The 144,179-nt window shown below is 35.9% G+C and overlaps 6 protein-coding genes and 1 long non-coding RNA gene across 12 annotated transcripts; 4 read left to right on the forward strand and 3 right to left on the reverse strand.

Annotated features, from left to right (window-relative positions):
* Window positions 1–9,565: 9,565 nt before the first annotated feature.
* On the reverse strand, window positions 9,566–28,073 carry LOC137394705 (HMG domain-containing protein 4-like). 2 transcript variants are annotated; one of them, XM_068081474.1, is made up of 11 exons: window positions 27,987–28,073; window positions 22,985–23,126; window positions 18,219–18,405; window positions 17,904–17,999; window positions 17,057–17,124; window positions 14,396–14,527; window positions 14,197–14,281; window positions 13,110–13,174; window positions 11,343–11,543; window positions 10,370–10,459; window positions 9,566–9,893 (listed from the first exon to the last, which is right to left on the reverse strand). In XM_068081474.1, the coding sequence occupies exons 2-11, from the start codon at window positions 23,075–23,077 to the stop codon at window positions 9,720–9,722; spliced, it is 1,191 nt and encodes a 396-aa protein (XP_067937575.1). In that variant the 5' UTR covers window positions 23,078–23,126; window positions 27,987–28,073; the 3' UTR covers window positions 9,566–9,719. The 2 variants fall into 2 exon arrangements, with proteins under 2 accessions (XP_067937575.1, XP_067937574.1); XM_068081473.1 differs by having other exon boundaries at window positions 17,901–17,999.
* A 4,277-nt stretch (window positions 28,074–32,350) lies between these two features.
* LOC137394845 (uncharacterized) lies at window positions 32,351–36,333 on the forward strand. Its single transcript, XR_010978389.1, has 2 exons — window positions 32,351–32,437; window positions 35,837–36,333. It is a non-coding gene; the product is annotated as an uncharacterized lncRNA (long non-coding RNA).
* Window positions 36,334–37,810: 1,477 nt separating this feature from the next.
* On the forward strand, window positions 37,811–45,833 carry LOC137392931 (uncharacterized). Its single transcript, XM_068079295.1, has 4 exons — window positions 37,811–37,949; window positions 41,655–41,780; window positions 44,155–44,304; window positions 45,401–45,833. The coding sequence occupies exons 1-4, from the start codon at window positions 37,826–37,828 to the stop codon at window positions 45,604–45,606; spliced, it is 606 nt and encodes a 201-aa protein (XP_067935396.1). The 5' UTR covers window positions 37,811–37,825; the 3' UTR covers window positions 45,607–45,833.
* A 63-nt stretch (window positions 45,834–45,896) lies between these two features.
* LOC137392929 (fatty acid synthase-like) lies at window positions 45,897–62,081 on the reverse strand. The gene is made up of 34 exons (XM_068079293.1): window positions 61,950–62,081; window positions 61,395–61,528; window positions 61,127–61,279; window positions 60,827–61,000; window positions 60,417–60,617; window positions 59,953–60,081; window positions 59,206–59,436; window positions 58,174–58,400; window positions 57,700–57,915; window positions 57,207–57,437; window positions 56,881–57,070; window positions 56,483–56,712; window positions 56,179–56,313; window positions 55,433–55,599; window positions 54,322–54,596; window positions 53,717–53,833; window positions 53,361–53,618; window positions 53,087–53,263; window positions 52,256–52,986; window positions 51,962–52,145; window positions 51,673–51,853; window positions 51,112–51,254; window positions 50,573–50,773; window positions 50,028–50,344; window positions 49,642–49,900; window positions 49,295–49,518; window positions 49,024–49,207; window positions 48,356–48,507; window positions 48,002–48,248; window positions 47,473–47,715; window positions 47,074–47,313; window positions 46,755–46,963; window positions 46,397–46,657; window positions 45,897–46,264 (listed from the first exon to the last, which is right to left on the reverse strand). Exons 1-34 carry the CDS (start codon window positions 62,054–62,056, stop codon window positions 45,902–45,904), a joined length of 7,491 nt encoding a protein of 2,496 aa, XP_067935394.1. The 5' UTR covers window positions 62,057–62,081; the 3' UTR covers window positions 45,897–45,901.
* A 19,583-nt stretch (window positions 62,082–81,664) lies between these two features.
* On the forward strand, window positions 81,665–102,499 carry LOC137393664 (transducin beta-like protein 2). 2 transcript variants are annotated; one of them, XM_068080303.1, is made up of 11 exons: window positions 81,665–81,766; window positions 88,416–88,557; window positions 90,315–90,476; window positions 90,923–90,980; window positions 91,843–92,014; window positions 92,418–92,517; window positions 93,975–94,061; window positions 94,177–94,362; window positions 100,187–100,372; window positions 101,261–101,450; window positions 102,182–102,499. In XM_068080303.1, exons 2-11 carry the CDS (start codon window positions 88,428–88,430, stop codon window positions 102,219–102,221), a joined length of 1,311 nt encoding a protein of 436 aa, XP_067936404.1. In that variant the 5' UTR covers window positions 81,665–81,766; window positions 88,416–88,427; the 3' UTR covers window positions 102,222–102,499. The 2 variants fall into 2 exon arrangements, with proteins under 2 accessions (XP_067936404.1, XP_067936405.1); XM_068080304.1 differs by having other exon boundaries at window positions 90,318–90,476.
* Window positions 102,500–106,865: 4,366 nt separating this feature from the next.
* On the forward strand, window positions 106,866–126,101 carry LOC137393313 (Kv channel-interacting protein 4-like). Of its 4 annotated transcripts, none has more exons than XM_068079804.1 (9): window positions 106,866–106,920; window positions 115,209–115,313; window positions 118,783–118,913; window positions 119,353–119,422; window positions 121,941–122,011; window positions 123,039–123,254; window positions 124,199–124,216; window positions 125,146–125,208; window positions 125,766–126,101. In XM_068079804.1, exons 2-9 carry the CDS (start codon window positions 115,235–115,237, stop codon window positions 125,823–125,825), a joined length of 708 nt encoding a protein of 235 aa, XP_067935905.1. In that variant the 5' UTR covers window positions 106,866–106,920; window positions 115,209–115,234; the 3' UTR covers window positions 125,826–126,101. The 4 variants fall into 4 exon arrangements, with proteins under 4 accessions (XP_067935905.1, XP_067935908.1, XP_067935906.1 ...); XM_068079805.1 differs by lacking the exon at window positions 106,866–106,920 and adding an exon at window positions 111,353–111,455; XM_068079806.1 differs by lacking the exon at window positions 106,866–106,920 and adding an exon at window positions 114,439–114,475.
* Window positions 126,099–127,403, reverse strand: LOC137393311 (uncharacterized). The gene has a single exon (XM_068079803.1). It carries the CDS (start codon window positions 127,391–127,393, stop codon window positions 126,392–126,394), a length of 1,002 nt encoding a protein of 333 aa, XP_067935904.1. The 5' UTR covers window positions 127,394–127,403; the 3' UTR covers window positions 126,099–126,391.
* Between the last annotated feature and the right edge of the window lie 16,776 nt (window positions 127,404–144,179).

Consider the following 144,179-nt stretch of genomic DNA (forward strand, 5'->3'; position numbering starts at 1 on the left):
AGTTTGTGGCAGTGACTACAATGTAAAATAACTATTATCCCACGACCAAACGAGAGCGAAGCGATTGGTTGGGAGATTTATGATAAATGCACATGTGCACACAACTCCCGAAAATTATTCATCAACAATGAGACGAACCCTTATATTAAAATTTCATCAACAAATTTAACCATCGTTTTGTAGAGTTGTCAAAGTATAATAATGATACAAAACACATACAAACCTATTTAAATATGTTACCAAGTCTTTGTAAACCGTCGGCATTATCTTAAAACTTACCCATCTGATTGGATTATACACAAATAGACAGATTTATTTGGACGAAAATCACTATTAAAACTTGCTAAGCCTCATTTTTATGAAAGTTAAGATCCGAAATTCCAATTCACGAAAAAAAACGTGCACATTTCACCAGTCTATAGCATTGTTGAATTGCCGAAGGTTTTTGTAATTAACATAGGAGTACTGAAATCGTTTCATTTTTGCTGATTTCAAAGTATCTGACATTTTAGACGCATTTGAGTACTTTGGTATTCTAATTGATGTCCAACGCAATGGATGTAAAGGAAATGACGATGATATTTTTTTTGAACGATTCTTATGAGATTCGATATTTAATTATAAGTTTGGATATTCTTTTTGATACTTCTTGATATTGTTAGCTATGACGTTTTGAAATGTAAACAAAATAGTGCATCGGTTTTATATTATTACTATATTAATAATATTGGTTATTCTAATAATATCAGTGCATTTTACTTCTAATATTGGCCAATACTGCATTTCTCCTATTGCAGGGGGAGAGATATAAATATATAATTTTTTCCTTTCATTATTGATGTTTGTTGTATATAATAACACCCACACCCAGTACATTACAGCTACACTTGCAGTTATCCTATTGCACTGCAGTGCCATTTGACTGCTAATATTGCATTTCTCAACCATCAGTACCCTTTCTTTTTTCCAATATCACTTTGGTCGTGGGCTGTATGACAGCGGAATTTCTAGTCAATAGTTTGAATATTCAAACTCTAGCAAAAACTGATAAGAGATATTTGAAGTTATGTTAACAATAGTTATAGAAAGCTATTGATGAAAACTTAGCTAATAAGCAAATGTTAGACTGAGCACCATTTAATCAGCGCTAAACGGAAGTCTTAGGAAACAGCTAGTGGTACTTGAGCTTGTTAGTGAAGATTTTTATTTGGCCATATGACTTGCAGTTCTTAAAAGACAGCATATAAAAAAGTAATGAAATTGAACTGCTAGAACTGCTTTTTATCCCATATGCCTGGTTTACATGAGGGTGAATCTTTAACAATACCGAGGAGAAACACTAGTTTTGCTTGGGTAGTCACACCATATCAGAATTTGTCTGACTCGCTAACTCAGCCAATGATATATTCTGAGCTACATTGCAAGCTATATTCTGAGCGAGCTTGAACATTGTTACTTTTTTTGAACAATTGGCCAAAAGCATTGATCTAGCTTCATCCAATAGGGAGGCTACAAAAGCTGCAACTGGCCTATCAAATCAATTATCACACCTAACGATGTTCTTGAAACCTAAAGCCTGGTTCCCATATCGATTGCGAGACTCCGGCGGTAACTTGCGCAGCAAAACGCTTGCGACGCTAGGCTTGGCATTCCACTATCTGTTCACATATAAAGCTGCATCACTAAACTTAATCGCGTAATCAAATACAGGGTTCGCTCGCCATGCCGTTTCTATAACGGTGACCTTCACCTGTACAGTGCATTTCGGGAAGGTTTTGTCTGCGGCCTTTTGCGAAATCCGAACAGCGCTGAACTATTGCATTGCCGCCGGCAACTACTGGCGGTCCTCGGCGGTACCCAGCGCGTAGGTTTCCATTTCACCGCTAATAGCCTGCAGTGCTGTCGCTGGTGTTTTGTGATGTATATATGAAGAACAAGGCTTTACAAAAATAGATTACTACCTAAGCTTTAGAGTAGATTGCTCTCAACAAAGTATTCATTTTAGATATAGTTGAGTTAGCAACTCGAATTAACCTTGTATGATATTAGTATTTACATAGTGATAAAAGAGCGCTAGCGAAAGGAGAACAACTGATCATAGTGTAACAAGGAGATATAATAAACTATATTTTGGATTAGCTAGTTTGAAGATAGCTCCATTTTGTACTCATGTTTTTGTAAGAATAAGCAGATGCCAAAGCTATTTCTGGTCTCCACGTAAAGATCACGGTAACTATTATATTTTTACAACATTTACATATTTGTTTATTTTGTGATATAGTAGACGAGGTCAAAACACAAGACCATCATTTTTTATTCAAAATCTTTTTTTGATTTCTCTATCTTTTTCCAAATTCTAAAGATTTACACCTAATCGTTCAATAATCATTCAATAATCATTCAAGAGTTATGCTGAATGTACATTGACCAATAGTTGCACAGAGTTTGTCAAACTTTTTATATGGCGATAATTTTCAAAAATTTACTATTCTTGGTCGACTAAAATATATTTTAAAAAATTAAGCGAGTTGCAGGTTGAACTAGCTCAACTTGCAAAGCATCGCTTGGTTACGACAATCAATCAAAATAGATTGAGTGCAGTTTACCTTCTCATGCAGAACAAGTTGGCCTGCGGTAATAGACAATAAGAATAATATGCATATTTGCACATGTAATATAAATCAGCAGTGTATATCAGTCGATATACAAGTATATACAAACTTATATGTTGACTGATATACAAGTATACATATATATATATATATATACATATATATACATATATACATACATATATATACATATATATATATATATATATATACAGCTGGCGAGTGTATAAATTAAGCGAGGCATCTATCAAGGTGACTCTTTATCACCGCTGCTCTTCTGCATATGCAATTTATATATATATATATATAAATTGTTTCCTCACCCCGGTTAACACGTATCGGTGGTAATTTCTGCTCTAATTCAGGTCTCCTACCAGAGACCTGGGAGTTTGAGCACTCACCTCAAGATCTTAGCTGTTCCCAATAACGCACTTTTCTGCAACTCACCTGAGTTGATTGCTGTTGGTATTTGGGCAAGCCACATTTTATGCGCCGGTGTTATTGCACCCAGTGCCCCAATGACTACTGGGATTACAGTTTTTCTAACATCCCAGCATTTTTCAATCTCTTCTCCAAGAGGGAGATATTTCTCTACCTTTTCTTTTTCTTTACTGGCTATATTGTAGTCATTTGGTACTGCTATATCTATTATAGAAGCCCTCTTGTTCTCCTTGTCCACCACCACTATATCTGGTTGGTTTGCTAGGACATGCTTGTCAGTCCGGATGTAGAGGTTCCAGAGGATCTTAGCGCGGTCATTTTCGTTGACCTTACTAGGAGCTTCCCGCCAGTGTTGTGGTTTATTAAGGCAATACTCGTCACACAGACTTCTATACACAACACCTGCGACATGATTATGCCGCTCAGTGTATGCGTTTCCTGCTTTAGCATTAGCTGCTTGCATCCACTGATGATGTGTTAGATGGTCTCAGGTGCATCTTTGCACAGTCTGCATCTAGGATCGTCTCTAGTGTGATAGATTTTCGTTTGGAGTTGCCTTGTTGGGAGCACTTGCTCCTGGGCTGCCATGATTAGCGACTCTGTATTGGCCGTTAGGTTTCCTTTGTTCAGCCACATATATGTCTGGTGAAGATTGCCAACCGTAGATATTTGTCGGTGGTAAGCACCATGAAGAGGTTTTGTGTGCCAATCAATTTCCTCATCATCAGGGCGAAGCTCCATTGTAAGAGCAGCCGATAGAAATTCAGCTAGGAACTTATCTGAAGTGGCCATGGAGGCTGCATAGGCTTTGATGCTTTGCTCTTCTTCTTTCACTGTCTGCTGTACACTTTTAAGTCCCCTACCGCCATCTTTCCTATCAAGATACAATCTAGTAGTATCAGATTTTGGGTGGAGTGCTCTATGCATGGTCAGCAGTTTACGAGTTGCTATATCTGTTTCCTTGATGGCTTCCTCAGTCCACTTTATTATGCCTGCTGGATATTTTATTAATGGCAATGCATAGGTATTTATTGCCATGACTTGGTTCTTGGCATTGAGCTGACTCCGTAAGACCTGCCAAAGGCGTTTCTTGTATTCGGTAATGGCTTTGTGACGTACCTCGGCTTCGTGGTTGATGTTGCTTTGCATAATCCCTAAGTACTAGTACCCTTCTTCTATATCTTTGATGGTACCATTTGGAATTCTTAGGCCATCTGTGAGCATAGAATGGTCTTTCTTAAGAATTAGCCTTCCACATTTCTCAATACCGAAGGTCATTCCGATGTCCTTGCTGTATACCTGAGTGATGTGTATTAGCAAATCAATGTCCCTTTCTTTGTTAGCGTACAGCTTGATGTCATCCATGTAGAAGAGGTGGTTTACCTTGGTGCCACTCTTAAACTGGTACCCATATTGGATCTCCTCCAGCATATTGCTTAGATGGTTTAGGCATATGCAAAAGAGCAGCGGTGATAAGGAGTCACCTTGATAGATGCCACGCTTAATTTTTACGCTTGCCAGCTTTTTGCCATTAGCCTCCAGTTCCGTCTTCCATTTGGTCATTGACATCTTGATGAATGCTACAAGAGCAGGGTGAACATTGTACATACTGAAGCACTCAAGTATCCAACTATGGGGAATTGAGTCATAGGACTTTTTGTAGTCAATCCAAGCCATGGCAAGATTGGTTTGCCTTCTCCTGCTGTCTTGACAGACCGTCCGATCTACCAGTAACTGGTGTTTGGCTCCTCGGGTGTTGAGCCCAATTCCTTTTTGAGCACTGGTCATATAGTGATTCATGTGCTCTTCCAGTTTGTCTGCAACTATTCCTGAGAGCAGTTTACAGGTGGTGGGCAAGCAAGTTATTGGTCGATAGTTTTTTGGGAATCGGCCCCTGCTTTAGATCTTTTATCAGAAGTACAGTTCGTCCTTTGGTCAGCCATTCTGGATGGTCACCTTGTTCTATTAGGCATTCCATCTGCTTAGCCATTCTAGTGTGAAGTGATGTCAATTTTTTCAACCAGAAGGCTTGAATCATGTCATGGCCAGGTGCTGCCCAGTTCTTCATACGCTGCACTCTGCACTTGATGTCCACTTCGCTGATGGTGAGTCCTTGCTGAGCCACAGTGTGTTGATGGCTTTCTTTAAGCCTCTTCAGCCAATTTGCAGTAGGGTTATGAGTAGTCTCTTTCTCCCAGATGTCCTTCCAAAACTTTGAATTGCTGGATCAGGGAGGATCTGACATTGGCCTCTGCAGTTTACCTTTAAATTGGGAATACACTCTCAATGGATTATTGATGAACAGTTTGTTTATTCTCTTATTATCCCGCTCTTTAGTGTACCGCTTCAGTCGTGCCGAGAGTGCTACTAGCTGTTGTTTGGCAGATTCTAGAGCTTCTATTGTGGCTTCCCTTTTTGGACGCTCCAAACTGTGGTTAGATCTTTCACTGAGCCTACTAACTTTCTTGCGCAAGTCCTTGATCTTATTTTGTAGCCTCAGCTGCCAGGATGGAATGGCTTGAAGCCTTGTTGGCAGTGGCTTAATACTCATATCCTCCAAGATGACGGTTGCTGTACTGTAGATTAGGGCATTAGTCTCACTGATCGATCCAGTTGAGATCGGCTCCAGTGCCAAGTTAATGTCTTTTAACAGCTTCTTAGGTATGGCCTTGCTAACTCTTCGTAGTGGTACCCTGTTTCTATAAGCATTAGCAGTTGGCATCTTGTTGATGATATTTTCCGCAAGCTCTTTCACCCTTGGGTCAAGGTCAAAGTGCATGTCTTCTTCAACCCGTGAGTCAACACAAGATTGTGCATGTGTGAAAGTGTGTGTTGATATGCACTCCTCGTTGGTCGAGGTTACCTGGGTGAACTTCCCTAATTTCATCTACCTCAAGTTCCGATATGAGGTGCCGCTTGATTATGTTACTCCTCTGAGCTACAAGTTGCTTAGCGGTTAGTGGCAATTCAGGGCGCATGTTTATCTACAGTTGACGCATCCTTCCCATGTAGCCCCACTTTTGAGGTTCACTCATAAAGTAGCACTGCATGAGGTCCGTGTTATCAGTTCGAGTCCATTTCATCCATTTTGAACCAGTAAAGTGAAACTAAAATCAGTTTCATAAACAGTAAATGAAAGTAAATATCTGTTTTCTACACTATTTAGACCATGTTGACTCAGAAAGAAATAGTGATATAGAAGGAAACGAAGGCAGTGAAAATGAGGCAGCAGAAGAGGTTATGGAGACTACCTCCTTTGATATGCTTTTCATGTTTTAATAACAGATAATGACTAATAGTAAATACCAACTTTTTTATTGCAATAATAACACAGTAATGATAGTAATAATAATGATTGTAATAATGATAACAACATAATAATGATAATAATAACATAATAACAATAACATAATAATGATAATAAGCGCAAACTGCAGTTGTTTGTTTCTCAAGAATCGAAAGTGAGACTGCGTAGTCTTAGATTAGCCTAATAACCATAACCCAGTTTTGTCGATTTTAATCTTGAAACATCCTGGCAGTCAGATCACCTCAACCATCCAAAATAACTGCTAATCACAAAGACATACCAATACTTTCTGATAAAATCTACTAGAGTTCTGAGCAAGTTCCTCTTTAACCCAACTATGATTGTGTTAGTCAGCTGAGTATGATGGCAAAACAGTTTGTAGTACTACATGGAATCTTTCACAAGTCAGCGAGACTAATCAGGCATAAGCGTATTGTACTCATGAAACAAGCAGCCAACAAAATCAGGTGCCAAACAACTGACATCAAATGAGAGTCGGAAGTTGTGTTTGCTTAGCTTACTCACCACACAGTAGTGCTGGGCACGGGTACTAATACTCGTTGAACTCGTGGGTTTATCTTCTCTTGAGTCTAGGGTAATAGCATTGCTGAGTAATTCGATCTTGCGAGTTCGGGTGTTGGTACACGGATCTGTTGAGTAGAGTGAACAAAAACTCGCTCTATTGCGCCCTGCGCTCTTGACTGTTTAACAACCCGCCTGTTAACGCTGCGGGAACAAATGTCAGTTGATAAAAACAGTGAAAAATAATAAATAAATTGAATAGAAATATAATTGCTTTGTCAATTTTAAGATGTCTAATGTTTAGAAAATTTAAACATGAAAGCCGTATCAACAAACTCGGTACTCGAAAAACCCGTTGGCCAAGAAGTACTCGTGCCAAGCACTGCTAGTTACCCAACACTCCAAAAATTCAAACGGAAGGGGACGAGTCTAAACTCGTTGGCCAAGAAGTACTCGTGCCAAGTACTACCACACAGTATCATTATCTTGAGCTATTACGTCGCGTAGTTTTCAAAACATTCCCAACTCCATATTTGGAAAGTGGTATTCCCACTAGTCATAGAGCTGTGGCAGCCCCAATTGAGTAATGGTATTTCCATGAGAGTACCCACATTTCTAATTTTAACAAATTATTAACTAGCATTATTCTCGCATGTATTGGCTGTACTTTTCATCTTTGACAAGTATTATTCTAGTATCACACCATTTATTTACTACAACATACTACAAGAACTATTTGATAACCTGAATTGAGTGGCCATGCATTAGAAGCAGCTAGAAATAGGAAATTATATAAGTTTAAATTATATAAACTAAAAAAATATGACAGCTGCAATTAGAGCTTTGCGATTTCCAAAAATCACCAGACAATTTGAAATTACAAATAGACGCTACGTGATATTATTATTGGGTAAAAAACTTGTACTTTTTCGTTAATGTTTTTGTACATTTCAACTCGAAAAGAAAAAAGAAACAGTTTTGTGTTCGTGATAATTAGAAACATTTATTTCATAAATTCCTCTGTACGTGGTCATGAAATGTGGCAGGAAGATTTAGTTTCTGTATAGCTTGCCAAATCATCAGATGTGAGAGAGAAATTTCAGTTACACGTTTATATCATTTAAATGATTGGCGATCTTTTTAAATTTTTGTGACTTTCAAATCATCTGCCTCAAAAAATAACTACTAAACGATTAATCGCCACACCACGAAGTTCTAATTGTAAAGCAGCCTTATGAGCTCTTTGTCCTCTTTTGACTGAAAGATTGCTAGACAAAAGTCAAGCTAGAAGTCAAAAACATTATTATTATATAACATATGCTTGGCAGCGATGGCACAACTGTCAAACTCTGTCGGCAAACAAAATGATATAGCTAGGCTAATGGAAAATATCAGCCGAGACGGATCTCAAAGAGATTATCAACCAACCCTTGATGGTTTTAAGAAGTTCATGGATGGAAAACTGAAGGCTGAACCTGCACATTGGCATACTGTTCACAAGGTGATTATACACCTATAGTACACCTACGTCAGTAGTTAGTATTGTTATAAACTTACAGCAGCATGAGTGATTTACAGCAGCTTCTGGTCACACTCATGGAAAAGAGGAGATCGGGTAATAAGAAACGACTTTACAAAAAATGGCCTTTTAGAAAATGGCTTTACAGAAGCATGGCGGATAATAAATGACATTTGCATGTACCCTTCAAGTGTTCCTCTAAGATTCCAAACCATGGCGTTTTCGTGATGTCTGCAATTAACTGTTCGTTTTTTGAGCTTTTAAGAGCTTGTAATCACATTTCCACATATTTTGCACCTACAACACAGCAGAGTAAGGCATAGTGAATCTTTTGATACCAAATAACTGTAATGTGAATTTTGTTGCAAGTCAACTTTTAAGCTATTTACTGCTCATACGTAGAATACTCTTATTTTAGTATTACACTTTATTTTAAACCTTTTAGCCTATAGCAAATAATACATGCTTAAATGCTCCGAGTATTAACCTCAGTTCTTCAAACCCATTGTTTTGGCGGTGACAAAGATTAGACTGCAGGTTTTTTACAGATACTCCTCATCAAGTAAGAATTCTAAGCTTGTACTATAAGTGTTTTTGCAGGCAGGTACCCTCTTCCGATATTATTTGACATTAGCCTAACTTACTCTGAGCATCACTCTAGGTTCCTTCTTAATGGTCCTGAGGTTTTAATTCTCGCACCTGATGATCCTTGTTGTGACCTTGACCGAAGAAGGGACTCAGCAAGTATATAAAATGAGGCTGCAACAGTTAGAGAAATTTAAACAATGTTTAGCATGTGTCAAGCTGTATATTGCCTCTGTATGTACTCAGGAGGATAAAGAGCAAAATTGTAGCGGTAGAGTTCTAAGTAGCCCTTATTGTTCACACCTGTCCACACCTGCATTATAGTATCTCTGCTCCAGATGCTGAGAGTATTGGCACCTCAGATACCACTTCAGATGAAGCTAATTCTGACCTTGATGATGATGATGCCGATGTCGCAGAGTTCTTCATCAATGCTTCAGATTTATCAGACAGTGAGGGATGATGCCTTTTTTTCGCAGTTAATTTCTTTTTATGTCATGTAGCAAGAAAAGTATATTTCGTGTTATATTTTAATATATTATGTAATACTCAACTCATTACATTATTTATTGTCAAGGATATAGACTGGACTGTAGTATCAGAAGTTATGTTATGATTTGTCGCTGTCTCTTTTGCGAGAACTTGTACCAAACGATAAACAAGTGCCAAGTCTAATTTGTATTTCTCTATTGGTAAGTTTAACAACTATGATAAAAAATGATCTCACTAGGTGTCATAACAAATTAGGCATAAAATGGGCAACATCAGTCATTCGCTGTCGGTGAGTTTGAGGATGAATACCTTCATCTAATTCAGGTACTTGCTGTGTCAGACACATCAGGGCTGACATACCACTAAGTAGCGCATCCAGTAGAACTGTTAGTGTAGACTCGGCTGGTTTGCCATTCTATAACATGCATACACTTGATTATTACCTATGTAAGACGTGTACACGATTATCTATGATATAAAGAATGGTCTCGCAACAGTTCACCTCGGAAAGGGATGCACTAAATTTCAACAAGCCTCTAATTGTACATGCTGAGAGACTAACATTCAGCGCCTTACACACACACGCACGCACGCACGCACACACACGCACCATATAACTGCAACTCACATGCACACTCACACCCATTTCATAAGCATCACAGCTTATGAACCTGCGATAGAAGTGAATTTTCAATCTGTTCTCACTTTGCAAGCTAATAAAGGTACAAGTTTACGGAATCATTTTCAAGGTACTGGTGATTTTTAACTCTACCATTACAGTTTTTTATTATTTCAATCTACCATACTACATGTAGATGATTATTTTCAGTAAATTACCGTGATAGCCTATTTTAGGGTCATAGAATAACAGTAACAAAGTGCACAACTTACATAACTTGTTAAGTCATCACCCATGGCAACTAGAGCATCTCCCATGACACTTAGATAAGCTGCCACATCCATCGGCTCAGTCTGGGTGACCTGCAAACATCATCATACGAAACATCCATCCGTTAACAACACCCACAAACGAAGCAAATTTTATATGATGAATGAAATTTATAATTTCTACAAATGTATGCATCAAACTACAGGTAACAACGACTATACTTAGACGATGCATGGCATGAATCTCTTGCATCAATTTTCAATGCCAAAGGCTTGACTGCAGTGATGCTCCTGGCTAGAAAACATTGCGTTGTATGTGGTATTATTAATCAAAGGTTATTGTTGATTGGAACCACAGTAAGATGAATATGGTATAAATAAACTGCTTCGTTAAAGGTGCTGTTGGGCCATGTTCAGATAATACAATCCATTAACATCGCATTGTTAAGCAAGCTTTTATATAGATTCATCAAATTCCAGGTCGTTGAAACACCAGTTACAATTTGGCTAAAATGTACATGAATATTTGGTCACAGTCATTTGATTACGTATAAAAGGAATTACACATATTGTTTACTAAATGCCCGTTAGTAACAGTCATTTGATAACGTATAAAAGGAATTACACATATTGTTCACAGTCATTTGATAACGTATAAAAGGAATTACACATATTGTTCACAGTCATTTGATAACGTATAAAAGGCATTACACATATTGTTCACAGTCATTTGATTACGTATAAAAGGAATTACACATATTGTTTACTAAATGCCCGTCTGAATTTCTAAACGCTTAAACCAAGATTTCATGATCAATTTTTGGAGTAATTTTTTGATGGTGCCATCTGAAGGTTATAACAAACAATGATCGGCTCAAGCAATGAAATATATCGGACTATGCAAGCAAACATACAAATAAACGACCGAATTAACACCACTAACTCAGTTATGTGTAGTTTACAACAACTCTTGTACCTTATAGACTGGTGTCAGGTTTGTCTGGGCTGTGATATGCTTGGGAGCAGTTGCTGTGGGCTCTTTTACTGGAGTTGCCTGCTCGGACAAACAATTGTTTCGTTGCAGTGATGCGATAGCCTTTGATCCAAGATATTTGAGAGAGTCTTCTGTCTTTGGTGTACCATGCGTAGCCAGTCGTTTAGCTTTTCTGTTCCATTGCTAGAAAGTTCATATGAAAAAAAAGAAGTTTGTTACTTTCGTCTATTCAGTGTGTGACCATAACAGGCAGCGACTGGTGGCCAATGAAATATGAGCCAACTAGAGACTCGAATGGACTTCCATGCAGAGCGAGAAATCACCTTAACAAATGTTTTTTTTCTCACATTCACCTATACAACGATGAAATTGTGTCAGCAGTTTGAAATAATGTTCGAGGTGCTTCATAAAATAATTGTAATGGTGCTGGGAAACCACAACCTCTCTACCGATTGCTTTGATAAATAGTGGTTTTGTCACAGCAAGTTTTCAAAGCTATCTCATGATGGGCCAAAAGCTGTGACATAGCATTGATTATTCAGTTTGAAAATTACTTAAGCTTAGTTAATTATACACTTCACAGATACAGCGTAGAAGTGTATAGCAGTTCTGTGATATTACACTGACTAACCTATCGATTGTTAGCTACTATAGTAGTCTGGAAGTTTTTACAAAGAGAAAGCAAATAATCCAAAAACGTAATACCTATGCTTTGCCTGCGTCCTAGCAACTTCATGACAGTCGTAGTTGTAATGTTAACTCCTTAGTTTGGAGTTGTTTGTTCATGTAATAAGTAATTTATTTGGAGTTGTGCCCACATGATAAAATAACAAGTACAATGGACCCTTGCCATACGATTTTAATTCGTTCCAGTTTTGGCATTGTAAGGCAAAATGGCGTATAGAGGGGTATAGAAACTCATAACGATTATCTAATGCAAATACCCCCTGATAAAAACATCAAATTTTTATATTTGTACGCCCATATTAAAAATTAGTAACAAAATAGTATGTTAACCTGAATAACGATAGTTACCCACAGTAACTTTAGTGTATTTAGTGATTATGATCTGCAATAAAATGTAACATTGCAATGTACTATGAACAGTACATACTGTAGGGAGTTCTCACCTTCGAGACAGACATATAACATAAACGTTGAATTTAGCTTACTAAACACATAATTGAAGCCAAGTTTTAGTTTGCATTTTACTAAACTTCAACTTTGTCTCCATCCAAAGTTTCACTATAACAAATAACGCTGAGCTGAGAGAGAGAGAGAGAGAGCGTCATATCTCTTTCAGGCATTGTGGTAAGGATTTCGGCAAATAGCATGTCGGCATCTTCGTTATTCCGATGCATTCAGCACACCGACTGCAGAATTTGAATTTTGAGAGAAATTTTTGTTGATGTAATATGGCGAAAAAAATTTCGTATGGCGGAGGATGAAAAAACATCTTGTTCTACATAATAAGACAAAAGGACATAACAGGAACATCTTAACCTAGGGGTGCACTGTAGTAATTTTACGTTTGACTCGCTGTCAGATGTCAACAGCCTCACAATTAATGGGTAGTCTAAAAGGATTGTTTGAGCAATAAATAAGTAAAGAAACAATGTAATTAAATTTTAATGTACAAACTGGATCATAACTACTTTTACACACTACAATAATCAAGTTAAAGCTAAAAACACCTTTGGCTAAACTGAAGTTTTTTTTTACAGATTTCGCTTGTAGAAGACCACTTACATTTTTTTCCTTTAATGGTATAGACCACCAAACCTCACCCAGTTTTTTGTTCATAGCTGCAAAACCTGCAAAAGATATCACAGCATTCTCTGCAAATCCTTAACATGAATGTGAAAGCGCATAGTAACCATCATAGTGATGAGACAACTCCCCAATAATGAAATGATGTCACTCATCACAGATGGCATATTTCAAAATCTTCCACATTTTTTGAAGATTTATCTATACAATCCTCCAGCTGACAAATCACATTAAAATGTGAATTACTGTTATAAAGTTATAAAACTGTTTAAAATTCTCATATAACCTGTTGCTTATACGACTTTGAAAGAACATAAAGATTGTAGGTATCAAATAGCAGGTCTATTTTACACTATACATGGTAATGAAAAGTGGACAAAAAAGAAGCAAACTGACAAACAGCGACATGCCAATATATGTCACCATATCACCATAAATTTATGAGACATTCATAATCGCACTACAATTTAATATAATAAACACTTAGTGTTTCGAGGAATTCCACTTAGACATACTGTCATATCAGTAGTATGCTAATGTTTATCTTTCGTGATCCATCCATCGATAGCATCAAGATTAACAAAAGTCACTCCTGATGTTTAGAGCCAGAAAAAGAGGTATGCTGGATCTTATACAAACTACTGCATATAGTCACTGGTTCTCAACATTCCTGCAGTTCCACCAGTCTTGCTTTTTCTACAGTTCTTGTACGTGTATAGTATTGAAGAAAACTTATCTTACCATGAGCATCTTTCAAACAGCATCTATTTGATATGCAAAAATGCCTTTCAACCTGTTCTCAATTTTCAACATCTTAACTTCTAAATCTTTCTTTTAATTCTCGAGCTAGTGATGGCTTTTATAGCCATCACTAGCTCGAGTATAGCATAACTGGCTTTTATAGCCATCACTAGCTCGAGTATAGCATAACTGGCTTTTATAGCCATCACTAGCTCGAGTATAGCATAACTGGCTTTTATAGCCAGTGATGGCTATAAAAATGGCCATTATTGGCTATGAACCAGAGAGAGAATATATTAGATTGGAACAAATATTTGTAACTTACTCATGCCAGGAAACTGGGCCTGTAGTTTTGTTCTGTAACTGTTACACCACATGGTATATGCTGTCGGCATTCTATTTCGTTTTTTCTAAAAAAGACAAACAGACAGAAGTACCAAGAACTGCAATAAATATAAACGATGAAAATGCTGTTCTAAAATAAATAATACAAGTGTAATACTTCAAATATAACACAGCTTTACCTTTCCCGCTTTGGATGCTTCCTGCTTTGCACGTGCAGCTGCCGCTTTCTGTTCTGCCTTTTTGGTTTCAAAAAACTTTGCAGCTTTATTAGAGCTAAGATCAGCGTCTGTGTCAAAGTCACCATCAGCGAACTGTGTTAAAAAAGACCATGGGTACATAAACATCACCAAGTTAGCTCAGGTTTACGAGTTCTTGAGCAAATTGTGCGAAGAAATTGGCAGTTTACTGCAAGCTATTTTAGGCCCACCACTCAGGGGTCCATGATGGCGATCTACAGAACTTAATCCTCATGAAAATCATTATTGGTGCCCGAAAAAAACAGCGCTAGCAGTTTGCCATATAGGCCGGCACAGTGAGCACACATTACTCAACGTAACGGGATTAATAACAGGAAGTAAAACTGAGCAATGGAAATATTTGAGAGCAAGTAATCCAATGCAATGAACTTTTTCTGTTGATTGTGTTTTAGCTAATTGAATGTTCTAAAATTGATAGATAACACGCTTTCTACAAGCTAGTAACACTTTTTATATGAATGATTTGTACTATAACTAATGGACATGCTGCTAAACATTAAATAGACCATGACAGGGACCAAAGTTGAGGACCTGATATACAAATTATCTTTTTTAATACTTTGTCTACATAACGGGGTGATGAACGTTTAACTGCAGACTTAAAATATCGAAAAGGTCACAATACGTGTACACTAGTCAAAACTCTGGCAGATTTTACTAAAAATTGGATCAGCTCACTATTAAGTATACAGTAATTTTGCTCACCAGCCAATCGAAAGCTTAGTGAAAAACTGTTCGTATTTCACATCTGAGACAGCAAATCTGTTGCTAAGCAGCAAAGACTTCAATATCCGGTAAACGTGGTTTAGGTTCACAATGAACAATGGCCAGCTTCATTTTCAAACATGATCGGTAGTTCAACTTAGTATATTAACAAAAGATTAGAGTACGGTTTAAGAGATGATTGCTACACCAGGTAACACCAGAGAGCAAGATTAAAAAGGAAAAATACCAGACAATTATACTTCGAAGTGAACTTCACTTGAACAAAAATAAACTACGTATTGCAAGAGTTTTAAGAATTTGAAACATTACAACTATATTCACAAATCCCACTTTGTCATTGTCTGTCTGTTTGTCTGCATGAATGCTATTTGCTTCAACACTTTTTAGTCGATTTCATTCAAACATCACACACATATGCTCCATGCTCTATGAAAGGTCGCTAAAAATATTTGGTTTTGAAACTCTATTTGGTTCTTGAAAATCGGCCTCTTGAACACCCACCTGTGGGTGATCGAATATGAAAGAAATTCTGGGTTACTGCGAGTCAATATTATTTACAAAGTTAATGCTCAAACTACGAATATATTTGTAGTAAGTGGAGTCTTGTCCGTACGCAAGGTTTCAGGAAAACTCGCTATAAAAAACTACACATACATTTACTTTGAAATATAACCTAACAATATAATCAAATGTAACTACTCATGTATACTCATACTTTGCAATGCATTCACTCTGAAATCTACTTTGTATGTTAAAACAGTCAAAATATTAGCAACTACAACTATATAAGAATACGCTGTTATTCATGACTTAAAAACTCTACGCTGACACTTCAATAAGTACTGCAGTAATTGGACACGGCGGTAAATAAAATTATGAACAAAAACGAAAATATATGCGAGAACTAAATTCATAAAGAGGTTTTCGTTGTTGCTACGTTTTAGACACATGCAAATGGTGCTGATATGTGCTGCAACTTACTCTAAATTACTCTGACTTACAGTTTGAACTAATTCTGCTGATATAGTTTTTATTATTTTTATACATTTCACTTACAATTTTTTCCATTTTTGTCAGTCACCTACAAAATTGCGGATGCTTCGAACAATTTCAAATGTCGGATGTTGGAGAGCACAGAGTATGTTAATTGAAAGATTTATTGGAATTTGCCATCCTAATCTTGAAAAATTCATGAGCCTGATTGTGCAGTTATTTTATCTTGAAATATTGTTAGACGACTTTTGCAATCAACAAAATGCCCAGAAATTTAAAACACTTATTTAGCAAAATGGATGTGAATATTTAAAAGATTTTTCTAATAGAACCAATTGTCAATAGAACTGACGACCTTTACACGTCTACAATTTAGTTTAATTTAAAAATCTTTAAATTCGTTTAAATAGGCGCTATTTATAAAATATTTTCAAGAAAATTGAAATCTCACTATATTCCTAGCAATAATTATCAGTCTAAAACAAATTCATACTTATCACAAAAAGCATTATTGTTCCATTAAAATAAACAGTGTTGCCAAGCAACATCCAAATAAAATCATTCATCCTTGACCTTGTAGCTGAACTCAAATTATTGCTTCGAGCTGTATGTGCTCATAATCAATGAGAATACAAATAACAAATGAAAGAGAAGCAAATCACTCGTATCACCAATAGGTGTGATCACCTTGATTGCTATTTGGTTGAAATGATTATCGACTGAAATCTAATAACGGAATACCAGTTAGCGTGCACATAGCTGAACGTACATAGAAATTGGAGTCTAAAACTAAAGTTAGAGCATCCTGCCAATATGTCAACTTGCACTGAAATCAGAAACTTTCGCTATTGACAGTATTTTTACCTTAGCTGGTAACTTTCTTTGTCTCTTTATAGGCGATTGTGGCTGACTTCCATCAGCATCATCATCATCTGTAATCAGTTAAGTCAACTCATCTTGACATCAGCTCCATTATTAAAACTGTTGTAGGCTGGAGTGAGTCCCTTAGGAACACACTGTGATTCACACTGTACATTCAAAAACTAACATAACAAAGTAATAATCAACATCTAAAACAACTACTAAACAAATTAACTCAATTACATTTTTGCCAAAAAACCAAAGTTTAAAATTAATATGGGAGGCATCGAAGTCTAGATCAAATGCTTAAATCTAAATACCACATGTGAGACCAGCTTGACTATAGATGCATTCAGCGGAAATGATTCTTTTGTTATTTGTAATAAGAATATAATCAAAAGTGTACAGATGGATAGACAAAGGCTAATAATAATATAGAGGTCTTTACCATTGCTTCACCTTTGAGGCATGAAAACAAAGTGTAATCCCAGCAATATGTAGATTCGAAGAAGGTTGTGATAGAGATTCACAACATAACTTACTCTAACTTCAAATTGTTAAATTTTAAACTAACTTTGTTTATAAAAATTTTTTAAGTTTTCATATTTCTTACATTTTAATGTTGATATAACCATAATTATTATAGTTTAATTATCCTCACATTCGCTTCTGAAACTGCAGTGTTTTGAGAAGCATTAAACATTTTATTTCGAAGAGCTTTGAACGCAGAGACAAATATTGTCTCAAGTTTCACATCATATGTTGAGCAATCCGTGCGCTGAGTTGATCCTAGCTATAGGTTTGTCTGTATAGCCATGTATCATCCAGGAATATGTTTATTACATACCACTGCTCTCAGAGTCCTCATCAATATCAACTTCGACATCTGTTGGAAAATACGGTTCATCATCTGTATCTCTAGACTTTTTACTTGTAGGAGCTGGATCTGGAAAAACATACAATAAACCTGCTTGCTGTATTCGAGTAAGTTTTACAACTTGCTGGCAGCGAGAATGCAAAGGTAAAACATCACATATGGTATATAAAATTAAAGTCGCAAGCTGAAAAGAACTTATTTACTGCGCATAACTTGTGTGAAAACCAAACTCAATTTGGCCCTGTAATTCAAAACAATCATGATAAAATCGAGACAGGAATTGCCCACCCTCGTCTTCACTAGTGCTCGGAGCTTTCTTTCTTTTTCTTCCGGGTTTCCCAGGAGTCTTAGCCTCATGACTTGTGACGACTGTATTTGAACTCTCACCTTCTGGTCCCTTCCCGAACTTAATAGTCAGCTTGGGAACCAAAGGCTCAATAGTCTTGGCCGCGTGTTCAGATGTTTTAGGTTGTTTCTAAAATAAACTTAGCGCTTGATCCAGCTAGACCGAAAGTAAAACTGTAATTCGTGAAAGAATTAGCTTTGATAAGAAATCTAATTAAAAAAATTGTAAAAATAAATTATGTTTATGTTCGAGTGACAAACAAACAGTCGTTAGTTTTTATTAGCAAATCACTTACGGTAATAGAAACAAGTTATCTGTTCTACTGATATTACTAGCTAGTAGTGGGACAAGGTTATCTGTTCTACTGATATTACTAGCTAGTAGTGGGACAAGTTATCTGTTCTACTGATATTACTAGCTAGTAGTGGGACAAGGTTATCTGTTCTACTGATATTACTAGCTAGTAGTGGGACATGTTATCTGTTCTACTGATATTACTAGCTAGTAGTGGGACATGTTATCTGTTCTACTGATATTACTAGCTAGTAGTGGGACAAGTTAATCTGTTCTACCGATATTACTAGCTAGTAACAGGACAAATTACAAATGAGTTTCTTTTAACAATGTTATGCTTGGGGTAAACAACAACATAGAAAAGTGGATATTTCTATTACCAATTAGCTCTAAGTTTAAAGGTTGACTTGCAACAAAATTCACATTGCAGTTATTTGGTATCAAAAGGTTCACCATGTCTTAATCTGCTGTGTTGCAGGTGCAAAATATGTGGAAATGTGATTACAAGCTTTTAAAAGCTCAAAAACGAACAGTTAATCGCAGCCATCACGAAAACACTGTAATTTGGAATCCCTTTATTTCGATGACGCTCTTAAACATTGTAGTTATTGTTTTGATACACGATGTTATTACGTGAATTGAAAGGCCAATAAAAGGCTTGATATAAAACGTAACGTAGCACTAGTTTATGACAAACACTTCGGGTTTTACAGGAAAGCCCGTATCAAATATAGATGCTCGCTACTTTACAGTTTTGCTTCGGCTTGGTCTAATCATCTAGTCGCAATCTGATCATGTGACCCGTACATCTTGCTAAATAGCGCAAACAATTTCTGCAGCATTTTTCGACTACTACTGGTGATCAACAGGCTCGTCATGTTTATCAGAGGATGATATGCACTCCTTCGAGCTAAAGTTGAAAAATTAAACATTCTTATGGTGGTTTTAAGATATCAGTGCTCAAATTGACAACATTACAATGATGATGAAATAGACGTGTAATGGCAATAGACATGGTTTTATTGAATGCGTGAAGTATATTTGTGAAAATATTTCGACGAATGAGGTTGCATGAAAGTGCAAACAGAAGCCATCCTGTTCAACTATGTCCCTTTTGAGCCTTTTCATAAAAGGGTTTTGATACCAATGAAATGTAATGTGAATTTTGTTGCAAGCCAACCTTTAAAAGAGTTTTGCTGCGTGTAGCATGTATTCTAACAGATTTACTTTGTACCAGACTCAGTCCTATTTAACTGATTTGTTATTGAAGTGATGAACTCATTGGATCTTTTCTAAAATTATATGTTCACTACTCCATATGCGAAAGCCATAAGCGTAGTACCATTTCTATTTATGTTTATGGTGAATAGTCTTACACTTACCAGACAAAAAAGGTAAAAAATATACTTAGCGATTGTTCAACAGTCTAGTTTTCATAAAACAACTAAAAAAGCAGTGAATGCCTTCAAATCTATTTTCCCAGACTAATTTAAGAGATTTTGTATACCTATATATGCAGCATGTAGGTAACATGTTGATTAACACTAGAGATTAACACTAGAGATTAACATAAACCTTTACGCGGAATAACTATACAAAGTATTTGAATTTTCTGTCAGCGATATTTAATTCTCCCGCATGTATCACTCTCTTATCTGCTTACTATTGCATACTACCGCATACAGATACACTTGTATATGTTATAATATGTACATGTTAAAATGTACTAATAAAGTTTAACTGTTGATCATAGATTAGAAAACAGTAAAATCAGACTGGCTTTATGCTATAATGTAGTTGTGGTATAAATTGTGCATTGTCTGAGAATATCAAAATCTATGTATAAAATATAAAGATTTAATGCAGCAAGCGCGAAAACTAAATGGGCATATTTTGAAGAGATGGCGACAAAGCTTTGTTATTTTTGTGTTGTCAACATGCCATATTTTGATTTTATTATCAGTATAATATGGTGTATACCATCATAAACATTGTTAAATGAGCTAATATTAAAACAGTATTCAAAACCAAGTTAATATTTAAGCCAAATCTACTACATCAACTTGCTAGTCATATATAATTTAAACCTAACTGTTGTTTTTTAAAGACAATGCAAAAGTAAAAAACAAAGAGAAGAGGCAGAAAACCTCGCAATTGTTTCAAAATTATGTCTAATTGTTTCCTCATTCCTAACATATCTATATACAGTGAAACATGGATAACTCAAAACTTCACGGGACCGAGCGAAAGTGTTTGAGTTATCAGAGCGTTCAAGTTATCAGAGCACAGTCACAAGTGAATGTATTTATCAGTAGATACATATACAAACTACATGTATATATAAAACTAAAGTATAGGTTGTTTGTTGTAAGTTAAAAGGCATCTGATGTAGAGTTTTAAAGTATTGATCAGAAAGTATAGATATTTTTATACACTTGAGATTTGTGTGTTGTTTTAGGTGATGTGACTGCCAGAACTTTTTCAGATTAAAATTGGCAAAACCTAATCGCGGTTAAAATGCTCAGAAAACATTTTTTCTTCTGAGTGTTTTACTCGAGATCAATTTTGTCAATTTTAATCTTAAAACGTATTGTCAGTCACATCACCTAAAACTACAAACAAATCTTAGCCCAATAGAAAAATATCTATTCTTTCTGATAATTTTTAAAACTGGACATAAGTAAACATTTATGACCAATGCGAGAAAGCATGCTTTACATCTGATCAGTTGTTTCATTTAAAAAACTTATCGAGTGTAGTCTGTGACAAGGTAATTTTTTGACAAAGATCTACAGTGTGACTTATTGTAGAAATAGATTTTAAACAGTTATTATAGTCCTTAAAACCTTGTTAGTCTTTTCTAACAAAAATTGGCCCATCGATAGGTACGCCTTCACTACGCACTTGTCTAAACCAAGTCAATAATACACCATCCAAATCATCGTGCGACGTTGAACGATCTCTTAGCCTTAATGAATTTTGGTCACATAACGATCTTATTCTTTCTTTTTGTTTAATCCATGTTGACACTGTACTTTTTGGAAGATTTTCTCTTTTTGATAAGGCTGATAGCTTTTGTCCTGCTTCGATTTCCTCGAGTACTTTAAGTTTGTCAGAAGGTTTTCACGCTTTTCTCTGCTTGCATGATGCCATCGTAAAGTGGATGTCTGTTGTAGCGGACGCCAAACCACGAGCCTATTTGTGACATTTTATCTTTATGTATCCGCATAAAATCACTGTTACAATATGTATTTTGCATGCTGTGTCTATCTTTATTAAATTTTTATCGCTAATACCTTCTAACGTTTATAGCTTGGTCGTAACTAAGTGAACGTCTTAGCGACCCTATTAATCATTTTTATACGATTTCTTTTTCGGTTCCATTATACGGTACGGGGGAAATTATATGTACACTATACGCGTATAAAAAACGCTTTCGTTAAGAAAGCAGAGTGGTCTCAGCTCCGCGACTAGTGGAAACTCCTTCGAAACAAATTGAACGGAAAACACGTTTGTGAATTCGGCAAAAAACTGTTCGAGTTAATGGTGCCGAGGTCGAGTTATATAGAGCCATTTATCGTTGCATGAGAACGGACCAAGCAAATCCATTCGAGTTAACCATGTGTTCGATATATCCGAGGGCGAGTTATCCATGTTTCACTGTATATATAAATGCGAGTGTTTGTCTGTCGTTCGTATGTCCAGTTATAGCGATAAAGTCTTAGGAACAAAAAACTGCTTCATACTGGAGTTGACCCCGGCAACCACGGTTCTAGAGACAGGCATGTTATCCACTACCGAGGCAGCCCTACTAGCACTACTTGTCATCATATAAAATAATTGTGCACATACTTATTACAGCGGTTAAAATACTCACGCTTGAAGCATTTGTGAACATTCTATTGGTTACTACTAGTACGCTTGATGATCATGATTGCGTGAGAGATCAAGACACATAGCAATTATCAGCACGGCTCTTATTATAGTAAAGATTTAGACTAGCTCAAGTTACTCCAAATTACTGAGTAAAGAAACTTATCCAATGACAACTACATTACATGCCACTGTTTATCCCTGGTATAAGCTGTTTCTTAGTACCCGTGCAACGCAGACCATTCAGTAGTCTTTAATATGATAAGACCTAAAAAAATGACACCATAAACTATTAGATATAATCTATTGTCAACATAAAAAGTAGTCTAGAGCTGATCTGATCAATAAGTGATCGCTTGATCGTCGGATAGCTTTTGTGCTGCTTGAGTTGGGCAGATGACTGTGAATAACCTCAAAAACCTCTATAGACTCACTGGCACCCAACAATCAAATGAAATTTAAAAAAATCATTTAATTAAACCATAGAATATCTAGTAATTGCACCTTTTTACGCAGCTTTTACAGAAGAAAGTTTTCTTACCTTATATGGTTTTCTATTGGATGCAATTGTTTCCAGCTCATAGGTGAGAAGTTTCGACGATTTTTTACCTTTTCTTTTAGGCCGTGCCTCCATTCTTCTTTACAATCTTTGTTTAGCCTATTTAATAAACCGAGGGTTCACTCTACAAAATTTTAGCGGTTACAGTTAGTAACTAACTACTGCAATAAAATGAGATAATGCAAAAGAATTTATGCAAACAAAAAGATTTAATACACTAGAAATTCCACTGTCATACAGCCCACGACCAAAGTGATATTGGAAAAAAGAAAGGGTACTGATGGTTGAGAAATGCAATATTAGCAGTCAAATAGGATAACTGCAATGGTAGCTGTAATGTACTGAGTGTTATTATATACAACAAATAGCAATAATGAAAGGAAAAGATTATATGTTTATATCTCTTCTCCTGCAAAAAAAGAAATGCAACATTGGCCAATATTAGAAGTAAAATGCACTGATATTATTAGAATAACCAATATTATTTATATAGTAATAATAAAAAACCAATGCACAATTTTATTTACATTTCAAAACGGCATAGCTAACAATATCACGAAGTTGCGATATTTATATAGATTTTTAGAAAATCTGTACTACGTCGTCATTGTCCTGTAGTCATCCAAACTTATAATTAATTATTGCAATAATCTCATTAGAACCGTTAGAAAAAATATCATCGTCATGCCTTTACTTACACTGCGTTAGATTTTTAGAAAGTCTGTACTACGTAGTCATTGTTCTGTAGTCATCCAAACTTATAATTAATTATTGTAATAATCTAATGAGAAACGTTAAAAATATCATCGTCATTTGCTTTACTTACTGTATACTGCGTTGGACATCAGTTAGAATGGGAAAGTATTCAAATGTGTTGGCAAATGAAAATGAAAAAATTGAAATCGGCAAAAATGAAACGATTTCTGTACTCCTATGTTAATTGCCAAAACTTTCGGCAGTTCGACAATGCTATAGACTGGTGAAAAGTGCACGTTATTTTTTCGTGAACTGCGCAAGACTTCATCGTTCTATTATCTGTCCCTCGGCGTTTCAATTTTCGGTCTTAACTTTTATTAAACCAAGCTTTTCAAGTGTTTTGTGGCGATTTTTGTTGAAATTAATCTGTCTATTTGTGTATAATCCGATCAGATGGGTAAGTTTTAAGATATTATCGACGGTTTACAAAGACTTGGTAACATATTTAAATAGGTTTAAATGTGTTTTGTAACGTTATTATACTTTAACGACTTTACATAACGATGCTTAAATTTGTTGATGAAATTTCTTGACGAGGGTTCGTCTCATTGTTGATGAAGAATTTTCGTAAGTTGTGTGCACATGCATTTATCATAAAAACTCCCACACTTCACTCCGCTCGTTTGGTCGTGGGATTAATGACATTACAAAAGTTTAGCTGAAAAAATAATTTGAGGCTGAAAATTAGGTAAGAAGTTAACATATATTGAACCTGATGCTAAAGACTAGTTAACACTGAACACTAAAACACTGGTTCACTAGCCAACACTAGTGAACCAACACTAGTGAATATTAGTGAAAAATTATCTGAATACGATAGTGAGGCCAGTGAGAACAATACATAAATAGGAATAGCCTAGAAATATAACATTTGTTCAGTGATAGAACGAATAATTTACAACACCAAGTACAAAACAGCATCTGTGCATTCTGAAGATTAGCACAAAAGGATCAAAGCAAAACAATTAATTCATCCTTGCAATAACAGTAAAGGAATACGAGATGTCAGAGGTTATGAATCAAAGTCAAGAGCCTGACAAGAGCCCGTCAGAGTTGCTGATTAGCAAATATGTACAGTCAAACCGATAGACGATTCTGATGTTTGATTTGACATGTTCTATTCAGATACATGCTGGAGATCAGTGCTCATCTGACATCTATTTCACTAGATCGGTGAGCATGCAGAGGCTTTAGTAGTGGATTTTATATGCATTTGTAAATTATCCATAAGGTAATTGCTACTATAACACGCTTTTTCTTGTCCCATTTTTTTTAGCTCTTTAGTGACTCCAGCTGCTCAGCAAGGGTATTATGGTAAAACCTCTATTCCAATGCAAGCTTTATTTAAACACCACCTCTGTTAGACTGCCACTTTGACATTTTTTGATTTTTATGAACCCATAATAAGAGTGATCAATAGAAATGTTCAAAAAATAGTACTAGTAGTGATTCGGTTACATCAATAACAATTAATTCTTTTGTGATTGCTGTTCGTCTCGAAGTTCATTCTCCAACTTCAAAGCTTACGGTTATTCCTTTAAAACTTGGAAACCAATGCCATAGAAATGATTAATAACTGTATCAAGCTAATAGTAGCTCCTTGTTCAATGCGGTCTCGATACATCGGCCTATGTGAAAAACTGTTTACAATTACAATGGAATCAGTACTACTATTTTCAGACTATAACTTGTGTTGAGCGCGCATATGTCTAAAGGCTTTTCATTACTTTCGTGAACAGTTTTTCAAATAGCAACAGGCAAAGGTTTACTTGGCTACACAAATTTTTGGATGCTAATATCAACTAGCTCAGCAGTGCAAAAGAGTTGAAGTCAAAAGAGGCTGTAGCAGGTCCATATTCCCTGGGGCGACTGGGCTGCTAAGCTGCCCTAACTTTTTAGTAATTTTTGGTGGCTAAATACTAAGAATTGCAGTCTGAGGTCATTCACTTGGAATTTCCAACAACTACATGTAGTTTACTAGCAACTAGAACTCTATATTGTCTCGGTGAGATCTCGCCAAATGAGTGATCTTGTGAGACTTTCTTAAGACTTGGAAACTGAACGAAGACATCCAAACTTGCATTTTCCTTATCATATAAAACTTAACGTAGAATCAAAACATCGACGAAAATCACTATGGGGCAATAATCTTCTAATATTACACATATAAAAAGATATTGAAATAGATACAGAATCAGTTGTGAAATATTTCTGCCATGAACACATTGACAGAACAAGAGCTATTGCAATAAAGAAGTAATAGCACTTGTTCTGTCAATGTTCCTTATAGAAATCTGTAGAGCCATGAGCTTTGTATCGTTCGTTGAATAAAAACGTTTGCCTACCATGAACCATAAACATATTTATGTAGATTTTGATGCCTACAATTGATTGCATTTATGCATACTTTGAGTTTTGTTGATGCTTAAGAGTCCAGAGCTTCAGGGCGCTGCCTCGAACCCCATTGGGGGGCTTACACCGCCCCCACACTCCAGGTGCTCATAGCTAGTCACCTAACATTTGCCACTGCAACTAAGGAATACAGGCCTGCGCTGTAGAAGGTATTGAACAACAAGAAGATAAAATGATTCCAATTAAAAGCAACAATCAGAATGCAACCTGCCGAACAAACAATTCAAATATTTTTTTTCAAAAGTGCCAATTTTTGTTTTTGCATGTATTATAATTATGGTTTGTTTATGTCACTTGTTCTTGAATATATGTTTGTAGCATTTGATGGATCATTATTATATAATTTATAAATATGCAGCCTTATAGCAAAGTATTTGTTAGCATAATAGCGTTTATTTAAATTCAACTTACTATGGATCGATGTTCATAACTCCTCTTCTATTGCACATAAAAATTCAATTACTGAGCCAAACTGTAGCAAACATATCAATGAGTGCAATGAGCTCTAATGCAACATTGCTACATCTATATATATAAATCTCAGTGTCTATCCATCTGTTATTCAATCGGTGATTCAGTCTGTCCAGCTATAGCTGTTAAAATCATGGACTGAAGAATCCGTAACACAGAAGATTTGATCTCAGAACCTCCCTTTCACCAGGCAATAGGCTAATCAATTGAGCTATGCGAGATGCATTGGATTTAAGGGGCAATATGAATGGTTATCTAGGTCAAAATAGCATAGCAACTCTGCATTACGTTACGGTGCAACGTCACTAAAACTTGCTCTCATAGCTCTTATTAGTAAGTTTAGCAATACGGGTACTAGCTCGGCAAACAATGGCAATATGGCAAACAACTACATTACCTGCCACTGTTTATAAGCTGTTTTAATACCTTTACAACGCCTGGCATTCTGCTAGTATAGTGATAAAATAAAAAATACACCTTTAAAATTAGAATGAAATAAAAATTGAAAGCTCTAACAAATTGCAACACAGGTTATAAGATAATCATATGTTAATTGCAAGCAATAGATATCAACTGATAGAGACATTTCTCAGCTTCCTAATGCATTTTTATTTAGAGATATACAACTAGGAAGTAAGTTACAGCAGTTTTATCGCACCCAAAAGGGTTAATTTCGCTCCGTTTAAAAGATAATGCAAAAATATAGGCAGCATTCGCTTCGCTCGCAAAATGATTAAATATAGCTTTCCAAAATTCTGACAAGCTATATCAAAAATATAATGCCAGCCTCTATTTGGGTGCCACCTCTAATATAACGTCACTCAAAGGGAAGAGAAAAAAATAGACCGTCATGGAGTTTAAATAAAGGTTTCACGGTATCTTGGCAGAAAATATTTTCTCCTAGAGATATTTTTTAAAAAGTACCTGTAATGTTCTGTGTAAATCATGTTAGAATTATCACCTCATAGTTCTGTGCATTTTATTTTGTTAGAGTTGTGTGCCCAATGTGTTGTAGGTGACGCATTGTTTCAAGGGTAGCGCAGTTTCGTTGTGTGCTTCCTGTTTTGAAAATGACGAGTGAGTTGATTGGAATAAACACAAGTTTGAGAATTACAATAGAATACAGTGACTTGATATATGACACTAGACATTTAACTTGAAGCAGAATCCGGCATTTTCTGACGACAAGGATGTCTGATCCTAAGGATTCAGCTAAACATGGTAATTATAGTATGTCTGCTTTTGGAAATGGTGCAGGAAGACAGGTTGGTTCACAAGGATGCACTGACATGCAGGTTTTAGCAAGCCTTCCATGGACATTTTTTAACTCTCTCGGAGAATCTACCATTCGGTATCACACATGGATCAAGATGTATGAGAACTTTGAACTGATTGGTCGTATAGCCCAGACTTTATCTCAAGCTTGGGTCACAAGGGATCACGTGTGTTCTTCAACCCAAAGGTTGCTGATGGAACTCTGGAGGCTGCTAAGGCTGTGGTAAGGGCACGTTATATATCATCTACGTGTGAAGAGATTGAAAGATATGAATTCAAAGCCCGAGCACAGCTCAAAGACGAATCAACCAATAAATGACTTCGTCACCGAGCTACGGAAACTAGTAAATGGCTGTAATTATAGCCGTTATGGAGCTGATTGTGAGAAAGATATGTTGAAAGATCAAATCGGGGAGAAAGTTGAAAGCTCTAAATTATGTGAGAAGTTATTACTGCGTGTGAATGATTTGAACTGACAGTCCAATAGAATGACTTTACAACATACTATTGACATCAAATGACACCATATTGACACCATTGAGTCAAATATTTTTCAGGGTAATACAACTCTAGCACCAGGTAACATTACTGATCTCTCAGTAAAAAGGTTGAAGATGAAATCAAGTCTAAAAGACAGCTAAAATTAGATGTAACTCATCAATAGCGTGTTATGCATGTGATGTGTAGGTCACATGTCTAATGATAAACAGTGTAGAGCTAAGACTCGAAGATGTAATGTGTTCAAGATTGCAGGTCACTATGCTAAGAGTAAGATGTGTAAGGGTAAGGCACAGTGTAAATGTATCAATGATAGTAATAGCGGTTATGTGCAAGCATTTTTTATAAACAGCAAAAATTCTGGTAGACTATACTTTACTGCTAAAGTAGTCAGTATGAGAGACCCTACCTGTTTTTCAGAGTACAGGTTTCAGATTCACCCAGATGCTAATGTTTCATTACCGCCACACGATCTGTACAGTACTCACTTCCCTGATGAGCTGGTTTCCACCCCTCGAGCCTTGTTTGACTACTCTGACAAGGTGATTTCCATGACTGGTTGTTTTGAGGCTCAGGTCAAAGTTCAAGGAAAGGCATGTAAAGACCTTATTGTAAATAGTAGAAAAGGGTGCTGCATTGTCAGGTCTAGAAGTAATGAGACCAACCAGTTTTGATATCAGTTGTGTGAAGCAGATGAAAGATCGGCCAAAGTTCATCCCTAAGAGGGGCACTAAGTTTCGACATAAAATAAAGTTGAAGGGTAGTAACTGATCAGTAGTGTGATATGCATGTGGAGTTGCAGGTCACATGTCTGACGATGAACAGTGTAGAGCTGAACAATAAATGTAACGTTGAAAAGCTCGTAGAACAACTTACACCCGTTGTTTAGGAGTATTGTGCTCTACTGTATGCTGTAGACAAGGTCAAATCTGAGTTGAAGTGTCTGAGTCTGAAGGTATGATTGAGGCGATTGATTCTTCTGAGTTAGTCTCACCGCTAGTATTTGTTGGTATAGACTTCTCTGGTGATATAAAAATATGTAATGATTTATCCACACCAAATAAGAATGTTGTGGTGGATTGTCGTCTCTTACTACACAATGAGGAGCTGGTGCATTCTATGAATAATGCTAAGATGTTTTCTAAACTCAATTTTAAAGCAGTTTACAACCAGATTTCGCTGTCAGAAGATAGTAAAGATCTTACTGCCTTCATTAGTTCCGAAGGTTTGTTCAGGTGGACAAAGATTTTGTTTGGGTTAACTAGTGCTTCGTCGTTCTTTAGTAAGTTGATGAGCAAAGTGTTAGATGAGTGCCACGAGTATTGGGTGTGGGGTACTTGAATGATATATGTGTATTTGGATCTGATCAGATGTCTCATGATCAAAACCTCAAGTCAGTGATTAGAAAATCGATGATGTAGGTCTTCAGTTGAACTATTCAAAGTACAAATCGAGACAGTCGAATGTGCAGTTTTTGAGGTGCAGGGTTAGTTCGAAGGGTATTCCCTATTAGAAGACAAAGTTCCCAGTGTGATGTCAAAGGAAGTGAAGACAAAATCTGAGCTGCAGTTGTTCTTGAGGTTAAATCAGTACTATGCTCATTTCATTCCATCCTTATCTACATTGACAATGTTTCAGAGGTCAATGTTACAGCCTGAGTCAGAAGACATAACATGGACCGATAAAACTCTAACTGCTTTCAATGCAATCAAACAGGCTATGGTTTCCATAGCCTGTCTTGACAAACTGTTGTTTTTTGCGGAGTTGTCCCCCATTGAAGAGGGCAAGCAAAACAACAGCTTCTTTACAGCCAGTAAAGATTTTGTCTAAGGGGGTTGAGAAAGTTGGTATAGACGTAATCGGCCTATTTGTGATTACTTCATGCGATCAGAGATTAGCCATGACTCTAGTAGATTACAAGAATAAATGAACAGAAGCATCATTTATGTCCAGTGCCACATCTAAAAATATCATATGCTTCTTGGAGAGAGTATTAGGTCGTGAAAGTAATCCTTCAAAACTTTTCAGTGACAATGGCTCATGCTTTGTATCTTACGAGTTTGAGGAGTTTCTAAAGTCTCATGGGATAAAACACTATGGTAGTTCCACATACTATCCAAAAGCAAATGAGGTCAAAAGGTTTAACTGGACGCTTAAACAATCAGTTCAGGATGCTGTTAGTGAAGGTCAAAACTGGGATCCTGCTGTGAGTTCATTCCTGCGGATTTATTGAGCCTCTCTGAACTGTACTACAGGAGTTTCACCTAGTACACTTCTACATGGCTGAGTTACGCGTACCAAGGATATGGTTAACCAATTTTCTTGCCAGTTGAGAATACTGAGCAAGTTGATGAGTTCCAGCCTTGTTTAAAGGAGTTTGTTGATGATCGCTATGTAGCTGTTGATATGGGGTTTGAAGTGGGTGATCATGAACAACTCCGTCAGTTTCATGTTGTAAAAGGAAGGCCTAGGTTTTTGAGCACTTTGACAGTCCAGTTCCGTGTTGTTCCTATGTTCTCAGTGATGGTCAGTCAGTAAATCAGCCATGTATGGCCCGAGCTCTTGAGAATCCAGCACATCAAGTAGCCGCACTCGTAAGCGACCTGGTTATTTGAGGGTGATAAGAGCTAGAGAAGAGGGCAATGTAATAATTTTCTGTGTAAATTAAGTTATTACCCCCATTGTTCTGTACATTGTATTTTGTTAGAGTTGAGTGCCCCATGCATTGTAAGTGGGGCTTTGCTGTGTTTTCACGAGTGAGTTGCTTGAAATAAAAATGAGTCTGAGAATTACAATAGAATACGGTGGCTTGATATATGACACTAGACATTTAACATCAGATAGAATACATCAGTACCCTTAATAACTCCTCATCTTTTCTATTTATAGTGAATTTTTCTTGCACGTCTCAACTTGCTCATTCAACGATACATTTCCTTTGTTAATTAACACAAATGTTACCGTTTTCGCCAAGCTGTGTTAGCCCCGAAACACCTTGCAGTCTATGACTGTTATCAGTATGGTCAACATTGTAATGACCAATTTTGTGTAAATGTCTATTTGTTTATACACTTTTGGATATAATACAGCATTTAACAAATTTGAATGGGTGCTTCTTGATGGGCAATTAAAATAACAGGAATTGATGCTAAAAATGAATAAGAGCCCACTCATTACAGGTGAGATTGACATTAATTCATCAGAGCAGGTAAAAGATACTGTTTATTTTCTCCTTGCTGAAGTTTATTACAAACCATATATCCACAACAGAACGTTTTTTTCTTCTGCCCGCATTAAGAACCTAAACAACTATTTCTGTTATTTCCTTACCAACATGCATGTTTTATATTTTCGTTAATCTACTTCCTTGCATATTAGCGAAGCAAACTGCATGTAGCCGTACAAAAAATTGTTTGAAAATTTATTCCCTCTTGAGAATATTTTCCAACACCATATGGACAATAGATTTGCAGAAATAAAAAGACCCAAAATGTGCTAGAAGCTAATTAAAGCAATAATAAGTCACACAACCTGTAAAATATGGTTAAAAATTCGTGTAAATTGAATATGTAAAAATACATAAATGATACATGTCACATGTGGCTAAAACATTGAGGCAAGGTTGAAAAATAACGTTTTATTGACGCGGTATTGATGAACGCCTTAACTGCTAAACTTTTTTTGTGTTGTCAATGATATTTAAGAGAATTTTATTTATACTATACAAGTGTTTTAATTTTTTTAACGGAGTAGGTGAAAATGTTATGTTCATTACTTCTATCATAAGAACCTAGATTTCGTATTTGGAGCCATGGAATGTTTACGATATAAAAGGTTTATGGTGATTTCGCCGAAATTCTATTAGTCGAAATTCGCATTTGCCGATAGGCCATTTGTCGAAATTGAAGCCTTTCGTCGAAAAGTGTAGTTTTGGTCGAAAACTTAGGCTATTGGTCGAAAACTCAGGTGGTTTAGTCGAAAATAATACTATTGGACAAAACAACAATAATTCTAATACTATTAGTAAGTTTTCACCTGTTAGTTAAGTTTATCTTCAACTTAGTGTTAGTTTAGTTTTAAGATTTGTGTACTAGCTCCATCAGCTAAACATATGCTATGCTATAACTGCTGTATCAGAAAATACTTCGCATACACACTTGTGATATACATTCAACTGATTTTTTATGGAGTTCTGGACATTTGGGTGTAATAATTTATACATGTACAACGTATTGCATGCTTCTTTACTACATGATAAAATTTGTGAGAGCTTGTTAAAAGCTATCACTACTTTATCGACACGGAAGTTCATTTGTTTCACAGCCTACAGTGAAGTAGGCTGTGAAACAGCCTACTTCACTGTAGGCTGTTTCAACAGCCTAGTTCATTTGTTTCACAGTGAAGTATTTTGAAAGTGTATCCTAATTTTAGAGTAATGGCTATACATTTTTGTTCAGAATTATAGCACAATGGTAGTGGTATAATACAAGTTTTTTTATGTGCAACTGTGTTATAATCCTGTATACTTTCTAAGCTTGTGGATTTATTCATCAGTATAGCTGTGCAACCACCCTAATCAATTGCATACATACATGTGTATAAGATATGCCTAAATGCATATTGTACAAGTATGCTTGTAACTGCATAATTAATATTCATAGAAGCGCATTGATTCATTGTAACTATGATTACAAAAAGTTAATGTTGCAATTTTACAGAGTAGTGCTTTGGAATCTTTCGTGAGAGCTATTTGGAATATTTGTTTATATAATTATGAAGATTCAACTCTCAAAGTTTTAGATTAAAATTGTAGTAGCAGCATTCAAAAATAAATATAAATCAATAAAATTGATTTATTAAACAGTTTATTCAGCAGTGAATGACCTGTTAAAATTAATATATGGCATAATTCATAATATTATTAAGAACAGCAATGACAAATAGCTAAAAATAACAATTATTGATATAATGCCATAATACAGCATCAAATTCTATGTTGGAAAATAAAAGAAACTATAGGTAGTAAAAGTAGCGCAATCAAAATCCATCAAATGTTGGTGTGAGATTTTTGGCTGCTTTGATAAACTTTGAAAGTGAAATTGCTTTGTTTTTGAATCTGTTCCATAAATTTTCTAATTCTTTATTTCTATATTTTGTGCTGTGTGTCTGTTTTCTTAGTTGCTGCTCATTTTCTAACATTTGTATGACATAGTTTATATTTTCTGCCTCACTATATAGGATGGACAAAAGTAAATACATATTAGGGTGTGGATGCGGTAGCAGCCCATTTAGTTTTCTGTGCCATCCTTCTAAGTCGTTGTTGGTTCTAATTTTTAAACCAAAAACACACTAGTCTTTTGGGCTCCACCCTTGATTATTGGCACTTAACCAAAATCTTTCAAAGTAGTCCAGTAAGCTAAACATTCTATAGTCCTGTTCCTCTATGTCTCTTTCTGCTCTAATACATATATAATTAAACACCTCTTTTACAATGTTGGCTGGTACCAGCGCTAAGGCATACAACATAGTGACCAGTTCTCTCACTTTACCATTCTTATTGCGATAGCCCTTTGATAGTCCATAGTTTTTCATATTCCGGTAGATCGATTGGCAAAAGTGAAAATGACAACCTCTCATTTCTAGTTCTTTCCCAAACACTTCATGGACTGCTTTCCACAGTGCTAAAATGGAGAAAAATATTCTATTTATATTCATTGGCATTGTATTGAGAATCACCATTGTTATCATTGACTAAACCCAAATCGTTGTACTAATCACAGATGCGTCCTGTTACACAACATGGTGATACTGAGACAGCTTAATGTTTTACAAAATTAAAAATTTTCTTTAATGTTTGAAAATGTGTCCATAATATTTTGAAGTGGACATATAACCGCTTAATTTTTGTGACAAATTTAATTTGGAATGGACATAGCAAACCTATTTTACATCATGAAACATTTCAATGTGAACGCCCGTGTAATTAAATGTTCATTCCAGATATCAGTGTTAACAAATACTTACTTATCCAATTCATAGTCAGCCATTGCATATTTTGCATTCAAACCAGGTGCTAGCCGTTATTTAATGTCTTTATATACCTGAAAAGAAATGATGGCGCTGATAACACAATGAGATAGCATAGGATAGAGGAAGTGTTGGGTGAAAATCGACTCTTGTAATACAAATATTCTATAAAGATTTGCACCTGAACATAATCGAATTTTCTTCTTTTTGACATTAATACGTATAAAAGTGGCACTTGTTTGCTGAAGCATCCCTGTCTTATGAAGGCGTATATCATTAGCAACTGCTCAAAAGGCCTTTTCACGCACTTGAAGGTTCCATCCAAATACAGAGTTCTAGATTTCTTTAGTTGATCTAGCTGAGTGTCAGTGGAAAATATTAAGTGCCTTTCGCCATCAATTTAAATGTCCACCCGCAAGAAGTTTTTTAGTATGGTATCAAGTATAAGCTAAAAATATTTTAGATACTGTTTTGATATTTGTGTCACAGTTGGATTACCATATAAGATGTTTAGATTACCAACCTCTATTACAAAGTTAAAGCACAAGTGAAGTTAGGTTTTCCAAGCAGCAGTACACTCAATAAGATTATAATCAATTTTTTTTAATTAAGGCCGGTTATCTTAATTCAATATTTAAATTATGTATGATAAACTTCTAGGTTGACTCACCTCGAAATCTTTTGACTTCGGATGTTTTGGTCTGTTTTTCTCTCTTATTTTATTGGCCATCCTAATTAAATTTTGTCTTGAAAGACTGCTGCTGGTTGCACATTTTGTCATAAATTCTTTCAAGTTGTTGTCTACTATCGAGGTAGCACTTGAGAAAGGTTTCAGTTTTGTTTCATCTTTAATCTATAATATCAGTCAGAGTCATGTACAGCTTTTTTATAGGCTAATATTCAGTATGAAAAGGTTCAGCCAAACATTACATTAAATAAGTTTTCAGGATTATTAATGAGATTGAGTGCTTCTAACATTACTTCTCTTACCTGAGTTATTAAAGCAGTTTGCTCTTATAGGTATTCTTGCGATAAACACGTGTGTAAGCCAGATGCATTGTATGCAGATTCAAAACTGTCACTCTGGGTAACTTTGGCTCTGCATTCTTTTAGTTTGCTATAAATCCAATAGACTGTCTTTCTACCATCCATTTTTTGTAAATTTTATTGATGACGTAGCTGTACCCATTTAATGACACAATCTCCTTGCTGCTTTCTCCCAGCTGGATAAATCTCATAGTTCACCACACTAAAAAAGTAAATGTTAGTTATGGTTATCTTTCTATAAACCAACACCAGAATCGCAAACATGTGAGGCGAAATAACTGCATTGCATTACCGCCATGAACATAAAACACATGGGAATGGTACATGGTGTTTTTATTTCTGTTTCAGTTCTGCTCTTCGTTGATTTCTCGGATGTTTTTGGTACCACCTGATAGCATGACCCGTAGATGTTCATCTCAATCGATGCTGGACAATAATTCCATAGTTTGAATCGATATAGAAATTTTGTGCCTTAAGACACTTTTCTTTTATATATAATTGATAAGTGAATCCCACATATATTATTGTGTAGTTAGTATATGAGAACCACTCATTGTCGTATTGATGATTTATTAAAGAAGCGATCGATTTTTCTGTCATATTTATTGTATGGTTTGTGCTAATAATAATTATATTTATATTGACTTACGTATCATCAATGTCACTGTTGTTAAAGTCATTAGGTCCTGGATCAAGATGTATAATTGATGATGAGGAATTTGACCCGCTATAAACAAATAATATTATCATATTGTATGCTGCGCTATCAAAACATGTATTAATAATTATGAAAGAGGTACGCTTAATAATTTTATTAATAAACTTTATCTTTAACACAAAGAAAAGAGCCAGCCTATTAATAGATTTTGGCTCAAACCTCTGGAAAGTCATTCCAGGGTTTACACTTTTCCTTGTTTGAGTTTGTTGAGCATTTGAAACCAATGCTCAACAACTCTTAACACTTTCTCTATATTTACCTTTTTCACGAACTATAAACATGTGTCAGGTGTTTGTTAAATGAAAGCAATAGAGTTGAAATATACAAAGTTTTAATTGCATATTTAATCTGCTTGCAAATTCTGAATAAAAATGATACACACTATTGAGTTACTCAGTTTTAGTGATTTTCAGTACGGCAGTCTTAAATGAAACATAACATTCTATTGTTTGGCTGTAACTTTAACTGAATTTATCTCAAATTTTGTGAGCTACCATTGAAATACATTATTTTTACAGTGTTTATGTTCATGGTAAATCAGCATATTACGTCTCAAAGATTTTCTGCTCAAGGCTACAGTCATGGCTACCTTACAGCCTCGATGCCGCACCCACATGACATGTGGGTGCGGCACGACATAGCAGGCGACATGACATAACATCCCATACAATGTATAAGATGTTTTAATTTACAATGTATACATACTAAAATATATTTGTATATATATTTATGTTCTGGTAGTATAATCTTGTACTGTGAAGTCAAATCACACATATATAATAATTAAGGTTGTGACCATTACAAAAACTATTACAGTAGATTGATAAGTCCTTATAGATGACAAGATGTAAAATAAGTTGCAATAACATTGAAGCAATGCAGTAGTGAGCATTTCACAACCATGCAGTGTATATGCATTGAGTACTTTTACTATCACAGCATACATGGAGTACAGCTGCTGCTATTTCCTTATGTTCAGTAAGTATTATTGATGCAATGGAGAATCGCCTACTGCAAATTGTGCAGCTGTAGATGCAATAAGAATGTTGCTAGTACACATTGACTCAACATTATTTTAATGAGCCACAACCCTAATAATCGTATTAACTAGCAACTACCAAAATCAGAAGATATGGCAGTACTATAACTGCAATCGGTTTGTTTGTACTTAGAGTTGTGCTCTCTTAAAAAATAACATTTCCGCGAAAGTGTTTGATTGTTTCGACCGATAGTCTTAGATTTCGACAAATAGTCTATGAATTCGGCAAATAGTCTTAAATTTCGACTAAAAGTCTACGAATTCGACAAATAGCCTGTCGGCAACAACGGTTTCGACCAATAGATTTTCGACTAAATCTCTATTTCCCATATAAAATACTTTAATGGAGTCGAGTTATTTGAAAACTGGCTAGGTATGTTGTGACGAAGCAATGTAAGTAAATATACAGCAGTTGTGCTCTCTCGATAAATTGCTATTTCGTTAGCGGCTTATGCGAGATTCTGACCTACCTCGACACATAGTCCGAGAATTAATAACTTCATAATATTTTTTATGAATTAACGATGGTGATCTAGCCTGCTGTATAGACAACTGGTAATAAGCACCAAACTGCTAGTGTATGGTGGAAGAGAACATCATGTACTCACTCATTATTTTAGTAGTACTTTATTTTAGTACATGTTGCACTACTATCGTAGCTCAAACTGCTGAAGCTGACGTAAGAATAGCTGGCATAAAATATGGTAAGCATATGCTTTGTTAACTTAGCAGCCATGAAGATTATGGAACATGGAGAAAGTTTCCACTCACTCTTATTTGGGAATTGTTTTACTAGGGGATATGAAATGGGACTCTCCCATTGATGTTGTTTACTAAAGCTATCGAACAGTTAACTATACTTTGCATATTTTAAAAGATGCAGATACGTAAACAAGGAAAGTAGCATATTTATTTATTGTTACATCTTGTATTGAGTTTGCTCCTCAGTCATGCGTCCATATCTGAAAAAACATGTTAAAAAACTAGAAAAAGTTTAAAATCAGGATTTGCGTTTTAAATTCAGATTGGAAGGTCGTGTTCCAGACGAGTTGTGCTGAACAACTGGAACAATCTTTTGGTATAGATAGTAATAAAACTATCGATACAAGACAGAAAAAAGCACGTAGGCCTATACACCTTTTCCTTAATCATGTCAATTCTACTAATCCTTGTGGTCTAAAGCTATAAGAGAACTGAGATGTGAGGGATATCTTACTTTAAAAAAGTAGAAAAAGTAAAAATTACAAAATAAATCAAAAATATTTATTGAGTTTTAGTCATGTTTCCATGCTATTTTAATGTGCATTGTGTGGTCTTAGTGGAAAAATCTCATCTTATACAGTTGACAATCACCTGAATTAGATAATGCATCCAGGCCTAAAAACACACAGCGGGTTTCTTTCGTTCGGGTTTAGTTTTTAAATCCAGTTTTGTGCTACATATCATGGCTTAATCCAAACCGCAATAAAGAAATTTGCTACATGTTTACTGGATCTAAAATTTGAATGAATTTTAATAAAGTCCCACAATCTACTTCACTAAATAAGAACAATAAATGAAATAAAACCTTTCGTGGAAGCACAAACATTTCAATATTACTGGTTTACCAAACGGATACAGCTTTTGATACTGCTTGATTTGCATTGTCTTTGATAACAGTTACAAAGATCTGATGCATATCATAGGTCGCAGCGATTTCATACATGTGTAGAGAATAGCAAGCATACCGGCGTATTCACCTAACTTGTCGTCAAATTTTTTATATGTATTTACCTATAGGGCAACTCTAAAATTTAGCAAAATCTGCGGACCTTTGCTCAGCCTTTTGCTTTGGTCAGTTTATCTAGAGCTATATTAGAATATATATGCAAATTTAATTTGGAACTTAAAGGTTGACTTGCAACAAAATTCACATAACAGTTATTTGATATCAAAAGATTCACCATGTCTTACTCTGTTGTGTTGTAGGTGCAAAATATGTGGGAATGTGATTACAAGCTATTAAAAGCTAAAAAACCAACAGTTAATCGCAGCCACACGAGACCGCCGTAGTTTGGATTCTTTTTTCAAAACGGCTCAAATGTGACGTAATTGTGGGAGATGGTTTCTGTTTACACTTTCATACAATCTTATTCGTCGAAATATTTTCACAACTATACTTCACGCATTCGATAAAGCCTTGTCTATTGTTCTTACGCATCTATTTTATCGTCATTGTAATGCTGTCACTTTTAGCAGTGATATCTTATAACTTACCGTAAAAATTAATTTCTTTTTTAACCTTACCTCGAAGGAGTACATATCATTGTCTGATAATCAAGCCGAGCCTGTTGGTCACCTGTGATAATCGAAAAGTGCTGCAAAAATTATTTGCGAAGTAATGGGTCACATGATCAGATTACGACTTGACGATTAGTTCAATCCGAAACAAAACTGTAAAGTAGCGAGCATTTATATTTGATACGAGGTCTTCGGTAAAACCCGAAGTGTTTGTCATAAACTAGTGCTACAATAAGTTTTATATTGAGCTTTTTATTGGCCTTTCAATTCACGTGAGAACATCACGTGACAAGACAATAACCAAACTGTCATGACTATGCCAGAGAAATAAAGAGATTCCAATCTATGGTGGCTTTTCGTTTTTGAGCTTTTAAGAGCTTGTAATCACATTTCCACATATTTTGCACCTACAACACAGCAGACTAAGACATGGTGAATCTTTTAATACCAAATAACTGTAATGTAAATTTTGTTGCAAGTCAACCTTTAATAAGTAACTAAAACGGCGAAAAAACCTAGAAACATGCAATACTGCTTATTAACTATCTAAGAAGATGAAATTTCTATAATAACTACAAAAAAACAAGATGCATGGTATATTGGTGCTCATGCTCATGTTATCTATTCGAAACAGGTGTGTGGTCCCCATTTCCAGCCTGCGTGACCTTATAGATGAAACCAGTAATATGATAGTTTACTCTTAGCAGCCATAAATCAACTTCTATATATATATATATATTATTACTCATGAAATAGTTCAATAGTTTCCGTTCAAACACCTTGGGCCATACCAGGATCATAGACGGTCGAACATATGCCAATAACACATTGTCCGAAAAAGCATTACATATTTAAAATATAAATAAATCATACACAGGAGGCCCAACTGGAATTTAATGAGAGAAACTAGAATATAGCTCATTATCTTTTTGTACACTTGTTTTTATACACAAAGTCTGAAGAAATGAGTCTGCGATACAAGCTGCTTCAAATATGGTACATTCTCCAGTCCAACTATTTCTGTATTTATGGGAAGCTCGGTCTACTTTCTACATTGCCTGTTTTTTAACATATAGTTTATGGTATGAAGTAATGCAACCGTGCTTAAAAAGTCATTTACCAGGCCTGTATTCCCTGGGGCGCCTGGCCGGCTGAGCCGCCCCAACTTTTTTGGGAATTTTTCACGGCTAAGTACAGTCAAACTCGGATAAAATGTAACATTTCATCTCAAACACAAGGTTAACTCGAACGGATTCGTTTGGTCAGTTCCAACGCAATGACAAATTGCTTCAGATAGCTTGACCTCAACATTTATTCGAAAAGTTATTTGCCCAACGGCCATGGACACGGTTTTTATCGCTGTAGAATATCACTTCATTCCAAGCCATAGAGACAAACATCAACTTTTAGTAGTTTTTAGGCTTCATTATTATCATCATCAGCGGCAAAATATTCTTGTTAACGACTTTTATAAAGGTTTGCCAAAGATCAAGTTTTACCAAACACCCGCCTGGCCATGTCCCATCGAAAGCGTAAAAACCTCCGAATGACTTTAAAATAAAATCCGCAAAATTGATCTTTGTTAAAACGCTCAAAAGAAAAAGATGTCTTTTTTCTGAGCGTTTTAACTGCGGTCAAGTTTTGCCTATTTTAATTTAAAAACGTCTCGTCAGTCACATCACCTAAAACAAAACAAATCTCAAAAAATAGAAAAATGTTGATACTTTCCGATAAAAAATTTTAAAACTTTACATGAGAGGCCCGGCTGAGGCCCTACATGAGAGAAACCTGTTGGGAGCTTACACCGCCCTCTCCACACCCCTAGGTGTTCATAACTAGTCGCCTAACATTAGCCGCCCCAACTCGCAACCGTTGAATACAGGCCTGTCATTTACTACATGTAGTTTTGGGAAGGATGAAAATTGTTTACATAATTTGTAATGGGAAAACTTATTTTGGATTTCAAGCAACTCATTTTTCGAACATTCTTCTGGAATGGATTTGGAGTCAAAAACTTAGGTCGGAGTGTAAATGATTTTTAAATGGAAAGTTGTTCTGGGAAGGAAATGTTGAGTATCCAATACATTTTGAAGCTTTACGTGTGATTTTCACTCTGATGTTGGTTTCAGTGGCTCCTCTCAACAACGTCGCCGGCCAAAACATAGAGGATGAGGATGGCAAGTTTCAGTGTTACAGATGTAACAGATATAAAGGTGGTGGAGCAGCTTGTCCTGAAACTAAGAGGGAAATTGATCGTAAGTGGCTCAGTCGAATCTCAAATAAAAAATTTTCACGGTACTCTTTGAGTTTGGTTTGTAGAACAGTCGACCCTCCTACAACATAAATAATCCTTTTCGAGAACATTTAGGTTATAGGGATTTTACGTTACACAAACAGTAAATTATCTTCCCAAACTGAACCCCTTTGGCCCTTCATAAAGGAAAAACTAAACTAGTCTTTTTAATTTAAGGCTTATACAGTATCTGTGGTGTTACTAGTTTGTATCGACAACTTTTCTCTTTTTTCTTATCACTTCCACTTGGTTTAGGGTTTAGGTTACAGTAATTTCTCATTAAGTTATGGGAGCGGACTCCTTCGATGTCAATTTAAATCGATGGTCATTTTTTGTAGACATCAAGGTCTATGCTACAAAGAATTACATATTGGTTGTCTAAAATAAAGTAAAACAAAAACATTTCTTTACTATAATAAGAGCGGTGCCTGTCTGCACATCCATCTGTTCATAGCCAGGGTTAGAGGTTAGGATAAAACAGAGTACTTTCAGAGAGACTCCAACTATCAACATAATATTTATCTTGGTAAACCAAAATTGTAACGCCTTCAATAATTGAGCGCTTTCCAGTATTTCTGAATATTTGTGCAGCTACTTATTCTCTGTGCTTTATCAGCACTCCTGATGATCTCTCACGGCACACTAGACTGCCAGGGTACTAGTATACATAATAGGTTGTAGTATACATAATATATACTAGATGAATAGGAAAAAATGCATAGAGATACCCCTATATGTCGTTTTCTCTATTAAGTGTGGCAAGAGAAAAAAACTGATATTTTCAGAGATACTTTGAGATTCTTATAAACAAATTTGAAAACTTTTAGCGATTTGACGCTTTGCATCCTTAGGAATTTTTTACATAGGAAAAAGTTAACATAATTTTGCTGTTAATTGGAATTTATTGTAGTACATGAATTGGCTCCGCAGTAATACCTTAATTGACTCCACAATAGTTCCTGAATTGGTTTCATAGTAATACCCATATTGGTCTCATAGTAATATCTGAGGTGGTTTCATAGTATTACCTGAATTAGCTCAACAGTAGCACCTGAATGGCTATCAACATATAGTAAGTCCTAATGACATAACATATAATAAGATAACAACATAACATAATTATAGTAAGATAACAACATAACATATAGTGAAATAACAACATGACATATAGTAAGATAACAACATAACATATAGTAATAACCTCACATAGTTATAGTTAGGTAACAACATAACATGTAGTAAGATAACACCTCAACATATAGTAAGATAATAACATAACATGTAGTAAGATAACACCTCAACATATAGTAAGATAATAACATAACATATGGTAAGGTAACAATATAGCATATAGTAAAATAACAACATAACATAGTTATAGTAAAATAACGTCATAACATATAGTAAGATAACAACATAACATATTAGTAAGATAACAACATAACATAGTTATAGTAAGATAACAACATAACATGTAGTAAGATAACAACATAACATATTAGTAAGATAACAACATAACATAATTATATTAAGATAACAACATGACATATAGTAAGATAACATATAATAAAATAACAACATAACATATAGTAAGATAACAACATAACATAGTTATAGTAAGATAACAACATAACATATATATAGTAAGATAACAACATAACATATAGTAAGATAACAACATAACATATAGTAAGATAACAACATGACATATAGTAAGATAACAACATAACATATAGTAAGATAACAACATGACATATAGTAAGATAACAACATGACATATAGTAAGATAACAACATAAAATATAGTAAGATAACAACATAACATATAGTAAGATAATGACATGACATATAGTAAGATAACAACATAACATATAGTAAGATAATGACATGTAGTAAGATAACATAACATATAGTAAGATAACAACATAACATATAGTAAGATAACAACATAACATATAGTAAGATAACAACATAAATCATTGCAAAATTGTGCAATACATTCGTCATTTTACTTTGGAAAAGGTGTCTCATGCCTATTTCGTCGCGTGCCAATTTCATACCCATTTATGAAATCAATTGTGGCAAATTTTTTCTTTAAGCTAATAAACCTTAAAAAAGTAATTTTGAATTAGCCAGTGTACACACACACTAACAGTCACATATTGTTAGCATGTCTATTTATCCACTCGATTTATAAAATGACCAAATATTCCTTTTTGTCTATTGCAAAATTATTTTTTCCTTTATTCATAAAACCATCTGGTTTGTATTTTGACAATTTTGGTTTCTGTTTCATCATGTTTTATTCCTATGAAATGTGATTTTATGATTTTCCAGCTAACAGCGTATCAGCTGATGCCTACCCGGCAGAAACCATTGTGGTCGGATGTGAAGTGTGTTTAAAGGTATTCACCACCACCTACTTCCGTAACAAGAATTATATTGCTGACAAATTTAATCCCTTCCAGGATGGAAATCACTTTGAACGTAAGTCTAAAAACTTCTTGTCTTACAACAAGCTGAGTGTTTCACTGTGATTGAAGGGTAGGAGGGATGTTGGTCTCCAGAATTCTCTGCAGTAACTAAGACTGCTTTTTTACTTTTATAAAGGAGATTTGAATGAAAACGAAACGATGGCTAGATGTAAAACAAAGAAACAGCTAACCAATACAATAAATTGCTGTCGTGCATAGTTGGTTATAATAAGAAATACATAAACGTTCCATAAAATTATTTGAAATGAACAGTAATAAGACTTATTTATATGATTTATATCAATGATGTTGTACAACTCATCATTCAACTTCTACTGTGGAAGTTTATCAACACTTGACTGTGTAATAAGTGACTTAAGCCTGGTTCCCATATCGATTGCGAGACTCCGGCGGTAATATTGCGCAGCAAAACGCTTGTGACGCTAGGCGGCTTATGTTCACATAAAGCTGCATCGCTAATAATGGCATAAAAATGTTCGCTCGCCATGCTGTTCCGATATTGCTGACCTTCACCTGTACAGTGCATTTCGGGAAGGTTTGCCTGGGGCTCTTCGCGAAATTTGAACAGCGGTAAAGTCTTGCGTTCCGCCGGCAACTACAAGCGGTACCCGGCGCGTAGGTACCCATTTTACTGTGGAGTCATTTTTACTGTTAATAGTCTGTGGCGCTGTCGCCGGTGCTTTGCGACGTATATGGAACCAGGCTTAAGTTGTCAACATGGGGATCATTTCCTTTCACTATAATCTCGCTGTTGTAGTAAGCTTCAGTCTATACTTAATGGTTAGTGATGAATTTATCTTAAAATTGTTCACTTCGTCAATCAAGAAAACAAAAAGAATTACGTAACTCTGTTTGGTTATCAAGATTAGGGGCTTTTACAACACTGAATAGGCATATGTATTTCCACATGATCTCGGAAAATGTTACCACACTTCGACTCCAACTCAGTATTTTTGAAAAATCATGTTCAAAACCTCTACATCTGTTTAAGAAGAGTTCAGTGGTCCAACTACAACCGTTTTTTAAGCAATTTGCTGGTTGCAACTTACTGCCAATTGTCTGACAAGATTGTATCTATTGTGTTACAGCGTTGCATGTCACATCACGAGCATGTATACAGGACAAAAAGGATTCACGCCTTTTGGATGGTTGTATAACTGATACATCTGCTGGAGGAACGATTGAGCGATGTTATTGTCAGGGCAATCTCTGCAATGACTCGACAACCATTTCTGCATCGCTGAAACTTATGACTGTCAGTGTGCTGATAATGGTGTTTGCTGTATTCTTGTGAGATCTGTTGCCAGCATTACACGCAGGGACATATTTAGTATATTTGAGCAGCTTTTACATTTGGTACTTTAGTTGTCATGCAGTCTTACATTCCCATTTTATACATTCCTGTATTTCTACAAGATTACTCCATGCATTCCGGTACTTTTTGCAAAATTAATTTAATCAATTAAATCATCTTGTCATAGTTATCTCTATATTTACTTCATAAATTATGATTAATCATGACATGTATATATATTTGTATTAAAATAACAATAGATCAACACATACAATTGAGCGTGTTCACAAATGTTCTAGTGGTGTTTGAACCAGTCACTGACAATAGATGCAACATTTCCAGAATTTTCTTCACTTATAAAATTCACATGGTTTCCAGCAGAGTTGATTACGGTGACATCGTCACACACTTCAGACAAGCCATAATCGTTAGCCAATGTTAATGCTGCGGACTGCTCGGCTTTGACCAATAGTATTTTATGTTTCAACTGGCCTCTCGGGGTGTAAGCATCGGCTGCTACCAACTTATTGTAGTAGGACAGAGCTGCTGCCGTAACATCCTCCGGAGCGTATGTTAGATTAATACGCTCTAGCACAGCCTTCGTAACCACAGACAGCTTATTCTCAAGTCCATTTGCATTCTTTAAACTTTCTCTAACCTAGAAAATATTACAAGGCATAGATTAATGATCGTTGTCACTTGTCAGTAGGTATCCAGTGCAAATACTGTACAGGGCTCATTCAAGAAGCTAACAAGTGCTGACAGGGTACTTGCAAAGATGCAGACATACTTGCTGATAGCCCTGTTCAAGTTGGACAGTTCGCTCTAAAAACGAACAGAAAGCCTCCAGTTGTTTCATTTCTGTTGTCAGGCATTCTTCGCTATAGACACTCGTGAACATCTTCACATATGAGTGGGAACCATCGAGGAGAATGAGAGAACAACTCTCACCTATTCTCTCCAGTTGCAAGCATATTTCAACAGCAACTGCTGCCCCGAATGAATATCCAAGCACGTTGTATTGACCTTTACTCACTGTCATCTTCATAAGCTAAAAATAGTCACAGTTATAAACAGGAAGGGTCGAAACCATCATCAATACTTCTAAAATCAACAGATAATAACACAGAAAGATTGTGCACACTAACCTCTATATATTGGGCAGCTAATCGCTCAATGGAGTCTACTTTCACATCCCTGGAGCACTGTAGTCCATACACAGTAGCATCCAGGCGTGCTGCCAGTTCCTGTAGATGCTCAACATGGCCTTCGATAGGGTGAATGACGAAGATGGTCGCCTCGCTAGGCTCCATACTTTTCATCGTCACTAATGCTTCCAGTGGGAACAAACTGGAATCTATTAGGAAAAAATATTGTTTTACATTTTTATGATCATCACTACAACATTTTATCGCTAGACAGCAAAAGAAACACGATATTACGTAATAATATAAAAATCATTCGAACCTGCGATGGGTGGCAAAGAGTCATTGCCGGAATCAGCAGAAGCAACACTTCCTTCGTCATTAGGGACGGTGTCTACAGCCGCTTTAAGAGAGGTTATAGTTAACGCTCGGATTTCCTTCATAGTGAAGTTGAGATCAAATTCCTTCTCCAGAACTTGTTTCACTTCAACCGCCATAAGGGAGTCAAGGCCAAGGCTACCAAGAGTGCTCTGAGGGCTCACAGAGGAAGTATCACTCACTCCTACCAATACAGTGCGAAGTTCGTCATGTAATATGACTAAATAGAGTTATTCAAGACATAGCCTATGGCTATACTACAACATGCAGTGTAGCTAGTTTTCACATGAATCCCTATGAATAGCCGAGAAACCTCATGAGAAACTCTTTATCACGTTCTTACCTAGAATATTGAAGACAGCAGCCACGACATCTTTTCGCTCAGCAGTATTAGTAGCATGTTTTTTATCGGCAACAACATAGCTTGAGAGAACTGCAGCAGAAGGGTGACATAGGAATGTGTCCAAGGTCATGAGACAGTTCGAGATTCGCTGAGGAAGTGTGCCACCTACTTCGGTGTCATTGTCTCCAAGGTTAGAGACAACTACACCGACATCACCAATTGCTCCCCATTGTATAGCCAAACCTAAAAGACAATGTGACATTTGAGCCGATCATAAAAATAACATTATGAGGAAATTTCTAAATACATGAGTACACAAGAAATGTCTGCAAGCGTGTGCCCACCTCAAGATCGATGAATGCACTAGATAGTAGTTTCCAGTGTCAACTAACTGAATTACTAAAAAAATTTGTTACTAATAAACTTAATAAATAAATATTATTAATAAATTATTAATAATAAAATAGATAAAACTATCCCATAACTGAGGAATATGACTTTCATGTTGAAGCATGTAGTGCCACCTTACCAGGAAACCCGTCAGATCGCCGTCTCTCACACATCCGTTCCATAGCAGTGTTAGCAAAACCATAATTGCTTTGCCCTCCATTTCCTCTGCCACCAGAAATCGAGGAGAACACAACGAAGCAGTCCAGAGAATCGGTACAAAGCTCTCGTGTTAGGCTGTCAAGATTGAGTGTGCAGGTAACCTTTGGCTCAAATACAGCCTTAAAGGAGGCCTCTGTCTGATTTTCTATGAGAGAATCACGGAGCACCTATGGGAATAAACAGATGTGAATAAACCTCATATTCTGTTACGTTGATCATGACACTAATTCTCATTCTCTCAACTTGATGTTGATGTCAGAATAAACTAACTCACCATAGCCAAATTAAACAATCCTCCAAGTGGGCCAATATTTATCGACTCGCGTAGCAACTCTTGGGCTTCCGTATAGGATGCAGCATTCCTTGTTGATGTCCTGACATCAACCCCTTTGCTACGAAGCTGTTCCAGAACTTTAGCTTGATATCCTGTTAAAATAAGAGAGTCCTTTGCCAACTGTCTTTCTATCAAGAATCGAACAAATTAAGATACCATCATATAGATCTCTATATGATGATCTATAATGATGGTATCTTAATTAAATCTATATGATGATCTCTATATGAATCTCGTTTGTCGTCGTTGCTGTCGCCGTCGTTCGGTGTTTGTCCAGCTATAGCAAATCATTGCTTTAGCAATGAAAAATCCAAATCGCAGAAGAGTTGATCTCAGAACTTCCCATCCTCAAGGCGACAAGCTAACCCATTAAGCTATGCAAGATGTAATGGATTCACTGGGCGATATAAGTCATTATCTGGGTTAGAAACACATAGCGACTCCACATCACCGAAGCTTGTTCTCACAGTTCTTATTAGTAAGTTTAGCAGTACGTATACATATATAGCCAATGGCAACTACATTACCTGCCACTGTTTATAAGCTGTTTTTTAATATTTGTGCAGCGACAGGCATTCGGCTAGTATATATATTGTAGATGTACCAACCATTTTTAACTCCAGACCTTGATGTCAGGATCAGTTTCTTGGCCCCTCGTGATACTAGCCACTGAGCAAGTTCCAGACCAAAGCCTCCAAGACCTCCGACTACGAGGTATGACTTGATTGGGTGACAAAAGAACCTTGGCAAGGCTTCCATAATTTCAATAGGTTTTGTCGAGTCCTCTTTTACCTATACAAGTATTAGGTTTTGTGACAACCGTTCACAATGATACAGTATCACAGACAAATTGGCAAATTCTCTAAAATAATCACATACCTCAACAAGCACTTTTCCAATGTGTTTGCCACTTGCCATAAACCTGAATGCCTCCTCCAATTGTTGCTTTTCAAACAGAGAGTAACTCAAAGGTTTCACAACTCCAGACTCCATTCCCTTTGAAACCAAGTTTCGTACCTCCTCCCACTCCTCATTATCCTCATCAAACAAAGAATCTAACAAGATTCCATGGAAACTCGTGTTCTTCAGGAACACAGCCATACCTACAATAATTTAATGTTTTCATAAAAAATATTTTCATGCATACAATTGTAACAAAATGGTGAGAGAAATTGTTGAGCTATTTGTTGACCTCAACAAACATACATGTATATACTGATAATCACCTAATGATGAGTTGTTGGAGAGGTCAAATTTTCCTATCTCGAGAAACCTGCCATGCTGAGAGAGAACTCTGACAGAAGCCTGCAGTTTTTCTTCTGCAAGAGAGTTGAGCACAACCTGAACTCCTCGCCCCTTTGTTAGCCGCATGATATCCAACTCAAATATCTGTGATCTCGAGTTCAGAATGTTCTCTCTCTTCAACTGTGGGTATCGTGACAGCAGAAAATTTCGTTTCTCTTCGCTGCCAACTGTCGTAAACACCTGTGGTAACATAATACAACAATTAAATAGTCCAGCTATATATTTGTCAACTAAACTTTTAAACGCCTGAAATGAGCTGAAAAACCAAAGCAATGCAGAGAAAGCATCACAAATCCCATCAACTCACCTTACAGTCTAGACTTAGAGCTATTGCAATGGCAGCTTGCCCAACACCACCGCTGCCAGAATGGATGAGCACAGATTCCTTAGGTCTCAAACGACCTCTAACGATAAGAGCGTAGTATGCTGTCGAGTAAACCACTGGCACTGTGGCGGCATCACTCATTGTCCAATCTTCTGGCACGTTCCAAAGAAATCTCTCATCAGCTTCAATCATTGTAGCAAGAGCTCGAGCAGAGCAGAGACCCATCACACGTCTGTTACTTGACTCACACCAACCTGAGAACTCCATTCCGAGTAAACAGTCTCTCATTTTCTCATGTCCTGTAGGAGAACAACCTCTTTTATATATCCAAAAATCCTAATGACTTCCTTCACATCCCATTCAATATTCAACAAAAAATAGTATTCATGTCTAGTACAGCCAGGCGGTGCCATGCATTCATGTACTGCGCATAGGAAGCCCATGTTGATATTCAAAAAATAAACTCTAGTAAACATGGTCAAAAGAGGTGGCAAGAAAATGTTTTAATGTGGGAAGCAAATGAGTACCTGGAATAGATTCTGGTGCCAACTTGCCAGTAGCAAGCATAACATCTCTAAAGTTCAACGCTGCATATGAAACAGTGCAGAGCTGACTATAGCTGTCTTCGGAGCTGGCGTGTTTCACTGGAGCTTCCATCCAACAAAGCCTGGAGAGTCCAGATCCATCAGGCTTGAGGTTTACATTTGCACACCGAGTGCTACGTTTGCCTGTTGAAAACGTTATACAAGCAATATAACATTTATCATAGCGTTTGAGGCAGCTAAACACTACATGCTCATTTCCCCAGAACTTGCTTGTTAGCAGTAAAGAAGACAGGCTAGTGACTCACCTGTCGATAGTAAAGGAAGACGAGCTAGTGACTCACCTGTTGATAGTAAAGGAAGACGGGCTAGTGACTCACCTGTTAGTAGTAAAGGAAGACAGGCTAGTGACTCACCTGTTAGTAGTAAAGGAAGACAGGCTAGTGACTCACCTGTTGATAGTAAAGGAAGACGGGCTAGTGACTCACCTGTTAGTAGTAAAGGAAGACAGGCTAGTGACTCACCTGTTGATAGCAAAGGAAGATGTCTGTATGAACCCCACACTCCATTGTTGAACACATTCATGACTAGATCTTGTTGCTTGATTCTCTGCATTTGAGGCGTGTTTGATGCTGGCAGTTTTCCAGATCCACCATTAAAAATACACCTGATAAAAACAGCATAAAACAGGGTCATTTTAGACTCTTCAACAACTATCTCAAAATGGCTAAGAAAAACATTGATAGCTATGATCATAGTTTGCGTGTAGAGAAATTGTGGGATGTCTGCATTACGCATGATAATCATATATTTCACACAAAAACAACTCACCATTAGTTTTTTAGTCAAGCTGTAGACAAACAGAAATAATAAAAACAACATATAATTATAGACATATGCCATCAGATACATAATAGTGAGTAATGCACTTTATATAAAAAAACAATATAGAAGAAGTTGAGGCAGCAAGGAAACATGGCTTTATTCAATGGATTACCTTGCGCAAACAACACTAGGAAACTTTTGAAGCTACTATCTATGCAATACTGAATCTTTGACTTTTGAATTATATTAAAATGTCTCACCTCACTTTGTCTCCCATTTCTTCTTGCCTCAGACAGTTCACTAATCCAATCGCTCCATTAGCATCATTGGCTACGATCCAAAGCCGTTTCTCATTGGAAGATCCGAGAGAAGACAATGCTTCTTTGAGTGGCTCTAGCCAGCTTGTCCCGAATCCAGACAGAGCTAACTCGTCTTCGCCCACTGTATTGAGAAAAGGAAAACACACGTGTACATAATTCAATACCTACTAACTGTACGATGGGGAAAGGATACTGTGTATGATGAGCTTACACTCAATTTGTTGCTTACCAGGCAAATGTTGTTTCACCCTCCATAGAGTCAGCGTCTGCATCATATCTCTGACTTGGTAGATGAGATCAAAGTCAGAACGGAGCATATCAACTACAGCTTTCTGTTTCGTGTTGTATTCTACCGAGAGCAGAAATCCACCTTGCTTAAGCATCTTTCTCATCAGCTCTGCTCCATTGTCCAACTTCAACATCAATTTTGTTTGTCATAACAGATCACAGACTGAATCAAAACAAAGATGATTTGAATACAAAAATTTAAGGTAAATTTTAAAGCTGAAAACCTACAACACACCTGCATAAGATGAGAACAGAGAACCAAATCGTGGTCTGTAGCTGGGAGATGGTCGATGCTGTACTCTGATTGAGTAACAGTTACTCTGGGGTCATCATGCACGCTAGCATCATCAACAGGTCGCACCCACACCGTATACTCAGTTCTGACCAGCGGTGTGCTGTCACAGAAGTTGAGCACTTTGCTGTACCACTGAGTTTGAGATGACCTTGACAGTTCTACCACCTTCACCCGATTTGACTGGCTGTTCTCCAGAACCAAGTCTAATGCTGGCTTTACATATTCAGGAGAGAAAATTGCTTGGAGTAAAAAGTCTTCAGAGAAATTATTAAAATCACCCTTAGGATCATTACAGTTGTCACTGAGGTGTCGCAGATAGTCGAGTAAACCAAATTTCTGGTTCCGAGGGAATGTATCAAGCAGAGCATCAACATCTCTGTTCTCATTGTACATTTCTGAGAGCTGTTCAATTAAAGGGCTGGGCAATCGCAAGGCTTTTGCAGTGGTGTCCAAGCACTTCAATGACGAGTAGGTAACAAAAGAGCAGCAGTCCAAGTAGTTCTGGAAGTCCGGCTTAGCAGCGACAATTCTTTCATTCGCAACAAACTCATAGGTTTCCAAGACTGGCGCTTTCTGAGACTTTCTTCTAGGTGCTGCAGTAGTGTGCAGGCCAAAGATTTGAACTCCTACTGCCGCTATTAAACTAAGATCTGGTTGTGATGAGACTTGAACTGTAAAATAAAAAAATTTCATTAAGTCGCATATTCTTCTACACTTGACTATGACTACCATTGGAACGAAACAACTTTGCCAGAACATAATAGGACTGACCTTTTGGGTCTGTAGATGAGGAAACTTCTGATATCAGTTGGCTGGGATCAATCCTGACGTTACTGATTCTGGTAGGAAGCTGCAGAGATCTGTCATCAGAACCTAGGATAGCAACCTGCAGCATAGTGTCTAGGAATGATATCCAATCATTGCTCCACTTTAACCAGCCAGTCTTTCCTGTAACAGTAATAAAATTTATTATTTATGAACGCAAGCAAACATAATTGACCATGAAATAAACATGACCAGAAACAACTACCAATGAGATACTCACCGTTGGAAAGGGCCTGTACTATTCCTTGGAACTGGCCTTGGTATTCGTAGCCCCTTAGCCTTAAATCCTGGTAGACATCTTCAGCGTTAAGGGTTACTCTATGAGATTCCTCAACATCATTGCCTCCTGGTAAGCTAAGCAATGCTTCTTCACCATTATCAATCGCATGGATCAGCCCAGACACTTTCACTTTGTCATCCTCGATCACCTCAAATGCTCCAGTTGAAGGCAGTAAACTCACAAATATTGTTACTTCTCCTGTTTGACAAAAGTTTAGTAATGATATTTCAAGATTTGAAATTGATCAAATGAATACATAGACCACTAGTTGCAGAGTATTATTATAACTAGCCTACCTTCCTTTTGAAGAATTGTAGCCTCTAAAATCTTAACATCATCAAACCGCACTGGCACGGTGTCAAACTCGCGTCCAAGAGAAAGAGCTAAAGTCTTCCAAGCCAGAACCAAGTAACCTGCATTAAAAATGTGAAGATTTAAATCTATTAATAAATTCCACTTTGTCATTGTGTCTGTGTAACCGCTATGCATTTACACATATGTTTGGCCAATTTTGTTCAAACTTCAATCGCATATGCTCTGTACTTTCTGCCAGATCGCCAAAAATATTTGGTTTCAAAACTCCATTTGGTTCCTGAGAACCAGCCTCTTAAAGAGATATCTGGTTAGAAACTCAAGAATCCGCCTTCATATGCGTGAAGGACAATTATTACCCTCAATGAATGCGTTCATAGATTGTTGTTATGAAAGCAGTGTGGCAATTCTGATCTAGTAGCAATTCTGAAGCTATCTGATCAAAAATTAAAAACCTCGGGCAACACTGGCCACTTGTCTTACTGCTAATTAATGATAACTAAAGGACTAATCATCTATTCTCTCATATCAAATTCTAAAAGTATATGTAGATGACTCAATCAGCAATACACAAGTAGATGAAACTAACCTGTAGCAGGGTATAGAATGCGCCCATCTATTTTGTGACCGATTAGATGTCTATTCTCATTATCTGGGGTATCTTCGAGGGATATGGAATATGGAACACGACCACGGCCATCCTCACCGGTCATAAATTCAAAGTCTTTTTCACTTGGAACATCATGGCTAACGGAGTGGTCCCAATGTACAAGAGATGAAATAGAGGGAGTTCCTCTAGACACTGGGTATTTGACAGGAGCGTACAGTGCTGACACAGCAGGATTGAATCCAGCCTGGTATAGCCTAAAAATACACATCATACCAACTGAATAGAGATAGAAATGTCATGCTAATACTGCATCCAGTTCTGTGTTGTTTTTCTTTAAATTATTCATGTCAAAGTTCCATGTGATCAGAATCTATTGTATTTACTGAAAGCAACCTTAATAAAATTTAATTTTGTTACTAAAATAGTTGATTTGATTGAATAAATAAAAATTTTACAGTGCTAAAATAGTCATGCATAAACATAGGCTTTATATAAGATAAAATGGTAAAAGATTGGAAACTAAAATATATCGTAATAAGTATAAATATTATATATTAACTAAATCACATTTATATTTATTATTTGGTTTATTTGAAACAAAATCATTGCAAAATAGCAAACTGCTTCAGTCAATCAGCAATATTTAGGCTGACATTCTAATTTATGTGTAATCTTGTATCTATTGTATAAAAAACAATGTTGAAGGAGATTAGAGTTTGCCCAAATAAATTTTACTTTTTAACTTGCCATTTGTACTTATCACAATCACATAATATTGTGTTTGTGGCTGTAGTTAAAATTGCCTTCATTACATTTACATTTTATTACATAAGTTTTCATTATGTCTTACTTTTTCAAACAATCCGCAGCAAAGTAGTTGCCATACAAACAGGAAATGATGCTTGCAACCTTAAAACAAAAACTTTTAATGTCTAATCTTTAATGTGGAAAAGTCATGAGTTTACTTAGGATGTTAAAAATATTTTATGTTTCTGTTCTTAAAAAAGGATACCATAAGGTAAAATCTTTAAACTTTGCAAACTAGACTCCAGCAACTATAACTACACTTTAAAACTGAGCAGCAACTTACTCTCCAACAGTCTCATAGAATTTTTTCAAGTTGTCCTCATGTCCTCTTTTCTGAAGTCCGAGGTTCAAGCATCCCGAACTAAGGGATCTTCTTAGTAAAGCCTGAAGAAGGGCGTGAGGAGCAATCTCTACCGTCACTGCATCAGCTGGTATGTAGGCCAAGGCCTCCTGATCGATTGAGATAAAATATGTCTAGTAATGCTAATAGCGACAGCAACTCCGTCAAACTTTGCAATCAATGGCTGACATTCAGTATACAGTAATCCCAAACATCAATCAATCCCTCATGTTTCACGGTTAATAGGGATCGACGCTTTCGTAAAAAACTCATGAAAAGAAACTAATAGTCAAGTTTTTCTTTTATAGTACACAATTTTTCCTTTTTCAGTTTGGTTAGACAATTTTGAGAGTCGAGGGCATTTAAGAAACTTAATAAAGGTGTCGTAAGCGCTGATACACATCACAAAAGATTACAAGAAAAACAGCGAACAGCGATGACTGCTATCACAATGATACTCATGAAGGAATCTCACTGGGTCAGAGTGTGAGAGAGATTTATTTTATGTATTTTATTTAGTTTTTATTTCTAATTATTTCCTTACCTTTTAATTAATATTTTTTACCCTGCAAAATACTGGAAAGCTGAACCAGGAAGTAGCGAGGAATTACTGTAATGCAATTGATAGTCATTTCAGCACCAACCAATGAGATCAACTGAAATAAACAAAAACCATACAAGCGCCTCACCTGAAACAGCACAGGACTGACAAGGTTGTTAACATGATAATCTGCTGAGGAGTATTGGTGAAGCTGCGATCCCCAGTTTTCAGCTGCTATTGATGTACTAATCCAGCGTGAGCCTCTCTTCTTGGGTGTTATCACCTGCAACGTTACGCAGAGACGTTTAACATCTGTGGGAAAATCATTAGTTCAAGTTTCATTGATGTACCTTCAGATTGTGATGCAATGGTGGTTAATTTAGTGTATCGATACGGCTGTGTGTCTAATATCTCTCATGTATACCAACATAAAGCATCTAGATTTATAGTACCTTGAATAGACATTCCTTTAGCATGGGAGCAATAGCAGACATATAATATGAATGGAAGGCTACACCATTGCTTGAGACTTCCTTAGCGAAGCAGCCCTCATCTTTCAGTTCTGCTACGAAACTCCTGACCGCCTCCGAAGGCCCGGATATAGTCACTGTCTCTTCAGCATTGTGGCAAGCAGGCACAACTCCTTCAGGACAGCGTTCTTTCGCTTCTTTCCATGTAAGGCCTATAATGGAGCCATAGCTATAGCCTGTCTTATTTTTTTCTCTAAGCAATGATTTTTGATAACAAGCTAGCATTCTCTATATAAATTTATATAAATTGTCAGGTAACACTTTACAAATAAACACGACAAAAGATACACCAAGTCTACACTGTATTAACAAACTCTTACCAACTGCTGCCATTGCACCAGACTCAAGTTTGGCATCTAAGATGCACTTTCCGCGCCAATAAGCAGCCAAGATAGTTTCCTCAGCCGTCAAGGAACCATCAGCATATCCACAGCCTAGCTCCCCAACGGAATGGCCAATCACGCCATCTGGCGACAGTCCCATGGCTGAAAGGGTGTCTACTAGAGCTACCTGTAAAATGAAGTACACGGTGGTTGCTGTTCGCTGAGAATACACTATTTCAAACAAGACAGGATGCAGCTAACATATTCTGATCAGTGAAATAGTGCTTTCAAATGATTAAGCTAAAAAATACAGCATATTCTACCTGTATAGCTGCAATAGACACGAAGGAATTGACCAGATTGTTAAATACTGTGCTATCATCACTGGTCAACAGATTGGAAAGGTTGATGTCATATGGTGAAAGAAAGCCATCAGCTTTAGAGATTGATTTGGAAAAGACATCTAGCTGCATCAAATCTTTGGCCATCCCAAACCACTGACAGCCCATGCCTGTGAATATGTACCAGAGTTTCCGGCCTTCACCTGAGCATTTCTGCAACATATAAAAGACTATCAGAATATTAGCAATACATCTAAGTTAGCATCATTAAATAAATCAAGCGTAAACTTCGTCATATTAACATATCATATTTAAAGGGCAACTCAAATAGCTGAGATGTCAAAAACTGGAGAGCTTTAGTTCACTTGCCAAAAACTGGATAGCTTTGTTCAACTATCACTAAACTTTATCTGAAAGTAGAGAATAAAGCTGAAACTAGAGAAACAGACAGCTCATACTATCCAAAGCAACTCACCTTAATGTCAGTTACCGGTCCATCGGTGTGATTCAGCATGGAGTAGCCTCTGTACGGCTGAGATGCACAGCTCTGGGATGAAGAGTGGGAAAGCAGAGAGTGCAACTCCGCGTCATTAGAGTGATGCTTGTTTAATTTTTCAAACATGTCTTTTAGGGCCTCTTCAGTTCTAGCACAGTACGTCAGTAGCCTAAGCTCGTGCCCAACTCTCTGCTCCTAAAGCGCAAATGATAAAACAGATGAGATAAATGGTTTGCACTGCATAATGATAGAAAATTTTACAGTTCTCTGCTGTCGACCACAGTCTCCGCAGTTGACCACACTTTCCGCGGCCGGTCACACCCTCCGTGGTCGGTCACATCCTCTGCAGTCGACCATATTCTCAGAAGTCAACCAAAGCAAGAATATCTTGCACCTACATACTCAGCCATCTTGCAGACATATACCTATAAACTTGTTCGTAATGCAACCAACCTTCTCACGTGTGACTCTCGTATTGAGCACAGAATGTACATTTGTTCCTCCAAAGCCAAAAGAGTTGACAGCTACCAGGCCTCCATCCCATTTTGTATTTTCGGATACAACCTTAAGTCTACCATCAGTTAAAGCAGGTATTTCGGAGTTGGCAGTTTTATAGTGAAGGTTTGCAGCAATTGTCCTCTCTTCACTAGAGATGAGCACTTTGGTGAGAGCTGCCAAACCTGCAACAAGTCATGATATATACACACACATATATATACACACACATATACACATATATACACACACATATACACATATATACACACACATACACGCACGCACGCACGCACACACACACATACACACATATATACACACACATATATATATATATATATATATATACACACATATATATATATACACACATACATATATATATATATACACATATATATATACATCAGATATTTTGAGCAAAGCATGCAGCTCCGAGCTTGCCCCTTCTGATCTGTAATAACCTTCAATACCGAAAAGGCTGCAGTGTTTGATTACTGTACCACAGCGTATACATAAGTATCTTTTCTAGTTCTAACAAAAACAGTATGTGATAGCAGGGCTTTTTGTGTGTGTAGGGAATTCAAAATTTTAATGATGAGTACAGTTTAAATTGGCCTATGCTTCAGAGCTACAGATGACATGTTACCTGATGAGTACAGTTTAAATTGGCCTATGCGTCAGAGCTACAGATGAAATGTTACCTGATGAGTACAGTTTAAAGTGGCCTATGCTTCAGAGCTCCAGATGAAATGTTACCTGATGAGTACAGTTTAAAGTGGCCTATGCTTCAGAGCTACAGAGCTACAGATGACATGTTGCCTGATGAGTACAGTTTAAATTGGCCTATGCTTCAGAGCTACAGATGACATGTTACCTAATGAGTACAGTTTAAAGTGGCCTATGCTTCAGAGCTCCAGATAAAATGTTACCTGATGAGTACAGTTTAAAGTGGCCTATGCTTCAGAGCTACAGATGAAATGTTACCTGATGCAGGTTCAGGATGGCCCATGTTGGATTTTGTTGCCCCAATGAGCAGCGGTGCTGCCCTCCCTTTGCAGAACAAATCTGCAATAGAGTTCACTTCTTCTGGGTCTCCAGCCTTTGTTCCAGTGCCATGGGCCTCGATATAAACAATATCACTGGGAGGTATGCCACACTCTTCATACACCTGAGTCATTAACGTCTTCTGGACCTCACCAGATGGGTAGGTGATGCCTACAAGATATGGCTTAGCTTTCATGTGTAACTCTTGATAAAGTTGTTGTAGAAGGTACAATGACAAAAAGTTGACTTACTGACATTGACTGACATGTTAAGACAAGTGATTACTTTTCAGGCTCAGAGAATGAACAGTGAAACAATTTCCGTTTGACAATTAAAACCAGTTTGACATTTAAAAACGTTTTTGTGAAGCTTCGATGAATGGGGCCTTTGCAAAGTCAGCCAGAGGATGACAACTGCTATTAATTGTAAGACTTGAAAAATTATCAATGGCCAATTTAAAATATAATATTATAATAGCTCTTACAAGGGTGAAATGAAAATAGAACCACATCTATAAATAATGTTACCATAGCAACAAGGCAATAAGATATTTGTGTCACCTCTTTTTTATTACATGGACATCAAAGTCAGTGTTTAACCATTTTTTGGAAGAGGCAGTTTTCTATAATTTTGTAATGATAAGGTGTTTAAACTATTATGTAATGTTAGACATTAGATTACGCTTACTTTTGCCATCCTCTTTGGCTCCATCAGAATTGGTTTTGGAATGAATGATTTGAGCATAAACTCTCTTACTATTCGGGTGCTTCTGCAGGAACATGGCGACAATTGCCTCACTTCTGGCATACCCATTGCCTACAAAGGTGTACTGCAGAGATTAGCTAACTCATCTCATAACACCACATTATGAAATCCTACTTGAACTTACCTTTCATAATAAAATCAAGTAGATGTACGAGTACTTGAAACGCAAAAAAAACTTTGTGCAAATATAGGCCTACTACCAAGTCTCAGCAAGTAAATTTTAAGATACAAAATGAAACACACAACATTGATGAGAATTTATACACATTCTACTACCTACATGTACATTACAACTAGGTATTTGATGAGATTCCGGCAAATATTGTAATTTTATTCATAACTTTTATGCTGCAAGCTCTTATTTTGCCAATCCTAAATTCTCTTACCTGATTCATCAAAGGATTTGCAAGCCCCATCAGGTGAAAGCATGGTGAGTTTGTTGAACTGAACAGCAGTAGAAGGTTTGATGCAGATACTAGCTCCAGCCACAATGGCCGAGTCACACTGTCCTGTTCGGATGGCTAAGAGAGCTTGATCCATAGCTAGCAGGCTTGAGGAACATGCAGTGTCTACTGTGAAACTTGGACCTGCAAGAGTGTATTATTTGACTACAGTCGCAAAAAGATATTACGAGCTTTTAATACATGAGATAAAATTTATCTTCAATATTACAAGTCATTGCAGTATTCAAACCTTTTTAAAATTGTATTGATAAATCAAGAATTATGGATTTCATAAGTGCACACTTAATAGTTAGCTTAGATACTGAAAAATCAAGGAAATAGTGTTTTCTTACCTTTAAAGTCAAAGAAATAGGAAAGTCTGTTGGAGAACATGCCCCTCTGACAACCAATCATACTGAAGCCTTCAGTGGTGGCAGCATTAGCAGACCAACTGTCTGCTGCCTCACTATCACAAGTGCCGACAAATACTCCTGTATTGCTGCCTCTCAGGCTTTCTGGATTGTTACCTGAAATATAAAAGAATGGGATATTAACAGCTACTCTTAACAGCATTCCTTGCATGATATAAGAAAACCTGAACAGCTATAAACAAATAAATATCTAGCGCAAGTATATAAGAAGGCAATTGGCACCTGAGTCAATGATAGCTTCAAAGGTAACTTCTAGCAGCATTCTGAGCTGAGGGTCCATCTTTGCTGCCTGCTTAGAATGCACTCCAAAGAATGTCGCATCAAACTTTGACAGATCCTTCAGCTTACCCGATCGCGATGGGAGGCCATGAACGCCTATACACCAAATTATACAACATTGAAAAAGGTCACTCAGAAGAGAAATTTAAATGATTTTTGAGCATTATCAACTAGATACTCTGTTCTTAAGACTTTTCTTAGCCACTCTAACCTGGGGTCCATCGTCGACTATCTTCCGTCACCATGTCATCATGATTCATAAGGTGATCACGGAATTCATCAACATTGTCTGATTCAGGAAGTCGGCATGACATTCCTGATATGACTACCTCATCATTGCATGTCCTGCAATAGCAAGCTAACAATAATATTCTTATATTTTCTTATTTATTCGGTGCTTTAGTTTCATCATTTATAAATGATTGATGTCAGCTGTACGACACAAACAGCCATGTTGACAGTTAAAACAAAAAACAGCATTAAACCATAGAAACCAGCTCATAGAAGCTTGTATCCTTCATTGATTGGTTAAAGTAAACTGTTGACAGCAAATAAATGTAAAACATAAAAGCACGGTTTGCCTTGTGGTGATTAGGTAGACAACCATAATACATGTACAGTAAAACTTTGTTAAAGTAGCACGTGGGAGAATTACAACCATTGGAAGTGAGAATATGGAAGCCAAAATATTTTTGAAGATAAAGGCTTGGCAATTTGGAGATCAATCTACAGCTTAACATGTACACTTTAACCACCAATCCCAAACCTTTGCCATTGCGAAGTATACAGAATGGGATCAGGTCGTCTGCCTTGTTCCTCCTCATCATTCTGAGCGACATCTAAAATAATCTGCTCCTGGTTGCCGATTGACATCTCCCCATCCAATGCATTGGCTGGCATTGTCGCACGGTGTCTTCAAGTGAAATAACTGGTACAAGCACACATTGCAAGTTATCTGTTGATAACAGAGATTTATATCCTCATCCATTATAAAGTCAACAAGTTGTCATGAACCTTTAAAGTTGTTCCTTGTTTACCCAATAGAATTAGAACAAAAAATAGTTTCATGAATATATTTTCAAAAGCAAATGTTAAAATGATTTGTGATGTAAAAGAAATTGAAAAATGAAATCTATGTTCGCAAACTGAAATAAACTTTAATGTTACATGCATGGAGCTTGACCTTCATGTAACATATAAATGAAAAAAAGGTTAAGAGTAGTAACATTAATTTTAACCCACCTGGAAAAATAATACAACCCACCATTTTTTTCATGCCAAGTACCCACAGCAGAGTAGCTTAAATTTCAAAACCTTGCATAAAAAGACAAAGTTTAATAACACCTGTCTTAGGATCAATAATGCTGATGATTTAGTTTGAGCATTCTGTTGATGGTAATCTTTAAATATTATACCTGATGAATATTGTATCTTAGCACAAAAATATAGTAAAAAATTCAAGCTAGGATACAAAAATTAACAACGAATTAAATGTTTGTATCTAGCCACATTTGATATATTATATTACAAGCTTAAGCGACAATAAATAAGAAATCTATGATGTACTTACTGCACATGTGCTTTGCGCTATTGTGATAAGTATACAGTATGCCGGTGAGTGCATTAATCAATAGCTTGTTTGTGCTATATGAAAGCTTTGTCAGGCCATACTGAAGCCTAGCTCGCATGGCCTGATGATTATGACCAGTCATGCAGACATTCATCAGCAAGCTCATGCCATCCCAATGCGCTTGAGCTGGCACGAACAAGCCACGTCCTCGCATCCTCATTCTTGTAGCATTTCATTGACTGTAGTCACTCCTTTATGCAATCGTGTACTAAATATGGCCTGATTTAACCCTGCAGAAAGAAAGCTTTCGTGGCAAAGCATGAGTTCTCATGAACTACCAAAAAATCTTTCTCACGTTAAGGTTGCATTATGCTCACAGGAAATAAAGATGAGTGTTCAGAGAATATCCAGAGAAAATAGTCGCCAAGTCTGAAGAGGTGACTCTTGAATACTCTGGTACTTTGATAGTCTGGTATTGGGTGTTTAAATTGGTTGTTGTAAAATTCTGCAAAAGGTTGCTTGAATTTCAAGCTAAATTGCATATGCTTGGCCATGGTGATACCAACGCACGTTAGCTATTTTACAGGTCCACATAGCCAATTTTTGGTGTTAAATGTTTAATTCAGACTAAAATCTTTTAATTTTCAGACGTAATGATTGCAAAATCTAATACACCCCTTTCTTGGAACTCGTTACAACAGTAAACCCCTAAGGTGCCCACTAAGTGCTTTAAGCTGCCCAAGCAATATTTCATTTAAAATCAAGAAATGGAACCAAAAGTTAAAAATTTCCGTTTTCATGTTTTTGCCACAATCAAAAACAACCTTTTTTACACTTTTGAGTTGGGCAACATCTGAATCAATTTCATAAAAAAGGTCAGTTGAATGCCTTGCTGACTTTCGTAATGCTGCATCAGCAATGTCACATGTGTTACCACCAAGGCAAGCTGAAGTGTTGAGCTATGCATTACTAAGGAATTTCGGTTAATCAGCTGATTGCTCACTTGTGTAGCCAAAACAGTATTTATTTAGTAATAACAATCATATTTTTATGAATACATGAAATATATTCAAAATTGAAAAAAGTATAGGAGCCTATTGTATGCAGAATGATCACAGCGGTTGCTCACGAGGAAACTTCCATCTGCCTCATAATTGTTTCGTACATTTTTTAAGCATTCAAACCTTACAGCTAGCAACCCTTGGAAACCAAGAGTAATGGTTGCTATGATGATATCCTCATGTGAGTTAGTAAACCTCAGCTATTGTAAATTGTTTCTCACTCCCTGATCCGATCAGAGTGCATTTTATCACTCTTGCTTAGCATTATACCATCGGTAACAAAACAGTAAGATAGCGTTTTAGGAGATAATAATTATGTTCTACAGAAAACTGGGATATTTTCGACCACTTGTTCTTCGTATCCCACAAATGACAGCAACTAAGCATGCTGATGCCGGCCTTAGTGTAACTTTAAGAAATGATGGCTAATCATCAAGCTAGGTAAGTTAGTTTTGACAGTTGAATTTTCCTTACGGTTTAATTGCTCCTTTTCTAGTTGTTTAAGAAAGATTTTATGTCTATCTGGTCGGCCAACATCTATGGGGTACAAATATAACCGTTTTACCAATTGCAATTATCCACTGCTCGATGGTATTTTTAAAAGCCTTGACCATAATTTTGTGCATAGAAGTACAAAATTTCATACATGAGTGGTTTTATTTGGCGCTATGAATAAACTTGTACTCTCTTTGATATATATTTTTTGTATGTTTTCAACAAAATTAAGACTAATTAACAGTATAGGAATATAAGAAGCAAATGATGTGAGTTACATATTAACAATTGGAAATATTTGCTGCAAAATAGAATCTTCATACATAGGCTACATGATAAAGTTTCAGGCTGACTTACCTAGTTTTTTTATCTGATGCCACATCGAATCCAGCCTGATACACTGCAAGAACGGCTGTCAAATCTTTCTGAGAAAGAGATCACTACAACTACTTCAATTCGCCATTTAATGTCAAAAAATGACTTGAGAAGTTTTGCTATTAGCAAACTAACATTACTAGTCAAGCCCAGTACCCTTTAAATCAGGTTGTCTCTGGATCTAAACAACAGGTAAAATGCTTGTACAATTTCTTGGCTGTAACAAGCCTTACATGATTATCTAACAACTACATGTATTTAATCATCTGACCACTCTCATTATAGCTGATTAGATTTGTGTCATTTAGAAAATATAATGGATTATATATACCGTATACAGATCTGAGACGTATTTAAAAGCTTAATTACCTACAGTTACCTTGCTCTCCATGGCGGACACTGATGATAGGCTTAACATGTTGACTTTGCAATGCTTTCTGTATAACTCAAATGATGCCTTTTTGCACATTTTGGGAGTTGCCAGAAATGCTAATATTGCCATTGCCATAGATTTTAACATTCAATCGAAATAAGAATATTGTCAAAATAACCTCGAATGTAACTTCGCTTGTCGTGTGTTTATGTGAGCAATCCCTTGAAGATCGCGTATGATGACTGCATAGCTTACTGCAAGCAGAGGCAGTGCGTATTTGTAAGAGCATTGTTGTACAACCAATAACTCTGTGATCTTGGCTGGACATCTCAGGGTCTAGTGGCAAGAGAATCTCGACGACTGGAGACATGGCCAGTTGCGGAGAACAATTTAAGGTTAGATGTCATTCCTGTCACCACCGGTGGCCTTTTTGAGAATTGAACCGAAACCTGTCGTTTGCAGGTCAAGCGGTTTGCTTGTCAACAAAAAACTAGCTACTGCAGGTATTGGCAAAAAATTATAATTTTGTATAAAACATTGCAAAACAGTGGTGATATTGGCCTTGTCGGAACAATCGGTGAATTCAACTTAGTTTTACTTTCACAATTTTACATAATGAAATATCGACCTGTATAGCCAGCTTTAAGACTATTGGTTCCATATTACCAGGAGAGAGGGTTGAGTTAATACTTACCCAGTATTTCTAGTTAATTCAATCTGAAAGCTACAGATCTACATAGACAGTCCTCTTTCTGTTCTGTTATTCATATGCCATAAACATCCAAAATCTGCAATAGGCATCTTAGAATTCTAGCATCCTAGTCAGACTGTACAGCATGGTAATACGACATAGGACATCAACTTCGATCAAAGTAATGTAATAGTGTAAGAATCTAGTGTAGGGTCAAGTGAGCATTTATCTAACACGTTACTTTTGAGGCAATACAATATTTCATAAACAGAAGGATAGCACTGTTGTTTTACTTTCAATTTGTCCATTGTCATATGACCAATGGCATTGATCCATATTTCCTAGCCTAACCATATCGACTTTTCTGTCGACATATCGATTTTTCTGTCTTTTGGCATAGTTATACATAAAAATGAGCTATAGATGCTCAAGTATTATATGTTGTATTTATATATTATTGTATCATAGCTTTGTTGACCAGACATAAGACCAGACACAACCTTCCAGACATAAGACCTAATACACAAATTCATCCAACATATTTATTAATAAACATTCCCTGAATAACCAACTCGCAAAACTTTTTTCTTCATAACTCTTCTTCAAAAATGTATTCTTTTCATGGCACGTAAATCAAAGCACTTGACTTTTTACCAAAGTCTGATAAAATAAAGTTATTCATCTCCATTTGTTTTAGAGTCACTTTACTTGTTGCAACCTTTGTTGCAAGCGTTGGTGAATAGCTTCTTAAACGGTTCACAGACTGAATTTTAGAAATTTAAGCCAGATGAGCAAAAATGAAGCATAAAAATTAAGATGTAGGTACCTTGTAAAATGTAGGTAGCTTGTGTTACTGAGATACAAAAAATGTAATCATTCAAATAAAGAAACAAATTATAGATTACTCAACACCTGTTTACCATACCTTCACTAGTAATTCATTCTGCACAGCAGTGTTAGTTGGACTATTGAATTTATCTTAAAGATTATAAAGTTGTTAAAGGTGACAGCCCTGGTACTAGTTGCTTCACCAGTCATCCTCGTAAAGTAGTGCTGGGCACGGGTAATGAAACTCGTTGAACTTGCGGGTTTATTTTCTCTCGAGTCTCAGGTAATAGAGATTTTGAGCATTTCGATCTTGCGGGTTTGGGTTTTGACTTGCGAGTTCGGGTGCACGGATCCGGTGTGTAGAGTGGACTAAAAATCGGTCTATTGTGTCCTGCGCTCTAAACAATGTTTGATCACCCGCCTGTTAACCCTTTGAGCCCTGGCCTTTGTCAATGCGCGTCAGTAACCCTGGGCAATCTGTCCAACAATCTGAAGTTTTTAATCTTTTATTATATACACATGTATCTGAACGTGCTCATAATACAATGATATTTTGTAAAACACTGGTAAAAAAGTCGGGCAACCCACAACAAATGTCATCAAACAGAAAAAAACATTACTTTACCATTATTCAGGCTAAAGCTATAAAAGCTTGTACGATTTTAAAAAATTCGTAAAAACATTTACAATAGCGTCATAACCATTGAGCACATGTTCATCATTATTTCATGACTCAAAATATACTGGAAAATTATAATTATTATTATTAAGTATTATAAGTATTATAGTATAAGTATTCTAGAATTCTTTATTTGCATCACAATCATTTATGACCTACCAACAAACGAGTCGTGTCAATCTTTTTCGCGATATCGTTTAAATAAAGTTTGTTATTAAAACGAAGGAAGTAGGTAAAGATATTTGAAAACTGTTACAAATAGAAGCGAAATTTCTGGTCTAATATCATGTGCAAAAGTTAATTTTATTGGTTTACGCTGTTACTTAGAAACAGCTTTAATAAACAAAGCCATGTGAATGCCGGAATTCCAGCAGATAGAGATTCTGACACACCCTATGCAATGCCTGAAAACCGACAGTTGGGGTTCAAACTTCAAACGATTAAGGCTGCGAGTATGAATATCGGTCATTAGAAAATAGTAAAAAACAATAAACAAATAGAATAATAATTGCATCATAAATTTTAGAATGTCTGATGTTTGGAAATTTTAGACATAAACCCCATATCAACAAGCCCGATGCTCGAAAAACCCGTTGGCCAAGAAGTACTCGTGCCAAGCACCACCATCAATTCGATACTCAAAAAACTCGAACGGAAGGGAACGGAGTCTAAACTCGTTGGCCAAGAAGTACCTGCGCCCAGCACGATCGTATAGTGATTAAAAAGGTCATAATATTATTGTGATTGAGAAAATTCTTAGTGTCTATGTGGAGAGTTAGCTCTGCAAGGGCAACCTACTCTACTGTGTTCATAAAAATTAACATTTGTCTGACCACCTACTGACTTGAGGAGTTTATGCAGCACTGCGAGTATGAGCACTGTAAGTAAATATGGTATTTATTTCAGAAAATTTGTATATCAAGAAATTCGGTAGTCATGCTTGAGTGTACAAACAATAAGTCAATGACTAAAATCTGAGGTTCTTTTTTCAATTGCCAGTTTGGCAGAACGAATGGTGATCTAGGCATAGGCACTTGCTGTGCCACAGTAGCCAACTTTAAGGCCCTGCTACTGGGAGAAGCAGTTGAAAACAGGACCTCCAAGTTGAAAAACATGACAGATCGCTTCACCTAGTTAATGCTGATTGACCTGGCTAAAAGTGTCTACTACAAAAAAGTATCAAGAATAATCGCTGCACAGAAAGTAGAAAATTAACGATTTTTGGATAACAAATAAAACTCTGCACTCTGTAGAGGACAAAAAACAGTTTGGGTTATAGACACGAATGAGAACGCTTACATCTTTCTGATTTCATTTAAAACAAAATTTTAAAAAGCAACACCTCCAAAAGTTTTATTGCGACACAATCATAAGCTAATCACATAAATCTTACTTATTGGATATCCTTCGGTTTTTCATTAAAAAAACAGAGCAAATTCTATTACGAGCTTATTAGTTCGTTGGACTTGCATTGCTAAACTGAGAAGGGCATATTGAGCAATTTTTGTGTTTTATGATTGGTCAACTCTTGCTACTCACAGAATGTCATGTGATCTCTGAACTCTTCATATGAGTAAATAGGCTGTAAAGACACCTGTTTGGTATCAATAGCCAATAACAATCATATCAATACTCATATTTTTTTGCTTATATTTGATACTCATTGCTTGTTGGGTTGCAAAAACCCAGCAAGGAATAGGACGCTTTCTGAAACATTTCACCTATATGTCCGAAATTGTTAGCGATCTGTCAGCTATAGCCGAACTTCCAAAAAGGCTACTCAAGTGAAGTCACGTTTGAGTGGGACCAAGACCTATCCAATGCCTTTGACAGACTTAAAACTTTACTGACTGACCCCAACGCATTACATGTTGCTACATTTACAAAGATATCCCAACATAAAAGTCAGTTGGCCGAAGAGATCTGAACAGCCCATGGCAAATTTATTATTTCGAAACTCGTACTTTGACCAGCCACCAAAACACCTGTTTGCTATTTATGACGACAACGATGTTACCAGACTTACATTTCCTATACGAAACGTTGAGAAAACACAAATACGCATGCATATAAAAATACAAACATTTTAAGGAGCTCACCGTAAAAAGAGGCATTGTACACAAAAACACTCGTATTTTCGTACCTAAAAGCATGCAAAAGAGACTTCTCGAACTACTCCATAATCCTCACAAGGAAATTAACTCAACACTACGCAGTGCACATCATACGGTGTTCTGGCTAAACATGACAATCGATAGAACAGAAAAAATCAAAAACTGCTCCGTCTGCCAACTAAACTCCAAAACAAAAAAAGGAAATCCTACAGTCATGTAGTACCGTTGGCATAGACCTATTCAAGTTCAAAGACACACATTACATGGTTATTGGTGATTACACTACTGACTACATGAAGTTTGAGCGACTCACTAACCAGCCGACACAGCCAGTCCTCAGCAATCTAAAGAAGTGCTTCAATCGCCTAGGAATACCAAAGATGGTCATGACAGACAATGGCCCGCAGTTCACATTTTACCAGTTCACTACATTTAGCAAGGACTGAAATTTTCATCATGTCACCAGTTCACCACATGTTTCGCAGTTCAACGGTAACGCCGAAGCCATTAAGCCGTCAAAATAGCAAAACGCACTTTACACAGATGCCCTGAGCTAGAACTCGCATTACTAAAATGCTTTAACACCCCTAGAGAGCACGAACGCTAGCCCAATGCGACAACTCATTGGCAGGGTAACACAATCGATTATCCCACAGCAACAAACGGTACCATCCAAGGGGTCAACGTGGAGCCAAAAACAGGAACAGAAACAGAGAGTGCAAAAACACTAGAATAGAACCGCCAAAGATCTGCCTCAGTGGAGCGAGAGGCAACCATTGCTCATACATAATTGGCAGAATCATCGTCGCCAGTAGAGAGAGAGAGCGTTGTTGAAAAACAACTCAGCAATAGGTGTTACTCGCTACGTATAGATGATGTGATACGCTGCAACAGGAGAGACATTTGTGCGGTACATCCAATGCCTATGGTTGAGCAACCACAGCGTAATGTTGAAACCGACTCCGATAACGATAACAGTGACACTAATCATGTTGGGCAAACAGACACCTGTTGCTCTAAACGCATCAGGAACCCTCACCGTTGGTTAAGTGACAATGTTACAAAACAATTTCATGGACACACTGTTGCAGAGAATAGAGGGGATGTTTGGTATCGATAGCCAATAACAATCATATCAATACTTGTATTAGTTTGCTTATATTAGATACTCATTGCTTTTTTGCTTACACGTAATACTTACTGCTTGCTTAACGCAGTTATCTTCTCTTGATACATTACATATCTGTTCCGCAATAGTGCTACCCATATGCTGTTTTTTATGCAATACTTGTACAATATGTTATCGGCATTAATACATGCCTGCTGTAGCTCCAGGCATGCTGATTGTTACTGGAACATAAATGGTTGTTAATTTATTAACACTGAATTAAGCGAAACCATCTAACACACAACAACACCATAGCAAAAACATGGGCTCCGTTTAAAAAGTTGTCTACACTCATAATGGCAACAGGCTGCTGTATCTAACAGTAGCTGCAAATCATCACTTGGTATAATGAGGAGAAAGGTTGTTTCCTTTAAAAAAAACAGTAGCTGCTTTCGTTCACAAGGCGTGTAGCCAAAGGCTACAGCATTTGCATGTCGGTTAGCAAGCCATTGGTTGAAACTTCTAAATATTTGATACTATTTGATATGTTTAGAACTACATTGTTTAATCTAAATTGCAGATTCTGAATATGTATCGATGTATTAAAGACCTCTGCCATTTACTGGTCTCTGATTTTATAAAACCAGCCTCCACAGAAGAAACCCAATAACTGGGCCATGTAACAAGGCATCTGCATACAACCAAAAAGTGGATGTTAAAGATGTGGTTGCGTCAAAAAGGTTGATTTAATGAAATTAAGACCAATAAAAGGCTAAAACATCAGCTACAATTTGATGTCATTTTTGTATTTATAGACTAGCCCTGTCGAGAGATATAAGCGTTTGAATGAGGCCATCTTTTAAAAGGCTCAGATTTGAGCGGGTTGTTCATTTGTGACGTAACGAGTGATACACGTGAAAAGAGTCCACGAGCAACAAATATAAGATCTTTTCATTAGCTAATCATCAGCACGAATTTGTTATATAGGTCATATTAAATGTTATCGCTGCTCGTAAAACGGTTTGTCTGTAATTTCGAAGATTCTCTTTGTTAGGGATTTTGCTTTATTACTAGTTAGTTGCGCGCACCGACTATACTAGTAGTAGATTCTAGTAGCTACGTGCATCGACATCTGTATTGAATTTACTGATTTAATTGATATCCTTAATTTACTGAATTACTGCACCGACAGTTTTATTGACGAACAACAGAATTGTAACAATGCTCAGTTCAGCGAAGGTGACTCAAAGTTTTCTGAGCGTCGTGTGATTAAAGGTTGGGGCAGACAGGTTATGGTTAGAGCTGACAGGCGTCAACAGCATTGTGCTGCAGAGAAAGATAGGAGAATGGAGGTAAATTTATCTTTAACTTTGAGTGTCCTTTACATATATTCTAAACTATCGTTAATAATTTTAGTACTTATGAATACATCTACTAACAAGTAAAATTATAACTTTTTGCTATCACGAATCATCGTTTCATACCTTTTTAATCGTTTCACAACTTTTTATCATTTCACCTAACTATAAAATTTGCTTAAAATTTTCTTTGACATTTTTAGCTAGTAAATTAGATTTATCCCACAACCAAACACGAGCGAAGCGATTGTTTGGGAGATTTATGATAAATGCATATGTGCACACAGCTCACGAAAATTATTCAACGGCCATCGCAAACCCTTGTACCGAAATCTCATCAACAAATTTAACCACTTTTTAATGGAGTCGTTTAAGTATAATAACGATACAAAACACATATAAACATGTGTTTATATGTGTTTTGTCTATTTAAATATGTTACCAAGTCTTTATTATTTGTAGAAAATTTCCTAAACCTTACCCATCTGATCGGATTATACATAAATAGACAGATTAATTCGGCCTAAAATCGTTGTTAAAACTTGACAAACCTTATTTTTATCAAAATTAAGACCGGCGAACGAAACGTCGAGCGACAGAGAATAGAACCATCAAGTCGTGCGCATTTCACGAAAAAAAAAACATTTTCATTTGACCAGTCTATAGCATGGTCCAATCCCCGAAGGTTTCTGTAATTAACGTAGAAGTACTGAAAAGTTCGTTTCTTTTTTGCCGATTTCAAAGTAACTGACATTTTGGACATTTACGAGTACTTTGGTAATCCAACTGATGTCCAAAGCAGTAAAAGTAAAGGAAATTATGATATTTTTTTAACGATTCTTATGAGATTATTACAATATTTAATTATAAGAATAATTGTTTGATTTTATAAGATTTAATTATAAGAATAATTATTCGATTTTATAAGATTTAATTATAAGAATAAGCATTCGAATATACAAGATCGAAGTATATAGTGACCGATGTTGGGCAATATGTTACTGTTATTATTTTTTCTAAATAGTTTTATTAAATAGATTTTCTAAAAATCTATATAAATATCGCAACTTCTTGATATTGTTAGCTATGACATTTTGAAATGTAAACAAAATTGTGCATTGGTTTTTTGTTATTACTGTATTACTATATTAATAATATTGGTTATTCTAATAATATCAGTGCATTTTACTTCTAATATTGCATTTCTCCTATTGCGGGGGAGAGATATAAACATATAATCTTTTCCTTTCATTATTGCTGTTTGTTGTACATAATAACACCCAGTACATTACAGCTACCATTGCAGTTATCCTATTGCACTGCAGTGCTATTTGACTGCTAATATTGCATTTCTCAACCATCAGTACCCTGTCTTTTCTCCAATATCACTTTGGTCGTGGGCTGTATGACAGGGGAATTTCTAGTGATTAGAATTTATGTTCATTTCTCACTTGTACAAAAGTAAGGAACATCGATTGATCAATGCTCATCTTTAACTCTCAGAAAAAAAGCTTCAAATTATTGGCTTTGCGTATTTATGCTTTTATTAAACATTCATTCATTTTGAAAATTACGCTCGCAATCTATCTAAATCTCAAATTGAAAGCTTTCAGTAAATACGCGTTAGAACGACATACATATGAATGACACCTATTACATTTGTTTTATTGTTACAGAATGTTTATGTAGTTCACTAGGGGAGCAGTCGTGTCGGTCTGGAAACTGCCATAAATGGGAAAGAGAGACACGACTGTGTGCTGCACAAACCATAATATGTTTTGTTTGAGTTTGCTGAAATAGATTAATTTGTCCTATTATCTAAGCTGAAACTATGTGAATGGCCACGGCTTGAATGGATGTTTTTAATAAAAACTTTATGCTGCGATGAAAATTATTTGGCTTGTAAAAGTTATATAATAAAACTAGCTGTGCCACCCGGTGTTGCCCGTGTAATAGAAGAGTATTTGGACAGAAAATTGATTTGTATTTAACATATAACAACATTTGCCATTCTAACTTTCAAACTACATATCACGAGAAAAGTTTTTTGTCTTATAAACAATGAGAAGTAGTGAGAGTTTTGCTATTAGCCATTTTAATAATGTGAGCGAACAGCTTCTTGTGACATTATGCTATGACCCACGTCAAACGTAAAGCAGTTAGGTATTGCTCTGATATAATGACTTATATTGGCAGGCTAACAATTCGACTTCCATAGTCTTGTGGGCTAGGTGTAAGACTGGTGAACGGCTTGATCCGAGATCAAATCCACTTCGGTATGGAATATTCCAAGATTTTAAGATCTATAGCCGGATTTCCGATTAATGGATGAACTTTGAGAAATATATACATGTATATAGATAAAGATAATATTGTTGAAGACAATGCAAAACATGATTTGCAGAACATATTGAATACATCAAAGCCCTGTTGTCATCTGTGCTGAAATCTTCTCCGATAGATGGATTTATAGAGTGTAATCAGAGCTGTATTGGCAGGTACTTCTACATTGCTCGACTCAATTCCAACGGACCAAATATTAAGTTCAAAAAATTTTATGCTCCACCCTAGTAAGTGAAAACAGGTGAGCTCACAAATCACCAACCAGGTGCAAGAATGGCTTTAGTAATTGTTTGCCAGAGTCGGTGGGTTAATTGATTTCAATGAAATTGATGTTGTTTTGCGTTGTTTTGCGTTCACTATTTCGGTCAACACATAGAACCATTTATTTTGTACTTGGATTAACTAATCGAATGTGACTAGTAAATTTTTTCTACAAATTGATGACTAGATAACGTTGACTATACATGACTCTTTGGGATGCAGTTGGCTTCGCCATATATTTGAACATATTCTTTTCAAAGATGGCGGCATGCTTATTATGTTTAGTAGCTAGTTTCCGATGTGGGTAGCAACTGAGAACTTAACTGATACAAAGGCCATGATGAACTAAGTTAACTCGACGACCTAATTACCGTAGACCGGCAGAATCGTAGTCGGTACTCAGATGTTTACACAGCATTTAGAGGAAGTTAATATGACAAGTTTTTAATTTTTCTTATTTGAGGTGTTTGAGACATTCATAATAATGTATCTGTAGCTGGATTTAAAATTTTATTCTAGTCAACATGAGCAAATACAAAATAAAATATATGCCAATAGAGCCGTGTAGGACTAAACTTTTATCGCATTAGCCGATATGAATACAAGAGATAGAGACAGGTTGTATCACTCGTTACATCATTTTGGGCAAGTCTGAGCATGTTTTTTGGCCTGAGCGTTTTTACCGCGATCAAATTTTTTTATTTCAATCTTCAAATATCTTGACAATGAGATTGCCTAACACAACAAACAACATCAACTTATAGACAAAAAATGCTTTCCTTTGAAATCAACTAAAATTTGACGCAATCACATCTTTAAGGAAAGACCTATGTAATAAGAGTGTTAGACTAAGAACCCAGCTTAGTGGCACCCCTCATGTGACTGTCAAACAAACTGAAAAAAAATGTATAATTTCTCCCTGGCTTTCGTCGGGTAAAAAGTTTAAAATCCAAAAGAAAATACCACTTGGAAAACCAAAATAAGAATATTGACTCACTAGAAGGGAATGAAAGATTTCATCAAATGCCTTTGAAAAAATTCAAAATAGATGCCTGCACCGATACTCTGTGTAAAATTTCCTCATTGCAGACACAAAATTAGAGGCATTATTATAATATTCAGTTTGATGAGGTAATGAGCAAATTTGTATTAATAGGAATAGCTAAGAAGCTAAATCAATAAATAAAAAGATTCATGACAATTGGCAGTGCCCACTTGAAATGTTCTTTTAATTTTGTTTTAGCTGAGTTATGATGGTGAACTCTAGCTGGTTTGTTTTTTAAATGCGTCAAGTTGCAAGTCAAATGTGTCAAAAGTGATTAAAACAACAAAAAACTGTTGTTACGCGGCACCAAGCTGCAAGGATGGCACACCAACCACCCTTTGCCACCAGCCTTAACTGCCATGGTGTTGCATGCCCATAGCAAAATAGCGACAACCAACCTCACACAAATACAGCAGTCCCTACTGCCAACACCTGTGCATAAACCAATAACTGCTCAGCAGCCTCCACTTCTACGTAATAGTCTGTCTGCCCAGACCACGCTGAAGGTTAATTGTCAGCAAAATAGAAAAATACAGCAAATCAGTAGCACAGTTTCCATGTTTTGCTCTCAGTTACCAGGTTTTTTCCTAAACAGTGATTTACTGCCCTTCATATAGCGAGTCCTGATTTTTACCTAGTTTTCGGCTTTCCATGCAAGCCAGGTTTTGTATTATTTGGTAATCACAGGAAAGCCTTAGATATTCACACAATAGGCTATTCCACAGAGAGTTTGGCATCGGCGGCGAGAAATCAATAATTTAATGTATTTTATTACCTTGTTATGGATGACTTAGCTCGAAAAAGTCAAATATTCTTACAGTTATAACCAAATTATGGGGCCGCTCTCAAAAATATATTGAAGGTTTTGCAGCCATTGTCAGTCATACACCAATGGATTACATGGATAGAATATTTATTAGGTTAATCAAGCGTGCGTATATAATTTAGCCATGAACAGGAAGAGAAAGTGGGTAAAAAATCTCAATGCTATATCCACATGCGTAATGTAATGCGTAATATTAACGTAACATAATATTTAACCCATAATGTCCAAGTCAAATAGAATGTGTAACAAAATATAATATGTAACAATTGAACTGTAAGAGTGAGTATCAGACAATGAGTATATATATATATATGTATATATATATATATATGTGAATCAGAATGATATTTAATTAGTAGCGATATCGTCAGGTAACACAAGTAATCAGGTATACAAAGCAATGTAAACAAGTATGGGGTTGTCCTCTCAACCCGCCCCGTCAAGCCCAAGCTTGTTAACAGCTAGACGGTGTTGCGTTGTACCGAGTGGCTTAATGAGGATATCGGCCAGATTGTCATTGGTTGATACATGTTCGTATGCGATGTCGGTTTGTTCTCTCACGAAATGATATCGCACGTCGTATGCTTAGTGCGACTATGATGTTCCCTATTGTTAGCAACAATAGATATCGCTCCCTGGTTGTCACTGTATAGCGGCATAGGAGTAGGCATAGGCAAGTTGATGCGGTCACAGAAGCTGCGGAGATAGAGCATTTTTTGTCCTCTCAGTTAGTGCCATGTATTCGGCTTCACAACTCGAAAGTGCTACAGTAGGTTGTTTACGGGTTTTCCAGCTTACGGGCGAGCTGCCTAGTGTACATAGGTACCCAGTAGTCGATTGGCAGTCATCGATACTACCTGCCCAGTCGGAATCAGTATGTGCGGTTAGCAGGTTGTCTGCAGGTGTATATAACAGATAGTACGCTTTAGTCCCCTTTATCTACCTTAATACTCGTTTGAGAGCGGTAACGTGTGTTAAGCTTGGCTTGTCTAAGTATTGTGATAACTTTGATACTGACCAGCAGATATCAGGGCGTGTACCTGTCATCAAGTAAATAAGACTACCTATGGCTTGGCGATATGGGAACTTATTGGTGAGAAAAGCATTGTGTTCATCATCTGTGGCTTTCTGGAGTTGTATACTCGTGTCAGCAGGGCTGTTGGCAGTCTTGGCATCAGTCATATTGAAGCGTTTTAGAATGGGATCAATGTAGCGTTATTGACTCATCTTATAACACCCATTTTCTGTGCGTTCAAAGTCTATACCAAGAAACCATTTCGAAGGGCCTTGATCATCCATGTGAAACTTGGCGTGTAACATATCTTTTACAGACGTGATCGCTTCGAGATTCTTAGCAGCGATGATTATGTCATCCACCCAAAACATGATACGTGTACTATCGTGTGTAGTATCTTTGATATATACATGTGTCGTTAGCGTTAAAGGAATATCCTGGCTCTTTCAGGAAGCTGGTGAGTGTGATATGCCAATTTCATCCGCTTTGTTTTAAACGGTATAGGCTCTTCTTAAGATGACATGTGAGGCGAACTCCATTGTGTGTTTGTTCGTACCCTTGTGGCTGTTCCACATAGATGTCTTTGTCTTTAGATGTGTTTAGATAAGCATCCTTGACATCTATTTGGTGCAAGAGAAGTTTCTCATTAGCTGCCTTCTGCAATAACGTGCGTATAGATGTGAGGCGTGTTGTAGGCGAGTAAGTTTCGACGTAGTCGGTACCAGCTAGTTGTGAATACTCTTTAGCAACGAATCTAGCTTTGTACTGCACTTCGTTGGTGTTCACGCTTTGTTTTGTTGTATAGACCCATCTGCCTTTGGTTTCTGATCTATTCACAGGTAGGGGAACTAACGCCCAAGTGTCATTCTCAGTTAGAGTTGCGACCTCATTGTCCATTACCGCTTTCCATCTTTTCGAATCAGTTGAGTTGATTGCTTTTTCATAAGTTGTGGTATAAAAGGTATTACATCATATGCGTAGTCGGTTGACACAGTTAGAACATAGTCGGATAGGTGTTTAGGCGGTCGGTGTTCATGGCGTGGTCGGTCGTGTGGGTTAGTACTGACGGTTGACTGGTCCGATTGTGTATTACTTGTGGACTCTTCTTGTTCATGGTGTGATTGCTGCTGGTTGTTGGTAGCATTGTCAGTGATTGGTCGTTTCATAACTGGTATCTGGTCGTTATCAGTGGAGTCTTCGCTTTCGTCTGAGTGTACATTGTCAATCGGAAGCTCTGAGTTTGTGTACAAGAACATTTTTCGATGTGATAACCCTGTCGCGATCATTGTTCAGAATATAGTAACCTTGGTTAATCAGGTTTATACCTACCGTAGGTAAGTTCTTTCTTCTCCACGAGGTTCTAATTTGGTTTCATGTCTTTCAACTAAGAATGTGCATCGTGAGCCAAAACTGTATGTTTCTCATATCTGGTTTGACTTCTGTGAACAACTCATAAGCGGTTGATTTGCTCCTGCGTTGGTACGAGCCATTTCGTATGTAAGCTGCGTGTCTTACAGCATATGGCCAGTACTTTTTTGGCTGCGAGGCGTCGGTGATCATACATCGTGATACCTCAAGTAGATTTCTCCACGATCATTCGGATTTACCGTCTTGATACGGTGAATATGGCGTAGTTGTTGTATGTTGAATACTTTTGTCACTAAGTATTGATTGGAAAGCATAGCAGAGGTATTCTCTTCTGTTATCACTGTGAACTCCAAGCACTGTACTGATAGGCGCTACGTCTGCGAGAAATTGCTTTAAAGCAGTAGCTGATTCATCTTTTGAGCGTAGTGAGTAAACCAATAGCATACTTGAGTACTCGTCTACGAAGTTGATTATATATTTGTAACCCTCTTTGGAAACAGGATTGATGGGACCACAAATGCCAGTGTGCACTCGTTCGAAAGGCTTTTTGGCGTACAACGGCGGGTCATCCTTTGACTTTGGTTGTCTGATAATTTTGTTGTTCATACGTTTGACATGAATTACCAGTATTGCCCTTGCTTTGTGTCACATTCATTCCACGAGTTACTTGTTGAAGCTTTCGTATGTCATCATGATTCGTGTGTCCTAAAGTGACATGCCATTCGTCGATTGTGCGATTGGTGAATATTGAGTCAGAGGTGTCATGATTACGTTCTGTTTGGAGAAAATACAGCTGCCCTTGTCTCATGATTTGGAAGTTTGTATTATGTTTGGTGAGCGTAGCTGCTTTCTTAGTAAATGTCATTTTTCTATAGCATCGGTTGCTGAACGGACAGAGAAAATACTCGTAAGAAATTTCGGCGCCAATAGAGCATTTTTTAGTGAGATTCTTGTTGGAATATTGTTAGTGTCATATATGATGAACTCGGCTTCTCCTCTAGCTGTTGCAAATTCGTTACTTTGTTCACCATTTGCTAGCTGAATATAGTGTCAGGTAGGTTCAAATGTCGAGTCGTACGATTTGAAGCGTAATGCATTGTTATTGATATTAAGATATGGCACGTTGCTCCACACTCTATTAATAGACCGTTTTTGTTTTGTAGTTTTTCGACGGTTGTTTGTCGGATTCAGCACTATCAGCATGTGTAATTTCACTGCTAACGATTGTAAAGCTAAAGTTCGATACACTAGCAGAGGCATCATGTTTAGTAGATAACTGTTTTTTCTTCTGAAAGCAGACTGTTTCGATATGTCCAGGTTAGTTACAGAATAAACACGTGAGTCTAGACTTAGAGCGGCAGTCATGAGTTTTGTGGTTTGATTTTCCACAAGCAAGGCATTGTTGGGTTTGTGGTTTTAATGTTGATGTGTTTTTATTTGACGGTATGCTGTTAGCCGACGATGTGTATCTCAAGCTTGATGGTGTTGCGTTTTACCGTGTGGCTTAGTGAGGATATCGGCCAGATTGTCATTGTCTGATACTCACTTTTACAGTTCAATTGTTACATATTATATTTTGTTACACATTTTATTTAACTTAGACATTATGGGTTAAATATTATGTTACGTTAATATTACGCATTACATTACGCATGTGGATATAGCATTGAGATTGTTTACTTACTTTCTCTTCCTGTTCATGGCTAAATTATTGTAGTGAATTTTTGCGCTTGCCTCTCGCTAATATAGCAAATTACGGCACTTGCAATCACTACTAAGTGGGTTCTGGTTACAAGTTGTCTTATACTGAATGAGTATTAGCTCTCATGCACAACCGTAATTGTTGCAAGCAAGATGACTGGTGAATGATGAGTATGGCTCTTTATTACGCAAGCTTAATCTGCACAGAGATAAATTATTGTTCAAATAATTCACAAATGTCCATATATAGTAATTCACAAATGTCCATGTATAGTCTCGTCGCTTGTAGACAGTATCTGGTACTCTTTACTCTTGGTTCTTCTGTCTCATTAGCGTACTTTCCTTCATTACTTATTTTTACCCATTCTGGTCTACAATGCTTTACATATCCTTATATACAATGTTCTGTGATAGTCCATTGGCTTTCCATGAAAGCTGGCTTGCATATTACTATGCTAATCCCAGAACAGCTTGATGCATAAGGCTATTAGAAATAGTTGAGTTTAGCAAATCCATCACATTATATACGCACGCTTTATTAAGCTAATACACGTTCTATCCATGTAATCCGTTTGTGTATGACTGACAATGGCTGCAAAACCCTCAATAAAATATAATCCATTTATTAGTTGCATGTTGGCGCAGAAGCTTGAAATGTTTTTGACTAAATATTATAGAATTTGAAATAGCCTTTAAAAATGTTATTTAAATGTAAATTAGCAATCGCACAAAGAGCTTATTAAATAAGTAACTCTTTTAATTCTTGCTTTAGCGACATTAGCAAGACTAATAGCTACATGTATCTAATAGCCATACATGAACGTACTACTGTATTATTAATGAAGATAGTCTGCAACAGATATAGCCCTATTCACCTGTTATACACCGAATTCATAGCCACGATAAAAAAAATTTGGCGGAGTTTATGAAGCCCCGTCCCGAACTGCACGAACATGAAAGTTTTATGTGGGCTTGAAACCAATCGGACAAACAAAATTATTTCTAATGGCTACACCGGATGTGCCACGCTCAGGCTACCCTATGTGTAATACAATAAACCTAATGCAATGTAAGCGAAAAAACTGCGGCAGTTTCTACATGTTTCCCGTGTTTACTGTTGGCAAAATATGCTGCTTCATAAAGCGTCTTTATTATACATCAGCCGTTGCTAAAATTGAAGTTGTTTATTTAGGAGTTGATCAGTTACAAATTTTGCAATTTCTTTTTTGATTTTTCTCCGCTTCCTGTTCCGTTATTCCTAAAAACCTACCGTATATTGGCGGCGTGATGTGCACACGTGTGCATACGTTTTTAAACTGACTAACGTAATTTTTATTTTCTCAATATATCTAGCGAGCCCGCTAGTGATGAAGTAAGAAAAACCAATTTTTTCCTATAACACGATTTGTGTACAGCTAAAAATCTTTTGTTGTAATTTGCGGTTATACATATAAATTTGCGATTTTAAATCATTTTCGTAACTGGCCACGCACCCCCTAAAACTTGCTATATTAGTCCATTTTTTTCATAATATATATACGAAATATTGCACAATTTTCAGCTAATAAGCTTGAAAAACCTTTCAATTCTTCATTGCTTAAAACAGCAAACAATTCTTTTTAAAAGCTAAAAAACACGTCTGATTTAGGCTCAGTAATGTTAGATTTCACTCATTTTTATGGGTCTGTCTCCATATAAGTGTTGTTTATTGTGTGTCATTACGATAGTCAATGGTGTGTTGTCACAAATTCATAAGTTTTAGCCAGCAGAGCAAGATCGTTGTCTGTAAAAAAAACTATTAAACAATTAAATGTAAAGTAATTAGTGATTTTATCAAAATTTAAAACATCAAATCAGGTAAAATTGTAGCAACAAACAGAATTTTGCCATTTTTATTGATTATCATTATTATGTATGTAGTTTTGATGTATGTACCTTTAATGTAATTAGGCTAGCTTTAAAAGAGAAAACTTTTGTGTGTTGCTACTTTATTGTTAGGCTATAACAAAGAGGATTTATATTGGTAGTTATAGGTTTTATCTACATTACCGTTATAAGAACATATCTTTATGCATATAAAATTGAACGCAGTGTGTATGCTTCCATAGTTGATTGGTACTGAACAACGAAGAATAATGCAAAATATATCATGGTAATGCAAAAAGGATGCTTAGTTGTCAGCATTCGACTTTATTTAATCAAAATAAACTGGCAAAATACTGGGCTTACCTGCATGCGGCAAAAATTTGTAGTTGAAATACTGATAAAATAGCCACTTTTTACTGCTTCATTGGAGTTTTCTTTGTGATGGAAAGTTAAGCCAGTTGCTCAAATTTGAACTCATCATGTCTATTGAATTTTCCATTCCTATGGCATTTTCAATCATCGCTGTCTTATGGGCATTCTTAGTGCTAACAGCAGAGACCCTGCAGTTTGCTTATAGCTAGGCTGCCCTAGCTTAGAATCCTTTTTTACAATCATCATCATATGTTACTCTTTAGCATTTATTAGTTTAATAATCTTGGCGAATTCTTGTTGAATCATCACTTCCTCCTTTTAAACCACTTTTTTCATGACCATCTCATGATTTAACTTTCTGGTCAATTTTAGTCTGGATGGTAAAGTAAAGAGCTAAATTTAGTTAGTAAAGGCATAAACTATTTTTCTAACTTTAGTGCTTTTTAACCCTTTCGCTGCCAAATACGCATTTATGCGATTTTTAGGGTCGAGTGCCATAGACGCATTTTTGCGACTTTCCCAGCAATTGCGTTGTAACTTAATTTTATTATTCATTGACAAAATAACCCACAGTCTTTAGGACTTTTATGAAATTGACGGTGTTGTTCGAAGATTTCTCTATAGAATTGGCCTAAAACAACGAAGAAATTAAAAGTTTTTGTCTGAGAATTTCCAACCTAAAAACGAACATTTTTTGTGTAAGTTTTGTTAAGTACCGCGCGAGTCAGAAAACAAGTAATTAGTTATGTTGGTGACGTTATAGCCAATTCAGATTCAGATTTTCGTGATTATACAGATAATTAAAGTAGCAGCACTGTCGCTGATAGTTGTGAAAGTAGTAGCTTTGTAAGAGTAAGGAGCATTGTGGAGGATCGTTTTAGCTTCGCAGCGATCGTAGCTTCACATAGCTTTATCATCGCACAAAGTATAGATACATATAATTTTTTGCATAGCAATGTTGGTTAAAATGTTGGCAAAATAAAATATGTAACAACAATGCTCTAGATAGAGTTTGAAATTAAAAAAATATTGTATACATATCATGAAGCAATATCGACAATTTTCGGTAAAATGGCTGGCAATAGGCCGATAGTCGAATGTGTACATGGTTGGCAGTGAAAGGGTTAATAATACCATTGTTTAATTGTGGCTTGTTTGCTTGTACCCATCATAAGGTTTGCTTGTACCCATCATAAGGTTTTTTTCATCAAATGAGATAATTCAGCTGCCTTTTTTGATCAGTTGATCTAATAAGTGTAATTTGGATTTTTTATCTCTGCCTTTCTTGTCATATAAGTATTGCATAAATTATCTGAAAATTATATATCCAGATCGTCCTTGAATTTTTTACACAATGTGCATATTTTTTATTAACCTTATTATTACCTTTCCCTTTAGCTACTTCATACTGGTTTCCTCCCTAGGCATTTTCTTCCAGATCTTCCTTAACCCTTTCGCGGGCAGTGCGACGTTTTTGTCGCTTCGCGATACGGCATCTAATGGGCAGTGCGACGTTTTTGTCGTTTCGGTAATGTATTTTATTTTTGCAGTTTCTGGTTAGCTAAATGCCGTTTTTTGTTTACTTTTTTTACCAATAGCAAGCTACGATATAGTAGTTTCGGTTAGCCTCAAAAATTGACTTCAAGGTTGAAAAAAAACAATCGTTTTTAGCAGTGATGAATAAACTTTCGAAAAAAATTAGAAAATTGTTCTAAATAATTTATCAGCTTTTTATTTTTCTTGGTTCGGTTTTAGCTTTTATTTACTGAATTTTTCGAGAGTTTGAATTTAGTTTACCGTCATGGTGACTTCTAAAAGAACCTTCCGAGATTATTCTAATAAAGCAAGTACTAGTACCGAAATTACTAAGAGATTCAGAGCTGACAGTGACTTTTTAGATTTAGTAGCAAGAGATGACAGTGAATCAGGTTCAGATTGTGATTGGAATGACTTTACATCTGGAAGTGACAGTGATGAAGAGGCTGGTAGCAGTAATGATGAGGATGTGAGTAGGAGTGATGCCAGTGCCTGGAAGAATATAACCAACATGAACAGAGATAAATCTATTACAATTCAGCAGTTTATAGCAGTGACAGGCCCAGTATTTACTCCAGTAGATGCTCAACCAGTAGAGTATTTTGAAAAGTTTTTTGAGCCTGCCAATCCAAGAAGTATATCTTTGTGGGAGCTCTTTGTTACACGAATAAGTACATGGTGCAAAGACTGTGATGTGGGCCTTTGTAAAGGAGAATGCTTTCGAAAATATCATTCGTAAATAGACAATCATTATGAAAAGCATATATTTTATGTTATACATATTTTTATTCGTTTATAATATATATATATATATATATATATGCCTATGGATATATACATGTATACATATGCACCTTTAAACATAGATATATGCACAAAATAACACACAGAAAAGTGTATGAACCTTTTAAAAAAAAAAATTTTTTGGAACATTAATTCGCCCATGGGGGTCTGATTTAGTTTTGAAAATTCGCCCGCGAAAGGGTTAACACATTCATAGTGCGCAGTAGTTTGACAAGCGCGCTGACAGTAGTTGGTTAGGTTATTGATCTTTCTACTCATTTATAGTGTATGTTTATCTGCTCATAAGCAGTGTGTCGAGGATTCATCCTTCTACTCCTAATGGTTGCTGTCATTATATAAATTACAATATAGCGATTAGTGCAATTGAATGTACTAATGAATTGATTTATTGAGTGATTAGTACATTGATCTGTGTAACCTGCGTAAACTCACCTTTCCGCTCTTAGAAACTATGGTAATAACAAGTTCTGCTTTTTCCATAGCATAAAGAAATGTTTCGTTATTTTTTTCGTTCCACTTTTTTAATTATTTTACTTTTGTCTAGGCTTTTAAAGTTTTTATTGTCTGTGTCACCATTATATGGTAGACTCCAACTGCATTGATATACTCAACCTCAGATCAATAAGTAAGTTTTGCAGACGTAGGTTACAGAAGCGGCAAACATCATTTTATCTTTTTGTGATCTTTTGATTATTTTTATTGTTTTAGCTTGTTGTTTAGGAGCCAATTACCTAAAAACCTACGCCGATATTTGCATCATGTTCTTTATTCTGATTAAATATTGAGTTCTGTTTATGGTACTGTTGAACTGCTGCCCACGTCTCAATCTAAACATAATCACTTTCCTATATTTGAATCCCATTCACAAGATTTATCACTGTGTCACAAGTTGAAATAGCCTCATCTATAGCAATGTCAACAGACTATATGAAATAGCCTCGTCTATAGCAATGTCAACAGACTATATGAAATAGCCTCGTCTATAGCAATTTCAACAGACTAGGTGAAATAGCCTTGTCTATAGCAATGTCAACAGACTAGGTGAAATAGCCTTGTCTATAGCAATTTCAACAGACTAGATGAACTAGCCTCATCTATAGCAATGTCAACAGACTAGGTGAAATAGCCTTGTCTGTAGCAATTTCAACAGTCTAGATGAAATAGCCTCGTCTATAGCAATGTCAACAGACTAGATGAAATAGCCTTGTCTATAGCAATGTCAACAGACTAGATGAAATAGCCTTGTCTATAGCAATGTCAACAGACTAGATGAAATAGCCTTGTCTATAACAATGTCAACAGACTAGATGAAATAGCCTCATCTATAGCAATGTCAACAGACTAGATGAAATAGCCTCATCTATAGCAATGTCAACAGGCTAGATGAAATAGCCTCATTTAAAGCAATGTCAACAGACTATATGAAATAGCCTCATCTATAACAATGTCAACAGACTAGGTGAAATAGCCTCATTTATAGCAATGTCAATAGACTATATGAAATAGCCTCGTCTATAGCAATTTCAACAGACTAGGTAAAATAGCCTCATCTATAGCAATGTCAATAGACTATATGAAATAGCCTCGTCTATAGCAATGTCAATAGACTAGGTGAAATAGCCTTGTCTATAGCAATGTCAACAGACTAAATGAAATAGCCTCGTCTATAGCAATGTCAACAGACTAGATGAAATAGCCTCATTTATAGCAATGTCAACAGACTAGATGAAATAGCCTCATCTATAGCAATGTCAACAGACTAGATGAAATAGCCTTGTCTATAGCAATGTCAACAGACTAGATGAAATAGCCTCATTTATAGCAATGTCAACAGACTAGATGAAATAGCCTCATCTATAGCAATGTCAACAGACTAGATGAAATAGCCTTGTCTATAGCAATGTCAACAGACTAGATGAAATAGCCTCATCTATAGCAATGTCAACAGACTAGATGAAATAGCCTTGTCTATAGCAATGTCAACAGACTAGATGAAATAGCCTCTTCTATAGCAATATCAACAGACTAGATGAAATAGTCTTATCTATAGCAATGTCAACAGACTAGATGAAATAGCCTCATCTATAGCAATGTCAACAGACTAAATGAAATAGCCTCGTCTATAGCAATGTCAACAGACTAGATGAAATAGCCTCATTTATAGCAATGTCAACAGACTAGATGAAATAGCCTTGTCTATAGCAATGTCAACAGACTAAATGAAATAGCCTCGTCTATAGCAATGTCAACAGACTAGATGAAATAGCCTCATTTATAGCAATGTCAACAGACTAGATGAAATAGCCTCATCTATAGCAATGTCAACAGACTAGATGAAATAGCCTTGTCTATAGCAATGTCAACAGACTAGATGAAATAGCCTCATTTATAGCAATGTCAACAGACTAGATGAAATAGCCTCATCTATAGCAATGTCAACAGACTAGATGAAATAGCCTTGTCTATAGCAATGTCAACAGACTAGATGAAATAGCCTCATCTATAGCAATGTCAACAGACTAGATGAAATAGCCTTGTCCATAGCAATGTCAACAGACTAGATGAAATAGCCTCTTCTATAGCAATATCAACAGACTAGATGAAATAGTCTTATCTATAGCAATGTCAACAGACTAGATGAAATAGCCTCATCTATAGCAATGTCAACAGACTATATGAAATAGCCTCATCTATAGCAATGTCAACAGACTATATGAAATAGCCTCATCTATAGCAATGTCAACAGACTAGAATGTATTTGGATCACACATCCTTTAAGGACTGTGTAGCAGAATTAAGATTTTTATCCATATTGAAATACCTTAGGTCAACATTTAAGTTCCGTTTTCATTGTATTAGCCGTTAGTATGAGTTCATTGAACCTAGATTTTTACTAAATGCAAACATTTTTCTTATCCAACACTATTACCATAAATAAACACATTAAGCATATAACCATAATTGTATAGAGCAGAAATGGGTCAGTACTGGTATATTCACTAATATAGGTACATGTATCTAACAAGGGGTATCTTGGTTTATCTATGTATAACAAACTACCAAAATAAATGGGAGGATAGTGTAACGTAGATACAAATGGAAAATACAACGGTCAGGAAATTGGCAAGCTGCCAGTCCCTGATTTTCTCTCCTAGTTGCTGTTCTACACCCAGGAATAGGTGATACTACTTAGGAATAGGCAATTTTATGGCTGCATATACGTAGTCATAAATTCAAGAGACTTTTGTCAGTTAGCTTGCACATGTATCCCAAGTGTTTGTATTCAAATTCTGCTCTACAGTTGCAACCATTTCAATTTATTGAAAATGAATTTCAAAAGGGGGGCATGAAAAATATTGTCACTTGCTGATGTTAACCGATGTCGAAAGTTAATTGTTTAATAATGGCAGCATTCATAATGATCATTTCAATGTACATTGTAGAAATCAACAGAAATGTGGCCAGTAGTGATTGGTATTGCATGTGTTGTCATCGCTGTACTCGGTTTTTGTTGTAATTCTACATCAAAATCTAACGAGGTTGAGGAAGCTGGCCCACAAACAGAACAAAAAGTTGCGAAGGCAGGTGTGTTTGCAAACAAAATATTAGTTACTATGAAGTATCGAACAATCCACTTTTACTAGTCTGCAGATGTACATACTATTATGATGTTAAGCATATTTGGTGTGTAACATTAAATGCTACTTATAGCGAGGATGTACAAAAATAAAAAGACAACTTTGCTCCAACTCTGTTCAGAGTATTTAGTTGGTTATAGATAACGTGCTAGAGCATGTCATAATGTTAAAAATGTCTAATTTCATTGCATCATATTATTATATAAAAAAGTGCGGGCGTTCAGTAACATTTTATTAGTTGAGGTAAGCTGAAGGGCGAAGCTAGGAATTGCTTTACAGAATACTATTGGCTAGAACCACTGCAAATGGCTTTAGCTTGCATAAATTTGATCATTTCTAATGCACAAATTTATAATAGTTGATTAATTGCGTATGGAGTGTTACTGCTATGATAAAAGCGCTACATGTATAATGTGTATATTCAGCAGGAAATGCAACATTATTTTTAGAACAGTCTTGAAAAATTGAATTCATGTTTATTAGATGTGTTTATAGCTAGATTGCGTCACATAATGACAAATTCTTCACATCACATTCTAGAACATTAGTAACCAACACACTGTACGTATATGTTTTATCTCCGTTGTATGGTAAACGTTATTTTACCCAATTACACTTGAAAGTCGATCTTCATTAAAGGTTGACTTGCAACAAAATTCACATTACAGTTATTTGGTATCAAAAGATTCAGCATGTTTTACTCTGCTGTGTTGTAGGTGCCAAAAATGTAGAAATGTGATTACAAGCTCTTAAAAGCTAAAAATGAACAGTTAATCGCAGCCATCACGAAAACGCCGTAGATCAGAATCCCTTTCCAAAACGGCTCAAGTGGGATGTATTTGAACACGGTGGCTTCTGTTTACACTTTCATGCAGCTTCATTCGTCGAAATATTTTCACAAATATACTTCACGCATTCAATAAAACCATGTCTATTGTCCTTGCGCGTCTATTTCATCATCATTGTAATGCTGTCACTTTGAGCAATGATAGCTCACAACCTACCGAAAAATTTGTTTAATTTTTTAACCTTGGATCGAAAGAGTGCATATCATTCTCTAATAAACATGACGAGCCTGTTGGTCAACTGTGATAGTCGAAAAATGCTGCAGAAATTATTCACGCTGTTTGGCAGGAAGTATGGGTCACATGATCAAATTACGACTAGATGATTAGACCTAACTGAAGTGAAACTGTTAAGTAGCGAGCATCTATATTTGATACGGGCTTTTTGGTATAACCCGAAGTGTTTGTCATAAACTAGTGATACGAGACGTTTTATATTGAGCCCTTTATTGGCCTTTCATTTAAAGGTGATAACATCACGTGTCAAAACAATAACCACAATGTTTGAGTACGCCGTCGAAATAAAGTGATTCCAAACTACGGCGTTTTCGTGATGGTTGCAATTAACGGTTAGTTTTTTAGCTTTCAAGAGCTTGTAATCACATTTCTACATATTTTGCACCTACAACACAGCAGAGTAAAACATGCTGAATCTTTTGATACCAAATAACTGTAATGTGAATATTGTTGCAATTTTGTTGCAACCTTTAATAACTGTCATATTTATAGTTGAGGATTTTGAGAATGCCAATTTAGATTGGTTATACCACAATCGATCAGGAGCATTTGTAAAAACATTCTTAAAATTAAATATAAATGTTTCGTATCTGTAATTTTTATGTAGCATATGCGTCTTTAGCAGGTGATGGAAATGCTCAAAAGAAAAAAAAGCTTGCTAAATGCAAGCCTGCCGCAGAATTCCGCCATCCCCTTTTATTGACCACCTTCAAAGGTCATGGTGGGGAAGTAACGAGCTTTGATGTGAGCTCCAACGGCAAATACTTAATCAGTACAGCTACAGGTAGGATTTGTTCGCACGATTTTGGTAACCTCTCTGCCAAAGTTTTGTGTATTGGTCTTTCACCTCAGACCTTTAATATAACTTTGGCCCAAGCATTAGCGTGTTGATATGAAGGTCAACGAATACTATTAGAAAGTTTGGAGTTGAAACAATAGAAAGTATTTAAAACTTATTATCCGTTATTGATTAAATTACTATTTAGTAAATGAATATTCAACCTAACAAATGTAGATACATGGATTTAGAGACAATTTGTTAATAATTAGTGTAACTTTTACCCCACGAAAATGTACCGTACATTCAGATTTGCTGTTTATTGGAGAAAAAACATTTTTAGTTAACTCGTGAATGTTGTGTCTTCATCATTCAGGTTTAACAAAAAATCTATTGCTTTTCCTTACTGTTATACTATATACTATGACATTAGTAAATATTTTTCATTACAGACAGAAGCTTGTTCATATGGAACATGAAGGAGCTTAACACTGCGGGCAAAGGAGTCAAGTATGTGGTATTTTTTACTTATATCGCCATCAAAATCTACATCAAAAACTTCTCAAATCCTTTTGAACAGTTATAATCAATTTTATAAACCAATTTATCACGAGTAACATGAAAATAAATGGCTGTAAAGCTGTTTGTATGTAGCTTTAAGAGATGTATGATTAATTTATCAGCAAAGTCGGAGTTTAGTAGTCGATGTTTGGTTATTCTTGCTGACAATATCCATCGAGGCTTACTCAGTTTTGTATTGATTACACGTTAAATGGAACTCGGCGTTCACTCGATATTTTTTACCCTGGTAGGTTAACTTTTAGGTATGTTATTTCTTAAAAAACGTTGAGATGAAAATAAATTTTTTTATCTATGCAAGCTAAATGTTTGAAATGCAATTCAACTTTGTCAACTCCTGATAAAAAATCCCATGACCTAACTTTAGCACCGACTACTGATTATACCTCGTGGTGTTCAGTGCTAGTGTTCATAGACATGTGTGTGTTTGGTGTTGAAAAATTACAGAAAATGTTATTACACGGGATTTATGTTGATATTTAGTAAGTAGAACAAATTTATTAAATTAACTGCATAATTTTAGTAACTAAAATAGAATAACCTCAATTAAAAGCAGAATTTTCAAAATTCAAAATTTTCAAAAAAGAGTAAATTCACTGGTTCTCCGATAGTTGAAATAAGCAATGCTTACGACATCTATTGAATTCAGTTTCTCTCTGATTTGAATAATCTTTCGTATTATTTTCTTATTACATAATAACTGAACAATTTATGGTTAAAAACTAGTAAATTGATATGATTGAAGCCCTCACAAAAGACTCATGGATGTTAGATTTGTCTTCTCTTGCTGTAGGTCAGTTAGAGGAAATGTTGAATATGACAGCGCTAATCTCATCAAGTTTAGTCCAGATAACAAGTCTTTCATCACTAGTCTAGATAACGCTAATTCTATCCGAGTGTTCAAGATGAGCAAGAATGATGACGGTATAATGGGAAAAGTACAAGCTGTCATGGACTTTCAAGCGGTCAGTTTTAATCCTAAAATACCCTTTATTTCATTAGGCTTGTTTAAGATTTCTTCCCTAGTTCATAATAGACAAGAAACTGAACAAATTCATTGCAGTAAGTGACAGAATAGCAGCCTTGAAAATGAATTCGGTAATGTGACTTGCAGATTTCAGGAGTAATATACTGTCAGTTCTAGTAGATCTCAGCCAAAAAAAAACATTTTATTAGATAAAAGCTCATATGGTATTAGTAGGAATCGTACCCAGAACCGTGTAGAGTGTTGCGAGGGCGGAACGACCATTGGGCTGACTACTCTACTGCCAAGAAGGTTTTGGCTATTAATAAATGAATTTATTCAGAACTGGATGTTATGAGAGTGAATTTGGTGTGTATAGTCCTCATTGTCACTCTGCTCTGTAGACTCATACCGAGGTAATAATGAGCATAGGTATAGACTCCTCCGGTAACTATCTCATGACTGCTGACAACGGAACTCGTGTTGACATCTTCAATCTCAAAGGTCAGTCTACTTAGAGCCGCTAGTATGTTGAATTTATGAGCCACTAGCTGTACTACCCGGCGTTGCCCGGGTAATAAAAAAGCCTTTGGACAGAACAGTTATTTGTATTTAAACATGTAACAACATTTGCCATTGCTAGCTGGATGTCCGGCGATGCCCCGGTATTTAAAAATCAGCTTATAGACAATGAGAGGTAATTGTTCCTTGCTATTACCTGCAACTTGCTATTAACCTGACACATTGCCAATGGCTAATTTGAGTAAGCTTACTAATAAGAGCTAATTATTTGCTCTCATGATTGAGCACGTATAAAATTACGCTACCGCTATGCATGCCATTGCGCCATCACATTGTGTCGTAACGGATAGCTACCGGATAGCGGTAGCGTACTTGTTCCCACATAACGACATATATATTGCCTAGTGAATCTATCAAGCTCATCTGGCTTAGTTAGTAAGGTGTCGGACTGGTGAGCGGGACATTCCGTGACCAAATCTTATGCGATATGGATTGTTTATTCCAATATTTTAATAGCTATAGCCGGACACGCACACATACACACAACCAACTTTGAGAAATATATAGATTAAATGTGCACGTTATTGACCAACCTGATGACTCAGTTGAAAGAGGTAGTCGAAGCTAGAAAGCTTGAACCTAGACAAATTCTGTCATTCTGAATTTAGTAGGGACTCTCTTAACCAAAGCTCAAATTTGATTGGACAATTTAACATTAGTAAATGGGATAGTTATTTTGGTTTTTCTCTGTCTGTTTATTCACATTTGTGGTGCGCTAAAGCGGAGTCTCGCGAAGTTAGAGCGCTATGTTGTTACTTTCTTACGATGACAACGTTTTGTGTGAAGTTGAAATCGAATAATTTAGCATTAGCGAATCAAGTCATTAAAATTATTTTAACCATTATTTATTGGCTGAGAATAGCTTATCGGTTCAGATTTTTCTAGCCATTCATGATAAGCTTCTGCTGCGGGCGAGGCACATTTTTTAAGCTGCTTCAGTTGCAGGGTCCTGTTCACAATGATAAGGCGATCGAATACAAAAAACAAAAACAATAGCCGTAAGAGTGTTTTGTAAACACCAATAGATCATGATGTCATTAGGTGTTATTCAATCATTCACTCTCAGAGGTTTAAAGAATTTTTAAAAAGACTCCATGTAGTCTCCTGGTCACAAGGTAGGTTCAGTTCTGTAACTCAATTACCGTTATAGACAATTTACCTGTAAACCTGGTTCTTTTAATTAGGTACATGTATAAGGCTCCCTAATGCGTAGAAGAGTTTTCACATGGGCTGGTACACTGCTTATCCTTTCTTCTGAGTGCATATGGAACTAACTGTTATGAAGGTCTTGACAAAATATGGACGTCTTTTCATTTGGCTATTTGATTATCCATATGCATACTATGGCTTATGTATTCGTTTATTATTTTATGTTGCAGGGGATATACTGCACTCTATAGACACAGGAACCATGAAGAATAGTTCAGCTTGCGTGTCTCCTTGCGGTAGATTTGTTGCCGTCTCCGGTGCGTTTTATTAGTTTCATTTTTTGTTCTATTCTTGTTTATGTTTGCTACTATGATATGCTACGACAGATTCTTCACTTGTGCTAGTGGTGACTTCTTATCATCTTCTTGCTAGGTTTTACACCTGATGTCAAGGTCTGGGAGGTATCATTCGACAAGGTAAAGCAGTTCAAGTCGGTCAAACGAGCCTTTGACCTGACCGGGCATAACGCTGGTGTGCTTTCAGTGGCTTTCTCTGCCGACTCGAGTCGCGCAGCAACTGTTGCCAAGGATATGACTTGGAAGCTTTGGAATATTGATGGTAAGTCAATTTTTTTGATAATTCCTATAACAATACATCGTACAGTGCACCCTCAGGATACGATTTTGATTCGTTCCGGGGTTAGCATCGTATGATGAAAAAAACGTATGTAGGGGTATAGAAACCATAGTAATTACATAAAGCAAGCATCCCCTGGTAAAAATTGTCAACATTTTATATGTGCTGTAAATATTGAAAATTAGTAACCAAATAGTATGTTAACCTTAGTAACTATGGTTACCTACAGTAATTTAGTATATTTAGTGTATTTAGTGAGTATGATCTGCAATAAAATTTAACATTACAATGAACAACGTGTATGTTCAGTAGAAGCAGTACCTACCGTAGGGAGTTATTACTTTCAAAACAGACGTATGTATAACATAAACTTTGAATTCACCTCAATTAACTTTAGCTTACTAAACACACACGCTTAAGGTAAGTTTTAGTATGTATTTTTAATTATTTTACTGAATTTCAACTTTTTATTACGGAAATTTTATCACTTATCAGTTTCTGTCTTCATTTTCGCTATAACTTGTAGCGGGCTTGTTTAAAACTTTTTTCAACCTAATTCGGTAGGAAAGCCCAAACATTGCTGTTTTCGTAATGAAGTGGATTTTTGTTAGCAAGTTAAAAAAGGGTTGTCTGACCAGCGTTATCTTCTGTTTGAAGAGATCGCAACTCCAACTTTGTTACTGGTTTTTAAAGGAAAAACATTACCATTTTATGCATAAAAATTCCTAAACCGAGAAAATTTGGTCATCGTGTGTCTCTTTCAGGTGTTGTGAAAATGTTTTCGGCGAACAACATTTTGGCGTCTTTGTTATTTTGACATACTTAATAATAGAACTGCACAATGATCGCCTTAATTAAACGATTAACGCCTAATACAAATAAACGATTAACTGAGTTGAGCCAATTAATCTTCAATTAAAATGCAACCGAGGTGATCATCTTGATGTGGTTCCTTTCCTTTGTACTGTTTAGTACCATACGTTAGTAATACTAACGTAGCAGGTTACTACCATTTAATTTACTAACAAATAAATATTAGGACAAGCAACACTTTCTCACCAATAAATTACAACCACAGTTATTTTGCACTCAACTATGAAAACACAGTGAGTCGCTAACATTAAACTTGTTTATACAACGCACAAGCGCCGTGCCGATCTAGCCCTAAGCGGCCATGTTGTTAGTTGTTTGAACATGTTTTTAGGTAATAGCAACAAAAGTGATTTCAGTATTATTTAATACGTATCTTACAGTTTATTTTTGTTTATTTTTAAAAACTTTCTCAAGTAAATTATACATGTATTTTCATTTTTCAAATAAGTCACAATCATATTTCAGCTTCAGAATACTATTAATATAAGATTGACACTTTACTGGAACATGAAAGCAAAAAAATGGCTTCCACCCTAGGTAGTGCATTTCTGTAAGTTGTTGGAAGCGTAAACAAGAAAGCGAAGCGCAGTATATGCCAGAAAGAATTTGCTTACTACCACAGCACGCCATCATTAAGATATATTTTAACTAATTCTCATCCTACCGCTCAGAAATCATCACCAGCTGTCCCAGACAATAACTAATACTACTGACTACCGGCATTACTGTCCCCTGTGAGCGGCTATTCTCTAAAGCTGGCAATATTGTATGTAGGAAGAGGGCATCTCTTTATTCAGATAATGTAAATAAACTGTGCTGCCTCAACTCTTGGCTGACTTAATTATAGACTTTCATAGACAGTTTTCATACTCATAATAATTATTACATTGTAACTTATGTACATTGTACATAACATGTGCTACTGCTAACAATTGTCTAAAATATAATTAATCTATATGTAGCTGTATTATTTGTTTTTAAATATGCAGGTTTTTGCTAGATTAATTCTAAGATTAATCGAAGATTAACTGATTCAGACCAGTTATTAATCGCGATCAATTTTTATAATCGTTGTGCAGCTCTACTTAATAAGCACACCGACTGCCAAATTTGAACTTGGGTGACAATTTTGTTGAATTCAGATGGTGAAATAAGATTAGCATGGTGAGGTGAAAAAATCATCATGTTCAACTTCGTAAGGTGAAAAATCGTATATCAGGGTAATCGTATCCTGAGGGTGCACTGTAATTATTTTACTCTGTTCAATAATTCAAAAACTTACTTTAACTCCTTAGTAAGTATTACAGGTGCATACAGATAGCACTAAAATAAATTTGTTATAACTATATAAAAATTGTTAAACTACTAGCGGAATGCCTGGCATTGCACGGGCAATGGAATAATTACTTAATGAATCGGAGTAGCTTACCTGAAAAGCTAGATAGGGTATTTACTAAAATCTTTACTAAAACAATATTTTGGACCAGCTTAGCAATCATGTTAGTCTTAGTTATTAATCTCAAGCAAGCAGTTTAAGCGTGACTATCTTAACCAAAGTAATGACTATTTGCTCAATGAATCTGTTGTCATTCGTGTAGGTCAATGGTTAAGTTCGTTGCCCCTTGATCTAGGGTCTCTTGATCTAGGGACGGGGGTTCCAAGATCAAATCCAGTGCTGTGCAGATTTTTCATTGCTAGATTTTAATTGCTATAACTGGACACAGGGTTTAACAAAAAGACACATACTGAGTTTTATGTATATAATAGCTGTACAACCTGGTGTTGTCCGGTAATAAAAGTCTTTAACCAGAACATTTATTTGTATAATTTAACATATACGGTAACAACATTTGCCATTCTAACTTTCAAACTACCTATCATGAGAAAAGTGTTTTGTGTAATTGAAATAAATTAAGAGAGAAAATAAAAACAGCTGTAAAGGTTTTCAAACTTTGTCAAACAACTTTTAAACTTCATATCATGAGGGAAATGTTTCGTGCAGGTCAAATAAATTAAAAAAATTAAACGACTATAAAAAGTTTCAGATGTAAATGTAAAATAATTGGCAAGTAATAGCTAAATTAAGTCGGTTTTACTACGATTACAATAAAAGATGATTCGGTAATGATCCAGTTAGTACGAACTGAGAAAACAAAATAGAAATCCTGAATATATAGAATTAATAATAACAGTTCTTGCATAGAACTTGTGTGTGTATAAAAAAGGTTACTGTTTCACTAGAACTTACTGTTCTGGTGAAAAAAGGTTACTGTCCTATCCATTAAAACTTTGAATATGACGATACGGAGACAATATAATTGTCCACGTGAGAAGAATTGGCCTTGACCCCAGATATAGTAATTGAACCTTGCTAAAAATATTTTTTAACATGGGCATCGTAACGCATGGCCGCATTGATAAAATTATCAGCGTGCTCTATAGCAGGAATGACAGACAGATCTGCATACTTTGAGAAATATATACATATATATATAGACTAGCTGTGCTACCCGGGGTTGCCCAGGTAATAAAAAATTCTTTGGACAAAACATTGATTTGTATTTAACATATAACAACATTTGCAGTTATAACTTTCAAACTACATATCATAAGAGAAGTGCTTTGTGTAGTGAAATAAATTGAAAGATAAAATAAAAACAACTGTAAAGGTCTTCAAACTTTGTCAAACAACTGTAACTTTCAAAAATCATATCATGAGGAAAAGTTTTGTGAGGGACAACAAAATTAAAAATAAATAAAACGATTGTAAATGTTTTCAAACCACTGTAAGTTTAAAATTACATAACTTTCAGCAACGTATATCTTTTAATAACGCACAGTGGAACCTCTGTTCGAGATGCGAAACAATTTTTCCCATCAGAATGAATATAAGTAAATTTTAATCCATTGCAAGGAGAGAAATCAACTTCGGTAAAGTATTTTACGCCATAAACTGTACTGTATACCGCATACTATAAATAAAAACGGGTATATATAGATCGTGTTTAATTTTAATAAAAAGTTTTCTATTTATGAGGATGGAAAAAGAAAACAAAAGTAAACATTAAAACATCAAAAACATTATAGGTTAAGGTACAATGACAAAAATTGCAGAAATTGATAATGAAACAGCAAAATAATGCAACAGATCAGTTACATCAGAAATCGTAGGAAGAGGAAAATATCAACAGCAATGGCTCGTTTACTCCACATCTTTGAAGGAGAATCCTCCCCCAAAACAATTTAGGGTAACTCGACTGGAGGGGTTATTTCTATAGCAAATCTATTCGGTAAATCTCTTCGTCCCAGATGGTTCCCCCCTTTTTGTAAAGAATTTAAGAAGTGTAAATAGCTTCTCCGTTTGTTAACGAATATTTGCATGCTGTTTCCGGAACTGTTCCAATTTCAATTTCTCATGCTCTCGAATTTATCTTCGAGATCTGAGACGAACGAATCTCAAAATCTTTGGTTGATAACCAAGTTTGTCGAGAACCGAGGTGTTCAAGAGCCGAGGTTCCACTGTATATAATCAGTACACAAATTGCCAAATTTTAGGCTCGGGATAAATTATTGTCGATATCGTGGGGTCGATATAAATTAGCCCTAACAAAAAAGACGAATAAGCATCATATGCTTAGGTCCCAAAATATTTCTGAACAGAAGCATCGTAACTCACGGACGCAAGGCTAAAATAATTAGCACGCGCATGATGTATGAGTTATATAAAAACGAGTTTAATCGCTAAGGCAATCTTAAACTCGTTAAATCTTATATTTCTCAAATATATATATATTTGAGAAATATATATATATAGATATAATACATGTAAGAAATTCACTATGAAAAACTAAATTAAATTTAAGAAAGTAATTCATATAATAATTCTCAATAAAAGGGAAATTTTTATTGGTTACTGGTACTGCACCCTAGAGATACGCAAACAAAAGTGCAGGCTTGGCAATGTGTGGGCTCAGATATAGAGGTGGTAATAGTACCAAGCAATGTAACTTAGTCTAATTCAGACAAAGTAAACCATAAGCTAACTTATCTACTAGTGTTTTTTATTGGAAAAACTTTGAAGTAGTATTTAGAAAATTATTTCCAGTGTTGAAATAGTGTGACTGGACTGTAATTTGTACCAAAGTAAAGTGATTACAGACTATCATAGTGCACACAAGAGTTGACTTCAAAGTTGCTGTTAAAGATCAAATAACAATTCTCTTCGAGTCAACCATTAGTGTTGTGCAATCTGTCTAGTGGTTCTGTAGCTCTTGTCAGGGTATATATGTACCGTCAGCGGCTGAATTGTCTACTTGGGAACTACATTCTATGCATGGAAAAAGCTTGAAAGACATATTTTGTCTCATTTAAATTGCATTAAACTGGAAAATTAATTAACAAATATTTTTTCAATATTAAAATTAAATTATCAATATTAATTAATATTAATAATTAAAATTAAATTTGTTCACTCTGCAAGATGGAATGTGTAGAGCAATGCAATGACAGGGAAGTATCTCATTGATTGTGTCATTCCACTGATCAACTCACATTAAATTTTGCTTTCATTTAATCTCGGCGGTTGTGTCATTCAATTGGTCAAACCACCTTGATTAAGTCATTCAATTGGTCAATTTGACTTCTCTACTGTTACTCTGCAACAATCATCTGCAGTTTATATCTTGTGATGGACAATTGTCTGAAAACAAAGCAGATCTCCATTTATACACGAATTATTGAAGCTATGATGTTTTTGACTGCAAACTTTCTTAAAATTATTTGTTTGTTGTTGTCAAAAAACTTTGTACATAAATATAACAATTTGTTGAAGCAGCTATACATATTGGATGACTGGTTCTTTCTACGAGTCAAACTATTGGTTGGAGTGACTTGTTACACTCTGTTTTACCTGATCTTACTGTGACTTCTTTAGTCGAATATGAACAGGGGCAGGACCCTTCTCTGCTTTGTACTGGAAAGATTGCTGAGAAACCTGAGGAAGCGATAATAGCCCTGAGTCCAAATGGAAAAACAGTTGCTATTGCTATAGAGAACAACATAGTAGTCTACAATGTAATAACTCAGCAGGCCGATGTGAGCATGACTGGCATCTTCTCTAGTAAGTGAAAGCCTAGTGAGGGCGTAGTCAACGATACCCTTACAGAGACCGTCAATTCATTCACAGGCTAATCAGGGTCGTTAATATAGTATTTGTAGATAGTAATACTTATTAGAGGCTAAAAACAATTTGCAATTTTTGATTAAAGGTATTTACTGTTGTTATTATCTGCAATATCGTTTCGTTTTTTATTACAAGTAAAATATTTAAATAGATGTCACATATATTGCTTTGATTCTTACTTAATTCTGTACTCGATTTTCGGCGTGTGCCAGCCGTGTGCATCTGTGTGCCAGCTCGTGTGCGTCTGTGTGCCAGCTCGTGTGCGTTTGTGTGCCAGCTCGTGTGCGTCTGTGTGCCAGCTCGTGTGCGTCTGTGTGCCAGCTCGTGTGCGTCTGTGTGCCAGCCGTGTGCATCTGTGTGCCAGCTCGTGTGCATCTGTGTGCCAGCTCGTGTGCATCTGTGTGCCAGCTCGTGTGCATCTGTGTGCCTGCTCGTGTGCATCTGTGTGCCAGCTCGTGTGCATCTGTGTGCCAGCTCGTGTGCGTCTGTGTGCCAGCTCGTGTGCATCTGTGTGCCAGCTCGTGTGCATCTGTGTGCCAGCTTGTGTACATCTGTGTGCCAGCTTGTGTGCATCTGTGTGTTGCTTTTAAACTATTATAATGTTACTATCCACTTGCTTATGGTTGAAAATAATGTATTTTCTTCAAATTTAATTTTATGAATATATGATTAAAGTTTTTATGTGAGGAATAGTAATCTGACCAGTCTTTGTTTTGTTAGTCACCATAGTAACGAGTAAAATTGAGTCTGTATGAACTCGATTATTAAACCCTGCTAAGCTCTGTCTTGCCGTAACCATTGCATAAAATTTATTTTTTATTGTAGGTGAGATTCGGCATGTGGCCTTTTCCGTAGATGAATGTGGAAAATACTTGTTTTGTTGTGGCGACAGGCAGGTGAAGGTCTTCAATAATGTCACCGGCTACAGGTCTAAAATAGACTACCTGAACAAGGAATTACGAAACTGTAATCAAACTGCAGAGCGTCGGCTAAATGAACAACTCCAAGATGCAAGGTAGGACAACTCTTATTAAAATAACAGACCATGACAAACTTTCATGCATCTGTGAATTAACTATAATTAGATTTGCATTAGCTATCCCATTCCGAGAGTTTTTACATAATTGTAAGATTTTATGGCGTCTCAACAACGGTGATTATAAGCAGAATGATTTTCGTTGATACCCAGCATGCACCAGCAGCATAAAAGTAAGACATTAGCTATCAAAATTAAGACAGAGTTAAGATAAAGACAAGACAAAATTACAATGTTTCATGGTTGTACATCGTTTCTTCAACATTACAAAATGACCGTGAAGAAGCTTGTGAGCATAACATCTGGTTCAGAATTACGATTCATCGGTTTTTCCCAAGATCCTATGCATGAATAGAACAGGGCAGACGTAGTAAGGGGATCACCTGCTTATTTTTCCAAAATGGCGATTTGTTTTTTTTTGGCATTTAGCCCTAGTATCTCTTCACTACGCAGGTATTTAATTTATTACCTGCGGATTGTATGTTAGTGTAGGTGGTTGTTTTATCAAAGACAGGAGCCAGGCATAATTACGCTACATCTATTTATTTAGGCTTCAAAGACACGTAATCCGCGCCTTCGTGAAGATTTAGATAGATTATTGATAAATGTCTTTTTTAGCTGGTTATGGTTGGCTGTTTGTAAGCTGTCATAGAGTCCAGGTATAAAAGTTATTGTTCTATCATTATGGAGACTCAAATCTTTCGTTTCAGTAACGCTTTAGCTCAATTGGAAAAACAATCTAGCAGCTAGTCTGTCCAAATGACGGGGATGAAGAATGCTGGAATTCGAGAAAAGAAGACAATTCTAAGGTTTGCTGCCTTGCGTTGTATCAAATTACTTGCGTAGGTTTAATATGACACAGTTCTCTGCTGAAACATGCCGAGTTCTCTAGTCAAGTTTAGTCAATGCTAGTAATTGATTTACTAGATGTCTTTTGATTCTTCAACAATGCCAATTGTATTGGAGTTTGTTGCTCTTTCAATATGCCAACCGTGATTGTTCAAATACATGGTGATTCGGGCTCAGAATTTATCCTCGCATTTGTCTTGTTCAAACTTCACCGATATCACAAGTTTAGCATTTCTCAAAGTGGAAATACGTTTTTAGGTTTTCCATAGTTCTTAACTCTTCAATTTGAATAACAGTACAATTATACAAGTCACAATTAGCATTCAACATACAAAGTTTCACTTGTGATATAATATTCATAATTCAGAGCTGTCGTATGTTGGAGCAAGTACTACGTTGGAGCTCGACTATGTGAAGGAGAATTGCATACATTCGTCCTGGTTTACAAAGATGAAATGTTTCAAAAAGGAGAGTCAAATTAGAGTTATATTTTAATCTTATACTAAAAAGTAGCTTCTCAAAGTGCTTGTAAGTGTAGGTTTGACTCTATTTGGTACCTGTTTTCAATAGAGATGTCCTGATGTTCTACAAGCGTGTAAAAGCTAAAATGTAACGTGTAATGGCAAAACATTTGTTTTTGGAATTTGATATGTTGAAAGTAAAGCTCATTTCAAGTGGGATTTTGGTTTGGTGCATAAAATCAGCCAATTTTCAGAAGTTTTTAATTCAGCTGAGTTACTATGCTGAAGAAGCCCTGTTGATCCAGATTTGTTGTACGCATTTTAAACCAGAGGATTCTTTCTATTTCTAGGATAGAAAGTGTGACTGCGATATAAATATAAAATAATACATTATTAATGACCTCATATAATAATAAATAATTTACTATGAACCAAAATTAGTGAAAATACTAATGCTTCCAATCATTACAGCTATTTTTTTGCAAGATTTGTAACTTGAGTGAAGTGGACTCAATTGTTCAAATTTAAGCAAGTTATATATACCTTTCTGCTGTTTGTATTTTGAGATGAGAGATTTTGTGGATGGTAGCGTTTATGGATGGGAGGTATTTGTAGCGATGAACTTCTTAGGGATGAAAGTTTTTAGGTGATAAACTGTTTAGGGAAGAAAGGTATTGTGGCTGATTAAGTGTTTACAGGTGAATGATATTGAGTAATAATGTGTTTAGGGATGGAGGGTATTGTGGGTGATGTGTCTATGAATAGGAGGTATTGTGGGTGATGTGTTTAGGGATGGAAGGTATTGTGAGTGATAATGTGTGTAGGGATGGAAGGTATTGTGGCCCAGTAAAGCGTTTAGAGGTGAAAAGTATTTTGGGTGATAATGCGTTTTGGGATGGAAGGTATTGTGGCTGATGGAAGTATTCACCGATGAAAGATTTTTGGGTGATAATATCATCGGTGAATACTGTATCAAAAGAAGGTTGTTGGTAGATTAGACTCTGGAGTTTAATTAGACCTAAGACATGAACATCTTGAAGGAGCAGCCGATAGTCATTAGTGGAGCCAGCTAGGCAAATCAAATGCACATTCGTTTGTCAGGAAAATTTGGAATTTTTTAAAAGTTCAACTTTTGTTTGTCTGAATTATGCTAAAATTAAATTGGTATTCCTTTCACTGGGCCTACCCTTTGCGCTGTGATATATCCAAAGTGTTGCTTGTTAGTTGTATAAGTTAACCATAGTTATATAAGCCTATACAGTGAAAAGCTCAAAGTTCAGTGTTGGTATATTTTAGGTCAACTCCTGGTGTGAAGCTATGCACTTTGTTTACCTAATATTTACACTAGTTCAGTTATATACTAATTAAATAATGAGCAGTGATAAGAGCTGCTGCTTGTGAAAGTGTTACTGCAAGAATAATAAGGCTTGTAACAATAACAGCAGGTAAAATGGACTTACATGCCATAGCTGCAACAATAGCAGCAGGTAAAATGGACTTACATGCTATAGCTGCAACAATAACAGCAGGTAAAATGGACTTACATGCCATAGCTGCAACAATAGCAGCAGGTAAAATCGACTTACATGCTATAGATGTAACAATAACAGCAGGTAAAATGGACTTACATGCCATAGCTGCAACAATAACAGCAGGTAAAATGGACTAAATGCCGCAGCCGTCATATGCAGTGTAAGATATTCAAGGCAACATAGTAACAAGGCAATAGTAGTTTAATTAGAATTAGTAGCTTGTGTCTGCTATAGTCTTCAACTCACCCCAAGTGTCCCCAGGGTGTGTCATATGGCTTTAATAAGTATTACCTAATTTAACATTTACCACACCTTTGCCAATCTCTTTTACTCTCCATAATCCACATACTCTCATATTCAACATGGTTCCTTATACATATGTGTATATATTTATCTTTCTCATTATATCTTCAAGCTGTCGCAACATAAGCCAATTTTTTCCGTCATTATTTTCATTTTGCCATTCTTTTGATGGACACCTTTTCCATTCTATCCGCCATAGCTGTGTCCACTATGCTATTTCCATCTCCTCATCCCCTCTACCAACTTTGCAGTTACGGAGCCCACTGCTATTCCATAATATTACTGACATCACAATGCTTTGATAGATCTTTTACTTGATTTTTCTATGGGTTGTGAATTATTAGTGAGATAGCCAACATCACGGTTGGTTGAGGATATCAGGCATACAACCGGTGCAGCCTTATATACTCGTATATCATAAAGTTAAGTTATTTTACGAAAATATCATTTCAACTGGAAAACCGTTACCTGTGCTCATATGTTTTTGCTAATCTGTGGCTCTTGCAAGCTGTAACACCTTTAATAACTGGTCCACAGTTCCAATAGACCTGCTACGAGTTTACTCTTTTCTAAGAGGAGGCATATTGGAGGCTAAGTACATGGCACATCCTTATATGCGATAGCCTTAAAAAAGTAGTGCACAATCGAATCAAATAGAATTGATTTATACTTCTATAAAAAGTTGGATGTAAAACCTCAATTCTTAGCAAACAGCCTATTTCCTCTCATTTTTACAGTTTTCAAAGTTATTATTCGCTTCCATTTGTTAAGTATTTTTGTTTTAATGGGAAAATTGATTTGGTATTGTGTTTGTTTTGAGAAAATTTGTAGTTTAGTGGCTAAAAATGCAAAATTTTATATTTTTTGTCTAAACCCAGCACTGTGTGCATATCGAAGAAGCGATATTGTAGTGTGTAACCTTTTTGTGCTGACTTCATGTCGAGCAGGTTAAACCCAGCTTTATGATTGCAGTAGTAAAGCTTGTTTAAATGCATAAACAATCAAACCTCGATCATTTCTATGTGTGAGTTTTTCAATATACCTAAGATTTGAGCGAATATTTTTCTCGACAATCAGAGTAATTTTCAACATATAACATCAAGAATTTTTTGGAGCATTAAATTTTAAGTGGATGTAAAAGTGTGGTAGAAATTAAAAATGATATCCTGAAATAATATGTATATATTGAGTTGAGTCAAAGCATAATTAAAAGTAGGTCACGTCACATTTTTCATTCACTCTGCCCTCTAGCTTACGCATAGCCGAGCAGACATATTTGTGCATTCATCTTTAAAGTAGCCAACATTAAAAACCTTTTTACTGATTATTGCTTTGTTTTTAAATTAAGTCATTGTTACATAGTTTTACATAATGTATTTAGTTTTAACGCTATAGGTAATCGCTTGAAGTTTTCATCATTGTTTTGGGCTGTGGAACAGATTAAACAAAATACCATTTATTCTTATGAGAATATTTGCTCCAACATTAGATGATTTTGACATATAAGGCAGATATCAGAACAGACCAACTCCATATATTGAGGTTTGATTAGCCTGTCAATGATGTTTGTGCCTATTTTTCAGGATCTCGTGATTCGTCTCATTTCTAAACGTTTAGAGTAAAAAGATATACTTTATCATTTGTTTGGCTTCAGCTGTTCTATGAAGCCTGTCGTGTAGTAATCCTTTGCTAATATACGAGTAGACTTGTTTGTTAACAACGTAAAGGGCTGAGAAAGACATTAGGAGGTGTAATTATTATACATAAGTTCTTGATTATTTGCTATAATGTTTAATCATATTTGCTCAGTTCATGTGCTCATTCATTAACTGTATATGAAATGTTCACTGCTTCTATAAATCTGTTCTTTGTTCTTTTTCTATACACATCAGAGCTGTTTTCATTTTATAATCATTAGAGCTCCAGTAAAACCTTGAGCTCTCCTGGATTGTAGTTACTTCAGAACCAACTATCGACTCAGCGAACTCTCATAACACTCTCGACGTATTCATATTCAGACAATACATCCGCACTGTCTTCAATTGATTTTTGTGTAAATGAACTTAAAAACTGTTTACTCATGTCAGCAGAGTCCATTCTAGTGTTTGTGCAAAACCATAACTCGTTGACTCTTCTCTCAGTCTGAGCTATTCTCTATCGCTGCACACTCATCATGAGAGCTCATCGCTCTCCGTAGTCACCTTAGGGTAGACTACCTGATGCACTGGAGGCAGCTCGGTTGTGTGAAGTTGCCCAGTAGTTATCACGTCATTATTACAGCGAGGCATTTGTCATTCTTATCAGGTAAGACCTTTATCACTGTTAGAATTAAGTGTCACTGCTTGTGTCTATGAGTTAGAGTTTGCTTAATGTTTTATTAGGTAAGGTAAGACGAATGATACGTGAAGAATCTGTCGACATATGATAACCATAGTGTAACCAGTTACAGGCGTGTATAGAAAACTATTTATTCCTAGGAATTGTTTATGATTTTCTGAGGTTTTTAAGTAAGGTAAGACAAATGATACATGTGAAGAATTCGTCTACACAAATGATAAGCACAGTCTAACTAGTTGACAAGCGCTTTTAGATATATATTGATTTGAAGGGGTGTATCAAAACAGAAACATTAACCAGGCATGAGCATATGTACGACTTACAGGAAGTTGGTCTATTTGCATGCAAACTTCTACTCATAATAATCTAAATATAGTTGAGAGCAGATAAAAATATCGCACTGTCACATATCAGACTTGCCAGTGTTTCAACTGTGGCAGATGTGAATGGTTCAAAACTTCAAATGCATTTTGAAGACTGAAACACACATGCATGGAAGTTTATCTTTCGTAGAATAGTCTTCCCTTTTTGGTCATAGCCTTGGTTTTATTCAAAGTATTTTTCAACTAATTTTTTATCTAAAACCATTGACCTATTTACTATACATTACTATACATTAAGTATAGTTGATAGGTCTATGTTTGAAACAGATTGTCATCATTTGTATGTGTTAGAATATATTAAACATTTCAAGATAGAGCGCATAGATATATGTATGGTGAGAGTTTCTTGGTGAAAGCACAGGTAACAAGCTCTAAATCCTCACTGAATATGCATATAAGAAGCAAATTCAGCATGAGGATGAGAGTTTCTATATATAGAGACAAGTGCTTGCCATTGTACTAAATATATAGACTTTGCATTCCATAAAGTAAAAAATCCAGCGCTTATGAAAGCCCTTCAAAATGCTTGTGGAACTAACTGCGACGCTAAATGGTCTGTTTTTACATAATTTGTTATGGCTGCCAGTTTTCTGTCATCCTCTAGGGATGACTTATTTGATTAGAGCAGATCTATATTGATGTCCTTGACCTATGTTGGTTCAACAACTGGCGTGGCTTTCATCTTAGAGTTCTATATAATTTACTTAAAGATCTTAGGCAACAGTATCGTGACCTAATAAAGAGAATGTGGTGTCTTATTGAATTACCCATCATGTTAGCATTTTAACAAGGTGTAATTGTCCAACTAGTGCTCTGTGATGCACTATTATAATTACCCATTGGTTAGCTTGACCCAGCATTACCTTATGCTGAGCAGCTTCTATTCTGCATATGAATGTATATAATTGCAAAGTATATTTAGCGATGCAAAGTAGTAAGACAGCTGCCAGTGCCAATGTCTCTATACTGAGTAGCTGCTGACGTAGAACATACGCGATAATACGGCTAATAATCCAAACCAAACAGTTTGCAACTCCGCACGTGATTGCTTATCCTTGAGATTCCCTAGTGCCAAGGCTCTTGCCGATTTACATTCTATTAATAACAACATAAACAGACAAGTCAGGTTGTCTTTTTGGAAAACTTGGACTTACATTCAGGTATGTCTCTATTTGATATATTAAGTATGTGAGACAGTTGACAAAAAATAGGTGTCGGTTGACAGGAAGATCCACGCATCGAAGCTTACTTGGTATACTGCATTGACGGTGCTGATTTGACAAAACAAATTTTTAAGACTAGCTTGGCCGATAGTCATAGACCGACCGAATCATACTAGAAGATAAAAAGATTGGATCTACTTTACCTTCTAAAAATAAATCATAAAATTCTAACCGATATTTGTCAGAAAATTAGAAATTCTTTCTAGAAAATAAATATTCTATTTTCAACATAAGCTAAAACTATTAACCACTAAAGATAATCAATGATGTCGATGGTTGTAGTCATCTTCATCTATAAAAAGGTTATGGCGTGAGATGCCAAAATCGTAAAACAAACTTCTTTGATGTTTGATGACCATAAGATGTTCTGTATAGGAGATCATTCATGACGAGGAGAAACGGTATTAGGATCCACCCCTTTGTTATTGCTCTTTACGGATTATTTGATTTCCACCTAAGAAAATACAGTAAATAGGTTTTAACTTTCATAAAAATTTATAAGGATGTTTCAGTCGAATTGAGCTAGTACATTCAAGGGTGCTATAACCTAAGCTTCAGCAATTATCTAATTAAAGCTTCTGTAGAATTGAAGCTATGTTAGATTTGAACAGCAGCTTCTTGCGTATCTGAACAGTACTTTGTAAATGTCAGCAGCAATTAGTCAGACAGCAATTAATGCAGATATAAACTGTAGACGAACCCAAATACTTCGCAAGTCTTAACCTACCCTCCATCTGTGGCAGCAGACAGTCAAACAGTTACATCAGTTACTTTGTCTCTACATTTTATGGCTGACTGACCTATAAAATTGGTAAAATTGTAGAGAAGATACCTTTATAGCAAAGTGTATACTCGTGGTTCATCAGCGTCATTACCTGTACTTGTGTACTTTAGATGTAGTTTGTTAAATCGGGCATGGTGCATTTCATCGGGATAGAGGGTTGTCACATAGCTACAGGTATTTTTACAATAATTCTGGCATTTACCAACCTGAGTCGATAAGCTAGAGATATTGATCATGTAAGTTCTGTGCACTCCAGAACAATACTTCAACAACCACTTGCTATATCATAGGGCAGTGACTGATTGAGCTGTTGAGAATGTATCGATTTTTTGAGTTTGCTGCTGTATGCCACGATGCACCTGGTGGCTCATTTTAATTCCATTGATTTTATGAGCTTGCACGCCAGTGTTCTATTCTTATGTTCAACTGTGTCTAGTTTGAAATATGTAAATCATTATGCCTTGTCAACGCCTTCACGTCTTTAGGGATTTCTATGACATCCAGTCCGCTTCCATATTTTGCCTTTTTGTAAGTCATCAAGGATTTATAGACATGGCTTGATGTCTTTCAGTGCGATTCAAGATTTTTCATGGAATAGTGCATGTTCCATTCTGTTCTAACTGGTATAAAGATTGTTTTATTGTAACTGAAGTATTGAGTGGCATGATTACTGTATGAATAGTGCAAAGTATATGTTTTAGCTATTTGTTTTTTGTGTACTGCTAAGAGAGGTAAATGAAAAAGTTTGATTACCATACTTTTTGGACTATAAACCGCATCCCTAGATAAGCCGCATCTGCTTTATTTTCCAAAAAACGATAATAAAACAATACATAAGCCGCACCTTTGTATAGGCTGCAGAACTCAGGACGGTCCTTTTTAACATGGCAGCAACTTTCCTGTTTAAAACGAACTGTGCCTAACGACACTGTTTCGTATTAACAGACACTTTTTAGTCTAGTGGCTAACCCGCTAGAGGGGCACTAACCGGAGATTCTGGTTAATGTGCCCTAGCGGTGAAAGAAAAAGCCACAGAATAGCCGCACCCTTATATAAGCCGCATAGCTCAAATCATCAGAAAAAGGTAGCGGCTAATAGTCCAAAAAGTACGGTACATTAATTTAATTTGGTTACCGTAAAACCTTTAATTAACTGCCACCTCTATTTGAACGCCACCCTGAGAGAAGGGTTGAAAAATAAAGCGCCACCATCTATTTGAATGCCACCTCCATTTGACCGCCACATTGACTATCTTTGATCGTTATGAGCCCATAATATCAAGTGATCAGTAGAAAAGTGTCCACAAAATCGTATTAATAATGAATCGTTTACATTAATAATAATCAATTCTCTCATTGTCCAGCTCCAAAGCTTTTCGCTTTTTTTTTGTTAAAACCCTCAAAGCAATACCATAGAAATAATCCCACGACCACACGAGCGGAGCGGAAGTGTGGGAGTTTTATGATAAATGCATGCGCACACAACTTACGAAAATTATTAATCAAAAATGAGACGAACCCTCATCAAAAAATTTAAGCATCGGAATGTAAAGTCGTTAAAGTATAATAACGATACAAAGCACATTTAAACCTATTTAAATATGTTACCAAGTCTTTGTAAACCTTCGATAATATCTTAAAACTTACCCATCTGATCGGATTATACACAAATAGACAGATTAATTTCAACGAAAATCGCCACAAAACACTTGAAAAGCTTGGTTTCATAAAAGTTAAGACCGGAAATTAAAACGCCGAGGGACAGATAACAGAACGATGAAGTATGACGATGTCTTGCGCATTTCACGAAAAGATAACGTGCACTTTTCACCAGTCTATAGCATTGTCGAATTGCCGAAGGTTTTGGCCATTAACATAGGAGTACAGAAATCGTTTCATTTTTGCTGATTTCAATTTTTTCATTTTCATTTGCCAACACATTTAAATACTTTCACATTCTAACTGATGTCCAACGCAGTATAAGTAAAGGCAAGCAAATGACGATGATATTTTTAATCGTTTCTTATGAGATTATTACAATAATTAACTATAAGTTTGGATGACTACAGAACAATGACTACGTAGTACAGACTTTCTAAAAATCTAACGCAGTGTAAGTAAAGGTATGACGATGATATTTTTTCTAACGGTTCAAATGAGATTATTGCAATTATTAATTATAAGTTTGGATGACTACAGGACAATGACTACGTAGTACAGATTTTCTAAAAATCTATATAAATATCACAACTTCGTGATATTGTTAGCTATGCCGTTTGGAAATGTAAACAAAATTGTGCATTGGTTTTTTATTATTACTATATAAATAATATTGGTTATTCTAATAATATCAATGCATTTTACTTCTAATATTGGCCAATATTGCATTTCTGTTTTTGCAGGAGGAGAGATATAAACATATAATCTTTTCCTTTCATTATTACTATTTGTTGTATATAATAACACCCAGTACATTACAGCTACCATTGCAGTTATCCTATTTGACTGCTAATATTGCATTTCTCAACCATCAGTACCCTTTCTTTTTTCCAATATCACTTTGGTCGTGGGCTGTATGACAGTGGAATTTCTAGTAATATTTATAAGCGTCTCAGGCTAATAGTAGTTCTTTGTTTAACGCGGTCTTAATACTTTGAAGTACATTATTATATAAAAAACGGTTTGCAAGTTTTTTGCCAGAGGATACATTTAGCAAGCAAACCTTTTACATATTGCATTTATGCTAAATGCAATGCGGAAAAATTTTGCTCTGCCAAAAATTGCTTGGACACTAATATCAACTAGTTTAGCAGTGCAGGGAAGATTTGAGGTCAGATGACATTTTGGAAGGTATTGGACAAACAGAAGATGCTTGTTCCATCAAAAGCAACAATCAGAACGCACTTATCTTAGCAAACAATGCAAATATTTTAGTTTTAAAAACGTTAATTCTTGTTTCTACGTGTAATGTAAGTATTGTTCGTTTATGTCACTTGCTCATGAATATGTATTTGTAGCATTTGATAGATTTGTAAATATTATATAATTATGTAAGATTATATAATTTGTAAATTTGTAGATTAATAGCATATTGCTTGACAGCATCTTTGCGGTAATCTAATTTTACACTTGATTGAGGCTCGTAACTCCTCGTCTATTGCACATAAAAAGCTAGTTTTGACTGCAAATTGTAGCCAACATATCAGTGAGTGCACTGAGCTTTTATGCAACATTGTTAAATATAGATATACAATAAAACTATGTTTACAAATTTAGAGTTAAATAAAAATTGAAAGTTCTAACCAATTGCAAAGCAGGACAATGGCTATAATACCATTGCAGAGTCATAGCAAGCAATGGATATCAACCGGTAGAGATATTTTTCAGTTTCTCAATGCATATTGATCAAGGGGTCTTTGACAAGTTGGAGGTAAAGTTAGCAGAATTATGGCAACAAAAAGTTTAATATCGCTCCACCGGAAAAAGAGGACAAACTATAAGCGATGTTTGCTTCGGCTGGAAAAGGGCTAAAATTATTTTCCAAAATTCTGACGAGTCGTTTAAAGAATACAATGGCAGCCTCTATTTAAACGCCGGCTACAATTGACTGCCACTATAGAAAAAGGGTTGAAAAATAGTGTCATGGCATTCAATTAGAGATTTTACGGTATATGTAACATTTATAAATGTGAAGGAATGGTATTATTTGTATTGAGTGCTAAATATCCAGTGAAGCAAGTAAACACTTAGTGTACAATATTAGCCAGTTTGAAGTTTTTGAAGTTGTCTCACCCATTTTCAGGAGTGATTTTTAGAAATGGTTAATTAAAAATGCTCTGCGTAAAAACCAATTTTTATGTTCTGTTATAAAAAACTAAAATCCACCTGCGTTGTTTGTCTGGTAGGATTATCTTTTACGTAATAAATAGTCTGTCTCTGTGTTCATTCCATCTGATATGATGATTTGTATAAATAAAGTAATACTGCTATTGGTTTGTAAAACATTAAGGTAATGCTACTCATACTAATAGCTCATTAAATGGTTTTTTCTTCGCGCTTGTGATATTGCAAGCTCCTGCGATAGTTCATATGTTAGAGTTATCCTTTCTTTTTGCATGGTAGAACAACTTCAAAAAACTTATCCAATTACCTATTCTTGGAACATTTGTAAGTGATGTTGTCACATAAATAAAATGAGGTAAAAAGCAAATCATATATAAGGAGCAACTGTGGTTCAGTGGGTTAGGGCGCTGGCTTATGATCAATAGGTGAGTGGTTTGAGTCACATAACCATTAGTGGTGTTAGGACGGGCATCCAACCGCAATTGCTCCTGTGCCAAGTTGGGTTGTCGCCGACTTAACCAACTCCTCCATCTGCGCTCCAGAAGGTATGAGAAAGGTGGGAGCAACCTGCAAGACTGAAAACAACCTGATAAAGGGCAAAGGAGCTCCTCTGCGAGCCAACGGCCAGCTAGCTAGAGATGGTGTCACACTGAAAACACCCAACAGAAGGCAATGGCAAACCACTGTTGAAGCAAGCCAAGAAAAGTCATGGTTATAGAAAGGGGGGTAAACCAAGGTCACCTATGTCCTCACATCACATGGTACTTAGAGAAAGAGAGAGAGAAGTCATATATAGAAACATTCAAAAGATATATCATGTTGTAAGAAAATAATTTAGCTAGCATTGCATGATTTCAATTGGTTTTTTGAGAACACAGGGTTTTAGTTCATATAACTGCCATACTAAATTAAAGTGACGTGAGTTCACTAGGCCTATGGTGAACTCCAACCTGAGTACTGTAAGTGTAAATAGTTCTATAACAAAGCCCATACAAACACCACTATAAGCTACATTGCAGCACACTTTTGTTTTTTGCCAGAATCGAATAGCTACATGTAATTGTTGCATCTATCAAGTTTCCGCCGGCAACTATTTGGTCAGATTTGCTAGAAGCGATGACAGGTTTAAGGCATTAGGCTAGTGTTAAGCCTAATTGGGTGATGGTGCGGGTAACAGGCGCATAATGTCGTTGTTTAGCTAAATCAGTGCAATGTTCATCAAGTTCATTGTTGGGTATCATGGGCTGAGCGATGCTTGGTTTCTTATATTACAATTGCAAACAGTAATAGGTAAGTTTTCACATTTTTTACGAGGAAGAAATGGTGCACCGATAAAATATACTTTCACATGACAATCTGTAATAACAATGTAAAGTGATACATTAATACAAGGCATCGAAATTGTGTTCATTCGCTTGCAAACTTATTAGCCAAATGCTAAGCCGATGTTGCAAGGCAGGCGTAATAGTATTCTGTCAATTATTCCTAATAATAGATAAGACTCATCAAGCATACATATCAGTTTGTATAGATAAAGGTCACATAAAGGTCAACATAGGACATGGCCATAGTTCATACTCTTGTCATGTTTATGGAAAAACTTTCAGCAGCACTTTTGCTACAGTAGTAACAAGTAGCCAGCAGCAGTGTATGAATTAGTTAATCAGCGGTTAATAGTAGCACCTTTGAATGTGGTCATTAAGTTTGCTTAAATGAATGTATTACTGGGTTACTTCACGGCTTAATCGCCAAACAGTGTGGCCTATAGAAATGTCTCGGTGAGAGCCTTGCCCGCTCACTGGTAGGAGAAAGGCTATTATGTACAGACTATGAATGCGGTCTTAGAATCTGTAAATATTGTCATACTACGGCGTGAATACAAAAAGTGGCAAGACAAAAGGTTACATTAAAACTTTGTGAAAGAGTCGAGTGCTAGACGATCTTTTGCGTTATAATGAGAAAGCTTAGCCGTATCACGTTTGTGATATCGTCAATACATGCTCACAGTCACTTGGGTTTGTAGTGCGTCAGCTGTTAACTGCTGCAAATATGTCAGCACCGCTCATCGACTCGAAAAAAGCTGAGCCCAAACCTCCCCAGCTTTCGATTCTCCGACAGGCCAGCAAAGGTAAGTTAAACTCTGTGGTTTATTTGTTTGTGAAGGATTTTATAGGAGTTGTCTTTGCCATCCAGAGTTAATTGGATATTGCATTTGTTTGCAAAATCTATTTTTTTCAGTGCAAACAGCTTGTATGTTTACGTTGAGGTAGACAATAAAGTGTTCAGCATTTACGTCAGCCGCTGAATCTAATCATTGCATGTGGGTGGTTGAAAGGCTGTCCGATGTGTCATTTGGAACCTTTGCGTACATTCTTTTTGGCTATCGTACATGGCTTTAAGGCTTGTTCTAAGAGTATCTTATTGTCTTTTATATTGGATATACAGAGTAGGCCATTTCCTTTTTCATATTCAGTAATAGCGCTTGGAGCTCTTTAACAATGCCATGCACTAGAACTCGCAAGGGTGAAATGAGTTTCAAGAGCTCCGCTTTACTCTCTGTATATGATTGTAATTGCAGTTTCCTGAGTGATTACCTGCGTGATTACCTGCAATCATAAACCTTATTTATTATTAAGCAGTGGATAAAAAATTATGTTATGATTTTTGGTGCATTAATTAGAATTGGCTAATTAGTGGGTCTGTACATGTAGAGTGTGCAGAGGCTTCTATAACTTATGTATACGCTCTGGCATCGCTGCCGTCAGTTATCTTAGAATAACAAACTTGTGCAGTTCTGTTCACATTTTATTGTTAGGCTATTTATCAATTTATACACACGGCTATAGTGTTGTAATAGCGTTAGACAAACTGACCTATCAAACTGTGTACACGATATTAATTACTGCCTCACGATTGATCAGTGAACTCGTGTTGGGAGTTGACTTTTGCCGAGCTGAGGGGTGACAGTTTACGCTGTCGAGTACGAAGCCGTCGAATCGAGCATTTTTGCTGACACCGTTCTCGAGTAAATTTATCAAGCTCTTAACATGGAGCAAGGAGAAGCAGCGGTTATGGCTTTGCTTACCATTAAGGGTATGGGTCAAAAAAATGCTAAAGATCTGGCAAAAAAGCGGAAAAAACAAAAACGGAAAGGTGGGTCAGCTGTTTTATAATATTCACTTTTGTTATCAAGTGTTGTTAAAGTATCATGCAGTCTCAAGGCATATTGTGACTCACTGTTGTTTTGCATTATCTGTTCAGTTTTCATTTCTTAGCAACAATTTTATATAATTCTTTTTTCCAATTTAAGCTTGGAAACAATTGCTTTTTATCTGGCATTTTTAACTAAATTGTGTGAATTTACAACTAAATATCTATGGTGAGATGAAGAGTTGAGTACATCGATGGAGCATTTGGATTACCAGAAAGTAATTACAAGTAAATACTTGCTTGACTTATTTCAGTTACTGGATGGAAAATTTAAAAAAATGCATTATTACAATCATAAAACGTCGAATATTTTTCATTGATGCCGTCATCGAAGTTGTAGAGAACCGTGCATGTTAGCGCAGTTTAGAACTTTGTTAGAATCTGAATATTCTTATACTGTTTTAGAGCTTACTCTTAATCTTTCTAACAAAATATAATAAGGATATTATATATAAGGATGCTATAGGAATAGATGAGTGATCTGATTCATAAAAATATTTAGATGTGCTGTTATAACTTTGTATTAGCTATTGAAGTCTATTATCACATTATCTGCTATCACTTTATGGACTTTCTGTTACTACAACTACACAAATCACAATACTATTAGATTACCAACTTATAAAACACATCCTTTAAACTCACTCAATAATTCCTGATTCCTGTCTTCTCATCCTTTTGTCTTTCTTTTGGCATGTAATGAACAACATCATTTTCTTGATGATAACCAATGCCGATAAAAAGTTATAAATATATCTCACAAGCTACGATTGCTCATTTTTAAATAGCTTTTTTTAATATCTCACACATCATCTTCTTTCATTAAAATGATGACTCTCGCCAGACAGTAAATTGGCTAAAATTATTCAATAAATACGCTTCTCACCCTATCTATGTAAAACTAAGTGTTGCTCTAAATAAGGTTTCTGGTACGGCTATACGTATAGGCGAAGTAGTTATTGGGTGGTTTTATAGACTCGTCTCAGCTCTCATCAAATACCTACTGTATATAGAAGTGTTCAGAGTGAGACTATATATGTAATGACTGAGTTAGAGGGTGTGAGATATTCCAGATTGTGAAAATTTTTAGTGAAAGTTTTTAATGAAATTGGCATAATTCCAGATAGTTATTTGTCGATAACTATTTGGAATTATGTTACAATTTTTTATTAAGTTGAAATACTGGTGTGTTTCAATATGTTTAGACAATCGCTGTTTTTTTTAATATTTACTTCTCATTTTGTTTATTGCTTACACTTGCAATCATTTATAATAATGATAGCATTATAATTGATCGACGAATGACCTGTTAGACTCTGTAAGATTTCAATAGTTGCTTGAGCATTTATGACAAACCCATCCAGCTCCTCTTCACATCTCTCCTTATACATCCGTTACAATTGATTACCGATCTGAGCTCATATCGTTGATCGACTATTGTCAGAAGCTAGGTTGATCGACTATTGTCAGAAGCTAGAAGAGCCGGTGCAATATTTATTGACTATCTATAACCTTAGCTAATTCAGCAGTCATTAAGTCTAAGTTTAGCATTAGAGATTGTAAAGCTGCATTTACATTAGCCGATTTGCAAACAGAGTTTTGTGGCCGTTATCTGAGCAATTTTGTGGGAGTTGACAGCCTGATTTTTTTCGTTCACACCAGGATGCGTTTGAAACGAAAGTGAGCGACTTAGTCATTTTTTATTTGTAGGGTCAGATAACTTAAGCTAATAAATTTTTAGTGAGTCAAGGTTAACATTTTGCTGACCGTTTCTAACGAAGTTTTTCGCGGCTGTTTTTAGCAATTGTTGAGTAATGCTCTCTTTACTTTGTGCTGTAATGCCTCACTTTTGAATAGTCAAGGACCACAATTCAATATTTTTTTATAAAGAAAAACAGTCTTATTTTGCTTTATCTGTTTTGTTTTGTGATTCTTGCATGGTATAACTTGAAAAACATTACTGTTTGAGATAAAATTATTGCTAATAAAATAATATACAGCTCAAATAGAAATAAAAAATACTAGTGATATTAACAGAATTGAAAAGAGTTCTAATAATGTATACCACGTCGCACAACAGCGTTATATTTTACTATACATGGATGCTGGTGACCTTGAAGTCTCAATTGAGTTTGTTATAACATCGACATATTGATGTTTGATGTGAGCTGCTAACTGCCAGCTTCCCAACACGCTTGAGGATTAAAAATAAACCAATATTTGGTGACAAATTTATATTTATTTTATGCAATAAGGTATACATGTAATTTCCTTTCAAAACTGTAATTTCTTGTTCATTTGAGTTACTAAGCTCTTAGAACTCAGCGGGCCACTCCTAGTTTAATGAATGTTGTTTCGTTACAGTGGATGTCTTTGTTTTATTACAGTGGACGCCGAGGCTGGAATTTTGGATCATATCACCATCACCAGGTACAAGCCTGAGAGTCTAGAGAGCCTTTGTAGAAACACCAAATTTACCAAAAGAGAGATACAAATAATGTACAGGGGGTTCAAACAGGTAAGTCAGCAGTTTAGGTTCATTTTCAGAGATGTGTGATAGCTCTAGATGACACGTCCTTACAAGTGCTTTGTGTTTGTTCAGCAGACAAGGTTATAGCTGTTTCAGAGTTACATGATTAATTTTAAATTTGTTCAATGCTGTTAGAATTGCTTCGCTATGTATTACTTGTCTTATCACAATAGCCTTAGTTACGAGTGCCTGGTAACAACTGCGCTGAATCCAGCAGATAAATCTTTGCTAATCTTGCAGGTTGAATAAGCTTTTTTGTATGATTTTTTGAAACAGCAAATGCAATCACCCGCTTTGTTACCTTACTTTGATATTGTGTGTTGTACTAAATTTTTCTTTTCATTGTACTTACAGTGTCTTGGGAGTTGCGCCAATTGATGTTTAACTGTCGGGTATATGTTGTATGTTTTTTTCTTCTATTTTGCAGGAATGTCCCACAGGGATTGTGAATGAAGACACATTCAAGCATGTCTATGGACAATTCTTTCCTCAAGGAGGTAGGAAATCAAAGCGTACCTTGCTTGACATATTTGCAAAAATCTGTGGAGAATACAGGTTTATACCTTTGAGTCTACCTTTGAGATACCTTTTGTCATGCTATTTTTTCCCCTGCTGCAGCTGCCGGTAATACATAATCTTATCCGCTGCTGTCAGACTATTAATACTGCTGAGCTTTTAGTGAATCAAGCATACGATCTTAGTTACCCAGTTGCGTTACCCTACTTAAACTTACAAATTTAGGTCATGATGGTTACTGTGTTTTCTATATCAGCTATGATTTACATATATATATTTGATTTTACATTTATATATTTTTAGTTTAGAACAGTGGGTTTTAGCTCTAGCCTTGTTGGAAATACTGAACCGTGCAAGTGTTGTAGAAACACCCATTGAGACTAGTTGGAAATACTGAACCGTGCAAGTGTTGTAAGAACACCCATTGAGACTAGTTGAAAATAGATGAAAACTTGTTCTCTTATTTCAGTTAATTCAAATGGGTGGTTATGTCTACTCAAACTCGGGTATTTTACCAGACGCCTGGGAGTTTGAGAACTCACCTGAAGATCTTAGCTATTCCCAATATCATCCTTTTTTGCAATTCACTTGTGCTGATGTTGCACGATTTGGGCAAGCCAAGTTTGATGTGCAGGTGTTATTGCACCCAACGCTCCAATGAATATAGGACTTACATTATATGATATAACTAAAGAAATTAAAATGTGTTACTTCTGCTAAACCTCTAGAAATACCTGACCAGTGTTCAAAAGTTGGATTGGTCACGGGTTAACAACCACTGGATTAGAGTACAATTCCAAGTACATTGCTTTACAAAACTTTCGTAGATAATTAGTGAAAAAATATATTCACATACTCACATATATTAGTCGTTGTGCTAGTCAAACTTTCTTCTAAAGTGATATGAAGTCATAACATGCATTTAATGTCTCCATCGATTAAAGTAAGTCGGTTTTGAATACATCTATGTCAGTGATTGTCTGCTCCTAGTCATAGGTCCGTTATAACTACATAACCATGCCAAGAATAATTTTTATGAGGTATTAAATTTAACCATTTACTTGATTTAACTTATTCAAGCTTTCACACATGCTACTGTCAATGATATTCATTGATTTCACCAAAAAATGTCCTCCGGTAAATTGCCTGCAAATCGATCAATATTTTATGAGCGACAATGAAAAAATTGTGCAAAAGATCATGTGCTCTCAACTTTTTGAATCTCAACAACTGCACAAGGCACCCGACCACAAAACAGTGGAAGTAACAGAAGCAAGTCTGTGCTGTCTGCTTAATTTATAATCCTCGCATATCTTGTACGAAGCCGTAGGCTGCGCGCAATGGCTTGGGGGAAACAAGACTGCTGATAGTTTACATAATCTGGCAGCAGTCGATATTGGTTTCTATCCCTTGTAGGAGATTACTTGATCTCTCTGGCATTTCAACTATTCTAGCATGATCTAGACCTCCGCTATGCCTTGCATTTCTTTTGTGCCTTCCGTATGAACTTTCAGCATGACTTGATCAACTGCTTCTTGCTAATACATCTTAATATAAAGGTTTTCACCTCTTAGATTATCGGCAAACAACTGCTGCTATTCAGATTTTAGCAATATTTCTTGCAATTATCCGAAAGACTGAAGTCGCTCAATAAGTCGAAACCATACCGATACGAATCGATAACGGTCAGATGACTTAACTGCAAGGGCTAATGAATGCTGCTAGTTCTCTTTTGTCTTGTATTATGTCAGATAAATGCCAAACCGCCACAATAGCTCCTTAGCAATCACGCCAATTATGCTATTTATTTGCACAAACTCTCTTGTTCGTTAGTGAACCCTTTTCCAATATTAACCCGCTTACTATAAGAGAGAAGGCAGTTTGTAGTTGTGAAGGTTTTTACATTAAGCAGTCCTCTCTTTGAGGTAAATGCTTCAGCTTTATTCAGCTAGATTCATCAAGCAAGGTTAGAGACAAAATGGTTGCTTTAATGTTAGTATTTTCTTCTCGCCAACTTTGGTGCGCATCCAATTGCTGATTGTAGAGCATCGTTTCATTGTAAACTAGCATTAAACTCAACATTTCTAGAGATTCCTTTCATCTTTAATTAGATGGCCCGCAGTACGCTTGTAGATTTTTAGTACAAATGGCCTCACTGCTTTCATGAGAACAATGCATTAATTGAACGCAATTGTCTTTAAATCATTCTTGAGCTTCAAATCAGGTGGGTATTTAAAAGGCCGGTCCTCAGGCACCAGACAGAGTTTTAAAATTAAATATTTTAGCGACCTGGCAAAAGGTGAAAAGGTGTGTGAAGTTCGGAGAAAATTGGTTAAACAATGTAGAAGTGCAGAGTGTTTACACAGACTAACAGACAGACGAAGTGGAATTTATTAATAAAAATTACAGGATGAACAATAATAATAATAATATAATAATAAGTCTTGGGATAAACAAAGTACTGTTTGACTGTCTATGTTTCTAATTGCTGCCTTTTAGATTCGTCTGCCTACTCACACTATGTGTTTAAGACTCTCGATAAAGACAATCATGGCTGCATCACCTTTGAGGTAGGTTTGGAACTAACCAATCTCACGGCTTGAGTTTGTTTAGCTTGTGATTTGCCATCATAGGAAGCCCATAGGTCATGCTGAGCGAGTCAATCGTATGAATCCATCAAGTTAATTGCTTTAATACTTGGCGAATATGAAGTGAAAACATGGTTACCACAGGATACTCTGATTGAGACTAATATACACGCACTTGGTAGGTTAGAGCAGGAAGTAGCTTCAAGGAAACCGTATTATATCTATTTGCTTCTATACTGTTTAATTTTTGCCTAACAGTGTCTTTCATTTTTTCTGCAATTCTCTGCAATAAAATTGCGATATGCTACCTTTCAAGTACTGTTGGATTTAGTAACTTTGTCATACCATTTAGGTTGTAATTAATCACTTTATTTAGTCAAGTTTCCATTTTTGAGTGGAATATGTTTGTATGTATGTGATGACATGTGGAGGTGTTAAACAGGTTCTTTGAGCATTTTTACTGTTTCATATGGAGGTTTAAGTTAAATGTTAGTCATCAGTTAGTACTCTACTTGGTGGATAGTTTATGATTCATCTCTTTATGTTTGTACCGCTTTAAAGATATACAACAAATAGATCGTATAGGGTACAGAAGATGCAGAATGTTACTTTGCATTTATTCACTTTCATTATTCAACATGAAAAGACAACTCCAAATTAGTATTAATACTTATTGGAAAATATTGTTCCCTATAATTATAGTAGATTTATTGCTACCTAGTCAAAACTACAGTAAACACGGACTGTAGCTTGAAAAATATAATTTTCCAAAATGACACTGCGAATTTACACAACTTGTTAACAATTTTAAAGAAAGCTGTTTTTCACTGTTAATTTTATTAGCTATTTTAAAATCTTGATCACAAATCATTTAAAACTTATAAGGATTTTAAAATATAGCTTGCTTAAATTTCTCTATTGTATTTATGTATGTAATTTGTATTTCCATGTACCTACGATTTTATTCAAGAGCTGGTTTCAGACTCAAGTGCAGTTCTTGTTTATACAGGAGTTTCTACACAGCCTATCAGATCTGATATATGGATCTCTCGAGGACAAGCTACAATGGGTATTTAACCTTTACGATCAGAACAGAGACGGGTTTGTGTCAAGGACAGAGTTGGCGACCATGATCACTGCTATATATGACATGATGGGTGCCAAGACAGTTCCCCCTATAGACAAGTTCACAGTAGAAAAACATGTGAATGATATTATTGAACAGGTGAGAAAATAGTTGCTCGTAGCCAATAGCCGACTTCATTTGACACTGAAAAGGCTTTTTATAGACCATTTGATTGCTTTGGTTCATATCTATTCTTGCTTGTCCCATTCCAATCAGGGTTAGCGCAATTCAATTCATGTTATAGTGGAACAATATTATTATACCGAATCTTGCCGCTGTTAGCGATTTTGAGTTGCTTCTTACTTGCGGAAGTGCCACCAACTTCCGCTAGCTACAGGAGTGTATAAAAACGGCCTGAATGCTAGTTTATCATCATAGGTGGTTAACCCTAGTAGTATATCTATTATAAAAAGCTGTTCAGGATTTCGTTTATTAAATTTAAAGTGTACATTATCAAGCTGGCTCGATGAAAATGGTTGAGGATTACCAAAATAATAAATAATTTTTGAAGCAAAAAAAGTTTTCAAATAATGAATTTTAAAGTAATTGATGTGTAATATATGTCATGTTTCCATCAAATGAAACATAATGAGACAATAAGATATTTGGAGCTACTGTATATGCATTTTAGATGCAGAAGGTTTCCTGATTACCGTAAATTGCTGTAGTCATTTGCTATCAGTGCTCAAAAATTGGCGCTTTTAGGAACTTTTTAAAATGTTGTAGTCATTTGTTGATGGTAATCTCGCCTGTAAAAAACACATTATCCTTCACAGTAGCATTATTTTTATCCAAAAGTTTAAACAGAACACTGACCATTTCGGTGTATTCACATTGACTCGCTTTCGTATAGATGCCTTTGCTCGGTATGTACTTGCTCGCTAAGTACATGAGCTCCAGTAACAGTAATAGTCTGGACAGGTGTAGATACCCTTTTATGTAGTGATTATGCACATTTGTAATGGGTATACAGACCTGCTACTTTTAGTATCACCTTTTCTTGGCTTATAGTCATTAATCATAGGTATGTCTATTTGCTACAGCGTGTCCAAACTTTTTCAGTAAGTATACTAGCTTCCTGCTTCTAGTAGACATTCTAATCTGTTGTGATTATAGTCACCTCTAATGTTTATACTGGCCTCTAGGAGTGTAACTGTATTGGCAGCAGTGTTTGCTGCAGTGTTTGCTGCAGTGCTTGCTGCAATGTTTGCCGCAGTGATTGCTGCACTTCCAATAAATCATTGAAAATGTGACATAATCGGCTGTACTGTTTATAATCATCTAAAATGGGTAAAACGCTCGTAGTGGATATATTCATGTCGTTGGTAAACTCACCTATTGTAGTCAAAATCACCTTTAGTAGGTAAAGTCACATGTAGCCGTTATATTAACCTGTAGTGATATTTTTAGTCTGATGTTAGTAACAGAGGAGAAAACTCCTAACTATCATTTTTAGGGTTGTAAAGCTGTTTAATTGGGCTGCTTCTAATAGCCTCCTTACAAAACTCAAGTTCAACTAGCCACTGTGTAAGCTTGAAATCAAGTAATCTATATATGTATTAGATTTAGCCCCTCACTATGTAAAAGGGTAACACAACTCTTGAAGTTAATTTGTTTCGAAGTAACTAAAGAATCTCTGTGTGCTGTATTGTATTTTATTGCTCCAATTATATTTTTGTTACAGCATAAGTCTTTTGTCTGGTTTTCACCCCATTGAGGTATGAGCTGCAAGTAAGCTTCATCTGAATGAGATTTTTTATCATCTTTTATGCAAATCGTCATTTTCATTATGATGTAGCCCAATGTATTGTATTTATATAATATATCATAAATATAATATATATTTATGATGTGTTATATATATTTATTATATTATATTTATTATTTAAATATAACCTATATTTACATGTATATAGTACATGTAGCCCGAGGTATCGGGTCCATGTGTTATGATAAATCGTATACCATGAGTATGTTCTTTTGGTTATAGACTGAAGAGTCTTCTCAATCAGAGCTAATCTCCTATGAAACCTTTAAGCGTCTCTGCATAAAGGTAGGCTGACTTTTAGCAGCTGCTGTCAGTGTATGTGGAACACAAGAAGATACAAATCATGAACAAGCTCAATTGTTATTGCTTTGACACTAAAAAATCAAACATTAGTCTTGTCTTTTGTGGGCTCATCATAATAAAAATTGGCTAAATTTGTAAGTTGCAAGGTTGAAGTCGGGTCTAAATGTTTGGTCGTTTTCAATAGATTAGAGAAAACTGGCTAAATTGAAGGATTTACCTGCAGATGTCTTGAACCAATTTGTTATTTCATTGTTTATCAGCTGTGCTTGATCTTATCGGTGCTGCCTGCTTTCTAGCTAAAAAATAAACTAAGCATTCAAAATGAGATTTTTAGTTAAGAGTCGAGAGCTTCCTTTGTAGAGCGAACATTGTTACATTCTTTTGACATCATTTCCTCTCTAACGATTGCATGCTGTTAGTATTGATTTAGTTTAACTCTGGTAGCTTGTTTCACCGCAGGTCACCGATTGCCCACAAAGCACATCAATACTTGATAAGTAATAACTATTGAATATTATTGATTTTTATTAATATTTTAGGACCACCAACCATCCAGCACATTTCATGAGTTCGCTACTGATCTACGCCTAAGGCACTGATCACCTGACTATCAGATGTTAGCATTTCTCATAAATGTATTTTCATGTAATAATTATGCATCGTTTCACAAATTATTTTAATACAACTTTTCCTATTTGTTATAGTCTATGTAGGTTTGGGTGCTTGTGCAAAAATATTTTCCTATTCATAATTTATGAGGAGTACTTACCTTGACTGTATCTCTCGGTTTGTTGTTGTGATTTGTTGTTACTTTTATTTACTCTTGAACAACAGTCCGTAGTTGGACACCAATGAAGTATGTTTATAAACAATACAAAGATATTTTTCTAATTTATCAGCTTATAGTGGTTTCCTAAAAGTGCTAGAAATTGCAAGGCAGTTGCTCATTCATATTTTTGGACAAAAGAAATTTACATTAGCTTCTTTTACAATCTTTTATTGCAAACCATAGCATGAGTATTACGGTATATAAACTTGTGCACCACAGAAAAACTAGAGTAAAACTCATAAATAAATAAGATTGCATACATGTATATAAAATATATTGTATTCAAATATGTAAATGACTTCAAATAAGAAACTTGATGACAGTGTTATAGAGTAGTTAGTTCCAGACAGCCTTCGATCGACCAATGTTAGCCTTAGGTTTACGAGCTTTATTGTCAAGAATACCCTGAATGTCGCGAGTCACAGGCATATTGTATGTTAGGTCTTCATCCGCTACAACAGGAGGTGGTTTGTAGCCTGAACTTCCATAGCGTGTCAGCATTGGGGCTCGTCCCCGTAAACCGGGAGACGCAGAGATGAATAGGAGCCGGTCAGTAAACTGTACAATGTCTCCTTCATACTTGAACATACCCTCTGTTAGCTCCCTTATGGCATTTCGAATAACTGCATCATCAGAGCTCTCCAAATCAGCCGGATGCTTTTCTTGAAGCATGGACAGCCACTTTACTTTAGGCATTATTATCGGACAGATTTCTATGTCCCATTTCACATCAAAACCAGCGTCTTGAAGGGCATTCAGTATGGGTCCTATATCGACGTCCTTGCTTTCAAATTCTTTTACCATTTTCTTTGGAAGAGGTAGTGTATTTAACATACCAGGCCTATGGATGATAAGCAGCTTTCCTTCTCCATGTAAACAAAGTTTTAGCTGAGAAAATAAACTGTACATATTGCTTGTTAGATCCTGAATGCAGTCTTTGATCAAAATTCTATCGAATAGATTTTTCTTTAAACTTGAGCATTCGCTTGATGCATTTCTAAAATAGTCATCAACTCTGGTGCTAGTAGTAACAGCTGATTGAGTACTTCCACCTTTTTGAATATTTGGCAATATGGTAGTTACAGGGTTTACTAAACAAAATTTTCTTTCTACCAGCGGAGAAAAGGAGCCTTTTTCTTCCCCGATGTAACAAAACCGGTCTGTTGTACCAAGCTCTAAGTGAGTGTGTATGAGGCTAAACATAGCCTCTTCATAAGCTTGGCCAAATCTGTACTGGTCTTCTTCCGGATAGTTTGGTATAGCGAGTTGCTGTTGGTACTCTTCTGATATCAGAGAAAACGGTCGAGGTATTTCTGGTCCCAAATAATTCGACGCCATATTTTCTTAAAGCTTCTGTATATGTTTAAGTTTTAAGATATAAATAATCTACTATATAAAAATAACTTCGTCTCAGGAGAAGTTCTGCCCGTCTAATTTAGATAGTTTTTACAACTAGCCGTCATCCCTCGGCTTTTCAAGGTTTCCTATTTGGTTCAGTTGTCATGGCTCCGTAGCCGGAATCAACGTTTCAGGGTGGGTAAGCTTTATCCCCTATCATTTACAAAATGTCAAGATTCTTCTGCTACTCATAACTTAGCGCTTGGTAAAACATTAATTCGGAGCGCCCAAAAAGGAGTAATAATTCGGCGCTATTTTTCAGAGGTCAAGGTATTAACGCAAACGGTATGCTGTTGTAGGAATAACTTTTGAACATTGGTTTATCAATCTAAGCTGTTATTCAGTGCAGTTTTGGTTATAATAATTTGGAAACCAAGCTACAATTTTTTTGTTTGATATTAGTAAGTAAGAGACTACAATTTGGGTCGATGATATGATGCTTTGATAAATAATATGAACATTTAAAACCGGGAGCATTCTCATTACCAACTACAAATAAGCTACTATTGAAAGAAGGAAATGTGTACAAAATTTTCATGATAGTGCCACAAAGACTAATGAACTGTTTTTTTTTCATATAACCACAGGTTTATGTGTTGTTACCCTCACATGCTAAATTACGTTGTTTACTTAATAGTTAATTTCACAATAAGGTTGACATTAAACTAAACCTTTGCTTGCAGTGTGTTTCAATAATGAATGAGGGGCAATTGCAGACGAAGCTCAACTATTTTAAATAAGTTGAGCTATAAATTGCATTAACATTAGCTCACAATGAAATAAGTTGAATAAAATAAAAATTGAATTTGTACTCAAATAGCGTTACCAATATCACTAATACTTACTCGATACTTACTCGGTAGTAATAGTACACTTGTAATTAGCCCCAGGGGCCTGGAAAAAGTGCCTCAGAAGTAAAAATTTGGTTAATACTATGGTTTACCTAGATTCCAGCATTAGGCTGAGTTATGTTTCAGTCTGAGATTTAAGTCTTAAGTCTCTAATGGTTTTGGGTAAGAAACTGTTATGAAAGAGGCGAGTCACGGCATATATTGATGTTGGTTCACCCCGGGCAGCAGCACGTGTGATTATGGCAGTATCCTTTCTGTCAGTAGTAAGCTCATCATAAGCAGAGGCTAGCACATTATGCTTACTTTCATGTGATAGAATCTTCATCAGTAAAGCTACTCTCTGATTTCTTCTTCTGGATTTCTTCTAATGGTTCGGAAAAAAATATTTTTAAAGCAACATGAAAGCTCCTTAAAATCTTAATGAAAGAGTAATTTTTTGATAGATGGCTACCTCCTTATATAGTGTTATGAATTTTTGTATAAATGCCTACAAATTATGTAAAGACAAAATTAAGTCAGCATGGGAAGGGGTTTAATGTGCACTCAAATGCTGCTCTCAAATGCTGCTCTGATAAGTACTCATCATTGGACGTGCATAAAGCGTGCACATGTATTTTTTACGTCATGTAATCCATATATGACGTACAGTTTTTCCATCACTTCGTTTATGTAAGTTTGTTTTGTATTTTAAGAATATAAAAATGCTGCTGTTGCCATGTCCAGCAGAGGCTTTTGAAATCAAGTCTTAAAAAAGTATAAAGTACGTAAAACTGTAAGAAAAGCAAGTGAATTTACTAGCAAATCTGTGAGGTTGATGCAAATGAAGATATCTGTGAACACTATTGTGTTTGCATCCACTAGAAATGCTTAACAGCTTCGTTTGTTAATTTTTCGCAATTGGCTGCTTGTCAGTGATATATTCTTTAATGGAATTTAAAAAATTGCCATTCCAATCAGGGTTAATGGAATTTAATCCATGTTATAGTGGAACAATATTACTATACCATAGCTTGCCGCTGTTAAAAATTCTGAGTTGTTTCTTACTTGCAAAAGTGCCACTAACTTGTACTAGTGCTAGTTTATTCACATAGGAGGCTAACCTTAGTAGTATATCTATTATAAAAAGCTGTTCAGGATTTCTTTTATTAAATTTAAAGCTTACATTATCAAGTTTTTTTAAGGATAATGGTTGAGAACAATTAAAATAATATATAATTTTGAAGCAAAATGTTTTTAAATAAGACCTATACAGGAAGGTGAATCTTAATGTATTTGATGTGAAATATACGTCATGTCTCAATCAAATGAAACATAACGAGGCAATCAGATATTCGCAACTATATATATGCCTATCAGATGCCAAAGTTTTACTGTTTAAAATGCTGTAGTCACTTGCTGTCTTGTTCAAATATTTGACGCTTTTATGAAACAAATGATAGCGGAGCATTAGCAATCAGCTCAAATTTGCGTTATAAGAAATGCGAATTTAATAGTAACAATGCTGATTGTTGTGAGTTTTGTTTATTAGTTTACTTAACTATTTAACAGAGGTCATAGTTGGTGCATTGACTAATGAAACTGAAGATTCTAATGGTACCCGTAATTTTAAACCCATTCCAAACAAACCTCTTTGGAGTGGACCGTGGAGATTTCATTCATAGGTGACTCTGTTACCGTCAAGTCAAAAATAATAATTTAATAATTCAGATAGTTGTATATGCTGTGTAGTTGTATGATTGTGTCCCTAAGTCTTCGATTGAATATTATGAAAAACCAAGTTTAATTCGGTACAGTCTTAGAATTCTAAAGAATTAACAAATTGAGAACTATACATTTGCAATGCTGAAATTTAAAGCTATCTACTATACAAGTGCAATACGTTACTTATTGAGAGGATGGTGCTAATGTTCAGCATATAAAACAGTCTACATTAACGGTAAACAATACCCAGAGCCTTATACGCTAGAGAAGAGCCTGGTAAAAGGTAGATAATTGCTGCGGTTAGACATGTCTTGCTTCATTCTCACAGTAATTGTTATGGCAAATAAGAATACTGTAGAGCTGCTACAGGCTAGTCTTCATAGAATGGTATGTGGCAGTAGTTTGCTGACAACTGGTAGGAAGGTGCTCTCTATGCTCAGCATATAAATATACCGCCAATACAAAACTGAATTAAATTAATCACTACTGAATTAAATTAATCACTATCGTTATGTCTATAAAATGACTACTGATAAATCACAGCTTCTTATTTTTTATGATTCCCAATGTTGTGCGCTTGCCTATTTATCATTCAAGTGTAAAAGTTGTCTTCTCCTGCCTGGAAGTTGCATCTGCATGGGAGGCAATTTGTTAGACTACCAGAGAGTCTATAGAAGTTATTATATACATGTATATATATATATATATATATATATATATATATATATGTATATATATATATATATAACAATTTATCATAAGTAGAACTAAAACCGCAGTGCTCAACATGGAATGGAGCTGTATAAATTAATAGAGAATTAAATAGAGTGCGTAACTTGATTAGTTTTCTATTTATATGTATTTTGTGTGTTTAATTTTTTTAGCAATATTTAAGTAAACAATGATAAAATACTTGAGATTAATTAAAGCATAAGGACAAAAGGCACTCACTAGTGCAGAGAAAGCAACATTATTGCATCTGCTTATATAGAATGAAAGTTCCAAGGCACTTGTCATTAGCCAGATTAGAATAACTCACCTGAGTTTAGGGGTAGTGGAGAGGGTAGGGAATATATAAGGCAAGATAATTGCAAGAAGTCTTATATACAAGATGTTATTTCAATACTAATTTTGTACTCGGGCAAATTCTGGTTGATGAACCAGGAGGCGGGTAACCTTTGCTCGTTTGGACTAAAATGGTTGCGTATTACCTGGATGTGTCTCCAGAGGGTAAAATGCGCCAATGAGGATAACACAGATTTCCAGCAACCGTAATTGATGCTGTCAAATATTTTTGAGTGTAATAAATATGGACATAAATATTATTACTGGCAATTCTCATTGCTAAAAGGCTTATTATGTAATGGATATTGTCCCAAAGAAGAGCTTATAGGTTAATACTAGCATTCATTTATACACATCCACATTTACTAATGATATGTTAGTAGCGGGCATTTTAGATGAGAAATATTGTCTTACAAGAATTTATCACTCGATGGGAAAAAAAGATTTTCTTTAAAAATATTGTTTTAGATTTAGTAAATAAAATTACGCATATATTTCATTTTAATTACAAACATTTATTTTAGTTTGTGTAGGATAGCTCCCAACGCGCATGCCCATTTTCAACCTTACAATTCCCTTCGCAATGCAAACAATTTTTTAATATCCTTTTGAATATCTTTTTAAATATCTCAATAATTATACATTTAATTTCAACTACTTGTTTAATTTGTTATGATAGATGTTGACATGTGACAACTTTGTCCAGCATTACAGTAACATTGGTATAATAGTGAGACTTTGATCGGATACCTGCTCCCTATTAGTAGAAGTTCAGTTTGTGGTGAACAAGCTAGATGGTTCTTGAGCTAGGCTTGGGATGGTGGAATATTCACAAGTGCATGCGGACTCATTCGTTCACTTAATGAGTCACATTCTGTGGTCGCTTCAGTTTAATCTTTGGTTGGGACGCGCTTAGTTTGTCTCATCCAGTTGCCATGGTGATTGGCAAGGTGTTAATATGGATTAATTATGCTAGGATATTTAGGATTGGACACTTTACATTGGCTCCGCCAGCACCGTCTGCAGAGATATATTTAGTTTGTTTAGTTTGAAGAGCTGATTGTTGAAACCTTTATGGGACTTGAGCACCTAACATTATGTTAATTATCATGACTGGTATCTTTTGAATAATAAGTGGGGAACTATGTTATCCTATACCTGTAACTACAAGCAAAAATTGCTACACTTTTGGCCTTGGCTTGAGCGTTTTACGTTTCATAATATGGTAACTGATAGGACTGGTTTCAGACAAGTAACTGATGCCAAATTTGGTTTTCTACTGCAAGTATTTAGTCTTTACTTAGTTGATTTAGGGATCAACCTTAGAACTTTGCATGATAAGGTTTTGGTTTATCTCTAAATTTGGTTTGTATCAAATTGTATTTACATGTACATGTTGTTTGTATATTTGGTCCTTCATGCTTGCACTTTGCCCTCTGTCTCTCTCCTATTCTTATAAGCTGTACTTCTGACCACAAATATCATCTGTAAAAGGCCAAAAGTAGCCTGTCTTGACAAACTGTTGTTTTTGCGGAGTTGTCCCCCGTCAAGCGGGCGAGCAACACAACACATTGTGTTGCTCGTCCCCCGTCAAGCGGGCGAGCAACACAATGTGTTGTGTTGCTCGCCCGCTCGACGGGGGGACAACTCCGCAAAAAAGACAATTTGTCAAGACAGGCTAGGCCAAAAGATGTCTATCAAATTCGAATATTTATATGATTCTGTTGCATTCCTGTTCATCTGGTGCTTATTTAAGGCTACATGGAGTATTACTTAGCTCTAATGCGAACCTTAGTTAGGCAGATAGAAGCCTTTACTATGTAATCAAAAAATTGCTATCTAATATCTGTTTTATGAATTACATATTTCCTTGTTCTGGTATCTGGATGTCCCTAAACAGTATAAGATCACCGCTACCTCTGATAAGCTCAGGCTAAACCTGATCACATAGCCCATGACTTTTCATTTCTTGTGCAGGGTACTTCCTCATTAGAACATGAACATTATGCAGTAAAACACACTTAAATACACCTCAATGCACTAAAATTAAAGTTTAGTTTCCTGATATCACACTGAGTTCAGTTGTACTCCTACATGCTATAGTCAAGTATATATCTCTTGCTGGTGAACAACACCATAGACATCAGCTGACACTGCTGTTGTCACAATTGGTGTCACAACTGCTGTATGGCACTTGTTACCACATGTCAGTCGTACTGCTACATGTTTTAGTCAAGTATATATCACTTGCTGGTGAACAACACTATAAACATCAGCTGACACTGCTGTTGTCACAATTGGTGTCACAACTGCTGTATGGCACTTGTTACCACATGTCAGTCGTACTAATACATGTTCTAGTCAAGTATATATCTCTTACTGGTGAACAACACCATAGACATCAGCTGACACTGCTGTTGTCACAATTGGTGTCACAACTGCTGTATGGTACTTGTTACCACATTTCAGTTTGTTATCATTGCTACACGTTTTCTTCTGCCCTTGCTGCAGCAATGGTAAAGTAGCTGGATGGTGGACAAGAGCTGGCCTTTTTATGGCATGTCTAGATGCACTACCGTCACCTGCTATCTAAGAAAGTGCTAAATGCATGAACTAGAGGCATTCAATATTCTTTATAATGTGTTCTGTTGCTAAAAGGTGATTATTGAGGCGTCTCTTAATTCAAGGTGCTTATCAATGCTAACTTGCAACCATGTGAGATTTTTCGTACAAGCTAGTACTTTATGTATACAAATTTAAATATCTCGTATATAGCACTGTCGTATATACAGCAGGATTCTGTAGACAGCGATGGTCTAAAATAACAGTAGTTTATAGATGGCACCGCTGTATAGATAGCATTGATTTATAGATAGCAGTGATCTTTAGGTAGCGTTGATCTATAGATAGCGCTGATCTATGGATAGCAGTGATATATAGGTAGCGTTGATCTATAAATAGCACTGATCTATAGATAGCAGAGGTTTGTAAATGCAATGTTTTACAGATAGCAATTGTTTATAGGTAGCAGGATTCTATGGAAAACATTGGTTTATAGGTAGTAGTGGTTAATAAATAGTCTATAGTTGTCTTGGTCTATAGATGTCTTTTGTCTATAGATGTTTTTGTCTATAGATTGCAGTAGCCTATAGTTTCTCTATGTTTCACAGTATTCTCTATGTTTTCTCTGTTTCATTCTAGCTGCTTGATTGTTTTGTATTCTTGTATGTTTGCCAACTCTATACAGTTAAATTCTCATCAATTATTTTACAAAAAACATTTTCCGGAATCAATTGTAATTTTTCGCAGCCCAGAAGTTCAGACTCAGTTCAATTTGGATTCATTGTTGTAAGACAAAAGTCATCAACAAGTCAGAGTCAATACTTAACTGATTAATCTGATAAACATCTAGCCGGTCGAGTTCCAATTTGAGCCCAGACAAATCTGACTGGATAGTCTTTTGACAATGTTATTACACAACTTTAAAGGTTGACTTGCAACAAAATTCACATTACAGTTATTTAGTATCAAAAGATTCACCATGTCTTACTCTGTTGTGTTGTAGGTGCCAAATATGTGGAAATGTGATTAAAAGCTCTTAAAAGCTCAAAAACGAAAAGCCGCCGTAGATTGGAATCTCTTTATTTCCATGACATATCCATGAAATTTGGTTATCGTCTTGTCACGTGATGCTCTCACGTGAATTGAAAGGCCAATAAAAAGCTCAATATAAAACTTATCGTAGCACTAGTTTATGACAAACACTTCGGGTTTTACCGAAGACCCGTATCAAATATAGATGCTAGCTACTTTACAGTTTTGTTTCGGTTTGGTCTAATCGGCAAGTCGTAATCTGATCATGTGACCCAATACTTCGCAAATAATTTTTGCAGCACTTTTCGATTATCACAAGTGACCAACAGGCTCGTCATGATTATCAGACAATGATATGTACTCCTTCAAGCTGAGGCTAAAAAATTAAACGAATTTTTACGCTAAGTGACAGCATTACGATGACGATAAAACAGGCGCGTAAGAAATAGACATGGTTTTATTGAATGCGTGTAGTATATTTGTGAAAATATTTCGACAAAAAAGGTTGCATGAAAGTGTAAACAGAAACCATCTCTCACAACTACGTCACATTTGAGCCGTTTTGGAAAGAGAATCTAAACTACGGCGGTCTCGTGTGGCTGCGATTTTCTGTTCGTTTTTGAGCTTTTAAGAGCTTGTTATCACTTTTTCACATATTTGGCACCTACAACACAACAGAGTAAGACATGGTGAATCTTTTGATATCAAATAACTGTAATGTGAATTTTGTTGCAAGTCAACCTTTAACATGAGCCAAACTAGTCTCTAAGAGACAACATTTGAGTAGTTTTAACATGGTGTAAATATACATGTAGTAAAACATGAATTTCAGAAGTTTTAACAGCTTTTTCATGCAGTTTTAAGATAAAGCTAACTGTGATAAAGACAAGATATTGGAACTGTGTAATAACTAACATAAAACTCTAGCAAAATATGGCAATATCTAGTTGTTTTCTTATTTTTATTTTAACTGAAAATGTAAATTTTTAAATTTGGTTTTTTGATCACTTGACACGTTTAATTAAAAGATGAAAAGCGTTGTTTTTATATGTTATAAAAGGTGTATAAAATACGGTAGTTTGCAATGGTCGTTGTAGGTACAATAAACAAAAATCATTAAAAATTGTTACTAAAGAAATTAAAGTAACTGAGACTTCTGATCAGCATTTAAATTTTATTCGACTATCATTCACTGAACATAGACAGTTTTATAAAAAACATAATATATGAGTTGGTGTGACTCCGTATGATGACAACTCTAGAAAGAATTGGTTCTGTACATTGTAGCAAACAATTTCTAGTATGGTTATGTTAAGTTGATAATATACAGTCATGTGCAAAAGTATGGAGCCGCTCTAAAGTATTTACAATTTCAAACTTCAAGCTGTTGTTACTCAGCTTAGAATAAAGCTACAGCAAATATATTAGTATCATTTTAATGCTGAGAGTGTCCTCTATCTGATTATTTTAATTATTAACTTGCTAAATTAATAATTAAGACGACAAGCTGTCTTCTAATGTTTAGTGTTTGGATTTATGCAATCTACTAAATAATTTTCAAATGTGAAAAACTTTTTGAACAAGCTGGTGGCCCTGAAAAAGGCCATTGGTTGTATAAATATTTTCTATAAGAGAGTGGAGGTGATTTCTGAAATCTGGTAGTCTCAGTACTTGATTGGTCAGCTTTTGTTCTCTGTGATAAGACAACAGCGGTTGGGCATTGATGCAACCGACTTTTCAGGTTCTGATGGCTCAATTACGCTGTGCCAAGCTCTCACAAGGCCCTTCATCAGCTCGTTTTTAGACTTGTGTTAAGTCTTGTTTAGTATAGCTGTTATATGCTGCCACACAGTTTCCAAGGGATTCAAATCTGGGCTCTGAGCTCGCCATGGTACTGCGCCGACTTTCTCTTGTTGCATTTATTTTTTGACTTTCTTGGCAGAGGGCATTGTCATCTTGGAACCACCAATCAGTAGAACCTTCACCAAACAACGCCGTAGAACTTGGTAACACCTTACTTTGCACGGTTTTGATATATTTGTCTCTGTTCATCATGCCAAGTACAAAGTCGACCCATCCAACCCCTGATGCCGCCATACAGCCCCAAACCATCACTAATGCAGCATGCTTTACCGTGGGAGTAATACACCATGGCTTGAAAGCCTCTCCTGGTTTTCTTCTAACATACTGCAAACCAAAGTGGTTAGTAACAGAAAAGGTAGATTCATCAGTGAAAATCGCTCCCTTCCGCTGGTCCACACTCCATGAAGCCATGGTGTCTTGTGCTGGCATGCCCACTTTAATCGATTGTGTCATTGTTTCTCTGTCACCATTAGCTTCTTTCTTGCTTTACAGCTCTTCAACCTGGCAGCAATAAGGTGTCTTCTAACGGTAGATAGTTGCACTTCGATATTGCTTGTGTCCTGCCAGTCTCTGATTAGTTCACAGCTAGACTTATGGTCTGTCAAGGAAATCCGCGCCGGAGTTCTCTTTTCTCTACAAGTCCTATTTTTTGGGCGATAAGAGTGTGGTTTATCTTCAGTACTGCCAGTCTCGTAGAATCTTTGAATGACACCAGACACTGTTCTTTGAACAACCAACTCTTTTGACAATTTCTCGCATAGACATTCCTTCTTGATGAAGTCAAATAATGGTTGCTCGCTGTTCTGCGGTAGTTTTCATAGTGTGGATGTTACTAATGAAAATATTGTACAACGAATGCACAAAATAGTAAAAATTCTTACTTTTATATCCTTATGTACACAAAAATAGCAAAACTTCAAAGATTTTGAAACAATGGCTTCAAGAGATTGAATTATGATAATTACTTATACTCGCTTCCTATTATTATTAAATACTAAACTTATTTGAGTGAGAGTGTCATGTCCTTTAGGAGATAACACAAGTGAAGTAAAGTGTCTAATTATGTTTTAAATAGCACCATCGTGTGAAGGAGACTGTGAGGATTAAAATGATACTTTGCTTTGTTATATTTGAAATTGTTCTCTTTATTCTATTTGAATTTGAACTTTGAGTTCACGCAAATTCAGAGGGCGGCTCCATACTTTTGCACATGACTGTATGTTAGCATATTAATAGGCCTATATATAATATTATTATAGTTATATATTTATACTATATAATTATATAGGCTACTTAATTATAATATATGATATAATCCCACGACCAAACGAGCGGAGTGAAGTGTGGGAGTTTTTATGATAAATGTATGTGCACACAACTTACGAAAATTATTCATCAACAACGAGACGAACCCTCGTCAAGAAATTTCATCAACAAATTTAAGCATCGTTATGTAAAGTCGTTAAAGTATAATAACGATACAAAACACATTTAAACCTATTTAAATATGTTACCAAGTCTTTGTAAACCGTCGGTATTATTTTAAAACTTACCCATCTGATTGGATTATACACAAATAGACAGATTAATTTCAACGAAAATCGCCACAAAACACTTGAAAAGCTTGGTTTAATAAAAGTTAAGACCGAAAATTGAAACGCCGAGGGACAGATAATAGAACGATAAAGTTTTGCGCATTTCACGAAAAGATAACGTGCACTTTTTACCAGTCTATAGCATTGTCGAATTGCCGAAGGTTTTGGCAATTAACATAGGAGTACAGAAATCGTTTCATTTTTGCCGATTTCAATTTTTTCATTTTCATTTGCCGACACATTTGAATACTTTCCCATTCTAACTGATGTCCAACGCAGTATAAGTAAAGCAAATGACGATGATATTTTTTAACGTTTCTTATGAGATTATTACAATAATTAATTATAAGTTTGGATGACTGCAGAACAATGACTACGTAGTACAGACTTTCTAAAAATCTAACGCAGTGTAAGTAAAGGCATGACGATGATATTTTTTCTAACGGTTCTAATGAGATTATTGCAATAATTAATTATAAGTTTGGATGACTACAGGACAATGACTACGTAGTACAGATTTTCTAAAAATCTATATAAATATCACAACTTCGTGATATTGTTAGCTATGCCGTTTTGAAATGTAAACAAAATTGTGCATTGGTTTTTTTATTATTGCTATATAAATAATATTGGTTATTCTAATAATATCAGTGCATTTTACTTATAATATTGGCCAATATTGCATTTCTTTTTTTGCAGGAGGAGAGATATAAACATATAATCTTCTCCTTTCATTATTGCTTTTTGTTGTATATAATAACACCCAGTACATTACAGCTACCATTGCAGTTATTCTATTTGACTGCTAATATTGCATTTCTCAACCATCAGTACCCTTTCTTTTTTCCAATATCACTTTGGTCGTGGGCTGTATGACCGTGGAATTTCTAGTTATATATAATTACAATATATTATAACTATGTACATAATTATAATATAATACATATATAATATTATATTTTTATAATAATATATTCCCACGACCAAACGAGCGGGAGCGAAGTTTGAGAGTTTTTATGATAAATGCATGTGCACACAACTTACGAAAATTATTTATTAACAACGTTGCAAACCCTTGTTTCAAAATCTCAGCAACAAATTTAACCATTGTCTTGTAGAGTCGTTAAAGTATAATAACGATACAAAACACATATAAGCCTATTTAAATATGTTACCAAGTCTTTGTAAATTGTCGACAGTCTCTTAAAACTTACCCATCTGATCGGATTATACACAAATAGACAAATTAATTTGGCCGAAATTCGTCACAAAACGCTTGACAAGCTTGGTTTAATAAAAGTTAAGACCGGCAAACGAAACGCCGAGCGACAGAGAATAGAATCATTAAATCGTGCGCATTTCACAAAAAAATAACGCGCACATTTCACCCGTCTATAGCATTGTCGAATTGCCGAAGGTTTCTGTAATTAACGTAGAAGTACAGAAATCATTTCTTTTTTGCTGATTTCAAAGTAACTGACATTTTGGAAACTTTTGAGTACTTTGGCATTCTAACTGATGTCCAAAGCAGTGAAAGTAAAGGAAATGACGATGATATTTTTTTCTAACGATTCTTATGAGATTATTACAATATTTAATTATAAGTTTAGATGACTATTGAAATGTAATAGTCACACTAACAACATCGATGATGGGTAATCTGTTACTGCTATTATTTTTTGTAAATACATGTAGTTTTGTTAAATAGATTTTCTAAAAATTTATATAAATATCACAACTTCTTGATATTGTTAGCTATGACGTTTTGAAATGTAAACAAAATTGTGCATTGGTTTTCTATTATTACTGTATTACTATATTAATAATATTGGTTATTCTAATAATATCAGTGCATTTTACTTCTAATATTGGTCAATATTCCATTTCTCCTATTGCAGAGGGGAGATATAAACATAATATTTTTCTTTCATTATTGCTGTTTGTCATGACCAAACACTTTTAAATAGATTTTCTAAAAATCTATATAAATATCACAACTTCTCGATATTGTTAGCTATGACGTTTTGAAATGTAAACAAAATTGTGCATTGGTTTTCTATTATTACTATATTAATAACATTGGTTATTCTAATAATATCAGTGCATTTTACTTCTAACATTGGCCAATATTGCATTTCTCCTATTGCAGGGGGAAAAATATAAATATATAATCTTTTCCTTTCATTATTGCTGTTTGTTGTATATATAATAACACCCATACCCAGTACATTACAGCTACCATTGCAATTATTCTATTGCGCTGCAGTGCCATTTGACTGCTAATATTGCATTTCTCAACCATCAGTACCCTTTCTTTTTTCCAATATCACTTTGGTCGTGGGCTGTATGACAGTGGAATTTCTAGTATATATAATGTTTGTTAATATGATAATTTCAAAGTGGTTGCGGTTATGTTTGGTTCTTTCATAAAATATTACTCCTGGTATCAATATACACCAATGGTACAAGCACAGAGGGACAAGCACACACAAAAGTTATCAGATAGTAGATTGTTTATAGGAACTGTTTTTTCCTATAGAATGTAGTTTCAGCGCTTTCTTTCAGCATTTGCCGTTTCGGCATTTGGGTTCCATTTTAGCTTCAACCTGCAGTCTTCAGCTGCAGTTAGACGATTTATTTCAACTTAATCTTAAATTTTGCCATTTCTACATTGAGGTGACCGGATTGGATGCATTTTAATTTAGTAAAAGAGTTCAATTCAACCCAATTTTCAAATCCAAGTTATCTCATACATACATAATAAAATTAATAAAACTATTATAAAAAGTCATTCCAAACACTCCGGTAAAAATGCTTCAGGCGGTATGAGTTTTTGAAAGCTTATTTTATCTTTATATCGTGTTACGTGACCAGTTGCGAGTCATCACTATTATCTTCATAAATTAACTGGTTCAAGCCGCTTGGTAACACCTGTCTCAATGAGTCAGTCGGCTTTGACATACATAAGCAGATATATTGCTGGCCATTCCAGTTCAACCTCTACTAGCACAACAAACTGTAGCAGTAACAACTTATGCAAGAGCTAACGAGGCAGAAATAATCAGCTCAGGTAAACTTGTCATGTTCTACTGAGTATGAACTCTATTTCATTCCTTTAGTTTAGACAGCGACAATGCGCTCTCAGCGTACTTGGGCTGAGAAGGCCATGTATGCTTGTGCCCATGTATCCCATGTATGAGAGGTTGTAACCCTCTTTGAATATCAGAAACTTTGATTGAGTTTAGTTTTTAGTCATTTTCCAAATGTATTATACAAGATCACAGTCTATTTCAGTAATAGCTAACTTGCTTCTAATTTGCAATCGATCTCTGAGCTCCAAAAGAGACAATGAGCTCTGCAGATAATAAATCTTCATACGTTTAAATTACATTAAATTTCGCAAGACTAAGCTACAAAATTGTATTTTGTGGTAAAGAAAGCTCAAACGCCGCTGTTTCTTTCTGAATCGGCAAAGAACTTGCACATGTGTTTGTTTTCTAATGCAGTATTTGCAAATATGACTTTCAATTAGGCTTATGCTTAGGACCTGTACTCGCGTTATTCAGTACTTGCGTATGCGTTGGCTCTGCTAGCACTAGTTTGTAGCGAGGTCCTAGTAGTGTTTAGGGAGCTCCAAACCTGATTCAAATCCACTATACTTTTAGCAGCACAGCTATTTATTCAGATGGTAGCAGGCTATCATGGCCACCCTAGTGGTGTTAACTGGTTTACAAAGTAATTTGGTCATAGAATTGACATACAGCAAGTTCAGGCATAGATTATTTAGGTTTTGTTCGTAAGCAGTTAATAAGTCTATTAAGCTTACTGGTTGTTAAAGGTCATAAGGCCATCGTTTCTAAAGCACACAAAACTAACTCTTCTTGGAAATCTTTGTGAGTTGTATTAGCTGCATACTCCATTCTATGATCTGGTCACGCTGATGCCAATGCAGATTTACAGTAGTCAGAAACGAGCACCTACAATGGTGACGTACAATAAGTGTGGAGCAATGAAACGCAAGAGTTCACGCTGAGTTGTTGCTCGTCCAACATTCATAATTAAAGTTTCATCAGCCAAGTCTGAATGAGTCAATTGTTGCGCTCTGTAATGGTGTCATATTTCCCCGGTTTTGTAATAGATAAATGACAATCCTTGACATTGCACAACAGAGGTCAATACTAGCCTTGCGGTTGATAGATCTATCTGCGGTTAATAAACAAACCTGCCACAGCTCGGAATACTATCAGTTCTCTACAAGCGGAAGTTAGAATATGTAAATAAGTTTTATATATTTACTGATTAATGGCTAATATTGATGTTCGCTTCTATTGAAGTTCAATGTGCAAAGTATATGCTGTCAGCTATGGTCTCATTATGCACTCGGGCTGTTGAATTCAACTCTTAATAAAATCAGTTACCGGTATATAATGTTCCAGATAGGTCGATCACTTCTCCTCTCCACCAAATGAAGCTCAAATTACGGTAGCAGTAATCTATGCTCATGCTGCTCACATGTTAGGCATGCGGTGAGCTCACATACTGCTGTATTAATAGGTAGTATTTGCGTAACAGCGTTCATAAGTCCTTTCCAAAAACTTCAATTACGTTATTTTTAGCACATTTTTGTGCTTTGGCACGGGTGTTTAACCATAGCTTTTTATCATAGGTTGATTGAAAACCTCACGCCTTGCATTCGGCACTGACTAATATCCAGGTCATCTCTAACCTTGGTTGAGTGGCATTGTTAGCTACCACTAGTATCTTTAACATCTTAGCAATATTGTATAAGCATTATTACAATTGCTTCTCAAATGTGTTTTTCAATTTTTTACCGTTTAATAACAAAACTAAAAGCCTAATAAAATTTGAATAAATGACCAAAGGCAAATAGGCAGACGAGAAGGTTAGCATTTCAGGGCTGAAAGAAATTGTCCCCAAAGGTTGGTTCCCACTATATCGCCGTATGTCGGCGTTTTTTTTCAGCGTTCATCGCCGATTATGTGAAGCGTGAACTGATGGCATCGATGAAGCAACGTGGATACGTCGGAAAAGTGCAGCGGTCAAACTTTCCCGATATTTCACCAAGCATTGACAATCACCATAGCCTGTCTCGACAAACTGTTGTTTTTGCGGAGTTGTCGAGCGGGCGAGCAACACAACAGCTTGTCACAAGACGTACTGCACCTGATGCATCAGCTGCACTTATAGGGAGTTGTTCTCTTCCGTCTATGCGGCTTAGTTGCGATGTTATATCGGCCGCTCCATTGGTAATCATAACTGATTTCGCGCAAAGATTTATGTAGAAAAAAATAAGATTACAACGTTTAACCAAAGACCGGTCTCTCTTGTAAACGTTAGTAGAATTTAAGAATAAAATAAATTAAAAATAAAATCTATAAGAACACATAAAACTGACTGATACAAAAACAGAAATAAAATTGACTGAACGCACAAATAACGACATGTTTAGTCGCTGTTGTTGCCTAAGTTCTCAAGTTCTACTAAAGTTTACCGAAGAAACTTGTCGCTGGTTAAACGTTGTAATCTTATTTTTTTCTACATAAATTTTTACTCGAAATCCGTTATGATTACCAATGGAGCGACCGACATAACATTGCAACCAAGCCGCATAGATGGAAGAGAACAACTCCCTATAAGAGCAGCTGATGCATCAGGCGCAGTACGTCTTGTGACAAGCTGTTGTGTTGCTCGCCCGCGCCACGGGGGACAACTCCGCAAAAACAACAGTTTGTCAAGACAGGCTACAATCACCTGTACAATGTGAACTATTTCGGTTATAGTAATTTGCGGTCGCAGATAGCGCGATTTATTTCTGTTCGGGATAGTCACTGCGGGACTAGTATTTGATTCAAGCACGCGAAAACAAAAAGATTTCTTTGCAAGAAATTGAAAAGAAAAATGAGAAAACTACATCTTGAAGTATTTGCCAATGCAAATGCTTCAAGATGTAAGGATGGGTTTGGGATGGTGTTATTGCTATCATCAACGATCGCCGAAGTATCGTGTCATCAACGCCAAGATACGGCAATACAGTGT

Source organism: Watersipora subatra, chromosome 4, assembly GCF_963576615.1.
Source record: "Watersipora subatra chromosome 4, tzWatSuba1.1, whole genome shotgun sequence".
Classification (NCBI taxonomy): Eukaryota; Metazoa; Bryozoa; class Gymnolaemata; order Cheilostomatida; family Watersiporidae; genus Watersipora; species Watersipora subatra.

Bases quoted from the DNA above. Each gene is read 5' to 3' on its own strand.
- LOC137394705 (XM_068081473.1), bottom strand. From the start codon at position 23,077: ATGGAGGCACGGCCTAAAAGAAAAGGTAAAAAATCGTCGAAACTTCTC. The intron at 18,406-22,984 runs GTAAGAAAACTT...AGTTTATTTTAG, and splicing joins CCAATAGAAAACCATATAAG to AAACAACCTAAAACATCTGA. The intron at 14,528-17,056 runs GTAAAAATACTG...TTTTTAACACAG, and splicing joins AAAGAAAGTTACCAGCTAAG to TTCGCTGATGGTGACTTTGA.
- LOC137392931 (XM_068079295.1), top strand. From the start codon at position 37,826: ATGGTGGAAGAGAACATCATGTACTCACTCATTATTTTAGTAGTACTT. The intron at 37,950-41,654 runs GTAAGCATATGC...TGTTGGTTTCAG, and splicing joins AATAGCTGGCATAAAATATG to TGGCTCCTCTCAACAACGTC. The intron at 41,781-44,154 runs GTAAGTGGCTCA...ATGATTTTCCAG, and splicing joins AACTAAGAGGGAAATTGATC to CTAACAGCGTATCAGCTGAT.
- LOC137392929 (XM_068079293.1), bottom strand. From the start codon at position 62,056: ATGTCAATCGGCAACCAGGAGCAGATTATTTTAGATGTCGCTCAGAAT. The intron at 57,916-58,173 runs GTTGGTTGCATT...TTTGCGCTTTAG, and splicing joins CGAGAGTCACACGTGAGAAG to GAGCAGAGAGTTGGGCACGA. The intron at 56,713-56,880 runs GTAAGAGTTTGT...GCTCCATTATAG, and splicing joins TGGTGCAATGGCAGCAGTTG to GCCTTACATGGAAAGAAGCG.
- LOC137393664 (XM_068080303.1), top strand. From the start codon at position 88,428: ATGTGGCCAGTAGTGATTGGTATTGCATGTGTTGTCATCGCTGTACTC. The intron at 90,981-91,842 runs GTATGTGGTATT...CTCTTGCTGTAG, and splicing joins ACTGCGGGCAAAGGAGTCAA to GTCAGTTAGAGGAAATGTTG. The intron at 100,373-101,260 runs GTAAGTGAAAGC...TTTTTATTGTAG, and splicing joins CATGACTGGCATCTTCTCTA to GTGAGATTCGGCATGTGGCC.
- LOC137393313 (XM_068079804.1), top strand. From the start codon at position 115,235: ATGTCAGCACCGCTCATCGACTCGAAAAAAGCTGAGCCCAAACCTCCC. The intron at 115,314-118,782 runs GTAAGTTAAACT...GTTTTATTACAG, and splicing joins TCTCCGACAGGCCAGCAAAG to TGGACGCCGAGGCTGGAATT. The intron at 118,914-119,352 runs GTAAGTCAGCAG...TCTATTTTGCAG, and splicing joins TGTACAGGGGGTTCAAACAG to GAATGTCCCACAGGGATTGT.
- LOC137393311 (XM_068079803.1), bottom strand. From the start codon at position 127,393: ATGGCGTCGAATTATTTGGGACCAGAAATACCTCGACCGTTTTCTCTG.